The sequence below is a fragment of the Anolis carolinensis genome, chromosome 3, assembly GCF_035594765.1.
Source record: "Anolis carolinensis isolate JA03-04 chromosome 3, rAnoCar3.1.pri, whole genome shotgun sequence".
Taxonomy (NCBI): domain Eukaryota; kingdom Metazoa; phylum Chordata; class Lepidosauria; order Squamata; family Dactyloidae; genus Anolis; species Anolis carolinensis.
Genome location: NC_085843.1, coordinates 160,017,856 through 160,134,555, shown reverse-complemented (window position 1 = coordinate 160,134,555; position 116,700 = coordinate 160,017,856). Strand labels below are relative to the sequence as shown.

The 116,700-nt window shown below is 40.1% G+C and overlaps 2 protein-coding genes across 5 annotated transcripts; both read left to right on the top strand.

The window, feature by feature from the left end:
- Positions 1–1,012: 1,012 nt before the first annotated feature.
- Positions 1,013–31,581, top strand: ccdc172 (coiled-coil domain containing 172). 3 transcript variants are annotated; one of them, XM_016995096.2, is made up of 8 exons: positions 1,013–1,229; positions 2,913–2,998; positions 8,757–8,873; positions 11,216–11,381; positions 13,903–14,004; positions 15,016–15,118; positions 28,817–28,904; positions 30,724–31,581. In XM_016995096.2, the coding sequence occupies exons 1-8, from the start codon at positions 1,151–1,153 to the stop codon at positions 30,754–30,756; spliced, it is 774 nt and encodes a 257-aa protein (XP_016850585.2). In that variant the 5' UTR covers positions 1,013–1,150; the 3' UTR covers positions 30,757–31,581. The 3 variants fall into 3 exon arrangements, with proteins under 3 accessions (XP_016850585.2, XP_062831744.1, XP_062831743.1); XM_062975674.1 differs by lacking the exon at positions 13,903–14,004; XM_062975673.1 differs by lacking the exons at positions 28,817–28,904; positions 30,724–31,581 and adding an exon at positions 17,777–21,066.
- A 33,306-nt stretch (positions 31,582–64,887) lies between these two features.
- On the top strand, positions 64,888–101,775 carry LOC100559080 (pancreatic lipase-related protein 2). 2 transcript variants are annotated; one of them, XM_062975670.1, is made up of 13 exons: positions 64,888–66,090; positions 69,204–69,252; positions 70,191–70,345; positions 74,676–74,801; positions 76,586–76,720; positions 79,570–79,678; positions 81,518–81,637; positions 81,715–81,837; positions 84,757–84,881; positions 85,106–85,235; positions 89,937–90,048; positions 100,188–100,352; positions 101,639–101,775. In XM_062975670.1, the coding sequence occupies exons 2-13, from the start codon at positions 69,204–69,206 to the stop codon at positions 101,718–101,720; spliced, it is 1,431 nt and encodes a 476-aa protein (XP_062831740.1). In that variant the 5' UTR covers positions 64,888–66,090; the 3' UTR covers positions 101,721–101,775. The 2 variants fall into 2 exon arrangements, with proteins under 2 accessions (XP_062831740.1, XP_062831741.1); XM_062975671.1 differs by lacking the exon at positions 64,888–66,090 and adding an exon at positions 67,847–68,002.
- The last annotated feature ends 14,925 nt before the right edge of the window (positions 101,776–116,700 follow it).

Sequence of the window (116,700 nt, the reverse complement as noted above, 5' to 3'; positions counted from 1 at the left end):
GCAATTGGATAAAAACTGTTATTCCTCTCTCTGTAATTAGGACTTTATTTTTTTTTTCTTTTTGTTGTATCAACCTAGAGCCGTGAATGATGGGTTGTGTTGTCAAATTTCGAGGTTGGGGGGCCTGTAGTTTTGTTGTTTTGTCCGCTGCCCTGATGCCATCACTCTTTTATATATATAGATTATATTCACACAGAAGACATTATGCCCCAATGAACTCAGCAAGGCTAATTTTGGAGCAGAATTAGGATTTTTTAGGGTGCATTTACACTGTAGAATTAATGCAATTTGGCACCGCTTTAACTGCCAGTACTATGGAATATTGCAATTTATAGTTTGGTGAGGGACTAAACGTCTTTGACAGGGAAGGCCCAAGACCTTGCAAAACTACAACTCCCATGGTTCTATAACATAGAGTCATGGCAGTTAAAGGGGTAGCATTAATGCTACAATGTAGATCAGGCAAGGGCAAACTTGGGCCCTCCAGGTGTTTTGGAGTTCAACTCCCACAATTCCTAACAGCCTGAGGCCCATTCCTTTTCCCCCTCAGCCGCTTAAGCCTGGTCTACACTTTGGAAACACCCTCAGTGCAAATTTTGCATTGCATCCTTAATATTAAAATACCCTTCACCTACCTGACACCTCATAGATGTGCTGGGCTACAACTCTCACCGCCGTAGAAAGTTATAATGTTTGAGGATGGTAGCAGTTGTAGTCCAACATATCTGGAAACTTCAATCTTGGGCAAGCCTGCGGTATTCCTCAAGAGTGTGCAATAAAATGGTTAATGCTGGACTGTACCGCTTCAAATCGTAGGTGAAGAAACCATAACCTTTGCATTATTTCCCTCTGAAAAAGCTCCCTGTATGCAATAGTTTACTCCACAGATGAGAGAGTATAATCCAAATCTAGCTCCTCCAATTGCTAGTTTAATAAGTGTAACATATTTCGGTTTATTTACAAGGGACATATAATAGGATCCCCCTCCCCTTCAGTCTGAAATGGTTCTGTCCATCTGTGAGAGGAGGTGATGCTTCAGAGGAGAGAAACAGGGGGATTTTTGTAGTAACCAGGGCCCATTTTCCTTCTTTAAATTAGGATACACACACATATATATGCACATTCTTCCAAGGAAAGAATCAGAGGAAAAATGAGCCTAGACTCCTTGTTTCAGCAAATCCTCCTGACAGAACAAAAGGCAGGGGAGAAACGGCGCTTCTTGCACCAAGGTTGGCCACCATCTTATGTAACGTCAGGCCTAGAGGTCTAACTAAAGAGGCCTACTCTTAGTCATCTAAGGGGAATTTCAGACATGTAACAATCAGGGCCAGCTAATACCTACCAACAAAGGATCCCCCAGGCAGGAATCATCCAGGCTTTGATGCTGCAAGGTTTTCATTGCTAATCAAGGCGATTAATTACAACATTCACACTTGCCTTCAACAGAGTTTTGCCCACCCTGGACCTTCCACAGATATATAAACCTCACTTGCCTAGTTTCTAATAAACGTCACAACCTCTGAGGGTGCCTGCCATAGATGTGGGCGAAACGTCAGGAGAGAATGTTTCTGGAACATGGCCATACAGCCTGGAAAACTCACAACAACCCAGAGAAAATATGGATAGCTATATGGAAAGATGATGTAATTAGATAGATAGATAGATAGATAGATAGATAGATAGATAGATAGATAGATAGATAGATAGACAGACAGAAGCCAAATGGAGTTGCTTCTGTTAATCTTGTTAATTGTTATTTTATGTTAATTGGTGCTATTTATTGATTTTTGCAAATTTTGTTTTAGTTCATGTATTTTGTTGCTTTTGTTGTGCTATTTTATAAGCTGACCCGAGTCCCTATTGGGAGATGATGTTGGGATATATATATATATGTTGTTGTTGTTGTTGTTACTTCGGTGAGATTATGGCTTGCCACCCATGATATTTTGCTGCCTAATGGAGGAGCAAATGATGATGATGATGTTAATGATGATGATGATGATGATGATGATGATGATGATGATGATGATGAATTATCACCCACCCCTCTTTGTGGCTTGAGGCGGGGTGCAACATAGTTAAAACAAAGAAATAAAACACTATTAAAATACATGTAACAAGGTACACACAGTTAAAATGATGTCTCTTTCCTCAACTCATCCAAACGTGATTAAGTTATTTTAACATCTGAAGCAGAAAACAATGACTTTCTTTTCCTTTGCCATAAAAAATACAATGGCAATAAATGAAAGTCATAACAACATGCTCATCTTTGACAATACCCAAAATTAACCGCCTTGGGATGACCATCTCATTTAGGGCAGTGTGAGACCCATCACACTATGTAACATGATTTTTGTTCCTGGGTTATAAATGTCATTTCCTAATAGTTTCTATCATAAAAAATGGAAAAATTTATTAAACTGCAAAAACTTTGCTTTGGCAGGACATCTTGCAGCACATTTTGCTATGGTTTTTCAATGAATATCTCATAGAGTATAAACCAATTCAACATAGTTTGTGAAAACCACAAAAGCAAAGTTTCTGGAGTATAACAACTACTTTCAAAGTAAGTACCGCACAATTGGGAAATAACACTTTCAAACCAGGAATACGCTGGGTTTCAAATTTTGTTATGTAGTGTTATGAATGCACAAACATGTATAGTACTTACAGTGTGGCTACTGGCTAGTCTTTCAAAGTAACTGCAGAAAGAAAACCTGGAGCATGGGTCTGTGTTCCTAAAGTGCCTGAAGACAAATTAATAGAGCTGCAGTTAGTACATTTGTAACCATTGTACAATCCTTTTAAACAAAGATTTTAAGAGTCGTTAAATTAATAATACAAATGTTGAAGTGAAGGTATGAAATAAAAACCTTAAACCCTCATAACAGATTTCTTTTTTGTTTTAGTTAAACAAAAAATAACACTAGGATATGAAAAAGCTAAAACATTAAGGGAACAACTGGATGAAGCAAAAACAAAACTTGAGGAAGAGGTAGGACAATACCGCGGTTATTACTTTACATTGATATGAATAAAATAACAAAGTTCATATATGTTAGCATACTGTGTGCCACCTTTGTCCATATGAGCTGTACTTCCCACTATGTATTTCTCATTTGCTGGTCCATCTCATACAGAAGGTTCTTCTCTGGAATTTCTGAAATAAAACTAATATCTTTGAAATTTTGTATTGTTACATTTTATTTTTAAAATGTATTTTGTGCAGAGCATTTAGCATACACAGATTATCGAAGTTCTCCATTCATGTTCTATTTACATCATCTTAAAAATAAAATTCTTAATATAAAAAACTGCATGAATACAATAACATAGAAAACATAGAGAAGAATCCACAATGTTAATTGAATAAACCTCCCCCTCTATTTCCATGAAAGCTATGTAATTGGTTGGGTCCCATTAGCTCAGTGGTTCTCAACCTGTGGCTCCCCAAGTGTTTTGGTCTACAACTCCCAGAAATCCCAGCCAGTTTACCAGTTGTTAGGATTTCTGGGAGTTGTAGGCCAAAACACCTGGGGACCCACAGACTGAGAACCACTACATTCGCTTATTTTGGAAGGAGGAAGTGCTGCATCAAGATGGACAGGTACTTTTAATGAGCTGTATAAAACTACCACAGAAAAAATGATCAGATACTTTCCAGATCTGGGGGAAAAAAACTTTAGTTTCTGAACAAATTTTTGACAAACTTCAGATAATTTTCTGATGCCTCCTATAATATCAATTCAGCAGACAATTTGCCTTAATATATCATCATTGTTTGCTCACTGGTTTCTCTTGTTTTGAACATGTTGCTCATAGGTTCTTGGAGCAAGAAATCTTATCTCACTTTTCTAAGTGTGCATTTACACATGTGACATAATCCAAGATGGTTAGGAATTCTTCTGAGCTCTGTTGTGGCAATGAAAGAATGATACAGGCTTCATCATATTTTGATTCATCACATTTTGCGTATGTACCGGGTCACAGGGAAAAAAGGAATGGCAGTATTTACCTATACCAGTGGTTCCCAATCTTTTTTTGACCAGGGACCACTTGATCAGGGACCACTTTGACCAGGGACCACTCTCCAATGTTAGTACTAAAAGGGTTACGAATCAGTTTTTTTGTCAACTTTAGATTTGGTTTGGTTATTTGGGGTGCTGATTCAGAAAATTGCATTGGATAGACCACATCACCTCTAGTTTCTGATATAGAACATATGCCATCCTATAGTTGACATCTACTCACCCATAAAAAAACCTTATTTCATAATCTAGAGCTGATATGGTCTATCCAATGCTATTTTCTGAATCAACACCCCAAATAACCCCAGCAACAGGTCTAAAAACGAAGACACCAAGGCTCCCCCGCTTCCAGGTGCCACATGGAATGCCTCCACTCAGGGGGAGGGAGGAGGAGAAGCAGCAGTCAGGAGGCTTGTTGTTGTGCTTTTCATGGGTAGTCAGCCTCTCTCCTCCCGTCATCCCCACTGCCTCGGCAGTATAAGAGAGTTTTGCGACGGTGTAATAACAGTGAGTCCACAGACCATATATTAGTTATTGGGGACCACAGGTTGAGAACCACTGGCCTATACAGACAGCAGACTGGCTTGATTTAGAGACAGTTCATCTGTCCAAACTAACCCTGAACTGTGAGACTGCTCTGAAGTTTCAAGAAATTTTGGCCCAATAAATTTTTACTTGACCCCAGGTACATTGGTAAATAATATAGGTATATAGCATTTGCAAGGCTTGCTTAAACAGGCTGATTTTCCTTTTTTAAAAAAATGAAGTATAGCTAAAGCATCTTCTTCAGAGTCTACTGTAAAACCTGCACAACAGATTCATGTAAATGTCTAAGCACCTCATCAGTTGGCACTTTGTAAAGTAGGGGACAGCAGAGGAAATCATGAGGCAGCGTAAGGAAGCGTCTCGCTATGTTCTTTACTGTTGAGACTTGGTGCCTCCCAAACCCATAGAATCTATGTTTTAATCAGAAGCTAGATGCAAGGAGATTTAAATGCTATAATTTTAATTCGCAGAGCAAAGCCATCTGGTGAGCAACAGAAAAAATTAGTGCCACATGGCTGAGATATAACAGCGCTTTTATAGTAGAAATTTCTAACATTTCTAAACATGTGCATGGAAGCCTTTTCCCCTATTCACCTCTCTTGGCTTTCTTTGTCCTTCTCTCAGAGCCTCTAATCTACAACAATTGCCCCCTCTCTTCCCTCTCCTTCCCTTTTCTCTAGGTCATAAAGTACTCCTCTTGAACCTTTCCCCCACTTTCATCTCCTGCTGTGCTGCTGTTTTGACTAGCAGAGAATTTCTACTTTCTTTTCAGCTTCTCCAATTCCCTCCTCTCCTCTGTCTTAACCTTCTTTGGCTTTGTTAGTAAAATTTCATCTTCTTCACTACCATTGGTTCCCACTATGTTTCCCTGCAGTCCCCTGCTTCCCTTTTGGCTCCTTTGCTGATGTGATGGTCTCACGTGATGTGATGGGCTCCAGGGGACTCTGTGTCACCAGTGGAAAGAAGCTGGCAGAAGATGTTTCTTCCTTGCATGTGATGAGGTTATTAAACAGCTACTAGATGACGTTCAGAAAATGCTTACTATTGCAAAGTTTTTGGGACCCCAACATTGAGCTAAGGGAACCCCATTTGGGGTCACGACCCACAGTTTAAGAAGCAGTGGTATAGGCAAACCCAAGTTGTATTTGAAACTCTGTTTTTCTAGCAAGTCGCTGTCCTATATAAAAACTAGGTAGGCAACATAAAGAGAACTTCTCAAAAGTATTTATTGTGTCAGCCTGACATCTTGTATATTCCTGACCTCAGACATAGTAGTAGGTCCAGGTCACAAAACAACAATTGCATTGCCTTTTGTTCATTGTGTTACTATTTGTAAAACTAATTTGTGACAATCATAATTCTATTCCTTTGCTGCTATTTTGCTATTGACTCACTCTAATTAACAGTTTCAGTAGCTATATAGGGTCATGAATGCATGGGAACAATTACTGTGAGTTACTAATAGGGAGAGGTAGAAAAGCATTTCTAAACCAATTATGGTCTTAAAACTACATAATTAATTACCTGAAGGTCAATGCCTATTAACTTCCATGTTTGGTTAATCTCAATTTATTTTTCCGAAGACCGTGCACTTTGCAAGCTCTGGAAAAGCCAATATGTATTACCTACACAATAAATACTCAATGTTGTTAAAATTATTACCACTTACTACTATGTGTTTAGTGCAGAAACACAACTACAAGCTATCCACTTTAATGACCTATAGTTAAGATAAGTTGTGACTGATTTTCAGTACATTCTATATACCTTTTTCAAATTCCTCTATAAATGTTGCTCTACATTGTCATGTATCTGTAAACACAGGGGCTTCAAAAAGAGGAAAAATATCATATGTATTTGAACTTTAGAGTTCAGAGCTTTTCACATCTATTTCACAGAGCCTAGTTGTGGTCAATGAAATGCTCCCAGGAAATATAAATGTTGGTGTGTTCCAAAAAAACTAGGTACTATACCATGTCATTAGAACTTGAATTATATCATTTTGCCTTCCAAGGTTCAAGTTTCCCTCTTTTAAAAATGCTGTTCTAAAGGATATATTGGGTTTAGGGCAGAATCCTATATTGAATATTTGCTCAGACTGCATAAACGCCAATAATATTTGGGCAGCATATTTCAAAAAATTCTGTGCTGGTATCAGCAATGGTAATCTCTTCCTTGGCAGAAAGGATAGGATACATCAGTCAAGGTGCAGAGTATTTCCTTTCCTTTTTAGCCACCCTGTCTATTTCCAAGGCTTCCAAAATTAACCTCATCTTGAGTGTAGGCAAGGTCAGTCATGTTGCATGCAAGAGCCTTGAAAAGTACAGACAACTGGCTGGCTTTCAATTTCCAAAGCCTCTTCTTTATCTCAGGCACATATAACTTGCCCTGAACAAACTACATGTCATCTTTTCTTGCTGAGCAACAGAAGAGAAGCTCAATTGTCTGAGGATAGATTCTGTTAGCATTGCTTCCTGGCAACTTTTCTTGTGCTTAGCATATTTCCTTGATAAAGCGGAAAAAGAGAGAGTGTTAGTTCAACCAACAATGAATAGGACTCTACCTACTTTAGTATAATTGCAGTTTGTATTTTAAAGAGGGGTATTCAAGCATCTCTCTTAATACTATTTTTGTTGTCATTATTCATGAGTGATCATGAATAATTCCAGAGGTAGTCTTGGCAGTGGGTCCATATGTGACTATGAAGACTTAGGGTCAACATTTTCTAGCATTACACCATTAAGATTGGTTTGTGTTTGCTAGTAGAACACTTTGGTTTTATTGATGTTAAGTGAAAGTCCAAAATGTTTATATGCTACTGCGAATTATTAGTAATCACAATTATTATTGTGATTATTATTATGATTATTGATTCTGTTTATACCCTTCCTTTCTTCTAAAACATTATTTCAGGCCCCATCTACACAGCCATATAATCCAGTCTCTGAATCTAGATTATTTGCTTTGAACTGGATTATACGGCATTGTAGATGGGCCTAAAATGATGTTATAAGTCTGTTATGGAAGGCCTCAGCTACACTGCCATATAATCCAGTTCAAAGCAAAGAATCTGGTTTGAGAAACTGGATTATATGGCAATGTAGATCCAGTCTAATTTTCATTATATCTAAGAAGTGTCTAAAATAGCAAGGGATTTATTTATTTATTTATTTTTCAAACTTATATGCCGCCACTCCCCTAGGGCTCGGGGCGGCTTACAAGAACCGGCTAAAATCAACAATTTAAAAACATTAAGGAGTGTTTAGCCAAATTTTTAAATTTCTGCTTGTAAATTAGTGAAATAGATTTCACTTATAATACAGAAGCAGTCACATTATAATAAATTCTAGCATGTATAGCATTACTCATTTGCTTTATCCTGTTTGAACATCCCTGAATACTACGTTACTGGAAAGTGGGGGAAAAGAAACATAATGTTGTAGATATAAATCCATGCAGGGTTTCTGGGAGTTCAATCCTTGTTCCTTAATGACACAGAAGGGATCTTATCTGAATATTCTTCCCTAAATATTCGATATATTCAACTCTATTATTTTGACTTTTGTTGATAGCTGTTAGAATACCAGGCTTGCATTGGCAGAAAAGGAAGTTTTGAGATTTCAACTTGATCTTAACTTTATTTGACAGATAAATAATGCACTCTGTCTTACCACAGCAACACCGTATATGACAGAACTCTGAATCCTGTTGTCAGTCCAAACCAGACTGAATATACTCTGAAACTTTGGGATCGACTTAAGTGCTGATTCACAATTTAATAATTGATTCAGTCAGTGTACTCTATTTAAGGCTCTCCCAGGATTCAGGCCAGGCGCCTCTGGTCTAATCTTCCTTGTTCCTCTGAAATCCAGGAAAAGGATGTATTTATGGTTAATTACATTCTACCATAGTCTGCAGCTTTGAGTCACACATTTGATTTCTATGCTAAACGAAACAAAAAATGGAGAAGATAGCTTCAGAAGACTGGTCAGATTTTCACACTGCCAGAGCTATGATGCAAGTCATAATGAAAAGGGACACCAAACTTCATTTTTAAAGTCTACATAAGATCTGTCATATGTAGAAGTTTATGTGAATATATCTTTAAACTGCCAATGTTTAAAGCACCAACTGTACTCAATTTTTATAATCAGTATTTTTCAAAAATGATTTCTGTAGGTTCAGCTGCTTTCTGAAAAGTTTTTTAACTTGGAACTTTTGAAGAAAAAGGAAGAGAGTCTGGAAAAGCAGAAAGATGAACTTCTGTGTCAGAGAAGTATTCTGCTTGAAACTTTTGTATGTTTCCAATAGGAATAATTTTAAGCAAATAAGATTGACTTTTTCAGGCTCACTTTGTTTACATGATGGGAATGCTTTGTTGAGATGAATGAGTATTGTTTTCTAAAACACGTTGGACATTTTTTAAATAAATAGAAACTGACATTTGGAGAACTATGTTTGCATACTTTTTTCTTTTAGTGTCTTCTGCTGTTCTTTATTTCCCTTTGAGTTAAACCAAGGAATGCTCATTCTTGTTTGATAAAAAGTTTAAAAAGTAGATCTAAATCATTCTTTGAAATCTAACTCCACACTGATTTCATCAAAAATATATTTACAATTAATTGCATGGTAATGTGATGCTATTCATTTTCATAGCACCTTAAGTGTGCAGTCTTTACTGCAAACGTGATCCTAAAAATATGTGGAGTTGTTTTGCTAAATTAGGCTATTGAAATCATAGCAAACATTTCCCCCTTAACTAAATTTCCATCGAGGCTGGATCTACACTGCCCTATAAACTTGATTGTCAAATCAAATAATCCAGATTATTTGCTTTGAACTGGATTATATGAATCTTAACTGTCACATATGGAGCCCAGGTGGCGCAGTGGGTTAAAAAAGCGCTGAGCTGCTGAACTTGCTGACTGAAAGGGTGCCAGTTTGAATCTGGAGAGCCGGGTGAGCTCCCGCTGTTAGGTCCAGCTTCTGCCTACCTAGCAGTTCAAAAACATGCAAATATGAGTAGACCAATAGGTATCGCTCTGGTGGAAAGGTGACAGCACTCCATGCAGTCATGCTGGTCACATGACCTTGGAGGTGTCTATGGACAATGCTGGCTCTTTGGCTTAGAAATGGAGATGAACACCAACCCCCAGAGTTGGACACGACTAGACTTAATGTCAAGGGGAAACCTTTACCTTTTTACACTGTCATATAATCTAGTTCAAAGCAGATAATCTGGATTTTATATGGCAGTGTAGATGGGGTCAAAGTTATATTGAAATAAGTGTTCCTTATTTCCAAGCAGAAATTATTGGGACCACTTAGTTAGGGAAGTATGCTCCTATAGGATGGGAGGGATATATGCATCAGCAGTATTGCGTGTGAAAAGAGCCTTGGGATTATTGTTGATTTTACATTGAACATGAGTCAGTAATGGGATGTTGCAGCAAGAGATAGAAGCATAGTATCTAAGCTGCAGGAAGTTATAGTCCTGCTATATTCTGAGGTGATCATGCTTCATCTAGAGTTCTGCATTCAGTTGTAGGTCCTTATTTTAAGGATATACAGTGTTCCCACACTTATCACTGGGGTTAGGTTCCAGGACCATCCACAATAAGTGAAAATGTGCGAAGTAGGCACACTATATTTATTTTCATATGTATACATTCTTTTAGTAGTTATACACTATTTCAAGTCTTTGTCAACCAATCGTGTGTTGATAAATCACCTCCTTCTCCTCCCGTTGCCTCTTGGGCTCCTTTTCTCTTCCTTTGGCTTCTTCTTCCTCCCTTCCTTAGGCTGTAAATTGTAATTTTTATGATTTATAATAGTCTTTTAGAGTTTATTGAAAAACCGTGAAATAGCGAATCCGCGAAAAGTGAACTGCGAAGTAGTGAGGGAATACTGTATACAAATTGGAGCAGGTTTGGAAAAGGACAACAAGAATGAAAAAAATTGATGGAGTACAAACCACAAGAAAAGATTGAAGGAACTGGGTAACTTCAGATTGGTGATGAGAACATGACTACACTCTTGAGATATTTAAAGAGTGTAGTCATGTTCTCATCACCAATCTGAAGTTACCCAGTTCCTTCAATCTTTTCTTGTGGTTTGTACTCCATCAATTTTTTTCATTCTTGTTGTCCTTTTCCAAACCTGCTCCAATTTGTATACAGTATTCCCTCACTACTCAAGTGCTCAATATCTCAAGTGCTGACACAAAAGGGGGGCACACATGTTCTCTGTTGCCCCAGAGTGTAGGTCTAACCATGGGTTGAAGTTACAGGAGAGTACATTTTAATTGAACATCAAAATGAACTTTTTAACAGTAAGAGCAGTTTGCAATCAATTACCTACAAAGATGATGGGCTTTCCATTTTTGGATATCTTCAAAAAGAGGCTGTACAGCTAACTGTTGGGAATGTTTTAACTAGAGATCTCTAACTGAGCAAGGGTTTGGACTTGATAGCCCATGAGGCCCCTCCCAACTCTATCATTCTATAGTAGACTGTATTTTGCCAATAGAAATGTGGTAGTATAGTGGTGTATATATAGGAACATGCATGCATGCAATATTCTGTTTTATTTTTCTCAAACAGAATACTATTTTTTCATTTATTTTATCACATTGTTAGATGGATATCAAGACAAAAAATGCCATGCAGGATGAGAAATTTCTGAAGGAACTTGCAGACTTCAACAACGAATATGCGTTAACATCCAATAGGGAGCTCTTAATTAAAAACAGAGCTAAGGCTGAAATATGTGAATTGGAGGAAAAAGAAAATGTTTTGAGAAATGGTATGTCTTGAATTTAATTATTTTATCTTGGATTATCTGAGAATATAAATGGCTATGCTGCAGCTCTGTGACACTGCAATTTTACATTTCTCTTCCAAGCTGAAAAGTCCTATTAAATTTTAAGGTAATGATTTGCCTAGAGTGAAAAACAACATATTTTACTGGCGCATCAAGCATGCTCCTTGTCAGTTGTAGGCAACATTAACTGCAGATTAATAGTGCTGGACATGGCTGGTCAAACATATGGCTCATACTAGACCTTGTTTCTATACATTGATCTATCTATGAGACATTACTAGAGGATGGAGAGAATAACTATTTTATTCACCATGTAGTTTTTCAGTACTTTAAAGCATCAGACAAAGTCAGTTGCTACCACAGTTCGGGGGCCCTTCTACATAGGCCCTAAAATGCTGAAGTTGCAAAGTTAAAAAGGGGGGTAGCTAAATGACACTACTGGTAAATCCGTGCTGATTCGAAGCAATGGACAAAAAAATGTGTTAAAGAGATCTGCTTAAATCCCAATTTTGTATATCCCAGCAGTCATGCAAAACATGTGCTTTCCTTCCCTTCCCTTCCCCCTGTATAGACTGCTCCAGTGCACGCCGGCTTTTTAAAAGCCCCAAAGTCTGTCAAATGGAAAGCAATTTGAACTCTCTGAAACTCTTTATTTTAGACTTTATAGTCTTAAATAGAGGTTGAATTAACAACTGGGGGAAGAGAGAGATCTGATACAACATTTTTTAAATTCTCCCTGTCATGTGCTGGACCTCATATGTGCACATGCAAATCTTTTTATATCTATATTAAGATATTTGCATGTGTTCATATACAGTCCAGCGCATAATGGAGTGAATTTTTTTTTTTTAAAAAAACCCTTCCGCCAGATGACCCCCGTCTGCTCTCTATTTTGTTCTGAAACAGGAAGCCTGTGAGGATGGCGGGGGACCCAATCTTGAAACGAATAGTCAGGTTCTGGGATTTTTTACCCCCCATTTTAAACATGGATCTTGGCGCTGTCTGGAAGTGCCCTGAGTTCTTATATAGTGGCTTTTGGTACTTTTATACCCAAGAACTATAAACACACATTGTTCTATGCTGGCCAATTCTAATTTTCACTATCTTCCCAAGGACATAGAATATTACATGAAACACTAAGCAGTTTGGTTTTGTTTTTTAAAAATGCATATCCATATTAGTTTCCATCAATTCTGCAATTAATATAGATATAAAAAAATCGCAATTTCTCATTATAGAGTCTCTGGGTCACACATTCATTGATCTGCACACTGAGTTGGTAGTGATGGCAATGGCAACAACTATAGCATGCAATTCAGCTGATGGGATAATTTGGACAGCAGATGGTAATGGTAATAGTAATTATGTCATCTGATTGACTGGAAATTAGAGCCATATATCCACAGCAGCTGCCCAGTAAAGGTTTTCTGTCCCATTGAAGATTTGTGATCTCTGAAAATTCAGAGTTTCAATAGTATAACCTGGGTCCCTTTCACATTTCACAATTCCAGTACTTATTGTTGAATATATTATACATTTTTAAATAATGTAGAATGTTTGGAAAGGGTTGGTTTGGGAAGTGACAGAAGAAAATGACAAAAACTCCTTCTGCTGTTATTTCTAAAATATCTATCAGACAATATATGGCACATTGATCAAAAAAGTTATGAATGGAACATGCATCGAATATGGCCTAGGGCCCATCCAGACAGGTCCAAAAACCGGGACCTGTCTCAGTTTTTACTGGAGGCATCCAAACAATGCTTCCTGTAAAATGAATTACTGTAATTCAGAACAAACCAACTAGTGTTTTCTAACAGTAAAGCATATTTTGGTGTTTCCTTGATTGTACCAGCAAAGAACAACATGCCACAATTTGTCAGGTACCCAGATGTACTTACTGGGTTGTAGTAAAACATTTCACCAGATGATTTTAATTTGTCCTCTCGCTATTATACCCAATAGTTCAATAGAATTTTTAAAAGAAATGACTAGAAACAACAGCAGTTAATCCAATAGTGCACAAAGTTCACAGTGTTCTTAGGTCTCCAGTAAATGTAGAGCCAAATGTAAACAACAGCCATGTCTGTAGTACATTTCTGTCAGCTTTTTCCCCCTATTTGTTACCATTGTAGTTCTTATTTTGGAAAAAAATAAGTAGAGTATGCATTTTTGACAATTTATCATATTTTCTATTAGTTTTAAGCATTTTTTACATTTATTGTTATTACAATAATTTTAATATATGTTCCACATATCCACAGAAATGATGCCTAATAAAATAAATGCATATTTAGCAATATTTCATAAAACAGTTAACATTAACAGAAGTAATTCAGTTTCTAATTTTTAGATGCACATACTTTTTACAATTTCTTGGAAAGCTTGTATGCCTATAAAATTCTCTTACATAATATCTAGAGAGGATGAGCAACAGTATAATATGGTTATGTAGTGAAAATATCATTAATAGACAGTTGACTTAAAATTATTACTTTCTTAGAAATAGAGTCAATGGAGCACAAAAATGCTCAATTAAAAATGTTTCAGCTACAAAAGAATGAATTGAAGGAAGATTTATTTACTCTCCAGAAGAAACTCAAAGGTATTTCTTTTGTCCAATAATCACTTAATTTGATATTTAAGAATGATTTGGGAAATATATTTGATAAATTATCCTAATTTTTTTTTAAAAAAACATTGTATGTCAGATAATGCCATGATGTGGGCAAGGTCCAAGAGCAGTCCCCCACAGATAAAATGCAAATCCAGTGAAACAGGTATGAAGGTGATCCCCTTTCCCACATAGCAGTCCATGGAGATCCACCAGAGCCAGTTTTAGGACAACAAGGAGGGCTGCATAGCAAAAGGGGAAGTTGTATAGCAACTACCAACACAGTAGTAAATTTAGCCTCATGTATAGACAGGAAAGCTTGGAGAAGATAATGATGCTGGGGAAAATGGAAGGAAAAAGGAAGAGGGACCAACTAAGGGCAAGATAGGTGGATGGTATTCTTGAAGTGACTGGCCTGACCTTGAAGGAGCTGAGGGTAGCGGTGGCTTACAGGGAGCTCTGGCATGGACTGGTCCATGAGGTCACAATGAGTCAGAAGCGACTGAAAGAATTAACAACAATATACAATATTTTAAACTGAACTTGAAGAAGGATGAACAAAAAATTAAAACAGTCTTTAAAAACTCTATGCAATTTGAGCATACCCCACTGCCAGAAGTAGAAGTTTCAATCACAGCTTCTTTCTTTTGCTTTTGGAGGCCTTGCTTTCCATTCTAACGTAGTGTTTATTGTGTTTTATTCTTTAATGCTCCAGCACTGACTATCTAAAGAAAAACCTCTCCAAATTTTTCTTTCTTTAAATATTTTTATTCTTTTAATCCATTTCACTTTAGAAAGAGTGGCAAAATGAATCCGTTCATGCTGTCCTTTTAAACGCTTTTGATTATTGAGAAAATTATTTTAACACTTTGAGTTTCTACATTGTTCAGTACTTCTTTTGGCAACCATGAGTGCTATTATTTATTCAAAGTCAAAATAAAAATGTGTTGATATGTATTCTGTTATAAATGGGTAATAAAAAGACTGCCATGTCTTTTTTAGATTTGGAAAGTAAAATAAGAGAAGCTAAACACACCACAAAGTGTTTAGAAATGGAAAAAATCCAGATTTCTGAAAAACATCAGACTGATCCAGAATGTGTAAGGTAAGAAAAGTTATAATACTGTATGTTGTATTAGTATCCTTGCCAACCCTCCATATTAAGGCACCATCTACACTGCCATATAAAATTCAGATTATTTGCTTTGAACTGGATTGTATGGCAGTGTAATCCAGTTCAAAGAAGACAATCCATTGGCCTATTTCTCAGGATATGATCTCAGATTATCATCTTAACCCAGATTATTTGGCAGCCTAGACTCATAGATAATCTGTGATCAGATCCTGGGATAAAGGGCGGTGTAGATTCAGACAGAGTCATCTGTGAGATCTTGGATCTATTCTGGGGTTTGTAGAGAATCCCATGGAACAGATCTAGGGAGATGCAGGGGGTCATAGAATCATAGAATGCCAGGAAAGAGAGAGAGAAAGTTCAGTTTCTGGTAGAAGTCATTTACCTATTCAGTTTTCTGCTCTCTCAAATGACTCCTGATGGGCCCATGAATCTGACAGGATGTAACATCTGCTTTCATGCATGTATTACAAAACAACTCACACTCTAGTAAGACCCAAATTCACCATCTAGCAATGAAAGATAATGAGTTTAATTAGGAAGATTCCTAGATAAACAAGTATAGAATTGAAAACTTGAGTGGCCTGAGACCATTCTGCAATGGGTGAACATTTTCGTAAAGTAAAGCAAAGTGGGTCTTCTAAACTCTTTTCCTTTTCTTTACATGAAGCTGAAGCATGAATAAAATCCTCTGAATGAAATGTACTTTGCTTCAGAATTTGTGTGTGAAAGCAAAACCATATGGCTGACACATACATCAAAGAGAAACTCTAAATGGTAACACAAGTTGCGTGTCCGTAAGCTGATATGGTACAGCAAACTACAACTTGCTTTTGCATTATTTATTCTATTATGGTACATTAGCTTTTCTGATGTATGAGGTTGTCATCTTCCTTTTAAATAATACACTTCTCCTAGAGTATCTTGCTATTGCAGTGTCATTTAACATTCACTACAACATAATTAAGGAAGTGGTGCTTACTTTTAAGTACAAAAGTGCTGAAGACCAAGGTTAGTTGCTGTCCTTAGGTTCTCAGCTTGCTTATTGTGGTTTGAATTGCATCAGTAAGATATTTAAATATAAGATCATATAAAGATAAAAAGTTTAAATAATTCTGTGAGATTTTTCAAATAGTATATTAGTGTTTTCTTAGATTTCTATTATATACTGTGCCAAATATATAGCAATTAAGATTTACAGACGAAGTAGTAATTTATTGTAAAATCTTGTGATGATGGCAAAGAACATTTTAATGCAGTGCTAAAGATTCTACTGTCTGAAATACTGTATTTTTTGTAACCTCCCATTTCACACTTTGGGTGTTCTTGAGATACCCTATTAGAAAAATATACTATTAAAGAATTAAATCATCATATCATTTTTCAATGGGAGCCACCTTGAGTCCCCTCCAGGGTTGAAAAAGGCAGGGTAAAAAATAAAGTAAATAGAAATAGTAATAATGATAATTAATTAATCATCTTTATTTTACACAGATCTGATCAGCTTTATTAATCTAAGACAGAAGTATGTATTACCTCAAGTCCTTCAAAGATCTATGTGCCTTGAAGTGGACTTCAGGTGACCCTTTCATAGGGTTTTCCTGGCAAGATTTATTCCAAAGGCGGCTTGTTATTGCCTTCCTCTCGGGCTAATTACTCAGATAGCCCTCTGAAATATCTGGGTCTGGGAGGAGCTTAGATTATCTCTGTACTTCTTGTAAGAAGTACTTTGTGATTGGAAAGATGATAGGAAACAGTTATATGTAACTAAAGTGGAGATGGAAAGAGCCATATTAACTTTCAACCTCTGAACAATACATTGAGACATCTCATTTCCAATGACATTCAGATGTGAATAAGAAAGTGGCAGTAATACCAGAATTTCTGAGATTTATCAGACCATGAATGACCCATCGTGATAATCAGCTTTGTGCCACATTTGAAAAGTTGGATTTAAAGAAGCTGTTGGAGCAAACTTTAAGAAAACTAAGAATGCTTCTCTGCATTGGATTTTAGACCAACCTAGAAATAATTCAGGGGTTACTCAGTGAAGTATGTGTTACACATTGTCAAAGCTGGTATTTTGTGTTGAGCTGATTGGATTTTGACTGATCTTTCAAAATACTATACTATTTTGCTTTGTGCAACTTTTAACACCATAAGTATCACAATGGATCTGACAGGAAAACAATGCAGAAGGAGAAAGCCACACTTCCATATGAATTGGTTAACTGATTAAATTGTTCGATTTTGTATTGTTTGTTTTATAAGAACAATTCATGCTGTGGAATCTCGTTAGAGTGTATTTTATTTGTTTTATTCAAAGACCAACAAAGAACTAATTAAACGTAGGATTACTTATTCACAAAGTACAGCTGATGAAACTGCCTTACCAGCATAAATGACATGTTGACCATGAACTCTAAAACCAAGATCAAGTTTTAGGAGATGTTGCATTCTGGAAACTGTGGTAACTTGAAATACAGATACTCCTGTCAAATATGTTACTAATATGGGCCCCAGGTTATATATAGGCAATTAAGATTTAAAATGATCATTTCCGCATGATCACTTAATTCATTGAGGACATAAGACTAAACATGGGAATTTGGTTTGATTTGCTTCTTACAGATTTCTAATTGCACTGGATTGATTTCTAATGTTGTTCACAAGAACATGGCATCATTTGGTGCATTAGTGTCAAGGAAGCATGGCAGATCTCCAAGTTTTGCTTGTTGAAAGCATTGGGCATAAGTTTAATTTCATACATTATTTTCAATTTCATGTTTACTTCTTAACGTTCAGTACCATACGCTGATTGCGGTAGAACAGAAATTGTCACAATTTTTTTCTTTGTTATATTTTTTATTCTTTGTTATATTTTTTATTAACAAAATCTCTTAGTAGATTACAGAAATCTCAGTGGATAAGTAGAATAAAAAAATGTCTTTGGTTTATTTCGCACCATATGTAAAATGTTTTGTTTCAGAATGACGGAAGGAATCAAAAGCCTATATGAGAGATAACACTAGTAGTTAGGAGAATTCTTTTCTTGTGGCTATGCCATATTGAGCAGAGGACAGAGTAATTGTTTTTCAAGGCCCCTTTCAGCTCTGTCGTACTATGATATTGCTTGTCAGTTCACTACTTGAACTATGGAATAATAATATCCATTATAGGAGAACTTCAGTTGTCTAGCCTTTATGCATCTATCCCATTGAACAGAAAAATCAGTTCACTTAAATCTAAGGTAGCGGGGAGCTGAAAATAACATCACCATCAGATATTATATCATTTCACCTACATAATAATACTTTATTTATAACTCACCCAATCTTCCTGAAGGGATTTGGGACAATTTACAGACAAAAGTAATGAAGTGATAATTTTTCATTGCCAAAACAAACTGTCCTAAATCAACTGGAGCTGTGGCGACCCGGGAGACCGATGACGAGGCCCTCCTGGGTTCATTGATGCCATAATCGGCTTGAGGAGTGTGATGACGAGGTCCGCCTGGGTCTGTTGATGCTGTGGCGGCTTGAGAAGGATGATGACGGAGCCCTTCTGGGTTCGTTGATGCCACGGTGGCCTGAGGAGGGTGATGACATCAAGCATGTTAGCAAGAGCCAGCATAGTGTAATGGTGTGAGCACTGGACTACAACTTTAGAGGAGTCAGTATGAATCTCCGCTCAGCCATGGTAACCCACTGGGTGATTTTGGCAAGTCACACTCTCAGCCTCAGATGAAGGCAATGACAAACTTCTTTTGAACAAATCTTGCCATGATAGGGTCACCTTCAGGTTGCCATTTGTTGAAAACGACTTGAAGTTACACAACAAAAAAGAATGTTAGCTATAATTTACTGACATTGCTGAACGTGAATGAATATATAAATTCTTTGAAAGAAAAGGCTTTTATGAAGGGTTGCTTTTTATGTTCCTTTCCCTATCTAACTGAATATATCATTACTGTTAAGTTTTCCACATAATTATCACAGACTCCAGCATAGTTAATCAAGAATACTTGGGTGCTTTTGAAGTTAACAGGGCTAAATTGGTTTAAATTCTTGTGTGATCCTGCAATACGTGTTCGCTGACACTGGAATTTAAATTCTGATGGCCTCCTGCTATTACTCTCTGTCTTGCCAGTGATTGCCCTGGCCCTTAGCCAGCACTTAGCAGACAATCATAAAGTAGACAGAAGGCTGTGACACCTCTGTTGATAAGCATCACTGGCACACCAGAGCAGATACTGGTCAGCGTACACAGTCTGTAAATTACGACTGCAATAGTTATGAGGAAAAAGGGAAACCAGAGTAGGATCAGGTGTGATCATTACACCCAAATTCCCAGAGCAGGCAAAGAAGAGCTATCAAATTAGGTCAGTGTTTGTAGGGGGTAAATAACATTGAGAGGTGGGCTGGGATGTTATATTGCAGTACGTGTGATCTATGTCTGAGCTCCAGTCCTTCCTTGACTTGTTTTGGAACAAAAGGGAAAGAAATTAGAACTGTCATATCATCTTAAAGAAAGAGAAAGATATTTATTGAAGACCTGACAGCTTAAAGAGCCTTTGAATTAACAATGACTCAGCCAGCTTTGCTACTGTCTGAAAGAGTATTTCCAAGATCCGACTGTACAAGCCAAAGCCTTCCCAGTACAGTTACCTTTTCCGTAGAACTCAGATGCAAGCTGAATCTTGAAGTGCACTATAATAATTGTAAATGCCTAGATGAAAAATGCTGAACATTTTTCATGGAAATGTTTATATTCAGTTTCTATACTTACATTCATTTAGAAAGGGTGACTTAACAGTACACAACTAGGTGCAAGATAGGTCTAACCTATATTTTCCCTTAACATTTGTCCTGTAGTAATATCCAGATTTATGCTGCCCTTTCCTCATTTATATCAATAGAGACAAAATAATTTACTAAGCATAAAAGAGAAGCAAGTCCTTTAAAGATCTCTATGTTGAGGAACCTTTACACAAGCAAAAGAGCATCAATATTAGGTGTATTTTGCTAAAATGCTTTCAATCTCACGCCAGTTTTTGCAGGTTAGGTGTCACTACAGAGGATCAGAGGCTTTGAAGTGCCCTGCTTGTGAGAAAGAAATTTTACAGTAACAAAATGCACTCCACTGACAGCAAAGATCCACAGAGCCTTAAAACTAAATGTAGTATGCTTTGAAGAAAGGCCATTATCCTACTGGATTATATGATCATGTGCCAGGATAACATGCTGCCTTATTTCTTGCCCTGAAAAATCAATGGCAGAATCTCACTGTATTCTCAGCATGCTTCAAAACAGCTTTAACAACATACAGTTTTAAGGTGTTAAATATAAAAGTCAAAGGAAACATGTCATAAAATACAGTTTTTTCCCCTAAGGAAAGTTTTTTGTTGGATCTTGAAACCTTTAAAATAAGTAGGACTGTTTTGATATCAATAGTTAACTATTTCTTCAAAGAATAAACTTTAGATGCACCAATCATAATCACTTGTTTTCATTTGCAATGCCAGCAACAGTGCATCTAGTGTGATCTTATTATCTCTCCTGTAAAGGGCTTTTTTCTGTAACAATATTCCATTTAATGGGCTAAATCCAGTTGCTAGCTAAATCAGACCCAGCCCAGTAGCATTGTGTCACGAAGCCAGGACTCTGCCAGTATGCAGGCAGAGGTGAACCAATATAAACACCCAGCTTGTGTCAGTTTAATGAAAGCAGCACTTACTGACTATTTTCATAGTCTAAATATAAAACATAAAGATAGCCCTCAGTCACAGAATATAAAACAAGGACTGATAGCAAATGCCAATGCAGGTTCAGACAAATACCATAGTCAAATGCCCAGTCAAGTAGTCAAAGGCCAAGAGTTCAATGACTAAAGTCCAAGGATCAAGAGTCTGAGATTCAAGGTTCCAGTGTTCTAAGAGTTCAGAAGACAGGTCAGGATACTAAAAATCCACAAACCTGGGAGAAAACCCAGCAGCATCCACAACCAGAGAACAAATACTTTTTCTCCAGGATAGCTCCTTATAACCAGTTCAACACAGCTGCATCCTGTCTCTTGCATGCCTCCACCCTTAGTTGCTTTTGCCTGCAAATTCTTACTTATAGAATGTCAGTACCTTTAGAACTAGGACTGACATTAATTTCTTCCATCGCCAACTGCTAGGCCTGACACCACCGACCACCATCAACTACAGAACATGATACATGACACATTGGAATGGAAAAAAAGTGGGGGATTGGGGGGTGCAGTGTGTGTGGAAGAGATGTAAAGAGAGAAAAAAGGTTTGACTCTGTTCACGTTTAGGTTTTGACTGGTTTTCTGACATCTTGCAATAGGCTACCAATATCCTCAGTAAAAGAAACTTTGCCCACTCCTTCTTTGAAGAACTTAAGTTTATTGCCTTGCAGAGGAAACGTATTTGCCAATACATAGCATTTAATATAATTATTATAATTTTATTTGGAAAATAAATGGTGCAAGCAGGGCTTAGATAATCAAGATATGCAAAAGTATTTTATTGTAGATTAGTCAAAAAATATAATTACTAGAAAGGGAGATGGATGCTTGATTTATTTTGACTTTAAAAATAGACCAGAGTTTGCATTGTCAGATGATTCTCAGGTTTTAACCTATAATGATAGGTCAAACCCTGATTTTCAGCCATACAAAATCTGATGTGATTTTGCTTATTATCAGATAGCTTTTTAATGATTTCTCTTTCACCATTTTTTTTACATAAGTCCATTGTAGAGAGAAATTTTGAAGGAGGAATTGCTCTTTCTTCTGCATACACTTTTTCTCTGTTTACAGTTGTTTGGAAATCAAACTGAAATAGTATGAAGTTGTCGAAGGCTTTCATGGCCGGGATCACAGGGTTGTTGTATGTCTTTCGGGCTGTGTGGCCATGTTCCAGAAGCATTATCTCCTGACGTTTCGCCCACATCTATGGCAGGCATCCTCAGTATGAAGTTGGTTTATGCTTTAATATTGAAGGGTTTTGTTTAGTTAACTAATCTGAAAGAACCGGGTTTGCTACTTTATTTCTTATTATAGAAAAATAAAGCTCATTATTAAAACCATGAAAGAAAAATAGCATTGCATTCACATAAATCATCTAGGAAATATGTCCGCTAGAGCTTACCAAATCCTTCATATTAAAAATAGATTGCCCAAGGCCATGATTCTGTTGGTTTTGAACAAATATTTTCGATTTAATTTTACGTTAAATTTTATAAGCCACAAATATCCATCTCTGGAATAATCTTTTGGATACAGAATGAGCTTCTGTAATAGCAATCTGCTCATTGATTTCCTAAAATGTCTTATGTCAATGCCCAGTGGGGTTATTATAGTTAGAATTGTGTCAGGGTTTCATTTATGAACCCCAATTTTGAGTTCGTAATCCAGCAATAAACATTTGCTCTAGGGCAAAGTCTGCATTGGAAATTTGTTTGGGAGTAATTCTCCTTCAATAAATGCTTACAAATGAAACTTACTTCATAAGAGCTATTGGTACATCCATCATTCCCTGTAGATTTCAATAGGTATGAGCACCACTGATATTAGTCTCTAGGTATTTACATGTTTCATCTCTGAGGTCTGATATTTTTTTTCTTTAGCCATTCTATTAATGTTCTTTTCCTCATTAAAAAGTCAGTTACAACTTTTGTAAAAGTTTTGTTACACATTGAAATCAGACTGGTTAGGTACAGTACCACTAATAGAAAAGTGTACTCTTGATAAAGGACTGAACCAGGAACACCCACAAATCAATATAGTTATGTTCTCATATAAACAGCTCTCTCAATTATATAACTGTCTGATAAATAGAATATTAAGATGTTCTTCTGTTTAATATTATTTATAATAGCTTGTATTGACCCTTAATGTTTAGGCACTAATACAGAATTGACTCATAACATTGCAATTCACATTTGGGGTATGTACAGTCAGATGTCAGCTTTGTGAATTTTTGTTATTCTCAAATGACTGACTAGTTACTTTACAAGCTTGAAGATGGAGGCAGTACCCAGCAAATATACAAGTTTTCCTTTGCTCTCCATTTATGAAGCTTGAGATTATTAAGGACAACCTCCATGTTTTTAGACTGCCTTCTTTCACACATGCACATTGCTATGGACTGTATTATATCCAGCTGGCATTTTTGAATAGATAGGTATCAGACTGCATTAGTAAAATGGAAAGAGTATTGGCTTTTACTCATCTTTGAGTTGAAAAATGGGTTTACTTTTGGAGGAGGGTGAATAGTGCTGTGGTGTTTTCATCCCAACACATCCTAAAATATTATGGGAAATAATACTGCCAAAAACATATATGAAATATTATGGACAAAAAAGAAATTAACATACTTTTCACTCCAAAAACAGTTTCCAGAAACATGGTGTGTTTTTTTGCATTTAAAATGTTTGTTTCTGGCAACAGTGTTCTTTATGCAATTTTCTATCCCAACAAAATAAGTTTTCTAGAAATTCCCATGATTTTTTGTGTGCAAAAACCACAGCAGGGGGAGAGATTTTTAAAAAAATATATATGAAAAATTTCAAGACTGGATGGAAATGGGAATATTTAGCCCTGTTCTGTGTACAGTACTTGAAATTTAAGCTCTAAAATTAATTGGGCAGCTGAAATATGTACACATTTACCCACTACGGTTGTTGGCATTTAAGAACTTTGCTCAAATGTGCAATTTCCTTCTTGATGCAACATGTTAAATGTCAGCAAAGTACCCAGAGTAGAATTTCCTCACATTTAAAGCTGCTGCATGCAAAGGAACACTTTAGTAGAGTATTACAGTACCATCCAATTTCAGGTTAAGCCTAACTGTAAATATTTTTTGTTTAAAAAAGAGTGAGTTGTTGGATGAGACTATCAAAAAGTAACTATGTTTCTTACTACCTTTTTGCAAGCTTGGGGGGGGGGGGGAGCCATAGTTTTGCCTAAATCTATCTAGAGCCTTACAGTTTCAGATTGCATTGCAACCAACAATTAGAACTTTTTGATAATGTGGAATTCTCTCCCTGTATATGTGGCTAATAGATGTCACAAGTGGACCAGGATATTAAAATTGGTCACTTTTCTGGGCTTGGACAGCACAAACTAAACATGCTTTTTTGAAACAAAAACCTTGGTCTGATATAGCAGGGTTATTTTGACATTCTGTAAAAGTAATAAGCGTTTTTGGGCCTCACTGTGGCTATAGTAATGACACAGCTGAATGCAGGTGCTCCGTTATTTGAGACTACATTGCTGTACCTTTCTAACTGAGTAAATTAGATTCAAAATTACATCAAGGAACAGGTATGTATTGCTATAACTCACTGGTAGGGCCTCGTGATCTTTAGGCAGATGGTGTCAGGTTCAATGTCTGGCATTTCTAGGCAGACCTTGGAAAAAATCATGTTGGAAAATCCAGAAGGGTTTAAATAAGGCATGGGCAAACTTCGGCCCTCCATGTGTTTTGAATGTCAACTCCCAGAAATCTCAGCCATCTTACCATAGAATCATAGAATAGTAGAGTTGGAAGAGACCTCATGGGCCATCCAGTCCAACCCCCCCCCCCCCCAAGAAGGAGGAAATCGCATTCAAAGCACCCCCGACAGATGGCCATGCAGCCTCTGCTTAAAAGCCTCCAAAGAAGGAGCCTCCACCACAGTCCGGGGGAGAGAGTTCCACTGCCGAACAGCTCTCACAGTGAGGAAGTTCTTCCTGATTTTCAGGTGAAATCTCCTTTCCTGCAGTTTGAAGCCATTGTTCTGGCTTCCTAGTCTCCAGGGCCGCAGAAAACAAGCTGCTACCAGATGTTAGGAATTGTGGAAGTTGAAGTCCAAAACACCCAGAGGGCTAAAATTTGCCCATGCCTGGCCTAGACAGACCAGTGTTCTGACTCAGCATAAAGTTGCTTACATAATGATCATTTCAAATGATTATGCTTAATTACTTTTGCCTAGCTGCAGGTCATAAAAACAGAATTGGCATCTTTGAAATGAACTTTCTCTATTTTCAGCCAGCAAAGAAATTTAACTGGCTGAACAATCCTGTAGTAACCCAAAAGTGTGCTGACAAAAAAGTAATGACCATGTCATACTTCGTAAATGGAGGCAGAGTGTCATAGATCAATAAATATAGATTAAAATTCATACATGAAGCTAGGTTTTAGCAAATACTTGAACTAAATAAGATACTTCTTCCAATTCAAGGCTACATGCCAGCATTATGTTAAATATAAACATTATGTGCAGAAGAGGTATTGTCATGCCATATTCAAGCAGTAAAATATTGTTTATATACAAGGAAATCTTCTGAATCACCTTAAAGTTCAATTTATGGAAATTTTCACCCCAGATCCAGTATCAGAACAACTTAGATGTCACCAGAATATAATCCTTCCCATATGGTCCCATTTGACAACCCTGAAGTATCTTCTATATTCTTCTATTACTGTGAATGAATTTAACACAACTTTACACTTACCTTCTATTTTACAGTCTCTTGGCAGGTATGACAAAGACTGCAGTATAACTTTATTGCTGCATATACTATAGACCATTAAAAGATCTGAAATAGTTTTTTTTCTTGGTCCAGCAAGTATCCACTTAAGCAAATATAATGGGTAGTATCCAGTATTTAGACTCCTACTTTTCAGAGCTCCTTTATTCCCTTGTAGAACACATTCCATATAAAGACACTTCTCCTGAAGTATCATTCACCACTTCTGCTCCTCTTTCATTATTTGCTGGCCAGACATTTTAATGAGCTGTCTGGTTGCTGTTCGATCCTGAGCTTGGAGACAAGTTCAGAGGCTGTATTGAACAAGCTAGAGTAAAAGAACATAATCCCCAAACTTTAGTAGGCTTGTCTTCATCAAACTACAATTAAAATTATCCTGCTTGCTGCAAATTCCTTCATCAAATATTTATGCAATGGTACTTTTCAACGTTTGCCTCTTTTCTGTACTTTACACATTTTTTTCACATAGCATCCCCATGTATTTTCCTATATTTCATAAACCTGTGTTTTGTGATGCATCTAAATATGGGACACCTTGTGCCAATTTCAGAGCAGTAGAAACTCTTTCTGCCCTTTTCAAGTAGATGTAGTTAAAACCTGTCTAGCATGCAGCCTTTATTGTTGATCTGAAGAACATTTCTGTTCAAAAATGGAATGGGTTAGAATATATATGGGTTCTTGCTCTTTTGAATTACCTCCATGGAAAGCCCTTCCTAAAGTTTCTATAACAATGTAATATCATCGTAAATTAAAGGACACTGTTTTCGACTTGCAGGTGATGTTTTATGGAACAGTGATTCTCAGAGAACTCTGAGATTCTTTAAACATTTATCAGGGATTCCTCCAAAATATTAGTAATGGCAGGCAATTTTCCCCGAATGACATTTTGCCTGCTAACAGCAATATACAATTGCAACATGCAGTTTCAGGAAAGGGCCATAGCTCAATGGTTACCACATACGCTGTATGCAGAATGCCCAGGTTCAAGTCTTTGTTTCAGTAGATAGGTAGAGAAAGATTTCTGCCTCAAACTCTGCAGAATCATTCCCAGTTAGTGTTGTAATGATAGGTAAATTAGTAGTATGATTCAGTTCAAAGCAAAATAGCATATTCAGACCATGCTTTTCTTATGCCCTAGATCAGTGGTTTTCAACTTTCATAATACTGCGGCTCCTTAATAAAGTTCCTCATGTTGTGGTGACCCCCCAACCATAAAATTATTTTTGTCACTACTTCATAACTGTAATTTTGCTACTGTTATAAATCATAATGTAAATATCTGATATGCAGGATGTATTTTCATTACCAAATTTGGCACAAATACTCCCGAATTTGATCACTGGTGGAGTTTGGGGAAACTAAACCTTGACATTTGGGACTTGTAGTTGCTGGGATTTATAGTTCACTTGCCATCAAAGAGCATTCTGAACTCCACCAACTATGGAATTGAACCAAATTTGATACACAGAACTTCCATGACCAACAAAAAATACTGTTGGAAGGGTTCAGTGGGCATTTACCTTGAGTTTTGGAGTTGTAGTTCACTTACATCCGGAGAGCACTGTGGACTCCAATGATGGATCTGGACCAAACTTGGTACAAATACTCAATATGCCCAAATGTGAACACTGGTGGAATTTGGGGAAAATAGACCTTGACATCTAAGAGCTCCTTGAACCCTAGCAATGATAGAATTGGACCAAACTTCCCACACAGAACCCCCATGACCAACAAAAAATACTGGAGGGATTTGGGTTCCTAAGACCATCAGAAATATGTGTTTTCTGATGGTCTTTAGTGACCCCTCTAAAACTCTCCTTGCGACCCCCCCCCCCCAGGTTGAGAAATGCTGCCCTAGATGAAATAACATCCTATGTCTTGATCCATTTGCTAGACCCAACCAGAGTGCATTCATTAAAACAACAGAATTTTTACCGTAATTATTCTTACCATAGTTCTTATCATTTCTATAGTTGGAACCAATGCATGGATTTAGGCCATTGCAAATCTTTTAGGATTTATGCTCCATGATAGATGCACAGTAATTTAAAGAAGAAAAAGAAAGGAAGTCATTGCAATGAAATGATTATGACTCACAGTCTATTTTCCCATTTCCATTGATATTTCTGAATGCATGTGTGTTCAACAGCAATACACATTAAACAATACACTGTCTTTTGGCATGTCAGATACTGTTTAATTGTACACATTTGTCTTATGATTATGGCATAATACGCACATGACCCTGTTCTTGCCACTGTGACAGCAGTAGGGCACAACCTCTGCTTGGATTGTAATGCCAATACACTAGGCAGGACACAAAAGTCCAGTAAGTTATGAGAACTTATGTCACTAAACACAACACATCTTAAACAAGAGGCTACATAGAATAGATGTAGATATAGACATGTAGATAGATTACTGGTACTAAAAGCACATCAAACACTACATAATTTTTGATGATAGCAGTTAAATAGTTAGGAAAAAAGTATTATGAATAAATGTGTCCCCTAGATTTCATTAAAATAAAGGGAAAGGACAGACATACTACTGAAAACCCATTACTTGTAATATGTGCCATAAAATCCTACTGCATGACCTAATTTTCTGGCAGTTGGAAATAGAGGAATGGAAACCCTTGAGAAAGAAAGTAATCAATGAGCAGAGAAAATCACCAGTTTTGGGAACAAGATTCAGATCTTTAGATTAGAGGGTTTTTTGTGATTTTACTTTATTTCTACCATAGATTATAATATGCACATCACCTACAAAGAAAAATTATAGTCTGGTAAGTCAAGTTTGCCTTGCAGAGATGTATATTCTTCTCCATGGAGATTGTCTAATTTCCTCACTTGGTTAAACAATTGCTGGCACTATGCAGTGATTTATGCAGTCTTGGATAATATAGTTTACATCAGAGCATGCAGTCTCCCAAACCTAGATCCTGATTTATAACTGGACGTTGACATGCGATCCACATATTTCTGGAGAGCTAACAGGAGTTTGCTGGGACTCTGCTAAGATGATCAAGGTTAAATTAAAAACTAGGGCTGTGGTGAAGAGAAAGGTGCAGCCATCAGCCTCACTATATCAGGTGCTTTGTTTTCTTTCTAAATGTTGGCACAGGCTTAAAAAGGAATTGGAAAGTTACAAAGAAAATGAAATGGAAAATGCCTGTGCCGCTCTTCAAACGGAAATTGAATTTCTGCAGATGGTATGCCCTTTTAACTTAACATTTATCATGTTTGATCATTCTGGTTGGGAAGATTCTATTATTCTGCACTTACAATACTTCTGTATAAACAATATATAAGCAGACAGGTGGAACTACTTTGCCCTTCAGACAGTGATCTCTAGTTCTCATTAAACCCATGCCACTCCCTTAAGGTTTCGTGACTTTAATGCAGTTTGTAGTTTTGGGAAGGACAGGGCTGAGACAGAAGGCAGGTGCTTCCATATCCCCAGTCCCTGTTTGTTGAAGTATGTTCTAGGGAATACAAAGATGACATGAGCGCAGTCTATAGAAAGGACATACGCCAAGCCAATTGAAATGGAAGAGAAGCAGAAGGTCACAACAAGAGGCAATAGGAGATCAGGAATGATATCCATACCATGATAAAACTCTTTAAAAGTCTAGGGCTCAGCTTGCCAAACTATGAGCTGAGAAATCTATTTAAACATTTTAAGGTAATGAAGTCCATAAGTGCTTGTGTTTATGCCACCTTGCCTACTTTCTTTCTCTTTCTTAAAGTAGTCTCAACAAACGTGTCTTCCCTTTAGCTTCAGTTAAAAGGGAAATTCTTCTGCTTTATAGCATACCTTCCAATATTCAACACTGTTTAACAATTAGCAATTTTTGCATATAGAAACTTGGTTGGCAAGAGTGCCATACAGATTTCCTCCTCCCCTTCTGCACATTTAAGAAGATAACTAGAGATATAACTTATTACTGGTCTGTACATTTCATCTCACATATGAATGGAACAGTTTGATATCTTCTTCCTTTTAAGATTTATAATATGTAGAATAACCCTTGGGAGTGGCACATTACTCTATACTGAAGAAGAAATGGTACATCACTGAAGTATTGTTGAACTGCAAGTCCCAGTGCTTTTCACAATTTCTCTATGCTAATTCCTAGGACTTGCTCTCCAACAACAGCTGGAAAGTCAAATGAATCCCACCTCTGCTATAAAAAAAGGCTTCTTTACTATATAATCACTGATATTTTATATATATATATAGAGTCTCACTTATCCAAGCCTCGCTTATCCAAGTTTCTGGATTATCCAAGCCATTTTTGTAGTCAATGTTTTCAATATATCGTGATATTTTTGTGCTAAATGTGTAAATACAATAATTACAACATAACATTATTGCGTATTGAATTGCTTTTTCTGTCAAATTTGTTGTATATCATGATGTTTTGGTGCTTAATTTGTAAAATCATAACCTAATTTGATGTTTAATAGGCTTTTCCTTAATCCCTCCTTATTATCCAAGATATTCGCTTATCCAAGCTTCTGCTGACCCGTTTAGCTTGGATAAGTGAGACTCTACTGTATATATATATTCATTGAACTTCTACATCACAATGGGAGATAGATATCTGCTAGCTTTGCAGGAGATATGAACTATTTCTCACATAGAAGTACCATCCATTGGTTGTGTGGAATTTTGCTATTGTGGAATTTTCATTCATAGTCAAAGACATAGTGAGCCCATCTTCCCACCAATGGGACCTAGTAGGAAGAGATGGGCTCACTTTTGGTGTGTTGACTTATATTCCATGGTTGAAAGGAGGTAAGATTATAGGTGGATGACCATGGACAACTAAAAAAAAATCATCCCTTTATTGGGTCGAGCAAGGTGAGTGGCAAAGGAATAAAAATCACCTTATGGCCCTTATAACTTGTTCACCACTATGCAGACATACTTGTTTTTTTACATTTGCAGAGCTATTTTTTATTTATTTAGAATGAACAAGGAGTACTCTGGCAATTAACTATTTGCCACTCTTTTTCTTGTTGCAGAAATTGTTACCAAAAAAATCCTACTCCAAATAAGTAACATACGGTGGATTGATTCAAATGTCACAGAAACCAGTCTTTGTAGCATTTGGGGAAAACAGTGTTTTTGTAAGTCTTTGTTGTCAAATTTATCATCCTGCTAGACAAACAAGGAGTTCTATTTTTCATAACACATATTGTATCTTTTCTTTGGGCTGTTTCATTAGCATGGGTGTCTAGCAACTGTAAACAAATCATTTTCCCCTTGTGGAGTTTTTGTTGGCAGTGTTCCCATGTCCATATCCAACAGTAAAAACATGTCTAGATTCAGTTTTCACCAGGTCTGGCACAGATACACAATTCAACACAGCATGGACCTTGTCATTCTCTTCATACTCTTTGTATCTGTGCAATCTCCCTGTGCTTCAAGATTCATCCTCCTAAATTTGATTCTTCACTGGGAAAGGTAAATTGTGATGTTTGCTTTGAGGCATTGTTGCTCAAAAGAGCTAGCAGTAGACCCCACCTGACAATTTCATGCTGGTGTCTCGAAAGAGTGTTTAACATTTTAAATTCTTAGTGCGATTTGAATTTTTGATGGATATCTTTCAACCAGAGCTTGAAATTTTTTTTTGTGCCCCAGCTTCCAGAATCCCTCTTCCAGCACAACCATTGGCAATTTTAGCTAGGGGTTTTCCCAAAGTTTCCAAACTCTGGGTAGTGTTGAAATTTGGATGTTTACTTCTTTTAGATTATTTGTATTACTTATATAAAATTTCACTAGATTCCAAATGGTTATTTAGATTTAATTTGTCACAAACAAATATTAATTATTCACCTTACTTAATAATCACTATTATTAAAATATATGTTTTTACCTGACTGCTTGTCATTCTCTTATTTAAATGTGTGTGTGTGTGTGTGTATTTATAAATGTAATGTGTGTTTTACTATGGAATAAACAACAAAACCACTGAACCAAATCACACCTAATTTGGCCACAAAAGACATAGTCATCCAAAATATGTCTTTCAAACAAACATAAAAAAACCTAGAAAAATATAGTCTAAATTAGAGGACTAGGAAAAGCTGTTTTCTTTCCCTAGCTGCAGTCAGAAGGGCAGGCCCCACCCACATCATCTCCTAGCAACCCACTCAGCCACAATGGAGCTCAGGGCCTCTTCACTCAGGCCTCTTCCACACTGCCTATAAAATACAGGTTATCTGATTTGAACTGGATTATATGGCAGTGTAGACTCAAGGCCCTACTACACACCTATATAACCCAGAATGCAAAGGCAGGATAATCCAGAGTATTTGCTTTGAACTGGATTATCTTGAGTCCACACTGCCATATAATCCAGTTCAGTGTGGATTTTATACAGTTGTGTAGAAGGGACCTCATATAATCCAGTTCTAAGCAGATAATATAAGATTATAAATATAGTATCTAAAATTACTGTGGTATAATAATACAGAACAATATAATATCTAAAATCAGGACAGTAATTAAAGAGCAACACTCTGAAAGCAGGGGAATTCCAGAAAGGAAACAACATGGTCAGCTAGCACCTCACAACAAAGGATTCCCCCAGGCAGGAAGCAGACAGGCTTTGAAGCTGCAAGGCCATTAAATGCTAATCAAGGTGACTAATTGCAGCATTCATACTTGCTGCACTGAGACTATTCATTGCTATTCAACCTGGCCAACCAAGAATTCCACAAGGTAGAAAGCGGCCAGGCTTGCAAGCAGCAAGGCTATTCATTGCTTTTCAACTTGGCCAACCAAGATTTCCCCTAGACAGAAAACCCTCAAATTTTGAAGCCACAAGGCTACTCCATCCCATTCAACCTGCCCAAGGAAGGATGCCCCTATATAGAAAGTGGCCAGGCTTTGAAGCAGTGAGGCTATTCAGTGCAATTCAAATTGGCCAAAAAAACATTCCCCCAGAATGCAAGTACCCAGCCTTCCAAGCAGCAAGCCTACTCCATTGTATTCCAACTCACCAAACAAGGATTTGCATAAGAAGAAAAAGACCAGGCTTTGAGGCTGCAAGGCTATTTACTGCTATTCCACCTGATCAACAAATGATTCCCATAAGCCACAGCAACGCGTGGTCAGGCACAGCTAGTATATTTATATAAACTTTCAGATGGTATTTATTTATTTACAGCATTTATATTCCGCCCTTCTCACCCCGAAGGGGACTCAGGGCGGATCACATTACACATATAGGCAAACATTCAATGCCTTTTAACATAGAACAAAGACAAGACAAACACAGGCTCCGAGCGGGCCTCGAACTCATGACCTCCTGGTCAGAGTGATTCATTGCAGCTGGTTGCAGCTGGCTTGCTCTCCAGCCTGCACCACAGCCCGGGCCTGTATAATATATTAATGTATGTATAATATATTAATTCCACGCATTTTTCATTCTCCTGGTTCTCCTCGAATAGCTTTAAAATCCTATAAAACAAAGCTGTTTGGCCCCCACAATCCCAAGACGCCCCACACAGAAAACCCAAAATAAAATCAGAATAGATACAACATCACTCACAAGTGTGCTGATACACCTCCTGAAGGACGAAAAATGGTACCGAGTCCAACCTCTCCTGCAGTTTCCCTCAGGTTTAATGACATGCTAACTTATTGACTAAATGATATGACATTGGTCTTCACACGATACCATTGAAGAACTTTGATTCCACTTTAATTACTGTAGCTTCACCCAATGGATTCCTGGAATCATGAAACACCAGAACTCTTTGGAAGAGAATTCTAAACACTACCCAAATGTACAAATTCCAGGATTCCATTAGATGGGGTTATGGCAGTTAAAATGATATCAAATTGCTGTAACTGTATCATGTGAAAGAGAATTTAGTAGTTGTGCGAAGAATCCCACATCTGTCTTTGCAAATGTAGCACTTTATCAAATAGAAGCCCACAGGTAGAGTATGAAAGCCACAGCTGTCTCTTCCAAAAATGTCTGGACTCCCAAGCTCCTTCATAACATACACTGGCTTTAGAAGATACTTCTAGCCCAGATGAGATAATCACCTACATGATAAATTCATCTTTGTGAAGACATGAGAGGTGGCCACCTATAGCTGTGACTGGCTTATGAACTTAACTGAATTTTCAGAAATCATTCTTCTGATTTCTATGTTCTATAGAATGAATCAGGCTTGAGTTGGAGTACTGATAAGTTGAACACTTGGTCCAACTGTTCACCTTAATAAACTATTTCTAGTAGCAGCAGACAATGGTCTGTTTTGTAGACACCATCCACTTGAGATCCACATTTTTATAATAGCCAAATGCTAGATAATGTATTTTTGCATGAAAAATAGCATTTCAAAAGCAAGTGAAATTACAATTCACAAAAATGAATGGATTTTTCAAAATCAGTGCAACCACAAAACAGAATATAGCTACATAGAACTGTGATCATATAAATCATATTTAGCTGAACAGATCACTTAGTGGCAAAAATATTACAACTATAGTTAAAACAAACATGAAGTGTGAGTTGAGTTTATAATGACTTATTTTCTATGAAAAAGTTGAAATTAGTCACCATTGTTTTATCCATACAACTGTCAAAAGCTGATTTAATCTATTCGTGCATCAAATGTGTATGCGTGTGTAATTTTAAAATCAACAATGAGTAATTCTTGAAATAATGAGGAAAGAAAAGATGGATCTTACATCACTTTCAATTAGAATGCTGGAGAACAGAACATTTCCAAATTGCTATGAAAACACGGGATTATTAGCAATGCACCAGATATCCTGAGCAAAGTAAAATGCTTATAAATGAAAGTCGGTAGATTTGATTTACAAAGAAAAGATTAAGGACATCAATCTTCTAAATATCTTTGCAAATGAAGAAATATTGAAAAATTGTACTTTGGCAAGGAAAGAAAGGCAAAATGGGTATTGTTTGTATCAATGTAAAATAAATAATGGATCAATGTCTTATTTTGATGTCCTCTGTATTTTGACTGCATTTTCATGCCTCTCAATCCTCCCTACTCCTGCTCTTTCTGGCATGCTATATGATTCACTCTATTGGACATCAATTAATAACCTTGCTGTTTGAATATGGGGCAGTCTGCATTAGACTGGATGACGTTCAGATACTTTTAGATGTATACTTATTATTTACATCATTCCTTTATGTATCAGTGTCAAAATTTCACTTGACTTTGTCTGATTTCTGCTATGAAACAAGGAATCTTAGCCTTTGATGAAGTAATGGAACTATACATATTAGAAAAACTAGTTCATATTCCTTTATATAATTCAGTTTAGTAAGGGCCCTTACTAATGTTTCATTATTACGTTTACATAGGAACATACCAAAGCTTTCTGTGGGGTAAGATCTCCCCATATCTCGATATTCTTCCCCCTGAAGAACAGGCACTGGCCAAGGTGTTTCAACAAGAGGTGTGCCTCTTGGCAAATCTCCAGAAGGAACTCACTAAGCATATGGCCGACTCTTCTGGGAAGCTCCTCGTTGCCACTGTAGCCACCATGCATGACTCCATGCTTTGGGCCTATCCACCTTGGCCTGGTCAGAAATTTAAAATCTTCCCATGGATGAGGAAAGCCTATTTAATTCTGAAACAGATACTCAACTTTGTGGCTCCATAGTGGCCACATCAACTGTAGTTTGCCCACTTCTGCACATATCAGAGGGTGAGTACCTGCACCTCTGATCCAGCTCTGATCTCTTCTCAATCCAGCATGGTCTAATCCATCAGCCTATCATCCCTTCGCTTAACAGTGTGGGGGATCCGTCTGCACTCCACCTGTCCAGTGCAGTGCAACTGATAATTGATGCAATGCAAAAAGCAACCACCAAGTGGGCGTATGAGTACAAATGGTCATGTTTCCAAAAATTTCTACAGACAACAGGACTAGACCTTTTCACTGTCAAAATTCCAGTCATCCTGGATTTCCTAGTCCATTTATCAAGGATGGGCATCTCTCTCTCTCATCCTTCAAGTGTTACTTGGTTGTGATATCATAGAATAGAAGAAAGATGGGAAACTCTTCCTGTTGCTCTGATCCACTAGCCTGCCGTTTTCTAAAGGGCTATAAGAATGTGCATCCTCTGACTTCCCCTCCACCTCAAACTTGGAGCCTTGAGCTTGTTCTCTCTCAGCAATCCAAGCCTTCTTTCAAACCTATGGCTTCCAACAATCTTGCCCACCTCTCTTGGAAGACCACATTCCTTGTGGCAATTACCTCAGCCAGATGGGTCAGCAAGCTCTGTGCTCTGCAGGCAGATGTCCCTTACCTGCACTTCCACAGGAACAAGACATTATTTGTACTGACATGACCTTCCTCCTGGTCTCACCATTGGAGGTGGCTCTCCAATCCCAAGACATCAGAAAGGCACTTTCTTTCTGTCTTCACAGGACAACTCACCATCAGAATTCTCCAAGACTATTTCTAAAGTACCAAACGGATGCTCTAGGTCTCCCATTGTCTTCACAGAGCTTGGCATCCTGAGTTGTCTCAACTGCTTGCCTCGCATACCAGGTGGCGGGCAAGAGCCTGCCATAACATGTAAAAGCCCTCTCAACTAGAGTCACGCCCTCCTCATGGACTTTCTTGCATGGTGTTCCTATCAGTACCATCTACCAGGCAGCAACGTGGTTGACCTCACTGACATTTGCCTTCCATTATAAGCTGGATGCCATGGCACGGAAGGATGCTGTTTTCAGTACAGCCATCTTATTTTCCTGTGTGGCATGACCCACCTCCCATATGTGCAATTTCACAGACACCACAAAGGATGAGTTGCTTACCTGTAACTATGTTTCTTTGAGTGTTGATCTGTGAAATTCTCACATCCCTACCCATCCTCCCCACTTGGTCATGTCTTGTTACCTGGCTGCTGTTTAGTGGCTAGAGAAGTGAGGTTCTGCCTCTGCCCACAGTATGGGGAGAGTGGGCGGGATCTCCTCCAGAATATTTCAATCTAGAGATCTGGAATGTTCCAAACTGCACCGCGCATGCAAAGGTAACTCATACATGTGAATTTCACAGATTATAGGTAAGCAGCTCATTCTTCTACACTATACTAAAATCTGAGTGGAAGCGGGTTAAAACAACCCACTTCCTCTTGGGTTGTAGTCCCCATCTCCAACTCAACCCCGGACTCTCCTGGGAGAGGTGGCTAGATGGCATCACGGGTCAAACAAAGGTTGACTCGGGGTGCCATCCAGCCCTCCATTTTGCCCCCCAAACTTTCCAGATAGGCCTGCTAGTAGCACAGGCCTCTCTCTACACTTCTCCTTACATGAGAAAATGATGTTCTGATGCTCAATTTTCTTGATCCGTGAGGACTGTAGAGATAAGCATTTTTAGAGGTTTACTCTGCATTAATTCGCTTTTACCTAAGGCGTTGTTGGGATGCCTCAGGTAAAAAACGAGACAGGTCCTGCATTTTGGGTCTGTCTGGAAGGGCTCTGAATTTAGTTTGGGGAGGGAACTTCTGTTCACAGACCTAATTTGGCCTGTGTTTGGATCCAATCATGTCAACAAACATTTGAAACACTTTAAATTATGCTGTTGAAAACCAGAGGTCATTTTGAATGCGCTACGAATTCTATTCTGCTCAGGTACTCAGAACCAATGTGTGGATTCAGAATGTTAGAAATCTACATGCATAACTTCAGCATCTGGCGCCAGATTGTTGATCTCAAAGCCCTAGTTAAATAACAGGAGAATATGCAAGCCTGAAATCTGCTCACCCATTATTTATGGAGTTCCTTGCTTTTAACATCTATGTGAAACTGCAGAGAAAGGAAATCAAGAGAATACAAGATTGATTTTCCTCACTATGTTGATGATATCACAGTCTCCCTTTTTGAACTGATGCCAAGGCAACTGGAAATTTTGAATTTTTATCAGACACACTCATGGATTGGAGTGAACTTACACCTTGAAACTTAGGTCCCCCCACACAGCTGTATAAAATCCATATTGAACTGGATTATATGGCAGTGTGAACTCAGATAATCCAGTTCAAAGAAGATATTGTGGATTATCTGCCTTGATATTCTGGGTGATATGGCTGTCATACAAAATCCTGATTATCTGCTTTGAACTTGTTATATGGTACTGCAGATTCATATAATCCAGTTCAAAACAGATAATATGGATTATATGGCAGAGTAGAAGGGGCCTTATATCTGACAAGACTGGGAACCATGCTGAACAGTGTAATCTCAGGTATGGGAACATCTTGAGATAGTAGATCCTGAATAATAATAACAACAACAACAACAACAACAACAACAACTTCATTTTTCTATCCCGCCACCATCTCCCTGTAGGGACTCGGGGCAGCTAACACAGAGCGAAGTACAAGAACAATAAAACATAGTAGAACAGATAAAAAGCATATTCAAATAAGTAGAACACAATAAGATCAAACATGAATATACATGCAATACAGTAACAGTAAAAACCAATTTAAAACATTTAATAAAGAGATAAAATATCACCAAATTGGAGAAGGAGTAGCATGATAGGGCAAATAAACTAAAGTGCAATAATGAATTATATTATAAGATGCGTTTCGGGCAAAAAAGACAAAGTGCAAACATTCTCAGCATGGGGCAAGGCAGGACGGCCAGTTAAATCTAGAAGAGAGTGGAATAAAGTGCAAAATTGTAATGCAACTGTAGGAATCTTTCCTGGAAAAGTATTACCTACCTGTTGCAAAACACCCTATTTAGATTGTCCTTGAGGAATGTTTTGAAAGTGTAGCTATTGTAAAATATTGCAACACATTACTCTCTGTTGTGCACTTTACAGAACAAAGCCCCTACTATACTGCCATAAAAAATCTAGATTATCTGCTTTGAATTGAATTATATGGCAGTGTAGACTCATATAATCCAGTTCAAATCAAATAATGTAGATTATCTGTTTTGATAATCTGGATTATATAGCAATGTAGAACATACTCAAATTACACTGATCTTGTATAAACACTGAGTACCAGTGTTTCTAGTGCAAATAGAAATAATATTCAAAGATTTAGGGCAGTGGTTCTCAACTTGTGGGTGCCCAGATGTTTTGGCCTTCAACTCCCAGAAATCCTAACAGCTGGTAAACAGGCTGGGATTTCTAGGAGTTGTAGGCCAAAAACACCTGGAGATCCCAGGTTGAGAACCACTGATTCAGGGTAAAGTAGGGGGTGAGCTTCTCAAATGTCAGGAAATCTGATGAGGAGTATCTTGAAACTACTTTCTTGTTTTTTATTCAAGACTTTGATATCTGGCAAGAAGGCAGGGGCCAGTGAAGTGAAAAGAATTGACAATGACTATGCCAATAAGGGGAATGGAGGGGCAAGCAATTGAGGCTCATCTGTCACTGGCTATAATAACTGATCATGAGTGACCATCTGTCAAGGCCACGACCCCCAAATTAGATAATATATACATATTATTTCCCAGTCTAGTCAAATAGACTGCCAAGATGCCAAACACTCAAAGGAATACACAAGAAGGAAATCCAAATGTCCATACTACGTTCAAGAGCCAATTACAGTAGAGTCTCACTTATCCAAGCTTCACTTATCCAAGGTTCTGTATTATCCAAGGCAGTTTGCCTTTTAGTAGTCATTGTTTTTCTAGTCAATGTTGCAATGTTTTGAGGCTAAATTCGTAAATACAGTAATTACTACATAACATTACTGTGTATTCAAATGCTTTTTCTGTCCATTTCTTATAAAACATGATGTTTTGGTGCTTAATTTGTAAAATCATAATGTAATTTTATGTTTAATAGGCTTTTTTCTTAATCCCTTATTATCCAAGATTTTCGCTTATCCAAGGTTCTGCCAGCCCGTTTATCTTGGATAAGTGAGACTCTACTGTACCAGGAGCCCCGATGGCAAAGTGTGTTAAAGCGCTGAGCTGCTGAACTTGCAGACCGAAAGGTCCCAGGTTCAAACCCCGGGAGCGGCGGGAGCGGCCGCTGTTAGCTCCAGCTTCTGCCAACCTAGCAGTTCGAAAACATGCCAATGTAAGTAGATCAATAGGTACCGCTCCAGCGGGAAGGTAATGGCGTTCCATGCAGTCATGCTGGCCACATGACCTTGGAGGTGTCTACAGACAACGACGGCTCTTCGGCTTAGAAATGGAGATGAGCACCAACCCCCAGAGACAGACATGACTGGACTTAACGTCAGGGGAAACATTTGCTTATTGTACCAGTAATAGCCAAGATGCAAGGTTGAGTCCACAATTCCACAGCTGATGTCCGAAGGTAGTCCAGGTTCCAGAAAGCATAAGGGATCAAAGGTCCAGGTTCTTGGCTCGAGTAGCCAACAATCAGCTAACAAACTCCAGTGTCTTAAACCCTACTTTCACAGGTGTTACCTGTTGCTGGCTCTCTTCTCAATTAGCTTTAACCATCTTTACAGATGAGACCTTTCTTTCTCTAACTCCACAAACACAGGAACACTTAGCTCCTCAGATTGCTCAGCAGAAGTCTCTTGCATTTGGCCAGCAAGCTGAGTAGTCATTCTTTCTATAGATGTCCCTTCAGGGCATGACTGAGGGACTTGCTGTACATTGCTAGGCTCCAGTTCTCCTGAACCTTCTATCAGCAATCTTACATCCAAACTCTTCACAATGTCCAATATGCCCTCCTTGCTTGGCTACCTACCCCAGCAGCTACTACATATCTACCTTGGTTCAGTTTGGCTATTGTTTAGGTGACTGCACTTTTAGTTCAAGAAAACAAACAATGGAGAAAAAAGCCAGTAAGAATACATGGAGAGCTCTTGAGAAGTGTTTAAGACAGTCTAAGGCAGTGATGGCAAACCTTTTAAAGATGGAATACCCAAACTGGAGGGGAGGCACTTGCCGGGGGTGGCAAGCAAGGGGGCTAGTGGGAGAACGGCTGGCGGGCAAAACGGGGATGGTTGGTGAGCAGGGTGTGGGCGATGGCTCACATGTCATACGTTTGCCGCCACCACTCTTGGGCCTAAGTACAAAAGCAGCCCAGGCAGATCAAGTGCCAGTTACAAAGTTACTGAACAAAATTTCCCCAAATACAAGCAGAAGTTCAGGAATCTAAACAACAAGAAATGTCACATGCCAGTGATAGCATAGCTATTGTTTTGCACCACAGAAATGGTCTTGGCTCAGCTAATTTATAGCCAGCTGTGGCAACATAGCTATGTTTATCCCATCTTTTTCCTTTTCATGAAAGCCATACCTTTGCCTATGTTTTCTTTGATGTCATTGTAGTCTTTCACACTTTGAAAGATGAAATAGCTTAGCATCCAGTTGTCTCTTTGCAAGGTCTACCTGTGATGATCTGTTCTTGCTCTGACTAAAGTCTATTATCCAGACTCACATGTTTCATGTCCTCATCAGTGGAGACCTTCTCCTATTAGGAATGAGAGGGGCAGGCAAAAATTGGCAACCCTTTTCATGCAACTGCCCTTTTGGCTGCTTCGGCTGGGTATTATATTTGGGGGAGTAAAAAGATTACTTAGGAAAATACTTTTTTTCCCTTTGTGAGAACATTTGAGAAACTGCATAGTTTCCAAAGACCTCTTCTAGCACAAAGAAAATGGTTTCAATTATCTATTCTCCTTTGTGGAAGACATAAGTAATTTAAACAAGCACATTCCTAATTTCTAACCTTAGTCCAAAGTGATATTTTCTCCCTATTTAGCCCTACTCAGAAGATCATTTACTCCCATATGAACTTACTTTGCTATGGAGCACATTTTGCTCCAGCATGGCTAACAGCAACAAAGTAGTAATATATAGGAAAGGACTATGCAAACAATACAATTAAGCCACACCTCGGCAATCATGATCTGAAGATAATCAAAGGCAAGAAATAAAGGCAGTAGAGTTTCTCTTCCATTGGAAAATGAAAATCGTGTCCCTTGAAAGCTAGGACTATTTGTATCCCACACAAAGTTATAGGCTCTGTTTGTAGGTAGCCAGTCTCTATATTGTCAGGCTTTGAAGTGCATTTAAACTTTGAAAAGAGCTATTTAATCATCTTTGTCTTATAAAGAAGCCTGTGAGTTTAAAAAGCTAGCGCAAAACAGTTAATATATTTTAGTTGGCCTAATAAAAGTATAACAATGGAGACATTTGGGGTTTTGTTGAATTGTTACTATGACTACATCTGTATGATTATTATTTTTTTGTCGTGTCAGGAGCGACTTGAGAAACTCCAAGTTGCTTCTGGTGTGAGAGAATTGGCCGTTTGCAAGGATGTTGCCCAGGGGACGCCCGGATGTTTTTATGTTTTTACCATCCTTGTGGGAGGCTTCTCTCATGTCCCCGCATGAAGCTGAAGCTGATAGAGGGAGCTCATCTGCACCCTCCCTGGGTTGGATTTGAACCAGCAACATTCAGGTCAGCAACCCAACCTTCAAGTCATCAGTTTTGCCGGCACAAGGGTTTATCCCACTGTGCCACTGGAGGCTCCACATCCATGTGAGGAGGATGCTGAACTTAGCTACTTAGAAGGTAGATCCTATACTGGAGAAAATAGATTTCATGTCACCATGCACTGTGGTTTGTTTTTCTTAGGAGTTGTTCTCTCCTAGTTTGTCTTGTATTAACATTCTTTGCCTGTTCTAATGCCTACATCATCACAGCTCACTCCCAGGAGAACCTTCCTGTGGTTACACACTATCCTCAAGTCAAGGAACTAGGCAATAAATTAATCCCCATCTTATATCAAATATTTCAGCAAGCCTGTTTCTATATCAAAAGGGAAAGGAAGACTTCTGCACCATCTAGTGGTTTGAATTCCTATGTGAACCTGAAATTTCAAATATTCACCTAATGTTTGTAAACTATAAAAAGACCAGTAAACTTTAGATCAGGTTAGTTTTCCTACATGTTAAAAGTATCCAGCTTTTTCTTCTGTTGTTGTTCAAATTATTTAATCAGTTTCCAGTTTTACTAAAAGCACTTGAGATGACACACATAATCTGCCTGACCACTAAAATACATATGACATTATAGAAGTAGAACAACGCTCCATGCAGTCATGCCAGTGGCCACATGACCTTGGAGGTGTCTATGGACAACGCTGGCTCTTTGGCTTAAAAATGGAGATGAGCACCGACTAGACTTAACTAGCCATACTGTGCTGTAGTCTTCCGCCATTCACAGATCCTCAGGTTCTCTGTTGCACTTGTTTGAATTGTTCACAGTTTTATATACAGTAGAGTCTCACTTGTCCAACATTCGCTTATCCAACGTTCTGGATTATCCAATGCAGTCTGCCTCCTGCCCGTATCCACAGCTGTTTCTCTAGGCAGCAAGGACTGAACTTTTTACGGATTTAATTTCCGACAATGTTGTTACTGTAAGTTCATTTTATGCAATTCTATCTTTATTTGTAGTCAATTTGTTAGTAGCCAATGTTTTTGTAGTCAGTGTTTTAAATACATTGCGATGTTTTGGTGCTAAATTCATAAATACAGTAATTACTACATAACGTTACTATGTCTTGAACTACTTTTTCTATCAGTTTGTTGTAAAAACTGATGTTTTGAGGGCTTAATTTGTAAAATCATAACATAATTTGACATTAAATAGGCTTTTTCTTAATCCCTCCTTATTATCCAACATTTTCGCTTATCCAACGTTCTGCCACCCGTTTATGTTGGATAAGTGAGACTCTACTGTAAATGATGCCATTTTACTATACCGTTGTATATAATGGAACCTGAGTAGCCATCGATTTTAATATACATGTGGGATCCTGGAACCAAATCGCAGCAGATAAAAAAGATATACCACTGTATATTTTGATACTAAATGAAATTATTATAATGCATGTAAAGAAAATGGCATGCAAAACTATCCATTTTGCATCCCATTCTTGCTGAAGCTTACTAATATAATATGAAATAAACTGCAGTACAGCTTCAGATCATCCCTGTGCCATTCAAGATTGTGAGAAGAACGATTAGCATAAGTTTGTAGTATTTCTTAATTCCTCCTGAAACTTCTGCCACTGCCAACCAAGCTGGTTAGATGCAACTCTTACACTTGCCGTCTATATAGCAACAGGTCTTTTAAATCAAAAAGGAAAAGAGAAAATGCAAGGTTCTATATCTTTCTAATCCACATCATGGACCTGAAAGGCAAGCTTCTATGGAACAAGATGGAGGTTAGAAGAGACTTCTCCTTGATCCCTGCTACAGAATTCAGAAATCTCCAGATAGAAAAATTAGTTCTATGGGAAATTTTTACAGCCTTATATGAAGAAGAAGAGGAGGAGAGGGGGGAGTAAAATAAAATGTGTGGGAAAAGAAAGCCACTGACTGAAAGAAAGTTGCTTCTATTCCAAGCTGCTCGAAAGTCATTGTGGCAAAATGAACTAAAGAAAAAGAATCTCAAAAAAAAATGTGAAAAAGACATTCAGAAGTAATAGGAAAATTTATTCTACATAAGAAGCCGGAGGAGGGGTGGAGAGAGAGAGGAGCAAATCGAAACCTTAAAGCCTTAAAGCAAGTAAAAACAATTAACCAAGAAATTGAGCCATACAAGAACAATAAGAGTAATATAGGAAGAGCAAAACGATAACCCCTCTAATTGGAGTGCAATAGCCTTTTCCCACCATTACCACTAAAGCATCTGCCCTCCTGGTTGGGCTTTGTTCTCTTCTGAGTAGAGAACAAGAGGATTGGGTCTGAATTGGTGCAGGAAATATATTTCCCCCCATAACTTTCCCAGGCTTTTGGGTAACAAAATCCAGAGAGCAACAAACGTATCTCAGTCCCATTCTGCTTTACTGTCGATAGCTCTTGCAAGCCTCTGTTTTATGGCATCTTTTGTTCCAGGCAGCTTGAAACTTTTTGCCACAGAAAAAAAATCAGGCCAGCTTGTGTCTTGCAAAGAGGCAAAGGTCAATCAGAACAGTGCTTCTCAAGCTATCTGATGTGGAAGACAGGCATTTTTTTTCTCTCTCCAGTGTGCTGGAACCTGGAACTATATTTGTGTCCATTGTTCTACATTTTTTTCTTTCCTGAAAACTTGCCAGGGACAAGCAGACAATAGCTCAGGGACAAGCACTCGTCAATGGAGCACGTCTTTGAGTAGCACTACTTTAGAGGATTCTAAGGCAATGAGAATGTATGTGAGTTGGAAGTTTATTTTTTTTAATGGCAAGCAATAATGACACAAAAACTTCCCTATTTGTTGATGGGACTCCACTTGAAAAGCATCAAACTGCTGGCCAACTTAGAGCACCTTTGCAGAGCTGAAGTCCACCCTAAGCAAATTCCTGGGGGCTTTTAAGAAACAGATTGATGAATTACCTAGTTGTGTAAGACAATTTATTTCAAAAAGGAGTTCTGGCACAGGAGGCAACGAGACAGAAAAAGCAAAGTTTATTTTCACATAGCTATGAGAAGGCGGGACAGCTGTACACCCCAAAAGGTTTGTACTTGCAAATGTCTGCCGCGAAGCGTGGCATTGTAAACAAAGAATATATATCTCGGCTTATCTAAACTTGACCAATTACTGAGGGTCTTCTTCACCTCCACACCTCTTTAGCACAAGTGGTGTCTATGATCTCACTTGTTGAGTGCATAAACAATTAAACCATGAAACTAAAGGCTCCTTACAAAGAGTCTAACCTTCAGGTCCTCAGATGCAGGCATAAAAGAATATTTTGTCTTTTGCCAGGTTTCCTGTACAGCTTGAGAACCAAAATTTTAATCCCATGCTATTCTGTGACCTCTCAGGTCAGCCGAACGAACCACTTGATCTTTTGGAACCTCCTTTAAAAGCAGCCAACCATAAAGTAGTGAAGCCTTGATGTTCTTGACACAGCCAAAGTATTTTTGTTTAGGAAAAGATAAAGTTAATGCAGCAGCCTAAAATATGAAAAAACAGAAAAGCAACGTTTGGTTCAAAAATTCTGTCCTGTTCTCTCAAGATGTAGGGTGCATCTCTAAGATCTACTGAATGTCTCAAGTATCTTTATGTGCTTTAGCTCTGTGGTGTTTGAAGAGTACATTTGAGACGCAAGCCAAAAATCTGAGAGGTAAAATAAATTGCCCATTGGATGTATGTAATAGTTGGAAAATGCTTCCCAAATAAGCATTTTATTTAGCTATCTTCATCCATTTTCTATCAAGATAATGGTACATAAGACAGGGTTTCCTGAATTCCTTTCCCCTATACCTGCTGCAGGAACTCCTGGTGGTGCTGCAGGTTAAACCGCTGAGCAGCTGAACTTGCTGACAAAAAGGTCAGCAATTCAAATCCAGGGAGCTAGGTGAGCTCCTGTTGTTAGCCCCAGCTTCTGTCAACCTAGCAGTTTGAAAACATGCAAATGTGAGTAGATCAATAGGTACCGATCAGATGGGAAGGTAACCATGCTTGATGCAGTCATGCTGGCCACATGACTTTGGAGGTGTCTACGGACAACAACGGCTCTTCGGCTTAGAAATGGAGATGAGCACCAACCCACACAGTCGGACATGACTAGACTTGATGTCAGTAGAAAACCTTTGTCTTTACCTTACATGCTGTCTCTAGAGCTTTTCCCATTTGCTCACTCACTTATTGTGGGGATATATGGAAGCAACCACATAGGGCCAGATGACTTTCCAGGTGTGTTTGCAAGCACACGTAATATTCCTCTCTCGTTCAAGATGGTGAGTGCAGGCTCTGCAGTCTCCTCTTCTGTAAATTTATTTATTTATTTATTTATTTATTTCTCACATTTATATCCTGCTCTTCTCACCCAAAAGGGACTCAGGGCGGCTTACAAACAAACCTCTGACAACTCGAAACTGCTCCGCCGGACGGTTCTTTGCGGACACAATATTAGCGGCAAAGAAAACATTCTTTGCAGCATCTATTGCCACGGCATATGCCCTAAGATAGGAGCATAGCCGTATTCGGTTTGACCCGTTCGGCTCTGAGCGCCACACGCCCTCTAGTTTCCTCTTCTTTCGCTTCATCGCTGCCAGCTCGTCAGTGAACCAAGGATATGGTTTAGCCCGGGTACTCGAGAGGGGATGTTCCAGAGCGATCATGTCTACTGCCCTAGCCGCTGTCAGGACCCAGGCTGCAAAGGCACCAATAACCAAACACAGAGGCCAGAATCTATCTAATATCTTTATTGAAGGAATATATAAAGTTAATAAAAGCAAGTATATGAAATAGTCCAAAAGCAGACCTTTCAGGAAAGGTCTAAATTAGTCCAAAAAAGCGATGTCCAATATGAAATATTAAGGTTCAAAGTTGTAATCCAATAACCGAAACACTCACTTTGCCAGGCAAAGTGAGGGGAGATGACAAGGTCCTTTAGTCCATAAACTTGAGCAAGGCTAGGAAATAACTTGATACTTGAAACAAGGCTTAAAACGTGGAACAAGGTAACAAGGAACAAGAACAAGGTCCGTGGAAAAACTTGGTAAAATCCGTGATACAAGGCAATGTTTAGTCCTGGGAAACAAGCAAGGTCCGTAGGTAAACAAAGGCTGAAACAGGAGCGAAGGCTGGAAAGCAGGGCAAGGCTTGACCAGGAGCGAGGCTTGAAACGGAGCGCGCTGTCCAGACACAACTCGCTCCGGAGGTTGACGAATTGACTCCGCGAAGTTACTTCGCGGGTAAATCACCTATATAGAGTCTAACTTTCCCGCCGAAGCAGTTCTCTGGGAACCAGAAACGGAAGCTAATCTTTGAGACCAGATGTTTGACTCCTTAAGGATTCTCACGAAAAAGCAGACTTAATTGGCTGAATTCTTGGCTGCTATCCTCGCACTCCTGCGCGAAGCAGCTTCCAAACTTCTCTGTTGTTTACAAAACTCATGGCGGGAGAACACAGGAGAAGTGGGCTCCGGATTTGTTTGACATACTTCTGGGTCACAACTCTCTTGCAGGTGCAAGGTTCCCAGATCTGCCTGGGAAAGATCTGGCTGGGAAGATTCCAGTTCAGACTGGGAAGGTAAAAAACCCAAGTTTTCTTCATCATCAGGCATTACAGTGTCATAAGCAGGACTACAAGGCCCATGAGTCATCACACTATCCCCCTCCTCAGGGCCCCTCCCAAACTGGGACTCTCTCCCCGAAGCGCGAGGCCGCGGTTTGGTGGGATAGGTCCGATGAAAGCGACGGGTTAGATCAGGAGCGTGAACTGTGGAGGCGTCTTCCCAAGAGCGCTCCTCAGGGCCAAAACCCACCCAGTCAATGAGATATTGCAGGCGGCGGCGGTGAAAGCGAGAATCTAAAATGTCCTCAACCTCGAACTCCTCCTCCCCATTCATCAAAACAGGAGGGGGAGCCGGTTGGTCTGTATCAGGACGCACACCATCCGCCGGAAGGAGCAGGGAACGGTGAAACACTGGGTGGATGCGCATTGAACGCGGAAGTTGGAGTTTGAAAGTCACGGGGTTTAATTGCGCCACCACTGGATAGGGGCCAATGAAACGGGCATCTAACTTCCGGCAAGGGCGGTGGGAGGGCAGAAAGCGAGTGGACAGGAAAACCCGATCTCCTACCTTGATTTCGGGGCCCGGCTGGCGATGTTTGTCAGCGTGGCGTTTATAGTCCTCCTTGGCTTGGTCCAGTTGCTGGAGCAAAAGTTGTTGTACCGCTGTGAGTTCCTGCAGCCAATCCTCTGCTGCGGGAACTTCTGAAGTTTCAATGACAGGGGGAAAGAAACGTGGGTGGAAGCCGTAGTTTGCAAAGAACGGCGTTTCTTTTGTAGAAGCTTGAACTCCATTGTTATAAGCAAACTCTGACAGTGGTAACAGAGAAGCCCAATTGTCCTGTTGGTAGTTTATATAACAGCGAAGATACTGCTCCAAGGTGGCATTGGTGCGCTCCGTTTGCCCATCTGTTTGAGGATGATGAGCTGAAGATAAGCGAGAGTCTATGCCCAATAGTTTTTGTAGTGCCTTCCAAAAACGAGAGGTGAATTGAGATCCACGGTCTGTGACTAAACTCTTGGGCAATCCATGTAGTCTGAAAACATGTTGAAGGAATAGATCTGCAGTCTCTTTGGCCGTGGGGAGACCTTCGCAGGGTATGAAATGGGCTAACTTGGTGAAAAGGTCCACCACCACTAGGATCGTGGTGAATCCACAGGAAGGTGGTAGGTCAGTGATGAAATCCGCAGAAATTATTTCCCATGGGCGAGATGGGGTAGGAAGGGGATGTAGAAGCCCTGAGGGTTTCTCCCTTCTTATCTTGGAGCGCTGGCATACTGGGCAGGTGTTGACATATTTTTCCACATCTTTGCGGATCTTGGGCCACCAAAAATCCCTTAGGATCAGATGCATGGTTTTAAATAGTCCGAAATGCCCTGCTGGTTTGCAGTCATGACACAGACGAAGCGCTTTTTCCCTGCCCGGTCCGGGTGGGATATAAACATGATTTCTATAGCAAAGCAGACCATCTTTAAGCGAAAAGGGAAAATGCAGACCTTGACGAAGTTGGTCCTGCGCCCAGGCATCTGCTTGCTGACTAGCCCTGATTTCTTGAGCACAGATGGGTCCTGGAGTAGAGGAAGTTGAACCAATGGGAGTGGATTTGGTGTTCCCCACTGTGAGCGTGGCAAAGTTCTCGGGTTGTAGTAGTTGGGATTCAAAGGTCTCCTTGCGTCCTGCAGCGTATTCCGGTTTACGTGACAGGGCGTCTGCTTGCTTGGTTTGGGCTGGGGTCACATAATGGATCTGGAAGTTGAAACGTTCAAAGAATAAAGCCCAACGTTGTTGCCTCTGATTTAGTTTGCGGGCAGTTCTTAGATGTTCTAGATTTCGATGATCAGTGTGGACTTCAATGGGGAATTTGGCCCCTTCTAGCCAATGTCTCCAAGTCTCAAAGGCTGCCTTTATGGCCAGTAGTTCCTTTTCCCAAATGGTGTAATTTCTCTCTGGTGTGGTTAGTTGACGGGAGTAAAAGGCACAGGGATGAAGGTGGTCTCCCACCGGTTGTAAGAGTACAGCCCCAATTGCCACATCCGAGGCGTCCGCTTGCACAACAAAAGGGGTTCCAGGATCTGGGTGCTGTAGAATTGGCTGGGACGTGAATAATTTCTTTAGTTGCTGGAACCCTTTCTCTGCTTGATCAGTCCAGCGGAAGGGCTGTTTTCCACGGATGCAGCTAGTGATTGGGTCAGACCAGCGGGCAAAATCTGGAATGAACTTGCGGTAATAGTTCGCGAACCCCAAGAAACGCTGCACCTCTTTCTTGTTAGTTGGCGCCCGCCATTCCAATACTGCTGAAACCTTGGCTGGATCCATGGAGAGCCCTAGAGGCGAGATACGGTAACCAAGGAAATCTACCTCTTGTAGATCGAAAGCGCATTTTTCCAACTTGGCATAAAGTCCATGATCTCGCAAACGTTGTAACACCATTTTGACGTGGTTCTCATGTTCTGATTGTGATCTAGAAAACACCAAAAAATCGTCCAGGTAGATTATCAAGAACCGATCTAGATAGTCCTGAAAAATATCATTGACAAAATGCTGGAACGTTGCGGGGGCTCCGCATAATCCATAATTCATAACTCGGGACTCGAATAATCCGAATTTAGTCTGAAAGGCAGTCTTCCACTCGTCCCCTTCTCTGATGCGAACTAGATTATAAGCCCCTCGAAGATCCAGCTTGGTGTAGACCTTGGCTCCTCGAAGTCGGTCCAGTAGATCCGAGATTAAGGGCAGGGGATAACTGTTCCGCTTGGTGATATTGTTCAATGCTCTGTAGTCCACCACCAAGCGTAATTCCCCTGACTTCTTCTTCACAAACATCACTGGGGAGGCGGCTGGGGATTGAGAGGGTCTGATGAATCCCTTGCGAAGGTTTGTCTCTATGAATTCCCTGAGAGCTTCTTGCTCCGGTTCAGTCAGGGAGTATAGGTGCCCTCGCGGGATCGGGGCCCCCTCCACCAAGTCAATGGCACAGTCATAAGGTCTATGTGGGGGTAATTTCTCGGCTTCTTTTTCATTGAATACATCCCAATACTCGGAGTACTTCTTGGGCAGGGTGATGATGGGCTCGGTCTCTGTGGCATGGCAGACCTTGGCTACGAGGCAATGGTTTTGGCAGTACTTTGAAGCAAACTGTAGTTCTCTGTTGGACCAGGAGATGCTTGGGTCGTGGAGAGTCAGCCACGGGATTCCCAAAATCACAGGGAAATGGGGAACCTCGGTAACAAAGAAAGAAATCTCTTCCATATGTTCCCTTATCCACATCCTGGTGGGTTCTGACCACTGGCTTACGGGCCCCGTCTTGAGGGGGCGGCCGTCTATGGCTTGCACCACACGGGCATTCTTGAAGTCATGATATTGTAATCCCAGAGAGTCGGCATACTCTCTGTCAATGAAGTTGTTGGTGGCTCCGGAGTCTATCATGGCGTGGATCATGACGGGTCCCCTTTTTGCTGACCATAAGGTGACCACTAGAAGGAACAGGACCCCGGTTGGCGGCTCTTGAATGGGTTTTTTGACCGGGTTGGCGAGCCTCTCTACGCCCGGTCGTTGGCTTCCCCCGCCGGCTGTGTGCCAGCCGCCTCAGACGCCTTCGTCTCCGTGGAGGACGCCGCCGCAAGACGGGCGGCGGGCTTCCCTTTGGCTGGACACTCTCTGGCGAAGTGGCCCCCATTTCCGCAATACCAGCAGAGATTTAAGCGTTGGCGACGGGCCTTCTCGGCGGCATCTAACCTGGGTCGCACGTTGCCCAACTGCATCGGCACCTCCTCGCTCCCTCTGGGGTATGGGGTTGGTGGTGGGGGTCTCCACACTGGACGCGGCTGGACGCTGGCGGGAGCGGGGGGTTTTGCCCCAGCTCTACCGCTCTGACCACGTACCCATTGTTTCCTGTTGGCAATCAAGACTTCAGCCCGTAAACATTGGTCAATGAGTGCTTCGAGGGTCTGGGGAGGGTCCACCTTGGAGATTTCTTCCAGCATTTCAATGTTGAGACCCTCCCGAAATTGTCCCCTGAGGGCTACATCGTTCCAGCCGGTGCTGTGGGCCAGCACTCGGAACTCGGCTATGTACTGAGACATGGGTCTGTCTCCTTGAAAGAGGCGCCGGAGTTTATGGCCGGCTGCCTCCAAATTGTCCTCGATTCCCCAGGTCTCCTTAAGGTGATCCAAGAAGCGTTGCGCTGTTCTTAGGTGGGAGGAGGCTTGATCGAATAGGGCCGTCGCCCAGCTGGCCGCTGGTCCGTCTAGAAGGCTGTAAACCCACGCCACCTTGATGTCTTCTTGGGGAAACTCGGTGGCACGGGCCTCTAGGTAAGCCTGGCACTGGCGGCGGAAAACTTGGACCTTGGAAGCTTCTCCAGAAAACTTAGTTGGCAACGCCATGGCCGGGAGGCGGACTCCGCGCTCCCTCAATCCTTTTATTTCTCCATCCTGCGCGTTGAGTCTGTCACGGATGCGATCCACTTCATCTTTGCTGATGGTGTAGCTGAGCGGCTGCCCAGCCGGCGTGGCTCCGGTCGACATTCTGGCCTTGGTTAATTGGTGCTTATGGGTGGCGGAGTCAAACTGTCAGGACCCAGGCTGCAAAGGCACCAATAACCAAACACAGAGGCCAGAATCTATCTAATATCTTTATTGAAGGAATATATAAAGTTAATAAAAGCAAGTATATGAAATAGTCCAAAAGCAGACCTTTCAGGAAAGGTCTAAATTAGTCCAAAAAAGCGATGTCCAATATGAAATATTAAGGTTCAAAGTTGTAATCCAATAACCGAAACACTCACTTTGCCAGGCAAAGTGAGGGGAGATGACAAGGTCCTTTAGTCCATAAACTTGAGCAAGGCTAGGAAATAACTTGATACTTGAAACAAGGCTTAAAACGTGGAACAAGGTAACAAGGAACAAGAACAAGGTCCGTGGAAAAACTTGGTAAAATCCGTGATACAAGGCAATGTTTAGTCCTGGGAAACAAGCAAGGTCCGTAGGTAAACAAAGGCTGAAACAGGAGCGAAGGCTGGAAAGCAGGGCAAGGCTTGACCAGGAGCGAGGCTTGAAACGGAGCGCGCTGTCCAGACACAACTCGCTCCGGAGGTTGACGAATTGACTCCGCGAAGTTACTTCGCGGGTAAATCACCTATATAGAGTCTAACTTTCCCGCCGAAGCAGTTCTCTGGGAACCAGAAACGGAAGCTAATCTTTGAGACCAGATGTTTGACTCCTTAAGGATTCTCACGAAAAAGCAGACTTAATTGGCTGAATTCTTGGCTGCTATCCTCGCACTCCTGCGCGAAGCAGCTTCCAAACTTCTCTGTTGTTTACAAAACTCATGGCGGGAGAACACAGGAGAAGTGGGCTCCGGATTTGTTTGACATACTTCTGGGTCACAACTCTCTTGCAGGTGCAAGGTTCCCAGATCTGCCTGGGAAAGATCTGGCTGGGAAGATTCCAGTTCAGACTGGGAAGGTAAAAAACCCAAGTTTTCTTCATCATCAGGCATTACAGTGTCATAAGCAGGACTACAAGGCCCATGAGTCATCACAGCCGCCTCCTTGTTCCAGACAGCGATCAGAGCATCGACAGGGTCACCAGCCGAGGTGGCGGGAAACTCCCCAAGAGCCGTCAGGAATCCATCTGGGTCCATAAGTCTCCTGGGGCAGACCATTTTAATCGGTCCTCGGTTGCAGAGGTTGGGGGCGCCATGAGCCTAAACCTGATCAGGTGATGGTTGGTCCATGGCAAAGGAGCGATGGTGAGCTCCTCCACACCGCCACCTTCCTCCCATCCCTGACAGAAAACCAAGTCAAGTGTATGCCCATTACACTTGCTAATTAGTATGTCTAATTAGCAAGAACTAGGTACTACATGTGCATTTGTTAGAATGTAATTAGTAAAGCTTTTTAGCTGTAAAGTTTGCATACTGCTTATTTGCCCTACTTTGCAAAGACTAGTCTCATATTCCATCTTCACTGCTAGATAATGCAGTGTAGATGGCGCATTAACCTGGGGCATCCAAACAATGCACCCAGACTAAATTGGAGTAACTTGGGGAAAACTGTTTAATATGGTTTACACATGGGTTAAAAATACTTTGAAGATCCAGATCTTCCTTGTAGATGTAGGTCTTTACAGGTATCAGATCTGTGGAGACAGACACCTGGGATCACCACCTGTGATCCCGGTTGTCTGTCTCTACAGCTATCCTGCACTTCCTGGGCTCAGGCAGCATGGGCAAGTCAGATGGCAGTGGCACCTTCTCCTTCCTGCCACCTGTTTTGCCATCAAAAGAAAAACGAAGTGCGTTTATTGTTCCTGGAGGGTTCCCTGTAACTTCACCGTGTTCAGTGACAGAGCTTTGAAAAGGAGAGGGAGAATCCATCTCTAAAGCTCTGTCACATCAGCAATCAACACAATGGAGCAACAAGGAAGTGCTCAAGAACAGTAAGCAGACTTTGTGTTTGTTTTGGGGTGAAACAGAGGGCAGGGAAGAAAGGATGGCACTGGCCTTTTAAATGCCAGTTCATTCCACATTTTGGCCAGTGTGGAAGTACCTTAACATCCTCTTTAGCGGAACCTTTCTTTCAGAACTCTGTATTCCATATTTTTAAAAAATGAAGAAAATTATGTCTAAATAGCATACTCTTCCGATAGTTTCTCTGTCTATGTGGCCTATCTCCTGCTAAACCGGGAAGATTGATAATGAAGTTTCTAAATGGCTTTGATTCTAAAAAGTTTGCATTTCCCACTGACTTGCATTTTTAAAAGCTTTCCTTAAAGTAGGCCAATAGCAGTTTTGAGACTAAATTGTGGAACAAACTATCCCTGCAGAGATGGAAGAAAGTCAAAGTTTCATTGTTTACACCCCACCCTTCAAAAATCCACTTATCCATGAAAGCTTGCTTTTATAACAAAAGGCAACAGGCAGAACAATAATAAACCAGAAGGCAGAAATGCAGAGCACCTAGGAAACTGACAGAAGCAAAGGATTAATTCTAAACCATTATTATGTTTTACACACCACAAAGTTGTTCTTTTTATATTTAAGGACTGCATTCAACATTGCACAATGTAATGTTCAGTAAACACAGTTGTACCATTTTGTAAACCTAGATTTGCAAATGCAATTGAGTGACTCCCTACTTTTAGCCCAACATAAGTACTTGTGTTATAATCTCTCAGTCTCCTGGAAAAAAGAAGACAATTTCACTTAGAGTATATAATTCTCAAAGGCAAATCTGGCTGAATCTGGCTGAATATCATTCTCAAAGATATTTCAAAGAGCAGAAGAGTGTTTTATCATCCAGGGTTGGCCCACCATTTGGCAGAGAAAAGAGGCCAATTTAGCAACAGGTTTGAGGTTTCAGGAAAGAGAAGCAAATACAAAGTTATTTCATTTCTTATTTTATTCTTTTTTGTGTATAAATTTGTATTGTGTTTTCTTATTTTATTCTCAGGTCTGGGGAGGTGTGTATGTGTCAAAATAACCTTTCTGGCTTTGAATGCTATGAATCTTGATTTGAGTGAATTCGGACAAAACCATCATTTTCAACTCTGCCTCATTTTCAACACTTCATTGAATTGGCCCTAATATCACCTCAGCATATTCATCTAGAGTAATTCCTGAATCAGCACTATTGTTAAATGCATGCTTGCTAAATGTCTATATTTTTAAAATGCAAAGTGCAGCTTCTAAATCAGGTGGCGGCAATAAAAGCTCAGTAGTTAGTGTCTTCTCTCCCTTGCTGTGGTTTCTAAGAAAACCACTCATCTGAAGATGCAATTTCAAATAATGGCTTTTGTCAGGCTTCCAGGAAGGGAGGGCAAGGTTAAATTGTCCCTCCTTGTCTCTATGATCCCAACAAAACAAACATCAAAATAGCAATTCAATTCTATATCTACTTTTTGTCCCTAGTCATGCTGGACAGGGATGATGATGGTGTCTAACATATCTGAAAAGTGCTACAATGAAGAAGGCTGCCGTAGTGTATAGGATAGACACATGGTGACAGCAGAAATGTAAAGCTTGGACAATAATATGCAGTACTTATATATTATTTTAAGAATGTTTAAAGTATGCCTTTCCAATACCAGCCACATCATTCTGTTCTCATAAAAATAGAATTGTAGTATTTTTGCTACAACATATTATTAACCTGGCTTGAGGCTGCCTATTTTCTTATGGCTTGCTTGCTTATTTACCTGGCAGATCATAGATGAAACAATAGGTGAACCAGATTGGTTCTCATTTATCACTCAGAGTTATCCTTTATATGTCTACAGAGAAATAAATCACATTGAGTTAAATATCACTTATTCTGTGGAACACAACTGCAACCTGAGAGATTGACAACATGGTCTTAGGTATGCCTGTACATATATAGATTTCCAAGGGGAACTTATTCCCAAGTATGTGTGTACAGGATTGAAGTTTGAGACCATAACTTTATGCCAGGATGGGAACTGTTGCTCTCCAAATGTTATTGGACTGCAAGTTGGCTGCTCTAATTGCAGTCCATCTAGATCAGTGGTCCCCAGATATTTTGGCCTACAACTCCCAGAAATACCAGTCAGTTTACCAGCTGTTAGGATTTCTGGGAGTTGAAGGCCAAAACATTTGGGGACCCACAGGTTGCGAACCACTGATCTAGAAGATCACATGATTTATAGCTATACTCAGCAGTCAGCCCTGCTGAAGTCAATGGAGTGCATATGTACAGGATTGACTGTTTAGCCACAGCACTGTGCCACTAAGGAATGGCTCAGAAAGAAATGGAGAAGCTCCTTTTATTGGGACATGGCACTTTTTCTTGGCACTTAGCTAACTCAAAAAAATTCATAAGGATCTAACAGTTGCAATTTATTGGATTCTTTTTTTAGCTTCATCCAAATGACCTTAGTATGTACCATTTTGACCATGCATTAAATGTAATATTTCTCAAACTGAGGTTAGAGTACAAGATAGAAAAGCGAAGAGATAACATTTTACTGTCAGCTTGCAGAACATTACCATCTTAACGTGTCATCAATGTACTGTCCTGGTAATCAGTCAGGATAGATGTCAGATACTTCAAGATAAGCAGCAGCACAATGCTGTTAGTGTAATCTCCATCTAAAAGGATATAAATTTATCATAGCATTCAGGATATTGAGTGAACCTCAGCTCCAGCACTCTCTGCATCCCAAATGAAATACCTCACTCTCTCTAATGACAGATTGCATTTAGTATAAATAAATGCAGGTGTACTGCCTAAGGTCTGTGATGGAAGTAGACAAGGAACTTGACTTTGCTATTTCAACTGAAAGTAATGTCCTCTGACAGAAAACATGCTTCTTATAGCTGTCTTGGTTTGGCCTTGTTATTAGCTAAATGTATTCAGAATTGTTCTTTGAGTGCTTACTTTGAGTTTGAGCATTTCATGCTTTCACCAGTGACAAGTATAGGGAACTTCAAGCTGAACAGATATTGCTGGACTCCAACTCCCATTAAACCTGATGACTGACCATATTGGCTGAAGTGCAACAATATCTGGAGCTTCATAAGATCATCACTCTTGCCACAGGGAACCTAGCATAGAAGACAAAGTGACCAACGTCATCTGAAGTATTAATAATAATAATAATAATAATAATAATAATAATTATTATTATTATTATTATTATTATTATTATTATTTTATTTTTGTACCCCACCTCCATCTCCCCAAGGGGACTCAGAGCGACTTACATGGGGATGAGCCCGGTCAACATCGTAAAATATAAACATATCAAAATACATACACAATATCATAAAATAGTATAAAACAACAACAATTATAACAGCATAGCAGTTGTGACAAAATAAAAACAAACTCAAACCAACAGCCAGTGAGCCTGAAATAAATTTATTTATAGAATGAAAATCAATCACACTTCCACTGGGTGTGTAGTGATTTCTTTCTCACCTTTTCTTTCTGTATATCAGAGGTATATATCTGATGCATTTATTCTCTGGTCTAGGCTTTTGCTAGACTCAGATTTTCAAACATGATATGCCACCCTAGTAACTGTCATTTGTGACAGTTTCAAATTTCAAATTAAATGCAAGGATGTTGCCAAAAAAGCTGCCACAATATGTTTATCCCACCAGCACCACTATTATTTAAATTAGAGGTTTTGAAGCTATCTGATGTGAAGACAGGCAATTTCTTTCTCCAATATGCCTGGCCAGGGACCAGTACCATATTTATTCCCATTGGCTACATTTGTTTCTTGCCTGGAAACACCAACCATTTAAGATGACACCATGCTTGGAATGATTACTGAAGAAAGCGCAAAGATAACTTACAGTAGAACATTAATAAAATAAAAATAATGATTGATGATAATTTAAATAATTTTAAAGTAGACAATAATGACTTTGAAATAAAGATTTTCCATACCTTGGCTTGGCCATTAATCAGAATGGAGACTGCGGTCAAGAAAACAGTAGGGCTTAAAAGGGCGGTTATGAATGAAGTGGACAAGATGCTGAATTGTAAAGATATATCATTGAATTCTAGCTAGAACTGTCCATGCCATCGTATTTTCAATTTCTGTGTATGGTTTTGAAAACGTGACTGTAAAGAAAGCTGATAGGAAGACAATCAACTCAATTGAAATGTGTTTTTTTTAATTGTGTCAGAGAACATACTGCAAGTAATGTGGTGTTGGAAAAGCGTATAGATATCATGAACTGCTAAAAACAAATAAACAGAAGAGTCTTAGAGCAGCTTAAGTCTGAAGTTTCTCCAGAGGCCAAGATAACTACACTGACTGTTGTATTCTGTCCATACCATGTGAAGACATGACTCATTAGAAAACACAAAAACACTTGATAGAAGACAGTAGGAAAAAAGGAAGACTGCATTACAGATGAGTAAACACAATCAAGGAAGCCATGGCCCTGAATCTGTTGTTGATAGGGGGACTGGGAGGACTTTCATTCATAGGGTCACCATGAGTCAAAGTCAACTTGATACTAGCAAACAACAAATTCTGCCCATAGAATATTAGAAGGATATTTCAGTCCACACTTCTGTACTCTATAATATATTGATAAAGGAGAAGGTAATGTTGATGGATAATGTGCATTCAAAATATTTGAGACACACATTTTTGATAGCAAAATGCCACATCTTGTGACATTCAGTGCAATGATTGTCACAGTGCCCCTACTAAGAATGGAAATTGAAAATAGTATTAGCCTTAGGTGGATAATTCCAAATAGCAAAATTACAAGCATTCCCCTTTCCCCAAGTATCCATTTGTGTGTCAAAAACAGTTTCAGAACAAAAAAGGTGTAGGTGTTTCCTCTACTCAGCTATTTCAGTTATTATTACTATGAAAGGAAATAAAATTCTGAACACTCCTAATTGAATTAAAGAAAGATTTGGATCAGAATGATTGCCTTAGTAAATGTCTAATAGCATTTCAGAGCTCAGCATTACTCTAAAGAAGAATGAATACAATGAAATACCAAAGTCATCCCCAACTGAGAAGTGATAGAATGATGAGAGTTTAAAGTAACGTTCTCAGCAAATAACCTCTCCATATTTCAATGTTGTATGATCTAATTTGCTTTTTCTGCCTTAAAGCTAAGGATTCATCAATCTGGGTTATAAGAAAAATTCTATAGTGGCTTATAAAAAACAGAGAAAACACATTGAGAAGGCAGTTCTGCTGAATACATCTCAGGGCCCTTCCAGACAGAGCCCTAAATTTGGGCTCTGTTGGGTCTTTACCAGAGGTATCCAAATGATGCCTCCGGTAAAAGAAGATTAATTCAGGACAAAGCAGGTAAACCCTGCTTTGTCCTGAATTAATTTGATACCCCATTTGATTTGGGCCTTCCTGAAAGATCTAATGGGGTATGTGTCCTATGGGGACTAACTACTGGGACTCCTTCCACAGTCCTGGAGGTCATTCCCCACACCATTTCAGTTCATCAGGTTCCACGAACCAGGTGAACTGAGGAGGGCACCCACCCCCTTCTTAACCCCCTCCCCAAAAGCCCTTAAAATTAAAAATAAATTACCAGGCTGCCATGTTACTCTTCCAGCAGGCCTCCTGGAATGTAGAAATGATGTGCCAGGAGGCGGGGGGGGGGGGATTATTCCTGCCCCCAACTCCTGGTGTGTAATTTCTACACGCCAGGAGGTCTGATGGAGAAGCAACATGATGACTAGGTAAGTTTAATTTTAAGGGCTTTGGGGAGAGTTGGCCTCATGCCCTCCCAGTAGTTACCAGGAGGGCATGGGGACACCTCCCAGGAAAGTCCGGGTTTTTGGGGGGCCCCACTTAAACCTGCACCAATGCAGGTTTCTTACACTTGCTTTGTCATGGATTTAAGTGAAGTCTGGAAATGCCCTCAGCTCAAGAATTCATTTTCGGTATGAAAGCTAAGCTCACAGTCCTTTCATACAAGAAGCTATTCCTGATTTTCTAATAGCCTTCTCCATTCTAAAAGTTTAAGAGCAAAGGGAGGTGAAGGATGGGAGGTTTTCTAATAGTTTGATATTTGGGTGCCACAAAATCTGGGTGAAATACTGCAGAATCTAAAGATGTACTAGAAGACTATGATCTACTTTTTGGTAGAAAAATGTTTTTTTCTTTAATATCTAATATTTTAGAGATCAGGGCTCATTGAATCAGATGATCACTTTCCAACTTGAAAAAGCTACTTTTTGAGACTACTGGACATACTGGTTGGAGAAATCCGGAAGTTATAGTCCAAAATGTAACTTGTTTCAAGAGAGAATTTTTTTTTCGTGTCAGGAGCAACTTGAGTCGCTTCTTGAGTCATTGCCCAGGGGACGCCCGGATGTTTTTTGATGTTTTTACCATCCTTGTGGGAGGCTTCTCTCATGTTCCCGCATGGAGCTGGAGCTGATAGAAGGAGCTCATCCGCACTCTCCCCGGGTGGGATTCAAACCTGGCAGTTTTCAGATCAGCAATCCAACCTTCAAGTCACTTAGTCCACTACGCCATCTGGGGCTCCTAAGAGAGAATTATTAAAGATGATGAAGAAATTTGCCAATATAGTTTTGCAGCTGAAAGAATTACAATAGCAAAGTCTTGGAAGGGGGGAAAAGAATTACTGTATATTCTCGAGTATAAGCTGACCCGAATATAAGCTGAGGCACCTAATTTTACCACCAAAAAACTGGGAAAACATTGACTCCAGTATAAGCCGAGATACCAATAAAATTACATTAATTGAGGGATCAGTAGTTTAAATGTTTTTGAATCTTTACATCAAACTGTAATTTAAGATATGACTGTTCAACTCAAATCATTATTTTCATCTTCTTCAATGTAAATGTGCTTATGTATCCTTTTAATAATAGAGTGAAATAATAAATGTAATAATAATAAATGAAGTAAAATAATGAATGTAATAATAGAGTAAAATAATAAATGTATTAATAATAAAAACAGAATAAAATAATAAATGTAACAATACCAATAATAATAGAGAAAAATAATAAATATACCATATATACTTGAGTATAAGCCGACCTGAATATAAGCCCACCAGGACCCTCACCCGAGTATAAGCCTAGGCGGGTTTTTTTTTTCAGTCCTAAAAAAGGGCTGAAAAACTAGGCTTATACTCGAGTATATTACTGATTAAGGTTTAGAGAAGAAAATTAGTTGAGTACATCCAAATGAGCAAGCTCTCCAATGGCTTGAGGAGAATTTGTTTGCCTTTAGGTATTTAAAAAAGAAGAAAAATAGATCTTTAAATAGCATAAGGAATTTAGGATAGAGTTTTGTTTGATACTAGTTCCTTATGGTGTGGTGTCAGAAGTCATGGGTGGTGGTTTGCGGGTGGGAAGGGGGCAGTGATGGGATTGGCGAAATAATATGTGTATTTTGATTGTTGAATTTTGAAGATTGTATGTTGTTTCTTCATATAATACAATAAAAGTTTACACCCAAAAATCCCCTCCAAAAACTCAAAAAAAGCAACTTTTCCAAGCTCTATTTTATTTCTGTCTCCATTTTTTCGACACTGAAGCCCAGAAACACAGCACCTTCAGAGATATACAGATATGTTATCTTTAACAAAATAACATCTGAAAAAATCACTGCAGAAGTAATATATTTTTGTTTCTGTGAGAAGCAAAGAGATAAGAAATTATAGCACATTTAGGTATGAGTGAAGGGGAAGTTTGCAAGAAGATTGAAAGTCTAGGTTTAGATTCATTTAGGGCTAAATTGCAAAAAAAAAGAGAGGACTATAACAATAGAAATTTATTTATTTATGTCACCACATTATGCCTTGATATTTTCTTATTTAAATACTAAGAACATAATTGATATGCATATGCACAAATGGAAAAGCAGCGGACTTAAGTGTTATAAACAAGTTTATATGTAATTCTGAATAGTAACCATATAAGATCTGAAATCAAAAGAAAGGTTAAAAAAATCAGTAAACTGAACTTTTTGGTATTGTTCTCTTTTTCCCCATAGATATTACCCACTAATAACTTTAAAGTTACTAATTTTAAAGACAATAAAAAGTATTAGAAATTGCAATGTAGTATGGATCACCACTAGGTGGTAGTAGAAACGTGTATTCTAGAGAGCTCTTTCGATGTTAATATTGCAAATTACAAGAGCTTTGTAAATTCGTAGTTGGGAAGATTATCCAACTTTTGCAAAACCTGACGGGGAAATATAACAGTCATTGAACTTTTCTGTCTTCACAGTTCACACTTGTTGGCATGGATTAGGTTGAAAAACCTTTGATCCACCAAATAGTTTGATTGAAAATTCTCAACATGTTCAATGGTGAGAAATTGTGGCAGTTATTAGATCAATGGTTCTCATCCTATACATCCCCAGGTGTTCTGGCCTACAATTCCCAGAAATCCCAGCCAGTTTACCAGCTGTTAGGATTTCTGGGAGTTGAAGGCCAAAACATCTGGGGACCCATAGGTTGAGAACCACTGTATTAGATCTTAACATTTGAAAAGCCTTCAACCCTGGCCACATCTATATTGACCACTTAGGTCAGTGTAGACCTAGATCAGCCAAATTCTGCATGGAGCTGATCTGGCATAAAATAGGGCCACCTTAACACAGCCTTGCCCCACATTACCCAGTTAGAGGAAGGTCCAAATTCTGGCCCAGAATTTAAGGTAAAGGTTTTCCCCTGACGTTAAGTCCAGTCGTGACCAACTCTGGGGGTTGGTGCTCATCTCCATTTCTAAGCCTAAGAGCTGGCGTTGTCCGTAGACACCTCCAAGGTCATGTGGCCGGCATGACTGCATGGAGCGCCGTTACCTTCCCGCTGGAGCGGTACCTATTTATCTACTCACATTTGCATGTTTTCGAACTGCTAGGTTGGCAGGAGGCCCAGAATGTACTATCCTCCAATTTCGTGCCCATGGGAACATGGGACCCTCTGCAAATGCCCCTCTGCCATCCTGTGTTTTCTGGGCGGAGGCCGTCTGTGAACATGAGATAGCAGTCCCCTATGCTCCAGATCAGTCCTTAGATCTTTCATGATGGTGTCCACACACACTGGACTGATTCCTCTGTTATGCCACATTGGTGTCCACCTGGTCTAGCTGCCCTGTCTTCTTGTGCTTTCTGAGAGATCCTAGCCACTATGGTTGCATCTGCGAGGTTATAACCTGGTGTGTGCATGATTTCCAAAGAGAGGGTACAATGACACCCTCCTTGGAGTAAGATGATGGTGGAAGTGTGCATGCAAATAGTGGATCAGGCTCAAGCAAAATTGGACCAGCTGTACAGATGACCACAAACTCCGAGGACACTCTGGAGTTTCCTTTGGTTACTAAGGAACAAAATCAGGCTAAGAGCTAAAAACTCCAAACTCTTACCAGAACCCGTTGTGTGTTACAAAGATTGCCAGCACCAGCTTCAGGGTGTAGGTTTTCTCTTTAATTCTTGTATACACGGCCTGAGTAATGACACAGAGAGAAGGTGCTGGGTGCTCAGATATTATGTAAAGACTTAGGAGGCTGTAATTATACGCCATAATGGGAAGGACTGCATAGTTGAAGCCAGGAAACAGTCTATTAAGATTAACTGTTAAAACATGTTGTTCGTTGCTAGACAACTACAGAATCTGTCAAAAGGTATATCAATTTGAAAAGTAGACTTGTAATTTCTTCAAACTGGTTCTGCAAGGAAGAATGAGAGTGTGAAGCAAGAAGTCTGGCAAGGCTGGGTGGAAGCTGCCATCCACAGCTCATGAAATGCTAAAAGGGTAAAGGACATAACCTACATGTAAATGTAGTTAGGAATATCGGAATGGGAGTGAAGAACAATTAGGAAGAGGGAAATTGATGAGTTCTGGGAAGGTTTTGGATTGCTGAGAATGCTTCTTGACTAGGATAGCAGCCACCTTAAGGCTCAAGTACCAGATTCAAGGAGAACTCCAAAAGTAAAAAAAAAAAAAAAGGAAGGTGAGTAACAGGGCCAAAGGGTTAGAATTGCAAGGCAAACAGAGGATGAATCTACATTGTAGAAATAATTCACTTTGACACCACCTTATCTGCCATGGCTCAATGATATAGGTCCTGGAGTTGCAGTTTTACAAGGCCTTTAGCCTTCTCTATCAAATAGTATTAGAGTCTCACCAAACAATCGCTGTCATGATTCCATAGCATTGAGCCATGGCAGTTAAAATTATGTCAAATTTGCATTAATTTGTCTGTAAATGTACCCAGAATGAGGAGATCCATCACAAGGAGATTCACAGTAGCAAAAGGCTTGGGTTCAAAACTTGATTTGCAATCGTAGAAAGTAATGCACAAGTTTTCTGTGTCTGTTTTTGTAAGTAGGCAAGAGAATCACGTAGGATATCACATACCCTATTATCAATAATTAATGTTTTCTTTGCTCCCCCTCTCAAAACTCAAAATATTTCCAACACATACCAGTATATTAATTTGAACATTTCTGTGCCAAATGACATTCACAAACTCTTTAGAAGGCTCAATGAAAACATAAATGATTATAAAGAGAACAGATTAAAGGCAAGCTGTTATGCAATAATACTAGATAGAATCATCAATTCATTAGTTCAGCAGCCAATAAACCTCCTACAGAGCAACACAGGCAGAGAAGCATAGTGAAATAATAAAATGAATGATCATAATTGCAATTAAGTAAGGGAGGGAATTCCTGAGCTAGGGTGTGGGAAGCTACAGAAAAGGTCCTTGGAATGTAGATAATCGCATCATCTTCAAGGAAACTTCATGACAGTTAGAGGCAGTGAGCAATAAGTTGAATAGCTGGAAGCTGAAGCCTGAGGAGAGAAACAAAATAAATATCTTTATATTCCGATTCAATAATTCAGGTTGTCCAATGGGGAAGAGGGTGGAGCAAGTCAGAGAAAGGATACTCTCAGGCTCCTTCTACACTGCCATATAAAATCCAAATGATCTGCTTTGAACTGGATTATATGGAAATATAGAAAGGAACTCAGTTACTCATTTTATGATTTAAGTATAACTTTTTATGGCAGTCAAAAGACCCCATCAGGAAGCATGACGTTTGAGCAATTTGGGCAGTTTCACATAGCATTTAGAACTCCCAATGTATTGCAGAATTACTTTGGAGAATTATGAGGGTTGAATGAAAAGTAATGCCTCCACCTTCGTAACTCCTCAACAGATGGCTGTACTGGTATGCGGCAGGTACTGGCTTGTTCAGTAGACTCTCCTCTACAATTCCATTTGGCAGGAAGCCTTAGCATTGAATGGTTGTGTTGTTAAAGTGCGAAGTATGGAACCCTGCGCAGACAGTCAATGCGACTTAAGCAATGTGCAGTCATTGAATTCTTGACAGCAGAAGGTGTCACCCCAAAGGAGATTCAACAGAGAATGCAAGCTGTTTATGGTGATTGTGTTGATGTGAGTACTGTGCGTCAGTTTAAAGATGTTGAGGTGGGAACACTGGTAAAGCTGTGTCCATCATCTGGAAGAAATGATCTATTGCCTCTAAACCTAGGTACCAATACTTCCCAATGTAATTTGAGCATTGTTTGAAACCCATCAGAGAGAACAATGGTTCTGACCACTGGTTAAGTGGGTCCATCATCTGGAAGAAGTGATCCATCACCTCTAAACCTAGGTCCCCTTCCCACAAAATTCCCAGTCCCGGGGATACTTTGCATAAAAAACAGCTGGATCTTGTTGAATATTGGCAGTCAGTAAGAATTAGGATAAAAAATCACCTCCTAACTCTTTTAAATTTCTTTTTTGATGTGTAATAATAAAAATGTGGGTGGAGTCTCATGAAAACCGGTCTGGACCTGTTCAATGTAAACAGTCACAACACCGTGAGAAATTATTTAACAAGAGCAGTGAAACTGTACGGAGTCAGAGAGAGATCAGAGAAAAAACGAGTAACTACAGGTAAGAATGTTGCATAATTTGAGGGTGGTAGTAGTACATCATTCAGTTTATGGGTTTATGCTCTAATGGCTTTATACATTGACCAGTGTTTTTAAAGAAATTGTCTGCCCAGAAGTTGTTAAACCCACTAAATACTTGATTTTTTGCAATGCTATTTGTCAATTATGGGAGCTATAGTTCAGCAACATCTGGGACTGAAATTTGGGAAACACTCACATAGATAATAATGTAGAACTTGGAAAGCAAGCACGGTGTGGTTTGAGTGTTGTATTCTCAGAGATCAGGAGGTGAATTCACACTGTTCCTTGAAGATCTCCTGGGCATCTCAAACTCGGCTTCAAAGTAAGGCAACGGGAAATCCTCTTGGAACAACTGTTGCCGAGAAAAGCCTCTGATACCCTCATCTTAGGATTGCTTAAGCCAGAGATGACTTGAAGGCACACAACAATAAATAAACAGAAGTGTTTGTGATTTAGCAGCACTATTGATCAAGCAGAGATTTATTTCAGAATAGTTATTATCCAGAAAGGCATTGTAAGGTTGCAGTTCTATAACTGGGAATAAAAACTCCTGAATGCAATAGGATTTGCTTTTGAGTAGACATAAATAGTCTTGCTTCATGGCAGCTGTCATTTTTTTTAAACAAATGAAATTTCTTTTTAGGAGTACTTTGATGTATGTGATTCCCATTAACAAATTACTCTTTATACATGGGCCAGTTTTCTTCTCGCTACTTCTGTTGTTTCTCCCATGCACCCATTTCCCTTTCTCTCTTTCTCACATACATTCACACATACACACGTTTATTCTGTGTACTCAGTTTAAGGTTACAATTTTTCCTAAACCCTGATGAGTACCACAAAAAACACAAAGACAAGCATGACCTTCAGGACATCACATCTTAAATCATCCTGAGCTAATGTTTTATCATATTGAAGTACTATAAACAACCTACCTCCATCTCATCCAAGGGCACTTCCGGACAGCGCCAAAATCCACGCCAAAGCGGGTTTTAAAAACCTACTTTGGCACAGATTCCCATATCAATTCCCCCGAAAAACACTTGGGCTTTCCCAGGAGGGTGGCTACATGCATCTGGATTAAAATTGGGATGACATGCAGCCACCCCGAAGCCTCCCAATTTATACCTAAAATAAAGTAAAACGTACCTGGCCACCATAAGTTTCCTCCTCGGCCCTCTTCTCTCCTGGCGTGTCATTTCCTGGCATGAGGAGGTGGCTAGATGCAATTTACTTTATTTTTAGGGGTAATATGGGGGTGGCTCCCCTCTTGGTCTTTGTGGCTATCTGGATTGGGCCTGGGAATTATGTGATGTGGTCCCCGGGCCCAATCCCCACAGGGCCCACAACTGAAAACACCTGAATCTTTCCTTAAGATCTGGGTTTTACTAGGTATTTCATTATTTCGAGACAAACCAGGGAAACATTTTTACCAGAGGCGTCATCTGGATGCCTCTGGTAAAAACCCAGACAGGTCCCAGGATATGGGTCTGTCTGGATGGGCCCAAAGTCAAACACTCCTTTGTAGTCTGGTAATGGCTGTTTCCATACATCTTCCATCTCTGAAATAAATCTATACCCAAATCTTTACAGCTTTCTCAAGGTGTATTTTAAATTATGGTCTAAAGTGAGGAAAAGCGATTCTCCACATGGATGGTTTTAATTACAAATGCTTGTAATAAGGTTGTCGGTGGTGGAGACTACATAGATTCTTATCTGTAGCCGGTAGTAGGGGTGAATATAAGGTTTTTTGATATGTGCTTTGGCACTTTTTTGGTGACGGACTCTGGAATTTCCTCTTTAGGTTCCGGGACCCAGGGATTGAGGAAGAAGTTGACCCTTGAGGCTAACCTGGGGTTTTCTCTCTCACTTACATAGTTCTACATTTGGAGGTAGGAGGGAGGATTGTCCTGGCTTTGCTTCCATGTAGATGGCTAACTAGGAATCAACTTGGTTATTGGATTGTCCTAAGGGTTCAGATGTTTTGCCCCCAAAAAGCCCAAAGAGGTAGTCAAGGGATGCCACATAGCCTCAGCTGATCTTGTATCACGTTGCTCCTTCCTATTGCTCCATTCAAGTTCAACACAGTATAAATGGGCTGGGCTGTGGCGCAGGCTGTTGAGCAACCAGCTGCAACAAATCACTCTGACCAAGAGGTCATGAGTTCGAGGCCAGCTCGGAGCCCCATGTTTGTCTTGTCTTTGTTCTGTGTTAAGGCATTGAATGCTTGCCTTATATGTGTAATGTGATCCGCCCTGAGTCCCCTTCGGGGTGAGAAGGGCGGAATATAAATACTGTAAATAAATAAATAAATAAATAAATAAATAAATAAATAAATAGGTTCTAGGTCAAGGTGACCCATTTCTCTGTGTGGTCTCATTATTCTGTGGTTTGTCATCAGTTAGCCTTTCAGCTAAAGATAAATAAACACAGACTCACAATGCTTCAGCTTTACCCTCTACCTCACCTTTATCAAACCTGTCCATATCCATTTCTTGGTGATCAGAGAAAAGGGTCAAAGCGCCTTATGCTAAATCGAACAGTGTGTTCATAAGTGCATGTGTGAGAGATATTTTATTGGTCAAATTTGCTGTTATTTTAAGAATGGGGAGGAAACCCTAACAAAACATTACAGCTGGTAAGCAGATTGACTTCCCTAGGTGAATCCCATATGCATAACATGGATAAATTTGTTTGGAATTAAGCCCCACCTTTATCTTGTTTTAGAGCACTGCATATAGAAAACAGCTGTATGCTTTTTTAATGGATGGGGCAGTTCTATGCATGCAGATGACAAGCAAATCTGCATGTGTTTTCTGTATTATATTTAGGAACTCCCTTTGCCTTTGGAATGCCTGTTGTGCATTGGTTTTTAAATAATATATTAAGCACCAATGTGTTAATTTGGTTTCTTGGAGTTATCTTGACGCTCTCCAGGAATCATAATAGTGATTTCTTCATCCCTATTTGCAGCAGATTTTGTCACAGATATAGACAATTACAATATAACAGAGGGATTAAAGATGCAACATGCCCACATAATCTCATCTGGATCCTAGGCTTGCAGATAACATGTGTTTCTTTTCCTTCTAGATGTTTGGTATTTGGTTCACTGCATTCCTTCTACATGTAATTGTAAGAGGTGAGGACTATGAGCAATAATACTCATCTTGAAAGCATTCATACAGTTGTTTTGTGAGTTTTTATTCTTCTGTTCTCACTGATTTCGCATTGCAGAACTTGCTTTCAAAACATGTTATATTTGTTGTATTATGTTGTTTTCTTGTAACTGTGTTGCTCATTAATTTATTATGTTATTTATTCATATTTCCAAGATCTATCATCACAGACAAATGACATATCAGTATATTGTGAGACTGACAACTCCGTAGTGGAACACTGTTGTTTTCTGGAATCCCAATGAAGACAGAGTTTTATAGGCAATTTAGAATAAACTAAACTAAAGAATGGCAATTGTGCAACTTCAATCATTGCATTTGTTTAAAAGGAGGTGGGCTCCCAACATTTATTTATTTATTTATCAGTATTTATATTCTGCCCTCCTCACCCCGAAGGAGACTCAGGGCGGATCACAATGCACATATACATGGCAAACATTCAATGCCATTAGACAGACACAGAGGCAATTTAATATTTTTCCAGCTTCTGGCTTCATGATGGTATACTTGATTCCAGCCACAGGGGGAGCTGCCGCTTCATCGTCCACTTGTGACACAGAGTTCTTGAGGAGTACTTCCTCATTCCTTTCTGCATGCTGCTGGAAGTTTTTATGGTGTTGTAAATTGGTTAAATTAGCCTCCCCGCATACAGTGGTACCTACATTTTCTACTTGACAGATGCAACTGTCTTTCGAGCTGCTTAGGTCAACAGCGAGCTAGGCTATTAAATGGTCAGGAGCTCAATCCAAACCAGGCTTCGATCTCATGACCTCTTGGTCAGTCGTGATTTATTGCAGCTGGCTACTAACCAGCTGCACCACAGCTTGGTAGGCACTTCAGTTGGTGCTATTAATTCATCTTGGGGCTATTAATTCAATGTAAATACTCTCTCTTGTCACAGGTTCAGAGATTTGTTTTGATAGACTTGGGTGCTTTGAAAATGGACCTCCTTGGGGTGGAACTTTACAAAGGCCAACGTTGGACTTCCCAGAGCCTCCAGATATCGTTAACACTGCTTTTCACTTGTATACTAGAGAAAATCCTATCTATTTCCAGGTAAGCGTGTGTTCTAATAATCCTACACCACACAAAAGGCAAGGTATAAATTTAATCAATAAATACAAAACTTAAAATAATTAATACAGGTTTAATAATATCCTAATTAGATATCCTGTGAAATAAATACACAAAGAGCCCTGCCCCTTTCCATTGGTATTTCCATTATCCTTCAGAAAGGGAAGGGAGGCTAGCACTAAGGATTTCGACATGTTCCAAAATGCCAGGAGGGTACTATTCTGAATATTGTAGAAATATTCCATGCATGGAGGAGGCTCTTCCCCTTTGAAACTGTTCCCCCCCTCCCCAATACACAAAAGTGTTGAGTTAGCAAGCTTTATCTGTATATACTCTTGAATTAGTCAACCTCATTTATAGGTAGAGAGCAGGACCTGGGGCCAAAATTATGAATTTTTACATGATAAGTCAAGGGGCATTCTACAGAGAGAAGAAAGCACCAATGCCACTCAGTTGACGTCCCTGACTGCTACTGCCATTTCCCCATGCAGACATTTAAAAAGGCCAGAACCTGCACCACAGTAGAGAGAGTAGAGGAGTTGGTGTTTCTTTTAGGTTATCCCAGGATGGACTAGAAACTTCCCTTTCACCATTCTACTCAGAGCAGGAGATGGTTTTTTTTGACCCATCAATAAGTTGACACAGGTTTTTTGGAATGATTTTTTAACTGCAGTTGTAAATCCTGGAGCTTGCTAGTGGGCATGTACTAAAGCCATGTTATTGTCTTCCCTTCCATTACAGTCTTCCAAACTGTAAGAAAATCTATTCTGCATAATTTCAGAACTTTCAGATCAAGTTTTGAAGGTGTGGGGAAGACTTCAGAAAGGGCTTCATTGTTGATGCCCTCCTCTGCTTCTAGTTCAATTCCTTGTCTAAAGCAGGAATGAAAATCATGTATTCCTCCAGATATTGTTGGACTGCCATGTCTATTTATTTTATTTTATTTGCATCACTTTTACCCCACCCTTCTCACTCGTAGGGACTCAGGGCGGCTTACAACAATCGGCAATTTACATTGCCCAGAACACATTCAATAAAACAATAACAAAATCAATAAACATTACAACAATACCACATCAATTAAAAACTCTATTAAACTCTATTAAAACATGAGTTATAAAATTTTAAAATGCATATGTAGTTAGATTCGTCCATTAACACCTTTCGCGTACGCCTTGATTCAAGCCATATCACCTCAGATATTTACTCCTCGAACACTTGAGCACGTAGCCACGTCTTCACTGCCTTCCTAAAACCTAGGAGAGTCGGGGCTTGTTGTACTCTACTGGGGAGGGCATTCCACAGCCAGGGAGCCACTACCGAGAAGGCCCTGTCCCTCGTTCCCACCAGCCGGGCCTGTCTACCATTCCTTATCATTCACTTCACAGGCTAAAACAATTGGGCTTTGGAATTCAATAACATCTAGAATGCCACATAATGTAATTCAGGGGTGTCTAGCTCATTTTCATCGATGGCCACATCAATCTTTATGGTTGCCTTGAAAGAGTCACTTGCAACTATAAGATTGTATAAATGTAATCATATTAGGCCTAGCATTGAAAGCCTTGAGGGGCCACACAAAATGTGACGGACTGGATTCGGCCCATGAGCCTTGTGTTTGACATGTGTGGTCTAACTGAACTGTTGCATCCATTAAACAACTATTTTGTTTCTAGGTGTGCTGCTTAAACATTACATATTAAAATGTTAAATGGCTGAGATAAAATTACACTGAATCTTGTACACACTTAATGTGGCATAAACATAATTAAATTACTTCCTAAACTATTAGGATTGCAATCTGACTAAAATTTCCAGTCTGGTTGTTATTGTGTTAGTGTAATCTACCTCAAGATTGAGCAAATCAAATTCTTGATCAGTTACAACCTTGAAAAGAATTTGTTAGAAAATAAGCTAGTCATTCCTATACAGAGAACCTCTTTTGGGCAACAGTTCACAGAGTCCCACATCGACATTTCTCCATGCCCTATCCCAGAGACTGTATCATTGGCCCGGTTGCCAGTCACATCTAGAAAAGTCTAAACAATAGGAATTTGTTTAGTCAACACTTGCCCAAGTTTCATTGATTGACTGGTCTACTCTAGCTAGCACTAGCAATTAGCTTTAGTCTAAAAGTTATTTTAATCCTCTTTACCTCATTACATTTGGGTAAGAACAGACAAGCATCTCAAGCTGTGAGGATTACCTGAGAAGGAATCCCACTGGAGCATTGCAGCACACCAAAATACCTGGGAATTATCCTGGACTGTGCCCTGATTTACAAGAAGCACTGCTTGAATATCAAGCAAAACGTGGGTGCTAGAAATAATATCATATGAAAGCTGACTGGCACAACCTGGAATCGCAACCAGATATAGTGAAGACATCTGCCCTTGCGCTTTGCTACTCTGCTGCTGAATACATACGCCCAGTGTGGAATACATCTCATCACTTTAAAACAGTGGATGTGGCTCTTAATGAGACATGCTGCATTATCACAGGATGTCTATTTCCTACATCACTGTAGAAATTATACTACTTAGCCATTATTATAACACCTCACAACCTTTGGGAAGTAGCAGCCAGTAATGAAATGATCAAGACATAGACATTTCTGACCCATCCTCCGGATATCAGCCAGCAAGCCAATGCCTTAAATCAAGAAAGAGCTTTCTTGCAGGAACATATCAGCGAGAGTCCAAAAGTGACAGAACAGAACCCAGAACCTCAATACATGGCTGATACCAGATGAGAAGCTTCCCATTGGGTACACAGAAGACTGGGCGACTTGGAAGGTGCTGAACGGACTGTGCTCTGGCACCACGAGATACAGAGCCAGTCTTAAGAAATGGGTCTACAAAGTGGAGTCCATGACATGCAAGTGTGGAGAAGAGAAAACCACAGACTACTTATTACAATGCAGACTGAGCCTTCCACATGCACAATGGAGGACCTTCTCACAGCGACACCAGAGGCACTCGAAGTGGCCAAGTTCTCAGTATAATGCCAAGTTTTTAACTTTGTGGTTTCTTATACAGTATGACTGTATTCTCAATTCGCTTCTGACACGATAAATAAATATTACATTTAGGAGGTAAATTGAGGCATTTGGATGTTACTTTGGATTATTTTTGTCATTTTTATATTTTTTCAATATTAATGTGTTGCTATCATGTTAGAAAGGGATTGATTTTGTGCTATTTTTTATTTCACATTCACAGACTAACATGTATTCCCAAGCTATGCTCAAATATATCTCTTTACCCTAACCCACACATTTTTGAGGAATACTAAGTTTTAGGTAACAGTCATATTAAGGAAGGTATCAACACAATAGTGGTTGCTGGTGAATCCATTCTAGGTTTTATTCCAAACTTTAAAGGAGCTCTCCGAGGACCTCACTGTTTTTGGCACCTTGAGGAGTGCCTTTAAAATCTGTAGTAAAAATCACAAGTGGATTCATTTCAACTCAACATAAAACCTTCAAGCTGCCACTGGCAGCAGTGATATTGATTATTTAACATGTAGCTTTTCTGCAGAAGAGTCATTATACAAGGGCAGTGCAAGTGGATAAAATCATCTCAAACACAAGTACATAATCCTGAGCCAAAAGAACTATAAGAAACTCAACTTTGCCACTAATTTATGAGATAGACAAGTAATGTAGAAATATATGACTTGATAAAAAAATTAGCGCAAGCAGAAAGGTCAAAGAGATACCTATTGTTTTCCTTTAGGATTTTTATTTGTCATGTTGAACTCTCATTCATGATTCAAGCCAACAGAAGTTGTTTTATCCCCATCACAACCTCACAATCTATGATCTAAATAAGATTACAAGATAATGAATTGCATAACATTCTGACTAAAACATAGGTCCTGGATTTTCAACATCAAAAACTAAGTCTACAACCATGAAGCCATACCTGAAACAAACAAACATGGTGGAAATGTTCATATGCATAAATCAAAATAGGAAGTGGCGTCTTCATATTTTATTAAATAATATTTCCACCTTCATTAATAAGGTGATGCAAAAAAAGTATGTGTATGATAACAAGTAGTCTATAACTTGCTATGTGCTGGAGGTTTCCATGAATAGGAGGTTTTCAAACACTCTGTGACCACGTTATGCCCAATGACTTTTAGAGGCTCCACAAATTAATATTTTTCTCCTTTGGGCTAGAGAGGACCCTACACACAGTCAGACAGGTAGGGGTCAATCCAAGCCCCTTGCATTATCATCTTGTTTCCAAAGAAGTCAAAACGCTAATAATTATTATTAACATATGTCTTTCTCCCCTTAATCTAGGTAATATCTGCAGTAAATCCATCAACGATTAAAGTCTCAAATTTCAGAACAAACCGGAAAACACGTTTCATTATACATGGCTATTTTGTTGGAGATGAATATGATCGGATAGTAAACATTTGCAGGGTAAATATATAGCTAATTATTTTGCTATTTTTATTGTTGATATATGTACGCTTAGCAGTATGTGTATCCCTGTCCTCCAATCACACAGGATGAAATGTCACTAGAAATTCTGCATGGGGGAAATTGAGCATTAAGTTCCACCTAGTTGGATTCATAACAACACAGGTATCCTTCAGAGGTTGTCATTGTGTGTCCAACTACCAAATTCATAGCCAGATGCTTCATGGGCATATAGGTAGAGACCTCCACACCAGGGAGATGAGTTTCAAGGTAGTGAGGGAAGTAGAAAATTATTTCCTCCAAATGACCCCCCAAAAAACATAGTCTGGGATTACACCAGGACATGTCAGTAATAGGATACCAGCTGTTAATGCACCAATTATGCTGACCTTTCATTGCAAAATGCAATATGTATGATGCATTCGTGATACATGGTTACAACAAAAGGTATATAACTCAGCACAGCTATTTACATGTAGCTATTTATATGTGACTATTTACATTATGGTGACAGGATGTTGAGGGAGGCTTTTGGGCGAAAATGGGTAGGGGAGTCAATTCAGACTCCTTTAAGGTAATCAAGTGGTGTTATTTTTAGTCCAGAAGGAGCAAAAAAAAAAAGTAAAATAAAGAGAACTAAAGCCTCTAATAAGGAGCCCCGGTGGCGAAGTGCGTTAAAGCACTGAGCTGGAAACGAAACGGTCCCAGGTTCAAATCCCGGGAGCAGCGTGAGCGGCCGCTGTTAACTCCAGCTCCTGCCAATCTAGCAGTTTGAAAACATGCCAATGTGAGTAGACCAATAGGTACCGCTCCAGCGGGAAGGTAACGGCACTCCATGCAGTCATGCCGGCCACATGACCTTGGAGGTGTCTACGGACAATGTCGGCTCTTTGGCTTAGAAATGGAGATGAGCACTAACCCCCAGAGTCAGACATGACTGGAATTAACGTCAGGGGAAACCTTTACTTTTACTTTAAAGCCCCTAATAGTAATACTGTATTTCTTCAATTGTAAGATGCACTTTTTATAGAAGCTTTTCTTTAAATAAGGTGCGTCTTAGAATCACAGGTGTATCTCATATATTTTTGGTGGTGGTTGTGGTACTGAAATTGGGGTGTGTCTTACAATCCACGGCAGCCTACAATTGAAGGAATACTATAACTTCTGCTTACATTGGGAGTGGGGAAGTTAACACAGTTTGTAAACTCATAGTGTTCAGGCACACCAGTGAATCATGGGGTACTGTGAACCTAATGGATACTATGGGTCGTTTCACCAGAGAAATGCACTGAAAAAAATATTTAGAGTAACAGGACAAAATGGAAAGGAAAGTTTATGCTCCATTTAAAGCTGCATTCATGGATTCCAGGTTAAGAACATGTTGGGTTACACAACAAAATTGAAGCTCTGAGCATTTCGTAGGAGAATAAATGTTTAATTTTCCAGAATGATTGAGATTTTGCATGCTTATGAATCAGCAAGGCTACTCCTGTTTTATTCCTTTTGTTAACACCCTTCTGCATCTTTTATTTTACCATTCATTTCTTTTAATGTACTTGTTTGTCTCTTTGTTCTCCACATGTCACTGTTACCCCATTTGACCTCTATCTTTCTGTTCATGAATTCTAAGTCTGAAGGCCCAGCCTTATGTCATTTATGCACACAAAAAGTAAACTACAACAGTCCTACAAGAGGTCCATTGCCAGTGAATGATTATTATGGAAAACAGTAATGATCCCATATTTTTGTTCTTGTTATAATTTGTTATTTTGTTGCCCCTCCAGTTTCTTCTTCAAAAAGAAGATATAAACTGTATTGTTGTAAATTGGAAAGGGGCTGCTGCTGACTTGTATACACAAGCGGTGCAAAATATCCGTATTGTTGGAGCTGAGGTGGCTTATTTATTGGAGTATCTTGAGGTAAGCATGTCCTCCTCCCCATCATAGCAAATCACTTAAATAAAGAGGATGGAATATTTTATATTTGTTTCCTTCCAAGACTTCATACTTAAAGATGCTTAGAGAATATTAAGGACCTCATCACATAGAGGTCCAGAAGCCAGAAGACAGCGGAGAACAGCATGGGAAACCGCGGGGCAGCTTCGTCCCCTTACCATAGTTAGTCATGGGCTTTCCCCGGCTACCTCCTGTGCTGTCCCAGGCTTCTTTAGTGAGGATATGGGTAGTAACCTGTATCCTCAGGGCTCCCTCTGAGCGTGCTGCCAATGTGTTGCCAGCATGCTGCTGGGATGGATCCTAACAGAGCCCTTCCGGAAGTAGCCCTGTGTTGTATGATGGGCTCCATCGGACTCCGTCCCAGCAGCATGCCAGCAGCTCACTATGATGGAGAACACCCCCTCCCCCATCTGATGAGGTCTTAAGAGTGTGATTAGATCATACAGTATGATTCCTGTATCCATGGGACTGATACCTGCAATTTTTTTCATCCAACAAAATACGTTCTTTCTGGACACTTTCTAGGTCCTCCTGTGCAACTCCAGGCTATTCTTGGGCCACTTCCTGCATTTCAATAGGATTCATTGTTATCTTCAATTTTGCGTGCATACGCAAAGTCCAGGATCCTATCCCACAGAGATACGGGAGCTATACTGTATTTGGGAACCCCGGTGGCGAAGTGTGTTAAAGCACAGAGCTGCTGTACTTGCGGACCAAAAGGTCCCAGGTTCAAATCCCGGGAGTGGAATGAGCACCCGCTGTTAGCCCCAGTTCCTGCCAACCTAGCAGTTCGAAAACATGCAAATTTGAGTAGATCAATAGGTACTGCTCTGGCAGGAAGGTAATGGCGCTCCATGCAGTCATGCTGGCCACATGGCCTTGGAGGTATCTATGGACAACGCCGGCTCTTCGGCTGAGAAATGGAGATGAGCACCAACCCCCAGAGTCAGACATGACTGGACTTAACGTCAGGGGAAAACCTTTACCTTTACCTACTGTATTTGGGGAACCCTGGTGGCGAAGTGTGTTAAAGCGCTGATCTACTGAACTTGCGGACCAAAAGGTCCCAGGTTCAAATCCTGGGAGTGGAATGAGCACCCGCTGTTAGCCCCAGCTTCTGCCAACCTAGCAGTTCGAAAACATGCAAATGTGAGTATTTATTTATTTACAGCATTTATATTCCGCCTTTCTCACCCCGAAGGGGACTCAGGGCGGATCACATTACACATATAGGCAAACATTCAATGCCTTTTTAACACAGGACAAAGACAAACAACATAGCTCCGAGCGGGCCTCGAACTCATGACCTCCTGGTCAGAGTGATTGATGGCAGTTAATTGCAGCTGGTTTGCTCTCCCGTCTGCGCCACAGCCCCGGGCCAGAGTAGATCAAAAGGTACCGCTACAGCAGGAAGGTAATGGTGCTCCATGCAGTCATGCCAGCCACATGACCTTGGAGGTGTCTACGGACAACGCTGGCTCTTCGGCTTAGAAATGGAGATGAGCACCAACCTCCAGAGTCTGTCACGACTGGACTTAACATCAGGGGAAACCTTTACCTTTACTACTGTATTTGACATCACCATATAACATGTAAGATGAGTCGGAATACAAAATGCAAGGTACAATTGTGAGAACAGTGAAATGCATGTTTTTTATAAGAATCTGAGGATCTAAGTGTGGAATGGCACATGGCCTAGTCTACAATCAGTTAGTACCAGCAAAAAAATTGAAAGAAACCTGGAAATTATGGTGAAACCTATTTCTGCAGACATATTTCCCTATATACACTGGTCGGATAGTACCGTGTTTCCCTGAAAATAAGACAGTGTCTTATATTAATTTTTGCTTCCAAACATGCGCTAGATCTTATTTTCAGGGGATGTCTTATTTTTCCATGAAGAAGAATTCACATTTATTGTTGACAAAAATTTGAACTTTTATTATATACTGTTCAGTAGTTGTCATCACAAACCAGCATAACCAGACAAACTGTGACTCCTATCAATAATTCCTTGTTACTACCATTATTTCCATGTACAACAATCTATGGTACGTACATTTACCAATCCTGCATGCTCGGGTGTTCTGTTTGGTGGGCATGCTTCCAAACACAAACTTTGCTAGGTCTTACTTTCAGGGGAGGCCTTATATTTAGCAACTCAGCAAAACCTCTACTGGGTCTTATTTTCAGGTGATGTCTTATTTTCGGGGGAAAAGGGTATACAACCTCATGAGATTTGTAGCATTAGTGGAAGTAGTGGTGAGAAAGTGGTTTTCTAAATTATGTGCTTCTGAACCAGAGTTACCTTTAGGACACAAAGAATTTGTATTTGTTCAGAAACTCAAGTCTTAGGCAGAATACTTCTTTCTATGACACATTTGATGTCTCTCAAGCACAACTCCCAGATTCCTTACTGTCATTTTCTATGCAAGATGTGAAGTGGCACAGGGTGTGACAACCAACTGGCACCAGGAAGTGTGGACAAGCATTCTAATACCCAAGGACACTGAAATTAATATAGCTAATTATGCCATTCCTCAAGATTGCAAATAAGGATCTGAAGGCCAGAAAAACAAGGAGCTTAAATGAAATGTAAAAACTCTCAAGACACAGTGCTTAAGTTGCATTTAACTAGTAATTTTTGTACCAAACGTGCAACCAATTCAGATACAGGTGTCATCTTGTACCTTGCCTTAGGCAGCAAAATATTTTGGACAGAATCTGCTCTCCTCTTGTCTTTATTCTGAGTTTTTTTTCCTTCCTAAGGCTCTAATATATATTATTTATATCCTTTCATTTCCATTGTGTAGGAAAATTGTGGGTATTCTCTTTCTGATGTTCATATTATTGGACATAGTCTTGGAGCCCATGCTGGAGGGGAAGCTGGGAGAAGGAAACCAGGCCTAAGCAGAATAACAGGTGATGTAGTCAATATGATGAAATATAAGCGGTTTGAGCAATGGACTTGAAAAGACAACTGCTTAAAAGCTGAAATTATTTTGCTATATGGGAAATTTGCATTATCCAGGCTTATCCTATAGGACTTATAGCGAACGGCTAATAAGAAACTCTTTGGGTAGATAAAGGCTAACAAGAGATAGAACACTTTTTCTCTCTTCTTCTTGTTTCAGAATTCCAAACTCATAATGTCCATAGTGGCTGAAGTATTTTGGGAGAAATAATTTTTCCAAGCTGTGCAGTGAGCCTTGGATGCACCTACACAAACCAGAAATGGCAATGTTTATCTGGAGTGAGATACTCTGGATCAGCATTGCCATGGTGTACACGGTCAGTTGCTGAGCTGACTTGGGAGATGGCAGGTGTCTACAATACATGCTCACAAGATGACTTGGTGGTTGGATGGTGTCCATATAGCCCAGCAGCACCAGAACTTATTCGGCACTACTGGATCACCACCCTTCCCTTGACTGTGTTGGCCACCACTTGGCATTATCTGGAGTGATAAAGTGACATGAGAGGGGGAAGGTGGGAAAGGAAGAATTCATCCCTCTTTTCTCCCATCTTCTTCATTTGCTTTGTCACTCTGACAAGCATCACTCCAGGTGCTGAGCAACAAACACAACTATTTTCATACTCAGTGGGCACAGCAAAGACCAGATCAATGGGGCAAGGTAGGTGTCATTCCTTATCCCCAGACTGCCCAAACCTGAGAAAAGCATGATGGTGTGTAAAGAGCCACAGCCACATTTCAAAGAGAAAGATGCACAACTTTTTACACTCACCCAATCTGTGGATGAACTTTCTGGAGCTCCAGGGATTTTCTGGAATATCCTACAACTTTTATTAATGTGGTTCAAAGTCTTATTAAGTGGCTTTGGCCACATTAATTCAAATCAGCTCTGAGCTTCATGCAGCTTCCATGGAGCTGATTTGCCCCCGCTTCAGGATAAAGGATCCATGTAGATTGGCCCCAAAGTGTTTTACTAAATTTTTGGAAAGATTTTCTACTTGAAACAAAGCCTGTCCCAACAGTATTTACATGTGAACTCACCTGGTTGCTGTGCTGTGGTCATTCAGGTGAATGACTTCGTATTTTCATATGCATTTGTAGAGCTTCTGAGGCAACTTCCACACAGCTGTATAAAATCCACATTGAACTGGATAATATGGCAACGTGGACTCAGATAATCCAGTTCAAAGCAGATATTGCGGATTCTCTCCCTTGATATTCTGGGTTATATAGCTGTGTGGAAAGGCTCGTAGTTTACAGTAGTTATGTTCCCTCTGCAGATGTAATTTTCTTGTTGCTGACTTCATTTATTTAGCTAATTTGGACAGGACTAGGTGTTGGTGTGTTTTTGAAAAATGTTGTCAGCTCCACACAGGTCTACTTTGGGGTGAACTGTACAGATGCGGAAACAATTAACCTACAACTTGACAAACAAATCAATCACTTGGGAGATTAAAGGCTTCCAAGGAATGCCCATTCTGTCCTTGTTCCCATATTCTTCTTATGCATCCATGAGTAAGGCTCTTTGCATTCGACAAAACATTGCCATGGTGAATATATCATTATTAATGTTCAGAATTACTGTCTTGGTTTGGGGTTGCTGTGAGTTTTCTGGGCTGTATGGCCATGTTCCAGAAGCATTCACTCCAGACATTTTGCTCACAGCTATGGCAGGCATCCTCTGAGGTTATGAGGTCTGTTGGAAACTAGGCAAGGGAGGTTTATATATCTGTGGAAAGTCCAGGGTGGGAGAAATAACTATTGTCTGTTGTCTTGATTTTATTTAGGTCTGGATCCAGCTGGGCCTTTATTCCATCAAACACCTCCAGAAGTCAGATTAGACCCATCAGATGCCAAATTTGTTGATGTTATTCACACCAATATAGGCCATCTTTTCTTCGATTTTGGTGAGTGTTCTACAAAAGCAGTCTTGACCATGATCAAAGACATCTGTATAGTTACCATCAATTTATCTGTATTTCAGCCAGTGGAATAATTCAACCCTGTGGTCATCTTGATTTTTATCCAAATGGGGGTGGAATAATGCCTGGATGCAAAAAAGAACTCTTCATATCCAAACAGGGGGGTATTGATGGAGCTATGAGAGGTAAAAATAATAACATGCATTTCCTTAACATCTTCAACGTACTGACAATATTAAAACAAGAATGTATACATTTGAACTAGAATTCTTGTTCGTGTATTGAATCCACCCCATTATATTTTTGTCTCTGCAACTTGAGCACTTTCAACTCATGAAACCTTTTGGAGTTTAGAAATGAGTTTTGATACCCAATTGATATTTTGGGACATTTTGTGGCTGATTCATTTTAGCCAGAAAAAAATATTCTGGAGGAGAATTAGGGCTCAGTGAGAGTTTGGTTGTGTGAAAAGCAGGATTGCGAGCAGTATATAGTAGGGATCTCACTTTCCTTGTATTTGACGTAGTCTTAAAGATTATTAAATATCATATTCAAGATGTATTTGATAAAAGGGGTTACTTTCCACAAAAATGTATGACAAATAAAACTTGTCCATCTTTAAAATCCTGGACTCCTTGCTATTTCCATACATGTATTATTATTATTTATTTATTTTATCTACCACATTTGTAGCCCAACTTTCTCCACCCTGAAGGAGATTATATATGATAACATCCAAATCAGAACTTTTTAAAAGTTTATCTTTCAAGATAATTTCAAGAACTTTATGAAAACATGCCAAAAGTAAATAAATAATATAGGAAAATAGAGTCATGAGATTATTTGGGGTATTTTTAATTAATGATGTTTCCCAAATTACAAATACGTTTTATTGATTAGCCTATTGGCCGTATCAAAACATTTGGCAAACACATTTAACACATACAGCATGCTACTCACATTACAACCAAAGTTAAAATAAACAAGTTGTTAACAAGGAGGTTAGGGGCCCCGGTGGCGAAGTGTGTTAAAGCACTGAGCTGCTGAACTTGCAGACCGAAAGGTCCCAGGTTCAAATCCCAGGAGCGGAGTGAGCGCCCGCTGTTAGCTCCAGCTTCTGCCAACCTAGCAGTTCGAAAACATGCCAATGTGAGTAGATCAATAGGTACCGCTCCGGCAGGAAGGTAACAGCGCTCCATGCAGTCATGCCAGCCACATGACCTTGGAGGTGTCTACGGACAGCGCCGGCTCTTTGGCTTAGAAATGGAGATGAGCACCAACCCCCAGAGTCAGACACGACTGGACTTAATGTCAGGGGAAACCTTTACCTTAACAAGAAGGTTAAGATCCTGATCCAGATCAAAAAATCTGCATTGCCCTTACAATTTACACCAATCGACTTCAAATATGCAGTTCTCTACTGAGTTGCTTTAAATAGAAAAAGGGCCATTTTGTATGTTATTTTAGCATTCTGGCCAGACAATTTAAATGTAGTTTTAATATAAGGATCCCAGTGTGTCTTTTGTATAATGTATGACCCGTGGTATTGGTTTCTCTCTTTCTTATACAAGTTACAGCTAAACAGTACATGTGTGATATCTTCTGCCTCTGTTGCTCCACAGATACAAAATCGTTCATTATTTGGAAGTTTGTTAAACCTTCCATGTTTGACCATTGTATCCAGCTGTTCAAATCTAGTTCTGGTAAATACCCTCCTGAGGCGTTTAGGTATTTCTGTCATTCCCTAAATTGAAAACATTCTACTACCTTAATTAAATTCCTACTTATTAGAACATCACATATTAACATTTCGATAATATTTACTTTAATTGTAGTATCAAGGACTACTGGGATACTAGCAGTTGTCTCTATGGCACCATCTCCTGGTCAAAGAAGGGACCTACAAAGAACTAACTAAGGATTGAACTTGGAGCTATCTGTATAAGAATTTTTGTGTGCAAAAGAAAGAAACATAGGTCAGGTCCACTTTGGGAGGGGAACAAAGACACTTCCCTCAACAAGTACTGACCACATTATAATTTCAGGGCAAAAGATAAAGAGGGGTATTTTTAGTAATGGAAACTGGAATGTTTGCTTGTCATTGTCATACAGAGTAACTACCGTAGTAGTAACACAGTGTAACACAATGGTAAATCCACTCTGGAAGATTGTAAAGGAGTTGTACAGGATGCTGAACTCTGGTCTTCCAAATATGCTTAGCACCTTGGAAGCTCTTTTAAAGTCCAGACAGAAACCCAACATAGATTCATGCTACTTCTGACACCGAAGTCCTTCGCTCCCATTGCTAACATGTTCCTTTAAAGTTCCTTATCCTCTCACTTGAGTTACTTTTAAAAAACTTTATATGGGAAGGTATGAACTATTATATTGATCCTAATAAGGTAAAGGTGGAGCAATGGGTTAAACCGCTAAGCTGCTGAACTTGTTGACCGAAAGTCCGAGGAGCGGGGTGAGCTCCCACTGTTAGCCCCAGCTTCTGACAACCTAGCAGTTTGAAAACATGCAAATGTGAGTAGATTAATAGGTACCACTCCAGCAGGAAGGTAATCGTGCTCCATGCAGTCATGCTGGCCATGTGACCTTGGAGGTGTCTATGGACAATGCCAGCTCTTTGGCTTAGAAATAGAGATGAGCACCAAGCCCCAGAGTCGGATACGAGTAGACTTAATGTCTGGGTAAAACTTTTACCTTTGCCTATGAACTATCATATTGTTGATCTTAAAAAGTTACCCTTTTTCAACTAAAGATCAAAGTGACATATTTTCATCATTGCCAACACGATATTCAAACCGTTGGTTGAATTAACTGACACATTTAAACCCAAATCCATTTTTTGGTGGCATTGTAATGCCAGCACAGAGAACTTCCTTCCCCAAGACCCCGGATATTACCAGGAAGGTAATCTGGAAAGTTTCATCATTGCCTTGAGCAGGTTTTTGGCATCAATTGAAAGCTGCATTAGGCAAAAAGAGGTGATGCTCATTCTGGTTCTGCTGGATTCTGCTGTCTAGCAACATGAGTCCAACAATAGATTGAATTGGTTTTCTGACCAAACTGAAATACTTATTGGACATTTGTTCCAGAAATTGCATCTTCTAGATCAGCTGGATGCTCACATAAACGGAGCTTACGATATTATTCGGACAGTATTTTTATCCCTGATGGATTTCTTGGATACCAGTGCAAAACATTTGACTCCTTTGCATCAGTAAGTATAAAATCCAGGCAAGTTTCACAAGCTCACGAAGTAAATAGATTCAGGTTACTTAACTGAGAGGGTGATTAGATGTACACTAAAGGATAATGTGTAAAGCATAAAACAAAATATAACATAATCTTACTATGCAGAGAATGAATCTATCATGAGACTATTTCAGCTCCTGAGGCATCACATAAATTGGAAACTGATCAATAACTTTGGTTTTTGTGTAGGGAAAATGCTTTCCTTGTCCCAGCGAAGGCTGTCCTATGATGGGTCACTATGCGGATCAATTTGCAGATAAAACTAAGGCGATACATCAAGTGTTTTATCTAACCACAAAAGCTGTTCCCCCATTTGCTTGTAAGTGTTACTATTTTAAAATTAAATCTTTTTATTTCTTATGGATATTTTACAAGCTGGCCCCATCTTGTGGTGACCCTGAAAAAGAATTTTCTTAAACAAGATTTATGTAGAGCTAGATTTATGTGCCCAAAACTCAACTATAAAATTGAGTCTCCCAGAGTCCAGTGCTCAAACAGTGACACCATACTAGTTTTGTACTCAGCTGTGGTTCTGCAATTCTCTGCATTGAAAACTGGTATGTTGTCATCCAAGAACATACCATATCATTAATGATGCAGACATAATAAAAGTGCTTTTATTTGCCCTTCTTCATAAGCTAGCTATTTGTGTAAAAGCTGATCACTTGGAAAAATACTCTCTCTCTTTTTTTTTTTTGAGATTTAAGTAAGACACATACTATTTCCTAATAACTTAGAAGGCAATGCATCTAGCTGTGAGTCGTGGAAGACCAAATTCTTGCCATCAGTCATTTCCACTAAACTGAGGACAGGACTTGAAAAAATTACTTGTTAACTGCCATCAACTGAATTTTGAGCTGTGGTGATTTTATGAATGAGAGCCCTTCAGATCACCCTATTGTTCAGATCTAGCAGATTCGATGATGTCACTTTCTTGATTGTTCTCATCCATCTGCAACACGGTATTCGTCATTTCATACTGCCTTCTAACCTATTAAGCATCCTTGTCTTTTCTAATGAGTCATATCTTCTCATGATGTGTCCAAAGTACAACAGTCCCATTTTAGTCATCTTGAGCTCTAGGATGAGTTCAGTTTTGATTTGCTCTAAGGACTTGATCACATGGGTCTTTACAAGCATCCTAAGATGCTTGTAGGACACTTCATCTACGGGACCCCATGCTGCCCATCACAAGACACACACTCACTTCCAGCAAAGTTCTGTAGAAGAACTGTGCTGAAAGCATCCTAGGATGCTCCCCTCAGAACACAGGAAGCTTCCCATGAGGTCAGCGTGGGAGGAAGCTACACAGCAACGCTACCTCACATGTGATTGAGAAGTGTTGCTATGGGTGGTACGTGGTGTGTGGCGATGGGATTGTTCCGCTAGCCTGCAGGTTCACCATGGAGGCTAGCGAATCCTCCCGCTGCCCCTCATCAATGTATTGAGGTCCTAAGACTCATTGGTTTGGTTTTTTAGGAGCCCACTACATCTCAAATGCGTTGATTGCTTTCCTGTCAGCTTTATCCACCGTCTAGCTTTCACAATCATACAGAAATTGGAAATAAGACAAGGACAATTAAAAGTTTTGTATTCACTTATTAATTATTTACCTTATTTATACCAAATCTTTCTCTACGCCAAGGGGGACTCAAGTATATCTTTATACTTCAGGATCTTGTCTAATTCCTTGATAGTTACTTTTCCAAGTCTCTCTGATTTCTTGAAGACATTCTCCATTTTGATTAATGATTGAGGGTCCTTCCAGACAGGCCCTGTATTCAGAGCCGGCCCTAGGTATTTTTCAAGTGTAGGCGAACAGAATTTTGGCGCCCCCCCCAAACCAATCACTGAAAAATAAAAGCGTTGGATAAGCGAAAATGTTGGATAATAAGGAAGTATAAAGGAAAAGCCTATAAAACATCAAATTACATTATGATTTTAAAAATTAAGCACCAAAACATCATGTTTTACAACAAATCAATAGAAAAAGCAGTTCAATACATGGTAATGTTATGTAGGAATTACTATATTTGCAAATTTAGCACTAAACATTGAACAGGGATATAGGGCAGTGTGGACTTAGATAACCCAGATAGCCCTCAGTATTAAAAAAAAAAAAAAACCTCTAAAATCAGGACAATAAATAAAGAACAACACTCTGAAAACAGAAGAAATCCAGACAGTAAACAATCAGGGACAGCTAACTCATCCCAAAAAAAGATTCTCCCAGGCAAGAAGAAGCCAGGCCTTGAAGCCACAGGGCCATTAAATGCTAATCAAGGTGATTAATTACAACATTCACACCTGCTTCAAAGAAAAGTTCTTTCTCCCACCCTGGACCTTCTGCAGATATATAAACCCCACATACCTAGCTTCCAAGTTCCTACAGACCTCACAATCTCTGAAGGCCCCAAAGGTGGGCTTGCGTGGTGCGAAGGTGGGTCTGCGCTGGCCGGAAGGCCCAGCGCGGCCGCTGGAAGGCCCGAAAGAGAAGGAGGTGGAGAGTGGTGCCCTCCTCCCAGGACGATGGTGCCCCCGGGACGATGGCGCCACAGGCAAATGCCTATTTCGCCTTATGGTTGGACCGCCTCTGCCTGTATTCCAGGATCTGATACCAGGTTTTCTACATTAAATTGGATAATATGAGTCCCCACTGTCAGATGATCTGGGATAAACAGAAAACTTGGAATCAGATCCTGGGATATAGGGCCTGTCTGGAAGAGCCCAGAGTTAAGGTATAGAAAATCTGGAAGTATAGCAATGTTTTCAACTGTCTACTTTAAAGTTATATAAATCTCCTGTGGTCATTAGTTTTGTTTTTGTACTATTCAACTGTAATCCTCCCTTTGCTCTTTCCTCCTTGATTTTCTTCAGTAATCATTCCAAATCTAGGCTATTTTCCACTAGTAGTATGATTTTGTATAAATATCTTAAATTGTTCAAGTTCCCCCTCCAATTTCCATGCCTCCTTCCTCTGAGTCTAATTCTGTTTTACATATGGCATGTTCAGTGTACCAAGTAAACTGATGGTGTGATTCTCTGTATTCTGCTCCAATAGTAGCCTGAGTATAGATTACACAGCAGAACAAGCAAATGGGACACATCTTTAAGAGCTTTTTGTGATCTGTGCAATCAAAGACTTTGCTATAATCTACAAAGCACAGGATTTTTTTCTTTTGAAGTTCTTTTGATGTATTCCATTTTCCAGCACATGTTTGCAACATGATCCCTAGTGCTTCTTTGTTTCCTGAATCCAGCTTGGATTTCTTGTTTTTTCTTGTAGAATGTTGGACATAGCTTTTCTTGCATGCAAAATTCATGCAATAGTTCTGCAGTTACTGCAACTCCTGGCATCCCTTTTCTTGAGGATTGGAATGTATACTGAAAAGTTATTATTCTGAACCATAAGTCATGTGATCTGCAACAAGCATGGCCAGTGGGTTGTGGAAGGTGTAGCTTTCAACAACAACAACAACAACAACAACAACAACAACTTTAATTTCTTACCTGTCCTTGTGATTCAAGGCAGATTACTGGGGGCTGACTGAACATGAGGGGCTTCAACTTTCTCTACCTGTTAAAACTGCATCTGCTGCTGAAGGGACTGTGTAGAAAGAGGCCATCTGAGTTCAACCATTATTGAGAGGTGATTGTTAATGCAAGTATTTAATTGTGGCCTCATCTACACTACACTATTTCAACCTGCATTATATAGTCAGTGTAGGTTCATGAATCCAATTCAGATACTGAATTGGCCATATAATGCAATTCCAAACTGTATTATATGATAGTCTAAATAGGGCCTAAGATGTATTTTTTCCTGCTATTTAGATTATTTTTCTATTTCTATTATTTTTTCTAACAAGACTTTTTTGTGGATTAAGGTTCATATGTATGAATAATACTTGTATGTGAGGATGATGTCTTTGATGCACAGCTGAATTACGGTATCACAGTTCAGTATGATACTGAACTCTGGTGGCACAGTGTGTTAAAGCGCTGAGCTGCTGAACTTGCGGACCAAAAGATCCCAGGTTCAAATCCCGAGAGTGGAATGAGTGCCCCCTGTTATCCCCAGCTCCTGCCAACCTAGCAGTTCGAAAACATGCAAATGTGAATAGACCAATAGGTACCGCTCCAGTGGGAAGGTAACGGCACTCCATGCAGTCATGATGGCCACATGACCTTGGAGGTGTCTATGGACAACGGCGGCTCTTCGGCTTAGAAATGGAGATGAGCACCAACCCCCCCGAGTCGGTCACGACTGGACTTAACATTAGGGAAAACCTTTACCTTTACCTTTAGTTTAGTATTAAGAGGGTATGGTATAGTTTGTTTGAGTTGTTATGTTGTAAATATTTTAACTGCTTTTAGTCATGGTTTAAAAATAATATCATTATTTGATTTTTTTTTAACTTTTGTAAACAAATTCTTTTCAAAACTGTTCTATGCTGCCTTGAATCCCATATCAGGAGAAAGCCAGGGTTATAAATTCATTCATTCATTCAATCAATCAATCAAATGATAATTATATTATCACTAATTACATTATTTTATTGTTGTTTCCCTTTTGTTTTCTAGTCATCCTTAATTTATTATGTTAAAGAGTTATTTTTTATTATGTATCCTCTTCTGATGTTGAGAGCTGCTTTGAGCATTTCTTGACTTGAATACAAGTAGATTTTAATGTAACCAGATTAATTTAATGCCTTTAATTAATATCTTTCAATAGCGGACAAAAAACCATTTGGATAATGTATTATAAAAACTCCTACTTCCTTACACCAAAGTGCTATGATGTCTCTTTGAAACCCCACTCTCATTGTAGCACAAAGATTTTGTACAAGTGGAGGTAAATGAAACTTTGTGATAGACATTATTCCCATCCAGTTGTTGACTTGGAGAACTGCATGTCAGTTTTCTATATTTCAAATTACAAATTATTCTTTTATGTCGTTCTGACTATATCTTATCTATATCCAGCATGTAGCTAATCTGTTTCCTTTTTTCTTCATAGGTTGGAGGAAACGAGTATCTGTAAAATTGTTTGGTTCCCAAATAGAGAGAGGAAATATCACTGTAGCCTTGATTGGAGCTAATGAGATAAGAAATGAATACCTAATTTCCACGTAAGTTACCGTCACCATGAAATATATACTGTTCCTTTAGGACCTATAAAGAGCAATTCGCAGAGTTTTTCCCAACTACTTTATATTTTACATTTAGACTAAAGGCACATCAGCCTGTCCCTCCTTCTATTCCAAGATGTTTTTTCTTCCTTTTAACTTTTAAAAGAATTCTCAAGTCTCATTATATACAGCAGTGTAGCAAAATCAAGGTTTGTCCTTTGGTATTAAAAAAAACCTAAATAATTACATCTTGTTCATGTATCAATCATAATCTGCATTATTCATTTTCCAAACTCTCTTTTGATCCAAAGGAGGTTTAAATCCAGGATTGCCTTAATTAATAGAAACATGATGTGCTAGCTAAAAAATAATAATACAATTTTAATAAAACTTTATTTGTATCCCACCCTATCTCCCCAGGGAGACTCAGGGCAGATTCCATCATCAACGGCAAACATTCAATGCCTCCAAAACAAACAAATACTGACCTAAAATCCCAGAAAACCCCCACATATTAAAACATAAGACCTAACATCGATAGAAACCTAACATCGAGTCATCAACGCTAACTGCATTACGAGTAGTATAGTATCTAGAGGAAATAATTATATTCTTCTTTGGTAAAGCTTATCTGGACTACTGTCTTCAGCTCTGAACACCACAATTCAGGAGGATATTGACATGTTGGAACATGTCCAGAGGAAGATGACCAAAATGGTAAAAAAACAAACAAACTGGAAATAATACTTTGTGTCAATCACATATCCATTGAGGGCCACATTAGCCTTATGGTTGCCTTCAAAGGGCTGTTGAATCCATGAATAGAGAATCCGTGGATACAGCGGCCAACTATAATTTTTAACCTAGTAGTCAGTGCTCTTTAGTTTTTACCTAATTTGAGTCCCCAGATGTTATTGAATAACAACTCTCATCACTTTTGATGAGCCACCATGCAGATTGGAAATAGTGGGATTGCAACTCAACAGTACTCTGAGATTGAGGAAAAGTTAAAGGGCATTTTAAAGTCTTGCATCTAAATTCAAACCCCACTACCCTAACTAAACACAACTAACCAGCCTTCGAGATATTACTGTATCAGAACTCCCATCAGCTCTAGTCATGTCTAATGCTGAAGAATACAGGAGTTATAGTCCAGCATCTGGAGGGCCACAGAAAATGATATGGTGGACTGGATTTGGCTCATGGATCTTGAGTTTGTTTTAGTAAGGCTCACCGGGAATGCTGTCTCCAGCTTTGAGCACCACAATTCAAGAAGGATATTTTTTTCATGTCAGGAGTGACTTGAGAAACTGCAAGTTGCTTCTGGTGTGAGAGAATTGGCCGCCTGCAAAGACATTGCCCAGGTGTTTTGATGTTTTTACCATTTTTGTGGGAGGCTTCTCTCATGACCCCGCATGGAGCTGGAGCTGATAAAGAGAGCTCATCCGTGCTCTCCCTGGTTTGGATTCTAACTGGCAACCTCCAGGTCAGCAACTCAGCCTTCAAGTCATCAGTCCTGCCGGCACAAGGGTTTAACCCATTGCGCCAAGAGGGATATTGCGCCAAGAGGGGGCTCCAAGAGGGATATTGATAAGCTGTGTCCAAAGAAATAACCAAATGCTCAAAGATCTGGAACATATACCTTTTGAGCAATTGGCTTAGGGAGATCAAAAGGCAAAAATATATTAGCCTGGAGAAGTTGGATTGGATGGCCCTTGTGGTCTCTTCCAATTATACGAGGGCTATCCAGAAAGTAGATTATGTTTTGGAATTAAAAATGAACAAATATAGGAGAAAACATTTACCATATGCAGTTGAAAGCCAGACCGAAATACCACTTCTCAACATAGTCCCCATTGAAATCTAGGCAGTTATCATAGAAATAAAAGAGTTTGGAAAGTCCTTCCCCACCAAACTTTGCCACTTGGCTTGTGTCCCCAACCAGGCGGGCATCCCTTCCTTCAGCTGCGCATGTGCATGCACTCAACTTTCCACCACTCTCGTCCTGGATCGCTCTTCTGTTTTGCAAACGCTTGCAAGGCGACTGTTTTTTGGGACAGGAAAGGTGTGCTTCTTGTAAAACATTAGAAGAGAGATCCAGGATGAGCATGGAGGAAAGTTGAGTGCATGCACATGCGCAGCTGTGGGAAGGGACGCCTGGTTGAGAATGCAAGCCAAGCGACAAAGTTTGGTGGGGAAGGACTTTCCAAACTCTTTTATCGCTATGATAACTGCCTAGATTTCAATGGGGAGTATGTTGAGAAGTGGTATTTGAGTCTGGCTTTCAACTGCATATGGTAAATGTTTTCTCCTATTCTTTGTTCATTTTTAATTCCAAAACGTAATCTACTTTTTGGATAGCCCTCATATTATTCTAGTTAAATATGTTGCAACACACAAACATCAGTTGATCATGTACATTACTCTCATTATGAGTCAGTGTTCAATGCTGCAATGAATTAATACCCAAATTAATTTAAATATCACATAGCAATGATAACACAGCCCTTTCAAACCTTTATCACTTTATGTTCTTGTCTTCCCTGCAAGATAGGGTGAAGTATAGGGAGTGCAGATATCTAGGCTAGTATTATAGAAATTACAGTGCAATTGTAAGTATAGCGACTCAGAAATGTGATATTGATTCCAATGGGAGAAAACCACAAAAGAGTGAAGGATTGTAGCACAATTCCTATTATTGTCAGAAGGATTTATGGAGAGTCAAGATGGCGCCGAGGTAAGAGGAGCTCCGTTTGGCTCCGAAAAGAGAAACTAATTAATCTGAGACAATCCTTCTCTCTAGTAACTCTTTTTTAAGCCATACCACGCTATTCTTGACCTGGAGATCAAAGAACCCCTCAGTGTCTAAGAAGGTGTGGATCTGGGCGAGGAAGAGAGAGATTAAAGCGAAAGGGAGAAGAGAAGAGAAGAGCAATGCCATCAGCGTGATTTACAGCAAGGCTGCTCTATCAGTTCCTTATCCTGTCAACGACCTGGCTGCTGAGGTAATTAACAACTTAAAAGACTTTAAAAGATTTGCCATTTGCCCGATTCCCCAACCTCTACTTCAAAGGAGGAGAGAGAGGGACGAGCGGCTCCATTGGCAAGCCCTGGGCGTCTTCAAGGCCACTGCTGCTGTTGTGCTGTCAGTTACTATTGCAAGGAGTTGCCTGCTTTCAGCCACTTGGTAAACGCTTCTCTCCCCAATTACTGGCTACTGGCCTCTTCCACCTAAACCCCAAATCTCGCCCTTTCAATCTGGGGGTCGGGAGTGAAAGAGAGTGGCGCAAGAGAGTGGCAAAGCAAGAGGGGAGAAGAGGAAGATCTGAAGGGAGCTGTGTGGCCTCCATTCTCCACCCTAGTGGCCTTTTCTCCCTCCTTCCTTATTTCCATCCTATTCCCACCTCTGCTCCGCTTGACTGGGCTCCGGTGCGCCCCCACTAGGGAAGCGAGGAGAGCCCCAAAGAGACTGCTCAAAGGGGAGAAGGTTGAGTATCGCCACCATCACCATCCGACTGGTGGCGAGGAAATAGCTCCCTCAGAACTTGACAGAACTTGTTCGAACTTGCCTGAGGTTGTCGCAGCCATCTACTATTTGCCATTGCTCTGTCGGACCGAAGGGCAGTGAGCCCTCAGCCTGGGCCAGTTGGAGCAGCATTACCGCTACCTCTTTATTTGCCATCTGCCGCTGCCCTGCCGGACCGGAGGGCAGCGAGCCTGTAGCCTGGGCCAGAGGAGCTGCACTCTCAGTAAACTGTCTTCCATCGGGAACCCGCTCCCTTAGAAATTTGCCAGAGGTTCCGGTGGTCATCTGGGCCAGAGGTGCTGCATTACTTCTGCCCTTCATCTGCCATCTGCCGCTGCCCTGCTGGACCAGAGGGCAGCAAGCCTCCAGCCTTGGCCAGAGGGGCTACAACTTGCGTTGCGCCCGTCCAGCGGCCTGTCTTCCATTGAACCCACTCGTCAACTAGTGGCTGAACCGGGAACTATTTCTACACCTGCTCCGGTCCCCTTGGGAGACTGAAGGGTGAAGTTACAGCGTAGGACTCTACCAGCACTAGTCCTCTGGAGAAGGAAGCGAATAACTCTCTGTAATCTATGCTGACCTTGGGACACTACTGTTCGGGCTCGCCATCTTGCCTGATTCTTTTGTGGTTGTTTATCTATTGGTCATTTTATTTGTTTCTTGTAATTATTTTTAATAGTGATGTGTACTATGACTGGGCTTTTGTTTTGTTTGTTTAGTGCAGTGAGGAAGGTTAGACTGTAGTGCTGAGGGCTTTTGGGTGGGTAAAGAGATATTTCCTAAGATTTCTCATGAGTTATTGGTTTGGGTTTTGGTTCTGTTGGACTTTGGAAAGTGATTGAGGGTCCGAGTATGTATTGGTAAGTGTAATTAGTTCTCTCAGGAGAGTAGGTTCTAGAACATTTGAGAAAGATCAGTGAGAAAGGGTGGAATACCTTTGAAGGTTTTTTGAGTGGTACTGTTGGAAGGTTTTTGGTGAAAGTTGTACAGGAAAATGAATCAGTTGGGAACTCATGGGAATACTGAACTTTCTCACCTGTGTGAACTTATGGGGAAGTCGCTTGACCTCGTCTTCTCACAACTTGCTACATTAAATGAGAAGATAGACTACCTCTTCAAAGGGATCTCCCTCTTGGTGAGCAATCCTGGTCAGTGTTACATCGGGAAGGAAGAGGACATCGCGACTGCCACTTCAACCGAGTATAAGTGGTCTTTGACTTCTGATGGGGAGGGTGGGGAATGGCAATCAGAACATAAGGAGGAATTTTTGAAGGAAGATGGGGACGTTGAGAATGAGAGACAGCTTCCTCATGACTACAGGGGAGAAGGGAGGGCTGGGCATAAGGTTACGGATCAGGGTTTAAAAAGGACAATTGCACATGGAATATCCGAGTCTGGCCTGTGCACACTTGACCCAATGCGCCACCAAAAATATTTACCTCAATTAGAAAAATTGGCGTTTGAAATAACAGACTCATGGTTGAATAGGGGCAGATGGACCTCAAGGAGAGCGGTACAGGAGTCCCTCGGTCAAATACTATCTGTGAGCCCAAGTGTAGTCAAAATTAAGTTCATTTCATGGCTACGTAGGGACTTTCAAGCTCAGGACCGCTCCATACGTCTCGTTATCACCTTTGATGATAGCACTTTAATTGAAGCACTTTGGGCGCGTAAACCCCTGTTGAATTCATGGGGTATTAATATTAGGAAGGTATTTCTGGACCCCACAATCCGCCCCTTGATGGCAGGTTCGGAACTGCATTTTCAAGGTACCATTAGTTCCAGAATGGTTAGTGCCCATGACTCTTTATCTAGGTCCCCTCCACTCTTAGAATCTTGTGTAGTGTCCCCCATTTCAACTCTAGACCCTTCCCAATCTATTCTCGATTCCCGCCCAGAGACATTGCTCTTGTTTAGTCAATCTAGTTCCCCTGACTGCTCCATCATCTCATCATTACAGGATTCATTCTCAGACTCTAAGCAGGATAGAATCCTGAGTCGCTCCCCATTTATGGACAGCTGACTAGGGCATCGCAATGAGAGCTCTATCCTGCCTGTCGCCCTGGGGGGAGTGGACCGGAGCCTGGGGGAGACCATTGAGGTCGTGTGGGGGAGGAGGAGGAGTGGTCACCTTTATCCCAGGGATAAGCGCAACAGAGTTCTTGCGACCCTGGAGAAGGATAGGAGTGGTAGCCTCCATGACAGTCCCCTCCGTTTGAAGGTCCTGCTATTTAATTTACGTCAATGGTAAATCAGCTATCATCCAGGATTTGATCCTGGATGAAGCGGCGGATCTGGCTTGCATCACCGAGACCTGGTTGGATGAGCCCGGCGGGGTAAATCTCGCCCAGCTGTGTCCTCCAGGTTTCGGGGTGCAACAGCAGGCCAGAGCCGGGGGGTGGGGAGGTGGGGTTGCGGTGGTCTTTCGGCAGACAATCTCCCTGGTCAGGTGCGCCATCCCGCAATCTGCAGGTTTTGAGTGTGTCCATCTTAAGGTGGGTACCCGGGACAGTTTGGGGATTCTGCTGGTGTACCGTCCACCCCGCGACACGGCAGTCTCCCTGCCCAAGCTGGCAGAGGTGATCTCTGGTGCGGCTTTGGTCTCTCAGCGGCTGGTAGTGCTGGGGGACTTTAACATTCATGCCGAGGCCACATTAACTGGTGCAGCTGAAGACTTCATGGCCGCCATGACGACCATGGGACTGTCCCAAGTGATATCTGGTCCCACTCATCAAGCTGGACACACACTTGACCTGGTTTTTGTTGCGGCAGATGGTGAGGTCGGAGTGGAAGAGCAAAATATTCTTCCGTTGTCATGGTCCGATCACCACCTGATCAGTTTAAGACTCACTGTGACCTCAAACCTCCGCAGGGGTGGTGGACCCATTAAGATGGTCCGCCCCAGGAGACTGATGGATCCAGATGGATTCTTGAGGTCTCTTGGGGATCTTCCTGTCATGGAGGCTGACGATCCTGTCGATGCCTTGGTAGATCGCTACAATAGCGAGATGTCCAGGGCAATTGACATGATCGCCCCCGAACGTCCCCTCTCATTGCGAAGAGTCACTTCGGCTCCCTGGTTCACGGAGGAGCTGGCAGTGATGAAGCGCTCGAGGAGGGGACTAGAGTGCCACTGGCGGAAAACTCGTAGCGTTTCTGACCGAGCACGGGCTAGAGCCGCTATTAGGGCCTACTCCGCGGCTTTGCGGGCAGCCAGGAAGACCTTCACGACTGCCCGCATAGCGTCTGCAACTAACAGACCATCGGAGTTGTTTCGGGTCGTCGGAGAGCTCCTTCACCCTCCTGAGGGGGGAGGGGCACCCGAAGACTCGGCAACTCGGTGCAGCGAGTTCGCGCACCACTTTGCAGACAAAGTCGCTCAGACTCGCTTCGACTTGGATGCTAGTTTTGTTGCAGTGCCAAAAGAGGTAACTGAGGCACCTGTCTGTTCGAACTTGTGGGATTCATTTCAGCTTGTTCGCCCGGATGACGTGGACAGGATCCTTGGGGCGGTGAGAGCGACCACTTGCTCTGCAGACCCTTGCCCCTCGTGGCTAATTAAATCGGCCAGAGGAGGGTTGGTAGAGTGGTTTGTGATGATAATTAATGCCTCTTTGGATCAAGGCAAATTTCCATCTGTCCTCAAACAGGCCATAGTGAGGCCTATATTGAAGAAGGCCTCCCTTGATTCGGCCATTCTAAACAACTACAGACCAATCTCGAACCTCCCTTTCTTGGGCAAGGTCCTGGAGCGGGTGGTTGCCTCGCAGCTCCAGGGTTTCCTGGATGACACCGATTTTCTGGACCCATCGCAGTCTGGCTTTAGACCTGGGCACAGTACTGAGACGGCTTTGGTCGCCTTGGTGGATGACCTCCGCAGGGAGCTGGACAGGGGGAGTGTGACCCTGCTGGTTCTCTTGGACATCTCAGCGGCTTTCGATACCATCGACCATGGTATCCTTCTGGGACGGCTCTCCGGGATGGGCCTTGGGGGCATGGCTCTGTCGTGGCTTCAGTCCTTCCTGGAGGGCCGTTCCCAGTTGGTGAAGCTGGGGGACACCTGCTCAGACCCCTGGCCTTTGACCTGTGGGGTCCCGCAAGGTTCCATTCTGTCCCCCATGCTTTTTAACATCTACATGAAACCGCTGGGAGAGGTCATCCGGAGTTTTGGAGTTCGGTGCCATCTCTATGCAGATGACACTCAACTCTACTACTCCTTTCCACCGAACTCCAAGGAAGCCCCCCAGATACTGAACCAGTGCTTGGCAGCTGTGATGGGCTGGATGAGGGCGAATAAGCTGAAGCTTAATCCCGACAAGACAGAGGTCCTCCAGGTCAGTCGTATGTCCGATCGGGGTATTGGGTGGCTACCTGTGCTTGACGGGGTCGCACTCCCCCTGAAGGCGCAGGTCCGCAGTTTGGGGGTCCTCCTGGACTCAGCACTGACACTTGATGCTCAGGTGTCGGCCGTGGCCGGGAGGGCCTTTGCACAATTAAAACTTGTGCGCCAACTGCGACCTTACCTCGTGAAGTCTGATCTGACCACGGTGGTCCATGCCTTAGTTACCTCTAGACTGGACTATTGCAATGCACTCTACGTGGGGCTGCCCTTGAAGACGGCCCGGAAACTCCAACTAGTTCAACGTTCGGCAGCCTTGCTTCTAACTGGAGCAAATTATAGGGAGCGGTCAACCCTCCTGCTTAAGGAGCTCCACTGGCTGCCGTTCACCTTCCGGACCCAATTCAAGGTGCACGTGATCACCTACAAAGCCCTGAACGGTTTGGGACCCTCCTACCTTAGGCATCGCCTCTCCCCCTACGAACCTGCACGATCTCTTCGTTCGTCGGGGGAGGCCCTCCTCTCGCTCCCACCTCCGTCACAAGCACGGTTGGTGGGGACGAGAGAGAGGGCCTTCTCCGTGGTGGCCCCCCGGCTCTGGAACTCGCTCCCCAGGGAAATCAGGCAAGCCCCCACCCTGGTAGCATTCAGAAAGAGCTTGAAAACCTGGCTCTTTACTCAAGCCTTTAGATAAAGATTGCTCATCCAGAAGCAATCTGAATCTGTGACCATTCTTGTACCGGTTTGCACCTTTTACCTTTGTCAACTCGATATAGACACAGGGTCTATTCCCATCCCAATTTGCACTTCCAGAATTTCCACACTTTATCAGTCACCTTGTGTTTACAATATTTATATGGTGCACTTTACCCAGTCTACTTTTACAATCTCTCAGTTTTAATCCATGTTTTTATTAGTTCTTGTTTTTTATTGGCTAATGTTTTATTTTTATTTTTTTATTTTTTTATTGTGCAAGTTGTTGTCTATTGCTGTGTTTTATACTGCTACTGTTTTTATTCGGGCTTGGCCCCATGTAAGCCGCCCTGAGTCCCCTTCGGGGAGATAGAGGCGGGGTATAAAAATAAAGTTATTATTATTATTATTATTATTATTATTATTATTATTATTATTATTATTATGTGTAACAGATACAGCATTGGGCTTCAAAGCAACTTTATATATTGATCAAGCAGATGAAATGTCTTTGCACAATGCTAAGAGTTTATTATAAAGTCTTTGCTCAGTTTGTGAGATTAGCATCATAAGCCTAAAAGCAATTTGGCATCAATGTCTAAAACTGTTTCCATATGCTTTAACTCTTGGTACTTGAATAGAATCAATTCAGTAATCTCTTTGAAAAGTAAAGTTTAATTGGCTTTGTAATTGTAGCTTTAGGATTAAAAAAAAGACTTTGCTATTTTGGGATAATCTTTATTCTTCTGTTTGATATGAAACATTGGTGATCCTATGCTTCACAGAGAAACCAGTGCCATCCAAAAACAGAGCTTTGGGAAGGTATTTTTTTTTTTTTGTATTTCAATGGCAGGTGTTCCACACAGCTGTATAAAATCCACATTGAACTGGATTATATGGTAGTGTGGACTCAGATAACACAGTTCAAAGCAGATATTGTGGATTATCTGCCTTGATATTCTGGGTTATATGGTTGTGTGGAAAGGCCCAATGGAGATGGGGATTCTTGGGGACTCCCAATCTGTTCTCAGAAGTCAAACAGTTCTTTCCTAGCATATTCTTCCCAAACACAATTATTTCAGTAATGCATTAAAAGGTCGAATATCATTCTAGAGTAGAGTCCAGTACCAGTTCATAATGGTAGATGAGCCACTAAATGGGCAATTACTTTATGGGCAATTTATTTATATACCGCCCTGAGTCTCTTGAGGAGATAGGATGATATATAAATAAAGTATTATTATTATTATTATTATTATTATTATTATTATTATTGTTGTTGTTGTTGTTGTTGTTGAAGTGAAATCTGTGAAAACAGGCAGCTCACAGATGAAATAGTCAGAGGAAGAAAAAGCTAACAAGCTGAAATAGATGAGCAAGCATACCTTCATATATGGGTATGTCACTTATCACCACTGAAGTTATATTTCTTCCACTGTTCATCTTCTTACAGGTTATTGATTTGAACCAAATTATCCGACTAAAAGAATTTAGAAATAGTATTTTTATTTTCATTTTAAAATGCAGGCTTGTCATACCTCATGAAAATGTGTGTGTTTATGTATATATTTTCCTTTACAGTGGGTTTCTTTATCCAAGGTATGCTTACACAAGAGTTGTTGATGTACCTATTTCTGGAGAGATTGTAGCAGTTGAGTTTCAGTGGAGAACGCACCCAGCTTGGCAAAGAGTTAGCCACATAGGAGCACGAGACATCAGCATTGTATATGGGAAAAATGGAAATTCGTAAGTATAGATGTATCTGAGTGATGAAAAACAATTTTCAGAACTGGCCTCAGGTATGATCTGTCATCATACATTAGTGAACCTTCCCCGACTACATGCTTGCATTCGAAAATCCCCTGAATACCTGGGAGCAATATTACTTTGGTTACTCTTGGCATTGCAAGATGCCAGAATACCCTAAAAGACCCTGATCTTGACTAATCTTGGAGGTTAAGCAAGATCAGACCTTGTTAAGACTCAAATGGAAGATTGTCAACAAGTTCCAGGTGCTGTAGGCTATATTTCAGAAGAAGGAATGAGCAAAATCACCTCTGAAAATTCCTTCCCTAAGAAAACTCTATGAAAATCATGAGGTTGCCATACATCAACAGGAAACTTGAAGATACATAATAATTTTTCAACATGGTGGTAGAGATCAGGGCTCAGCTTTAGTTTGTCTACAGCAGTGGTTCTCAAACTGTGGGTCCCCAGATGTTCTGGCTTTCAACTCCCAGAAATCATAACAGCTAGTAAAGTGGTTGAAATTTCTGGGAGTTGTAGGCCAAAACACCTGGGGACCCACAGGTTGAGAACTACTGATCTCCAGGAAGCTGATAGAGATGGCATTAGGCTTGGTTTTGTCTCTAGATGGGGAAAAACAGAGAGATGCCAGGACCAACACGATCTAGGGTCATCAGGACTAACACAATCTAGATGGAACAAAACCATATTAGGGCAAATGCAACATTACTGTTACCTAGACTAGAACCACTGGGCCAGTCTAAACAGTTGTGCTGCTTCCTATTCATAGTTTTGCTGCTCCAGCTAGAGGAGTAATGTTTGCTATCATTCAATCATGAATGAAATACTAATGTTAAAAGAAAGGATGATTAGAAATCGAGTTAAACAGATTACACTGGCCAACACACATATTGGTGCCTCAAATGTCAGCGCTGTTTCTGGGTATATTTGACCTGCTGATTCCAAAAATTGTACAAGTTTTCCCCTATTCACTCTAATTGTTGAAATACAGAACATGTGGAACAGTTGCCATCTGCTTGCCCATAGAAAACCATGATATCTATAACTAAGAAACTAGAGCTGATGAGGTCTAACTGCAGTTTTCTGACTCAGCGCCCTGAATAACCCAAGGCACAGGCCTAAATACCAGGACAGCAATATTTTCTGTTTGTTGGGCTGTGTTATATATGGGGTAATAAATAGGCTTTTCATTTTCATAAAGCCTAATTTACATTTGCATTTTTAATTTGTTCTGAAAAATATTAATATTTACCTTTTATTTCCAGATCAGTATTTTGTGGCAATACAACTGTCTACCCCGAGGTTTGGCAGAAACTTACACCTTGTGAAGCACACATGAAACGTTGACATTTTTGCCAACTGTACTGTGAAAATGGAGAATAAATATATTTTTCTTTATCAATACCATTGGAGAACTGTTTTTAATGGTGCTGTTACTGCTTCTAGCAGAGTTGTAGCTTCAAGGAGAAAAACTGCTTAGCTTGTATTTCAGATTCCAGTAGGGATGTCCAGGCTCAACAGGTTTAGCTCAACAGGATAGAATGGGCCTGTTGTCTCAGAGCCCAGCTGCATCCTGACATAGATTAAAAGATATAAAAAGTAACTGGTGTAGTAATAATAGTGATATGTCAGATATTCCAGAAGCCCCAATATTTTGAAATTCATCAGACAAGAAAAGGCAATGCTGTGCTTTTAAAGATCGTACTTGAAAATGAAGGCAGGAATTTAATGCCAATGGTATAGCATTTAATGGAACCAATAACACATCTGTTCAATGTATTAGTTTCCAAGCAAACACAATTTTACACCATATCATTGTAGCCTGCTTTCAAAGTAAAAAGGTAAAGGTAAAGGTTTCCCCTGACGTTAAATCCAGTCATGTCTGACTCTGGGGGTTGGTGCTCATCTCCATTTCTAAGCCGAAGAGCCGGCGTTATCCGTAGACACCTCCAAGGTCATGTGGCCGGCATGACTGCATGGAGCGCTGTTGCTTTCAAAGTAAGTACCATATTATTAGAGCCTCCAGTGGCACAGTGGGTTAAACCCTTGTGCCAGCAGGATTGATGATGGTTGTGTTGCTGACCTGAAGGTTGCCAGTTTGAATTCAACCCAGGAAGAGCACGGGTGAGCTCCCTGTATCAGCTCCAGCTCCATGCGGGGACATGAGAGAAGCCTCCCACAAAGATGGTACAAACATCAAAAACATTCAGGCGTCCCCTGGACAATGTCCTTGCAGACAGCTAATTCTCTCACACCAGAAGCGACTTGCAGTTTCTCAAGTCACTCCTGACACAAATAAAAATAAAAATTGTAACCTGTTATCTTTTTCACCAAACTGCTATACATAGGTGTCAGATGTTGAAAGTAACTAGTTACAAATAACTAGTTACAAACAAGTGCTGGCTCATAATGTCTGCAGTCCTCTGCTTGGTGCTTTGTCATGATGTTGAAACAACAAGATAGACAGGAGGAGATGGTGCTTCATAGTAAAGGTAAAGGTTTCCCCTGACGTTAAGTCCAGTCATGTCCAACTCTGGGGGTTGGTGGTCATCTCCATTTCTAAGCCGAAGAGCTGGAGTTGTCTGTAGACACCTCCAAGGTCATGTGGCCGGTATGACTGCATGAAGCACCGTTACCTTCCCGCCAGAGCGATACCTATTGATCTACTCACATTTGCATGTTTTCGAACTGCTAGGTTGGCAGAAACTGGAGTTACAGCGGGCGCTCACTCCGCTCCCTGAATTTGAACCTGGGACCTTTTGGTCTGCAAGTTCAGCAGCTCATTGCTTTAACACACTGAGCCAGCGGAGGCTCCAATGGTGCTTCATACCCCAAGCCAATTTTTAAGCTATGAAAATTGTCTATTTTGGTCAGTCATGAAACACCAAAGTAAAGTTACTTTAAATTGCTGCTTACTATAGTAACTAACTGCTTTTGAGTCCTCAAAACCTTTTTAAAAAAGTAACCTTCCAAGCTTATTTGAATTCTCTTTTGCCTTGTTCACTATAGTCTCAGTTTGCACAAGAGTAGTTTGCAGGAAGTAGATTCCTGTTTGGTTCTTTAGCACAGTAGATCTACAGGCTTGACTTGGTCTTATTTAAGGACAACCATTACAAGCATTCTAATCAACCAAGGTGGGGTTTTACTCATGGTATTGCTGTAATGACATCCTATAACATTTGCATAGGAGCTATTTAACATTGCCTAAACTAACACTATAAACAGGCAACTGGCTGAAATCATTTACAGTGTGTGTGTTGGAGAGGCTGGGATACTAGGGGGATGATGATATTGTTTGCATTTGAAGCCATAGTACTGACCTTACTGTCAGAGCTTAGAAATAATTCATTGGTTGATTTGTTACATTAAGTTTATAAACCCATTAGGTTTATAAATCAAGACACCAAGATATTTTTGGGCTATATAACTGATTGAATGATATGAAGTTTCTGGAGTATAACAACTACTTTCAAAGTAAGTACCACACAATTAAACAGGAAATAACACTTTCAAACCAGGAACAGGACAATTTTCAAATTTTGTTACATAATATTATAATGGATTGACTTTTAATTGAAGTCATTCTAGAAATTAAATTCTAGTGACTAGAAATTAAATGCACAATGTGTGTTTAATTTCTAGTCACTGTTTACACAACTGTTTTGTAAGTTTAAAATAATAATACAATATGCCCCCAGGGCAAAGGATGACAACCTCCATTCTCTGGGAGTCCTTCGTCTATCCTGAGAAGCAATAGATTAAATAATGAATTTTCTAGCAACCCTATTAATTAACCCCATTTATAACAGTGATAGAAGTTCCCATAGTATAGGAGTAGCTACGTTTGGTTCATTTATTGAATGCCTTCATAAAAAAAACAATAAATTATGTTATGAATTGGGAAAGTAATGAAACTGACAGATTCACCTACCCAACAGAGAGTTTTGATTGCTTGGCTTTTAAAAGTCTAGCTTTGCTTCCCTATGTATTTAGGGATATTTGTGATGCTCATTTAAGATTATCTCTTTTATCTTCTGGCAGACATCCATCTTTAACAGTGACATTACAAGCAGGTGCTACATAATCTGCACAATAGTCCCATGTTGGCGGTAGCTGTGCTTATGAATGTGGACAATGCAGTTGGGTAAGAATACACACACATGTAGGTCAAGATCCACCTCTCCTCACCTCAAGTGACAGCACAACGGAAGTACTTTCCATGTAATACATTGGCACAGTCGCTCTCCTAGTGCTGCACAGAACCCCATTCCTGTCCATCCACACAACTCTAAGTAGCATACTTTGGGCATGATGAAATATCCTGCAATGGAGATTAAGGGCCATTCCAGACATGCCCAAAAAATGGGGACTGTCTCACTTTTACCTGAGGCGTCCAAATGACGCCTCAGGTAAAAGCTAATCAATGCAGAGAAATCTGGGTTTTCCCAGTTAACTCTGCATTGATTAAACACTCAGATAGATCCGTACCTTAAGCTAAGATCCAGGTGTGGACCCTGTGAGGATTGACTCCCAGGACTGTGTATGCAGTCCTGGGGGATCGATCCCCATAGCCATTATAGTTTTATGGGCTCCTAAAGGCCAAAAGAGCTTGAGGTGGCCCACATCCTCCCCTCTCCATTTCCTCTTAAAAACTTATTGGAGGGGCCTGCCAACAGCACAGGCCCCTCTGTAGAGTACTACTGATGTTTGAAAATGATGTGTTAGGAGGTACCCCTCGAGGGGAAGCCTGAGGTTGTGGGAGGGTATGGGGACAGAAAACTGAGAGGAAGTGGATTATTTTAACCTGCTTCCTCCCCGGTTTCTGCCCTGTGTAGAAGGGCCTTAATTCTCCCCAAGCCTGCTTTATAGACATTTAAAGGCATATAGTAATGCACTACAAAGCCCTAAACCAGGGGTCCCCAAACTAAGGACCATTGAAGACATATATCAGACTCCCACGGCACAAAGGCAGAAGGGGGTTGGGCTAAACGACCCAAGGGTTCTCTTCTTCTCTTCCAATTATTATTATTATTATTATTATTATTATTATTATTATTATTATTATTATTGTATGACACAGCAAACAAGATATGCTGGATTTCGTTTCACAAAATCACAAGTCGAACACTTCCCAAGTGTCTAGGACTGTGTGACCTTTTGCAGTTGGCAGATCGTAATTTCGTCAATATCTATTGTTTCCAAATGCCGGCTGAGATCTTTTGGCACGGCACCCAGTGTGCCCATCACCACCGGGACCACCTGCACTGGTTTCTGCCAGAGTCTTTGAAGTTCAATCTTGAGGTCCTGATAGCGGCTGAGTTTTTCCAGTTGTTTTCTGTCAATGCGACTGTCACCTGGGATGACAACATCAATGATCCAAAACTTTTTCATTTCCACAACTGTAATGTCTGGTGTGTTGTGCTCCAGAATATTATTATTATTATTATTATTATTATTATTATTATTATTATTATTATTAACATTGAGGCTGGGAGGCCATCTGTCAGGGGTGCTTTGCTTGTGCTTTTGGTGCACAGAGGCAGAAGGGGATTAGACTCAATGGCCCAAAAGGGTCTCTTCCAACTCTCTTTATCATTATCATTATTATTATTATTGCTTGGTGGCCAGCTATAGTCTGGCCGTCCAATGGTCCAAAGGATCATGAACTGGCCCCCAGTTTAAAAAGTTTGGGGACCCCTGCCCTAAACAGTTTGGGCCCTGCCTATCTTCGTGAACGCATCTCCCCCTTGAACCAGCGCGGGCCCTAAGATCTGCTGCGGAGGCCCTCCTCTCATTCCTGCCACTGTCACAAGTGTGGCTGGTGGGGACGAGGAAGAGAGCAGGGTTGTTGTGTGTTTTCCGGGCTGTATGGCCATGTTCCAGAAGTATTCTCTCCTGAAATACCCACATCTATAGCAGGCATCCTCAGAGGTAGAGAGCGTCTCGGTGGTGCCCCCTCTTCCCAACAGAGATCAGGCAACCCCGTACACTGTCTTCTTTCCGCAAGGAGCTGAAAACTTGGTGGTTCCTGCAAGTTTTTAGAATGATTAGTCCCTAGGCCCTTCCCTTGGCCATCAGCTAGGACCCTGCTCTGCACTTTATGCACTTCACTGGCCCTATGATAGGTAAAGGTAAAGGTTTTCCCCTGATGTTAAGTCCAGTCGTGACCGACTCTGGGGGTTGGTGCTCATCTCCATTTCTAAACCGAAGAGCCAGTGTTATCCGCAGACACCTCCAAGGTCATGTGGCCGGCATGACTGCATGGAGCGCCATTACCTTCCTGCCGGAGCGGTACCTATTGATCTACTCACATTTGCATGTTTTTGAACTGCTAGGTTGGCAGGAGCTGGGGCTAACAGCAGGCGCTCATTCCGCTCCTGGGATTTGAACCTGGGACCTTTCGGTCTGCACGTTCAACAGCTCAGTGCTTTAACACACTGCGCCACCACCAGGGGCCGACCCTATGCTACTTTGTTGCATTAGCCTTTGTCTGGCCCTTCATAGCTGGTCATGTCCATTCTGTAATTTTGGCCATTGGCATTTTTAACCCGTCTAATAGAGTAAATTGAAACTGGATTTTAAGTTTGTGTGGTTGTTTTAGTAGGATTGTATGTTTTTTTCATGTTGTTTAATTTTGTTGTATGGTTGTCCTTTTTTGGCAATTGAATGTTTTTCCTATGTTGGAAACCGACCTGAGTCCTCTTGGGGAGATAGGGCTGTATATAAATAAAGTTTATTTTATCATTAAGTGACCATTTTCTGCATATGACATAGGAAGCTCCAGTTCTTAAGTTTATTTGACTTTTGGAAAATGTCACAAACAAGTCTGTTGTAGTTTTAAACATATAACACGTCCCCACCTTCAATGATGAAGTGCATTGCTTTGCCACTAGAGGGCCCCTTCTCCAAATCTTTGCACAACTGATTTAAAATACAGTAGATCCTCACTTAACCAAGCTAAACAGGCAGCAGAACCTTGGATAAGCGAATATCTTGGATAATAAGGAGGGATTAAGGAAAAGCCTATTAAACATCAAATTAATTATGATTTTACAAATTAAACACCAAAACATCATGTTATATAACAAATTTGACAGAAAAAGTAGTTCAATACGCAGTATGTTATGTTGTAATTACTGTATTTACGAATTTAACACCAAAATATCACGATATATTGAAAACATTGACTACAAAAATGCATTGGATAATCCAGAATGTTGGATAAGCGAGTCTTGTATAAGTGAGACTCTACTGTACTGGTCTTCTTATTACACGAATATAGGAAGACACTGTCTCATTCTATCTACCAAGGCACCATAGTATCTGAAGATATTGCACAAGAGAGTTGTGCAATCCAGATATTTCACAAGAGAGTTCTGTTTTTCTGTTTCTCTCTTGTGCATGTCTACTAAGTCAAACTAGCTGAAGAAGTTATATATGCTTTGTAGAAGGTAGCTCCAGTCATGCGATTCAACAGAGACAATGACACACCTTGAACAGCTGGTTTCATGTGTCACTAATTGTTAGTTGCTTTATGGTTATTCCCTTTTGTATCTGACATGGAAAAGGAGATGCTCTGGGAGATTTTCATCCTTGAATATCAAAACAAAACATCAAGGTCTTCTGAAACTTTATAATCTTACTATCCTCAGTAAAAATAAAAGAAGCCAACCTGATCTTGTTTGAGGAAAAAGTTCCAAAATCGGGTTGCTGCTACTGTAAAGAGCCATCTTATGTATCCTTTAGCTTAGCTTCTTTCAAAATATAACAGACCCACTGAAAAGGGGTGTAAATCACAGGCATGTTTATATACAAGGTAGGAGGTAGTGTTTCAGGTATCACAGAAGAACAGTCACATATACAGTAGTCTCACTTATCCAAGATAAACGGGCCGGCAGAACATTGGATAAGCGAAAATCTTGGATAATAAGGAGGAATTAAGAAAAAAGCCTATTAAACATAAAATTACATTATGATTTTACAAATTAAGCACCCATTGTAAAACAGTTTCATGTTTTACAAGAAATTGACAGAAAAAGCAGTTCAATACACAGTAATGTTATGTAGTAATTACTGTATTGACAAATTTAGCACCAAAACATTGCAACATTTACTACAAAAACAATGACTACTAAAAGGCAGACTGCCTTGGATAATACAGAGCCTTGGATAAGTGACGTTTGGATAAGTGAGACTCTACTGTATCAATGTGGGACTTATTTAAATCTGCATGCTTTCAAAGGAGGTCTTCCATTGGGCAAAATCTGTAGTAATTGTGAATGAAACTCAAGAATAACAAAAAATGGAAAGATGATCAAGAGGCTGAAAAACAAGAAGGCAATTTAGGTGTTATAGTAGTAGCATGAGTCTGAAAGAGATAGAATTTTAAGGCTGCTTACTCAAGATATCTGTCTGTTTACTAGTCCCAAGCAGAGTAAACCCAACGAATCAGAGGAATTTACTTAGTTATTTTATTTATTTATCATATTATTGTGGTGTCACCCTATATCTAAAGATCTCAGTGCAACATACAATAAAATCAAATTGACCAACTTAAACAATTTAAAGCAGATCAAAATAATTTAACTTACCATATGTCAATTGGATAGATTACTATTATTGTTGTGTGCCTTCAAGTCATTTCAGATGTAGGACAACCCTAAGGCAGAGCTATCATGCAGTTTTCTGAAGCTAAGAGTATGTGACTTACCCAAGATCATCCAGGTGGTTTTCATGGATGAAACCGCGTTCTCCAGCGCTATAGTCAAGTGTTCAAATGACTATGCTTTCCTTGAAACTTGGCCAGTATATTTCAAAAGTACTGACCAACTTATTTTTGTACTATTGGCCAAACCATGATTCAGTCCCTTTGATGATTTCTGGTAATGTGTCCAAGTGTATTTGTATTTGGAATGAAACAATCGCCTGCCCATTAAAGCCACATTGATTTCACTGGAATTAAAAGACTAATTTGTATACAGGCGTTTAGATTGGACCTTCTTAGTCATGATGAAAGTTACCATAGGCTTATCCTCATTAAAACATTAAAGATATCTACAGATAGTCAGAGCTTTAACAGATTAACAGAATCCAAAATTGATTGGTCTAGTGAGTAGTGTTTGTCTGAGCTATGTCACAATGTACCTGCTTACTAAGCCAGATGTTCATGAGATGCAATACTGAGATATGTGTATCCTGATGCTGGACTAAACGTTCAATCATCCTTTCTTATTGGACATATGGCTAGGGTCTAATTGTAATAATAAGCCAACAACATTGGTACAACTAGTACCCATCCCAATACCCACCTCAACCTAAATGTTTCATGAAGGATAAGGGGAAAGCATTCACGTTAGAGCAAGGAAAGGTACTTTAAGGGTTCTCTGGCATTTCACATCTCTTACTGAAGAGATTAAAAAGATCAGAGACTATACTGACTAAGTTATGCAACAGGTCTCCCCTAGTGAGAAAGACATGTTTAATATAGAAAGCACATTTTCCACAGCTAGTCCTGCTAAATTAATTGTGATTGCAATGCCCTTGCCAACAAATCCTTAATTGAAGGTTAGGTTTATATCAGTGTGGCAATTAGAAGGGTGTGAATGAAGTTCTGTGACTTACAAAGCATTGCGTAAATAAAAAAGCCCTCAGAAATCACATAAGTTGTTACAAAACCACACAGTGTTCTAATATAGATAAGAAGAATTCAGATTGACATATAAAATATGCATACAAAGACAAAACATCTAGCTATCAAATTAGAATTATATGTGGAGAATTTACCTTTTCCTTATTTTTGGACATATTGCCATGCCTCACATACTTCACAGATAGAAACAGACACACATAGGACCACCTTCCATAAAATGGATGAGTTCATTCATTCTTTACTACTCCAAACAAAGTCTGTCTTCTGATGAAAAGTCTCCTGCTATCTTTTTGCTGTAACAACCATGCAGCCACTCATATGTGGAATGTAGAAGAAGTATACACATCTATATATATAAATGAGTGATGGCATCATGGCGACCCACAAAACAACAAAACTACAGGCCCCCCAACCTCGAAAATTGACAACACAACCCATCATCCACGCCTCAGGGTTGATACAACAAAAAAGAAAAGAAAAATAAAGTCCTAATTAGAGAGAGAACAATAATTGTTTTTATCCAATTGCTGCCAGTTTAGAGAGCTAATCTCTTTCCACTTGGTCTCCTAGCAACCTACTTAGCCCAGGGGACAGACACAAGAGTTTGGAGAGACCCCTAAGGGCCATCCAGCCCAACCCTTTCTACTATGCAGCAGGACACAATCCAAGCATTCACAACACATGCACAACGTATAAATACTATACAATACTACACAGGGACATAGACCCTCTCTACCCTCACCACTTTCACAGTACACAAACAACCAAATGCATACTAAACATAAAGACAACCATACAACAGACATTCAATACCACCACAACCTCAACAATTTCTCACCAACACCACCAGACAACGCCACAGCAACGCGTGCCCGGGCACAGCTAGTGAAAATATATTACAGTAGAGTCTCACTTATCCAACATAAATGGGCCAGCAGAACGTTGAATAAGCAAATATGTTGGATAATAAGAAGGGATTAAGGAAAAGCCCATTAAACATCAAATTACATAATGATTTTACAAATTAAGCACCAAAACATCATGTTTTACAACAAATTTGACAGAAAAACCAGTTCAATACGCAGTAATGCTATGTAATAATTCCTGTATTTATGAATTTAGCACCAAAACATCATAATGTTTTTCATGTGTTTTATAATGATTGTGATTTTTAATGCCTTTTAAATTTATTTGTGTGTTTTTGTAAAACTGTATACTGTATGCTGGTTTTATATCTGTAAGCTGCCCCGAGTCCCTCTGGGGAGATGGTGGCAGGATACAAAAATAAAATTATTATTATTATTATTATTATTATTATTATTATTATTATTATTATTATTATGTATTGAAAAGATTGACTGCAAAATCATTGACTACTAAAAGGCAGACTGCATTGGATAATCCAGAACGTTGGATAAGAGAATGTTGGATAAGTGAGACTCTACTGTACTACAATCCCATCAATCAGTTGTGAAGCTGTATAGCTATCTGCATATGTTTTTAATTTCTCTATTAAATATAACATGATCTTTTCACATGGTAATGTTTCTGGTACAAAAATAAAGTTTTGCAGTGATTATGAAGTAGAGCAATGAAAATGGTGATATGAGAGAATAGTCAGAATATATGCAGGAAACCGGATAACATAGATGTTGTTTTCAGGAAAGCCACATAGGTGTTTAATATGTCATAATAGTGTAACAGGAAATGTAACATTCCTATGTGATTCTCCTGATCAGAGATAAGGCTATCCGTTGTAGCAATATATTATTTGCTATTTCAAAGCCCATGTTTTGCTGAATATCAGTTGTCAGGAAACTGAGTGTTGAGTAGGAATGAAATGTCAGCCTTGCTGTATCCTCTCAGGGCCCATCCAGACAGGCCAAAAATACAGGACCTGTCTTGGTTTTGCCGGAGGTGTCTAAATGAGCCTTGAATCTGAGCAGGAAGGCTCAGAGAATAATTTTGCCCAAAGGACCTACCAAGTCCCAGCTCCAGTTTTAATCCAATTTATTCACAACACTCTATGAGAAAAATAAAGATTATTTCAAGCCTCAATATTTTATAGCGCTTTAGAGTTACACAGACAATGACAAAGTATGCATGAGCAATATCTAACACATATGGGAGGTCTATGTGATCAATACAGAATATAGCCAGAGATTGTTTTCAGTGTCTGGCACTGCATGTAGCCATAATTTCTGACTGTTGTCTCTGGGCACATAATATTGCAGGTTAAGTATTTCTAGCAAAAGATAAATGGCAGAACTCAGCCAACAATATAGGCCATGGGGAGATGTCTGCTGTGCTGGTACAGCTGTACCAAAAGCTCTGACTTTATTTTCTTGCTGCTAATGTTTGCAATCATAGGACAGGCCGCCTGTCAATCATCATTAAGTTTGGTTCTGCCCCTTGTTCAGGGCTCTGGGAGGGAAGGAGCCATTTTAAGTCTGTCTCTCTTAGGAAGCTAAGCTATAGGACGCAGACCAGCTCATCCTGTAGAAAAGTTTCATATTTCAAGAACATCCAGGGATATAGAACATCTGAGGAAACAGAAACAGAAATTCCAGGGGGAAAGTCCCAAAATGTGATGCCTCATGGGCATTGTAGTCCCGCTCCTAGTATCACTGTGGCGGATGAGGATGATAACATGGGGTTTTTTCCGGATCAACAACAGCCGGAATCCTTCCAGATGCCTGATGTTGATGTTCTTGCCCAAGAGCCCATTAAAACAGACCTTGAGCAGCTCTCACCTCCCTTCGCTAGGAGACAGTCCTTTGCTGCAGACAGGGGAGTGAAAGAGCGAGTTCGCAGGAGTTTGAGAATTGCAGCCAAACAAGACACTGATTAGCCATGTTTCCCCTGGGAAAATCCAGGGAGTCTCACATCTGGAAAGTTGGGTTTCGTTTCCCGTTCTCTAGGGAAAGAGAACGCTGGACACCTGTTTGGCGGGAAAACGAGACCCAGTTAAAGGTGCCTGGCACGGTTGATTCCGTGCGGAGACAACAGAGCAGCTTCAGGAGTGAATTCGTGTTCCAGCCTAGTGGGGACTTCGCTAAGTTTGCAAATCCAGTTTCCTCGCCTTGCTTATTCAAGTATACAAGAATTGCCTTGCCTCGTTCCTAGTCACGGACCTTGTTCCTAGATTCAAGCTTTGTTTCCAGCCTTCTTGTGGTTTTACCTTGGACCTTGAAAGACCTTGGACAATTCCCCACACTATTGCTTGACAATAGTGTGTGTTTCGGTTTATTGGATTTTATCTTTGGACTCTAATATCATTTATTGGACAAAATATTTCTGAACTATATTCTCTACTTGTTTTTATCAATCTTATATATTTCCTTAATAAAGATATTAGATAGTTATTGGCCTCCGTGTATGGTTCTTGGTGCTCCGTTGCCTTGAGTGTGACACAAAAGCTCTGGCCGAGAGCTTACAGCCTGTCAGCCTCACAGCTCCTGAGGGAAAGAGCTCTAAGTTTCTAAAGACTCAAAGAGAGAACAGCATCACAGATCCACGGAACCCCAGCTGAAACATCTACAAGCCTTGGCTGGTAGGTCCACTCGATACCCAGATGCATTTGGAATTGGTAGTGTGTCCCACATCAGCTAAGTCCATATTGATAGACAGCCTGGGAGAGGTTATAAGAGGGTTTTCACAGTTATTCAAAGCCAATTGCCTATCCCTTGGGGACAAGACTCAAAGGGCCAACAGTTTATTAAGGAAACCTTGAAATGTTATTTGACTCCTTGAAGATTTATTATTTGTTCATCAGTAAAAACTTTGTTATTTCATTAAGGACTCAAAAGGCCATCCTTCTTCAGGGAAATCCTCAAGAACTTCTCTTTAGGCGCCCTGGCTTCCCGCTGGGCTTAAAGTATACGTCCTATACAAAAAGACAATAGTTACAGGCCCAGCACGTGACAGAACATCTGCTATTGTCAAAATGGAGTTTATCAGGCTCACTACAACAGATCAGCATACAGCTGAATCTTTAATTCTTATTTAATGCCAAAATAAGTACTATAATATTTGTTGTACTCCTCTCAGACTTGTTTGTGAACAGAATGTTATACTAGAACTGTCTGAGAGCAGCTCTCTTAAAAAGTGCTCTCTTTTTCTTTATCCATAGTGGACTGAAGAATCTTAAACAGAGAAAAGAAATATCTTTGAAGTTACCTCTCAATAGCAGGAAATAATGCCCTAACTGCTCACTGGAAGGAAGGATATTAGAGGCAAAGATGAAATACTTTGGCCACATAATGAGAAGACAGGAAAGCTTGGAGAAGATAATGATGCTGGGGAAAATGGAAGTAAAAAAGAAGAGAGGCCGACCAAGGGAAAGATGGATGGATGGTCTCCTTGAAGGGACTGGCTTGACCTTGGAGGAGCTGGGGGTGGATAAGGGAGCTCTTGCATGGGCTGATCCATGAAGTCACGAAGAGTCGGAAGCAACTAAATGAATAAACAATAACAAGAGACTGAGAAGGCAGATTGGTTATTAGCAACAGTGAAGTGTATTTTATTTTTTACAGTAACCATTTCTATATGATAGATAGATAGATAGATAGATAGATAGATAGATAGATAGATAGATAGATAGATAGATAGAGAGGGCGGGAGATGCTTCTTCCTCTAACCATGCTGTTTTGTTTACTGTTGAAAAGCCTACAAGTGAACTTGGCCATGACGACACTGCTGCTTCCTCTGTAACAGATACATGCAAATGAGTTAACTGATTCATTCTAGAGCATTGGAAAAGTTGCACAAGTAGCACACCCCACATTCCACAAAGGCATGGTGGCATTTTTGTAAAGAGAGATGACTTGGTTGTCAATATTTGTCAATATCTAGCTGAGGATTCATTAACAACTATAAATAGAAAATGGCCCTTCCTGCTGTGTTACTCAAGCAAACTTCAAAGATAGCATGAGGCATTTCTATAATCCTGTGACTCATGTGATTTTTATTGGCAATGCCTTGAGAACCACTGCTGTAAGTAGAAGGCATTGCCAATAATAATAAAAACTTGTGGGTCCCCAGATGTTTTGGCCTTCAACTCCCAGAAATCCTAACAGCTGGTAAACTTACTGGGATTTCTGGAAGTTGTAGGCCAAAACACCTGGAGACCCACAAGTTGAGAACCATTGACATTCAGGGAGCCTTACTCTACAATAGCCCTTCTGCTTGCATCCAGAATATATTCAAAGAGAGATTGATTGATTGATTGATTGGCTGAATGACGGACTGACTGACGGACTGACTGACAGACAGCGCTGCAGAGCCATTCTAGTCTTCTCTGCAGTGTTCTATCTACTATTTGTGCTGCCAAATCTTTCTTGAATTTTCTTTTGCATAAGCTTTGGTTTCAGGAGGTAGGATGCAAAATATTAGATCTTGATTTTTATTGCTTAATGGAACAATGTATGTAATCTCCATGAGAGTAAGTCAAACCATGAGCCAAAACAAAGACATTAGGATATAACTAGGAGGAACAGTCTGAGACCAAACATTACTAGTTGCCATAGGCCATCCCACACAAAACTGCATAATTAAAATCCTTAATCGGAATACACACCTACCAACCTGGATCATTAGACAGATCATTTTCTTGAGAACTCTGTCATTTTAATTCTCAGTTAGCTACTCAGCAGGGAAAGGCAAGAATAGCATACAGGATCTAAAGGAGAGTACTCTACCCAAGGCTTTCATTGTATTCATGGAAATTGGATTGACAATGGTAAGTGTCTAATAATATAAATATTTTTATATGGATTCTAGGACAATTTATTTCATATAACAAAGCTGAATGGGTTAGTGACAATTCAATTGAACTTGCAATAGTTCTTATTATACAACTGTCACAATAATACCTTTAAGGCTTTTTCTAAAAGATATGATACAATATATTCCTCATATGATGCTGTTTTTGCTCTGTTTTTTTTTTAACTTGCAAAAAAGGGCAATGAAGATCACCCTCTAGTGGTGTAGGAATTGATATCCCCACAATCCTTTTTCTCTTGATCTTCTGAAACCTTTTTCAATACAGTGACCATTCCTACCCCTTCCATTCTTCTCTATTGATTGTTGTTATTTGGTGTCAAGTTGACTTTGACATGGCAAACCTAGAGATATCCTAGTCACCTTATGGTCAACATCTCTGCTCAGTTCTTGTAAGTTGAATTAACCTACTTGAAGTACAATCTTCACCTTTTCCTGCTGCCTTCCATTTTACCATGGATTGTCATCCTTTTCAGAGGGTTGTGCTGTTTCGTGATAATTCCAAAGTATGCCAGTCTCAGCATAGTCAACTTGGCTTCTATTGGGAGTTCAGGCTTGATTTGGTCTCGGCCCTTCTTCTTCTTATCTTCCTTCTCTGGGACTCATTTGTATTTTTAGCTGTTCATGGTATCCATAGAGCAGTCCTCCAGGACCATATTTCAGTATGAAACTTTCACAACCACTGGATGAACATGGGGCCCACAGAAGAATTATTATTTTCTGAATTGAAATAATGTTCATAATAATTCAATACAATACAACAATTTATTGATTAGCCAATTGGCCTTATCAAGGACAGATAATACAAAAAAAACATACAACATACATCTGGTTCACTTAAAATAAAATACAGATATACAGGTGTCTGCCTGCTTGGTGCCAATGTAGTTTAGCTAA

Excerpts from the sequence above, each read along its gene's own strand:
- ccdc172 (XM_016995096.2), top strand. The coding sequence starts at position 1,151 with ATGAGCCTAGACTCCTTGTTTCAGCAAATCCTCCTGACAGAACAAAAG. Across the intron at positions 2,999-8,756 it reads AAACAAAACTTGAGGAAGAG|GTTCAGCTGCTTTCTGAAAA; the intron begins GTAGGACAATAC and ends TGATTTCTGTAG. Across the intron at positions 28,905-30,723 it reads AAATTGAATTTCTGCAGATG|AAATTGTTACCAAAAAAATC; the intron begins GTATGCCCTTTT and ends TTCTTGTTGCAG.
- LOC100559080 (XM_062975670.1), top strand. The coding sequence starts at position 69,204 with ATGTTTGGTATTTGGTTCACTGCATTCCTTCTACATGTAATTGTAAGA. Across the intron at positions 84,882-85,105 it reads CATTTGACTCCTTTGCATCA|GGAAAATGCTTTCCTTGTCC; the intron begins GTAAGTATAAAA and ends GTTTTTGTGTAG. Across the intron at positions 90,049-100,187 it reads AATGAATACCTAATTTCCAC|TGGGTTTCTTTATCCAAGGT; the intron begins GTAAGTTACCGT and ends TTTCCTTTACAG.